Here is a 144,179-nt window from a genome sequence, read left to right as displayed (position 1 = left end):
TGTGCCTGGAGAGGACATGGAAGCTTCATTCCCCTCAACCCCATTCCTCGCTCTATATATCTCTCCCATTGGGTGATCCCTGAGTTGCACCCTTTATGATTAACCTGTAATAGTAAGTGAAAATATTCTCCAGAGTTCTGCAAGTTGTTTTAGAGGAGGCGTTTGTCGAAACCCTTGCATTTGTAGCAAGTCAGACAGAATCCCAGTTAAGCACCCAGGAATCCGTACATGAAGTTGGTGTCTAAAGTCAGGGCAGTCTTGGGGTTCTGATCCCTTAAACCTGTGAAGTTTGAGGCTAACTCTGGGTGATTAGTGTCAGAATGGAATTAAATTGTGGGATACCTAGTTGATTTTCAGTCATACATTTGGTGTTGGCTAAGACAGCACAAATTTGATGTCAAGGGTGGAACATAAACCATGAGAGGTTTACTTTCCTCAGTGACTAAGGAGATTAATACTAGATTAATACTAGAGCTTGGGCCTCCCTAAGATCATCACCTGCCAGGTGGGAGTCAACTTCATACAAATGATGAACTGCAAAGGGAAAAACTATTTCCTGTCAGCTTCCTCCTGCAGCCTGAACATTGTGACAAAAAGATTAGAAGTTCAGATGGTTTCTTCATTTTTACACTCAGGCTTTGTGAACTTCTAACTTTTGTAGCTATTGGTGAAAACTGGAATCCTTGACTTATTGTTTCTGAATCTGGATTTTTTTTTTTTTGGAGACAGGAAAGTTTAAATAGTTGTATGTAGAAATAAATGATTGAGATAAAATATACTTTACAAAAACACTGTGGTTTGGGATGAATATGTAATTTCAGGATGAGTTTATGAGTAGGTTCATGTAGTCCTTTAAGCAGGAAATATGGAAAATGCCAGTGTTATTTTATAGACTTGTACATTAGAGAGAGAGGCAGCAGCCTTGCTTTCTCCCTCTTTTCATTGTATGTACAAACATGCTGCTGGCACATCTCAAATACTGTTGGGGTACACCAACAGTACTTGACATCATCAAACCTGAGGAGGGAGTAGTTCAGAATAGAGTGCTGCAGAAAGGCTAAAGGAGAGAACAAAAATAGTCCTGGGGTTTAATAATCTTGGATCTCTATTGACTATGCCAAGCTGTTTGTGTAAGTTCAGGGGGTCAGACTTGCAAGAAGCATAGAGTGGGGAAATGGAGGCTTCTTATTCTGGTAAGTTTGACTGTTTATCTTCTTTGTAGAGTTTACCTCCAGGAGAGCAGAAGAGGATTTTCTTGACTGAAAACTAGTGAATGAGTAAAAATCCCACTGCACTAGTTTGCATTCATTTCCCACAAAAGAACCACCCTAGGGCTGGGGCTGGGGCTCAGCAAGTAGTGCGCTTGCAGGGCTCTGGGTTTGAGCCTCAGCACCACATTAAATAATAATAATAATAATAATAATAATAATAATAATAATAATAAATAAAGGTATTGTGTCCAACTACAACTAAAAAACTAAAAACAAAACAAAACAAAACAAAAAAACACACACTAAAGTCATTTACTTTCCACATCAGTGCACTGTACTTTGGTATGCCCAAATCCTCTGGAGTCTTACTGATTTTTTCCTTTTTGATCTTTTTAGCATGTATTAAGACTCTAAAAACACTGCCCGTGAAAGAAAAAAATGGACAAACTGGACTTCACCAGAATAAGAAACTGCTACTTTTGAAAATAATTTTATTTTATTTTTAAAATGAAAAGGCAAGTAAGAGATGGATCTGAAATGAGCTGGTATCCAGAACTTATAAAAGAACTCTTCTTGTTACTTTTTCTAGTACAAAGTATGCACCTTTTCTCTCCCTCTTGCTTGCTGCCTATCACAAGGATCCATGTGGTTGCCTCCCAGAAAGGTGATGTGGGATTCCAATGATTTCTAACTCCTGGTGTACATATTCCTGCTAGATCTCTTCTGTGTTGAAGAGGGCCCAGTCACATGACAATAGGGCATTGCAGAAATAATGCTGTTTCTAAGGCTAGGTTATAAAAGACACTGTACCTTCTGTGTGGCTCTCCTTTGAGGTAAGCAAGCTGCCATGAAGTGTCCATGCTCAAGAGTCCCAATAGAGAGGTTCATGGGACTACATACCCAACACTCAGCACTCACCTGCCCAGCATGAAGCATCTGGATGACTTTGTGAGAACTGTCCAACCCATAAAGCCTCAGGTGACTGCAACTTTTGTTGACATCTGACTGCAACTTCCTGGGGGGATTCCAAAACATAGCACCTAGCTAAGCCTCTCCTGATTTCTTGGCCCACTGAAATTATGTGAAATGATGAATGTTTACAGATTGCAGCTGTTATATTTTGGGGCATTTTGTTAAGAAAAAACTGATAACTAATATAGGTGAAAAGGAATATGTAGCTTCAATTTAGCCTTGGATCTAAGCCATTTTTCTACTGTGCTTTGATCTCTTCAATTTTATTTATTGTATTTATTTTTTAGTTCTGATCCAACAGGTAGAGGAAGAAGAAGAGAGTGAGAAATAGGGAAAGCAGGATGGAATTATTGATAGGAAAACCGTGGGAAATGGCTAAAGGTGCAAGCATCTCCTTCTCCAAGGTTCACAGTCCCACAGAAATGTCAGTCTTGCTGAGTGACTTTTTCTTTTTTCTTTTTTTTTAAGAGCAGGGCTCAGAGGACCTTCTTTGCAGCATCTATCTGGTTTTCACTCCATCCAATATGGGGGGGGGGTCTGTAACTCAATGTTTCAAGACCAACTCTTAAAACTTTACTTACTTTAAAAGCATCTGTAAGAGCCCCCAAGAAAGATACAATGAGGAAAACCCCAAAGATAAATACCTGGCAGACTTCAAACAACACCCTGGAGAGCAGCTCCCAGTTCAGAGGCACCAGTGTGGGCAGAAGGAGGAGTTTGGGGTCCAGGAAGTTTGATAATGATTTTAACCCAGTCAAGAGCCGGCATCTTCTCCCATTTGTGCAGTGTAGGGAGCTACCGCGAGGTCCGACTGGATGCCCCCAAAGCCTCACCTTTGTGTCCACGCGTTCTGAGGCGCAAATCCGAGGGCTGGCGCAGAAGCCAATTGACGAGATACAGCGGCTGCCCGCCGCTTCCCGCGCGCCTCGCCAGCTGCCCTTGGCAGGCAGGGGGCGCCGCCGGCCTCGTTCTACCCTTGGGGCGGGCAAGCAAGAGACTGCCTCCTGTGCCCCGGCCCCCAGCGGTGGGCCCAATACCCGTACCTGTGCTTTGGAGCCTCCGCAGCCAGCCCGCGCCACAGCGGCAGCTGAGCGTCTCATCCAGGCCGAGAGAGGAGGAGGACGACGAGGTCCTCGAAGAAGACCTGATTGCAAAGCGCAGGGAGAAAGAGGAGCAGGCGCGCTGCGGCAAGGGGTGGTGGCGCCTGGCCCGAAGTCTGAAGGCCGAACGCGGCAGGCGGAGGGCTACCGGGTTTCTACCGCCAGCAGCATGGTCCGGGGCTTGTCGTTGCCGCCGCGGGCGATGCTGGGCAGCTGCCCCTGTCCTGTCGGTACCCGGCACCTCAGGTAAGACCCAGCGCGCCCTCTCGTGGCGCAGGCGGTAGGCTCGCGGCTCCCTCCTTCCTCCGCGGCTTTGGCCCTCACCTCCTGGTTAGCACCGGTCCCTCTGGAGCCAGGGACCCGGGGCAGGGCTATCCGCACCGCACAGGGTGCCAGCGTGGACCCTGTGCTCTGGCCCGCGCCCTAGGCCGCCCGGGGCTGGTTCCACGCTCTGGGAACCGCTTTTTTGCGGTTTTCAGAAGCGGGGGGCGGAGCTTGGCAGTGGCGGGGAGTCCCTCGCCAGGGTTTTCCGGGCGTTGTGAGCGAGCGAATGTGGGACTGAGCGCGAGTGCGCGGGCTGGAGGCCCAGACCCGCATCCGCGAAGTGCGGGTGGGTCTCAGGACCCGACTCGGTTCTTCCTCCCCGAAGTTACCCATGCAGGGCACAGGAACCCCGGTAGCCCCGTCGGTTCCCGAGGCCCCTATCGACAGGGTAGGCTGATGCCCTGGGAGCGATTGGGTTGGAGGAAGCCCAGGGAAGCTACTTTCCGGGCGGCGGAGCTGTGGGAGCCCGAAGCTCTGGAGTCCCGAGTCCAGGCTTTCTCCAGCCTCTTGATTGAAGTGCCCGGCTTCCCTTTTAAGTCTTCTCCCTCACCGTCTGGTGTGGCCGGCCGACGTGGCGCTTCTTGTGCTTAGGGTTGGGGGCCCCAGCAGCATCCCCGACCCCTAGTCCTGGGAGGAGGCGACCGCTTGGAACAACGGGGCTCGCCCCCGCGGTGGCATTTTCTCTTGGGGCAACCCTGTCTCCTAGGGGCCTTGTGTGGGCTAGACTGTGGACTCAGAAGGCGGCGCTGGAGACCTGCCTGGGGTGCCCCAGGAAGCGGTTTGGTCCTCCTGGAGCAGACAAGGGTTCCTATGGTCTGAGCGCCCTTGGCACTCACATTCCAGGCAACCTGCATGTTTGGGGGACGATGAGTGGGGCGCCGGAGGACTGGAGGCCAAGAAGGTTCGCTTTAAAACCTTAAAAAAAAAAAAAAAAAAAAAGTGAGAGGCTCCACATGCTTAAAGCGGTTTCTGTATACAATTTCCTTCCACATTCCTGCAGGCAGGTGAGAAGGGACAGTTGAAGGCAAGGGGCGCTCAGCTTTTCCCATGTCCTGTTGTTAAAAGCCCGCTCTGCAGCTCTGGCTGGCCCAATGGACCAGAGGCAGCATGTTGAGCGGCTTTTCCTGGTGGGGGGTAGTGCTTGAGTTAGGCAGATACTGATTACATCAACGTTCTTGGATGCCTTTATCTGGAAGGAGAATTACATTTAAATCGCTCTCCATTAAAGCATAAACCTCCCAGAGTACACAATGAAATAAGTAAGCCTCTTTCTTTCTTTTTCTTTCTTTCTTTCTTTCTTTCTTTCTTTCTTTCTTTCTTTCTTTCTTTCTTTCTTTCTTTCTTTCTTTCTTTCTTTCTTCCTTCCTTCCTTCCTTCCTTCCTTCCTTCCTTCCTTCCTTCCTTCCTTCCTTCCTTTCTCTCTTTCTCTCTTTCTCTCTTTCTTTCACAGTGGAATGCATTACAATTCTTATTACACATATAGAGCACAATTTTTCATATCTCTAGTTGTGTACACAGTATATTCACACCAATTCGAGTCTTCATACCTGTACTTTGGATAATAATGATCATCACATTCTACCATCGTTAATAACCCCATGCCCGCTCCCCTACAACTCCTCTGTCCTATCTAGAATTCATTTATTCCTCCCATGCTCCCACTCCCTATCCCACTATGAATCAGCTCCCTTATATCAAAGAAAACATTTGGCATTTGTTTTTTTGGGATTGGCTAACTTCACTTAGCATTATCTTCTCTAACTCCTTTGTTCCTGCAAATGTCATGATTTTATTCTCTTTTATTGCTGAGTAATGTTCCATTGTGTATATTTGCCACTTTTTAAAAATCCATTCATCTATATCTTTACTCCTCACACATCAGATAGAGCACTAATCTCTAGGTATATAAAGAACTCAAAAAGCTAAACACCAAAAAAATAAAATAAAGAACCCAATCAATAAATGGGCCAGGAACCTGAAGAGATACTTCTCAGTAGATGATTACAATCAATCAACAAATACATGAAAAAATGTTCATCATCACTAGCAATTAGAGAAATGTAAATCAAAACCACAGTAAGATTTCATCTCACCCCAGTCAGAATGGCAGCTATTATGGAGACAAACAACAGTAAGTGTTGGTGAGGATGTGGGGAAAAAGGTACACTCATACACTGCCCGTGGGACTGCAAATTGGTGCAGCCATATGGAAAGCAATATGGAGATTTCTTGGAAAATTGAGAATGGAACCACCATTTGACCCAGCTATCCCTCTCCTGGGTCTATACCCAAACGACTTAAAAACAACATACTATGGGGACACAGCCACATCAATGTTTATAGCAGCACAATTCACAATAAACTTGGAAGTAAACCACTTTCTAAGTGTCTTTCTCTAATAACCTTTGCCAATTTCTGGATCCCACTTCCAGTACCTCCCCTGTAAGAATCCTCCTCCTCTTTTATTCTCAAGTGATCCTTTGAATATGTTGCCTTGATGTGCAGTGGCACAACCTTTGCTGGTGGCCATGTGGTGATTAATTGCCCAGCAAAACTCTGCCTTGGAAACTGTGTGGCTTGGGGGGAGGTTTTGATGCATCTAGGGGTTGTTGCTGTAGTGGGAGATTTGAGATGGATGATGAGGAAAGAAGATGCGTCCATTGCTTAACATTGTAACTAGGAGAGGAAAGTTGCTTGTATTTCGGGTGGAGTAAACACCTCCATATTCAAGTCCAAAGTAAGGACTAATGAACAAAGCAACTAAGGACATTTCTGTAATTTTTGAATCCTTTTTCTAGTGATATAATAATACTCCATAGGGGAAGGAGTAGGATATAATTCTTTTCTTTCTGGACTTCTAGGATAACTGAAAGTCCAAAGAATATGGTAATTTCATATTTAAAATGTGAGTAAAGTTATCTGATTACAGGAAATTTTAGGTGTGTCCTTTTCTAATTTGAGTGTATTTTGTCCACAAAGTGATACTATGTAGAAACATCAAAAGCTTCTAAAATGATATCTAAGTTCTTACTACATTTTTTTAGGAAGGCTATTTCCTAAGGAGAAAAATACCTGACGTAGGACACTGTTTCCTCCTTTAGGGCCCGCCTTCTTTTCATGGGGCAGTGTAGTGTTTACTTCTGGCCCGGATTCCAGGAATGATGATCATAATAAATGATGATAGTGACCCATATAGAAGAAAATAAATGAAGACATATTGTATAAGAAGACTTTGTGGAAACAGTAAGTTTTTTTTAATGTATAGTAAGGAAACATGTTTTTCTTTTTATGGCTGTGTGCCAAGCAAAGGACTACACATTTGAAACTTTTCAGTGTTTAATAATGCAATCAAGTTGAGTCTTGGTGTCCATTTGAGAAGACTGTCACCCTGATAATCCAAATCCCTGTGGGGGACCCTGTAACTAAGGGCATTCTCATCAAAGGGACTGCACTTTGACAGTATGCTGTCATTAGAAAGCTGACAAGAATTCTGCTTAATATTTTGTGTGCAAAAAAGCAACATGGGTTTTAAGATGCTCTTTTTCCAGGAACAGTGTTTGGTGACAGTGGTCTGCAGATTTATGACGCAAGGTGTATTGCCATTCCTATTTGTGTTGTTAAGCATTGTTCCTATTATTTATTTGAGGTGCAGCTGTAATTGGTGTTTGCATGTTTCTCTCTATTGTGGTGTAACTTGTGGTGAGTAACTAGTTGCCCCCAAATGTTTAGCCTAGACTTAACCTGAGGAACTTTTTAAGCTGGGGAGAGCCTGAATTTACTGGGCTCTTGTGGAATCTCTGTTTCTGAAGGCAGTGGAATTAGATAGGCAAGAGTAAGGAGCAACTTCTCTGACAGGTAGGGAAAATTAATTCTCTTTTAGTAAGATTTCATCCAGAGAACTGGCACTCCTTTAAAATGAACAGGAGGCTAGTATGGGAAGAGTTACCATTATCATTGAAATGAGAACTGGGTGTGAAATGTTTGGCTCCCTGATAGTGTGACCTGGCTAGTCTGACCAAGTCTTGGAAATTTGTGTTCTCCTTATTAGTCTTTTTTTCTTGGAGAGTTCTCCTGGAATTATGTAATTCCAGGTTGTATTTCAGGGACAAGAAAGTGCACTACAGTTGTCCCTGCCCAAGGTTTATAACCAACCTCTTAAGATGAGGTAGGCCTTCTGGTGTTTATTTGGTCCATCCCCTGGAAACCTGGAGCGGGAACTGTAGTGGATACCTTCTCTGCCACCCATGTGGTAGAAAGGCTAGGTTATTCACCTTTGGGTTCACTTTGACCAGGGGCTCTCCAGGACTGGCTCTTCCTTGTACTTGTCCATTGGGATGTTTCCTTCTTCCAGAACCCTGAGGTGACCTCCAAGTGGACCCCAGGAACACCATGCAAGCAAAGGAACCCTGGGGCTTTGTTTTGCGGAGAAGGCTTTGCCAGTTAGGTCTGCATTTTAACTAGTTGTCCCCCAGCTGCATGGCCAATAGTTAATTTGCAAAAGGACTTTTGGTCCAAAAGGACTAGTTAGGAATACATTGCTTTGGGCTCTTTGGTTTTGTTATTGGAAAAGCAATCTTTTCCAATATGGATGCTATGTATTGTTTCACTCCTCCACTGGAATTGGAAAGTTAGTTTAGTGGGTAGAAGGGGCTTCTGGAGTTTTGGAGTAAAAATCCAAGGAACAAGAGGAGCTGCAGCCCATCATTTATGGCTGAAACCCATTGGAGTTTTTGTACCCACTTCCTTTTTCTAGCATGTATTTATTCAGTTTTATGGAGGAGCTTACTAAGTTAGAAACAAGAGCAGGATAGTTCTGCTTGCATGTGCAGTTATCTTTTTTTTAAATATTTATTTTTTAATTGTAGTTGGACACAATGCCTTTATTTTACTTATTTATTTATTTATTTATTTTTATGTGGTGCTGAGGATTGAACCCAGGGTCTTGCCCGTGCGAGGTGAGCGCTCTACCACTGAGCCACAACCTCAGCCACTGTGCAGTTATCTTAAAAACCCTCGGGGATGTAATGTTTAAAATCATATTAACATAGTGGCCAAAGAATAATTGAATACCTTGGGAATTTTCATAAAGCTTTTCAAAAATAGAGAATTGTGTTGGTGTGGTTCACACCATTTATGGGATTTCTTGGGGGTGTTTTCTTTTAAGTCCTAACTCTGAAAGAACAACAACGACAAAAATCAAAAGCCATAGGAAGGAAATAATTACAGAAAGATTTAGCTTCATTCGACTAAGTAGCTTGTTCTTTAGAAGGTTTTAGGTTCCAGTGAGAAGTGGGTATGTATGTCTTATTTATTGCATTGGAATGAGCTTCAGTAATTCTTCAAGGGAAGTCCAGAGTCCTCCATGAGTTGGCAAAGGTTTCCTGAAATCCCCTGTGCTCCCAGACTAATGGTTTCCACACCCTCTTGTACAATAAAGTTAAATTACAGAAACATTTTGGCCTGAACATATTGAAGACTTTTGTTGTGGAATATGGTAGCTGCTAGACACATGTAGCTATTTAAAATTAATTGAAATTAAAAGAAATAAAACATTTAATTCCTTTACCTTACTGGCCTCATTTCCATTGTAAGTGTTAAGTGTTCTAGTCTGAAGGCACAGAATGTCTTTTTATCATTTATATCTTCTTTATTTTTTTTTTTTGCTTCCATGATTAAATCCATTCCTGAGTGTTTTATTCTTTTTGCTGCAGTTATAATTAAGGTGTTTTCTTAATTTCTTTTTTGGATTGTTTGTTTGTAGATATGCAACTGATTTTTGCATGTTGATTTTGTGTTCTACAAGTTTGCTCAGTTTGTGCAGTGTTTTTGAGGATCTTATTTTATATATAAAATAATGATATCTATAAACAGACAACTTGACTTCTTCTTTTCCAATATGGATGCTTTATATTGTTGTATTCTCTTGCCTAGTTGCTTAGTCTAGAATTTCCAGTATTGTATTGAATAGAAGTGTTGAAAGTGGGCACCCTAGTTTTGTTCCTGATCTTTGAGAAGTTTTCAGTCATTCACCATTGTGAATGACTGGCTTTATCTATATGGTCTTTATTATGTCCAGTTAGTTTCCTTGGATTCTTAGTTTATTCTCCTGTCTTATTTGTATTTTTTACTTTTGAAATATGTTGATGTCTTATGGATTCAAAAAGAAATTAAGTCACAACAGATAGCAGGGAAACTAAAACTGAGTGCTAGCAAATCATAAACATTACCATATTATAAATGGACAACAGGACCACATTTGATGGGGTGGGGTGAATGAAGGAAGAAACTGAGATCAAGTAAACCTTAAGTCTTGTTACTTTATAGCCTCAGTTTATAGGGAAAAATCAACTGCCACCTTAAAGCAAATCTTGCACTTATCTGAGTAGTTTTGATTTTTTTAATCTTTATTTTATTTATTTATTTTTATGTGGTACTGAGAATTGAACCCAGCTCCTTGCACATATTAGGTGAGCCACAGCCCCAGCGCCAGTAGTTTTGATTTTTATAGTGGTGTGGATACAGCAATTCTGAATGTATCATGTATGAATTATAGGACTGGGAGATAAGAAGTGTGTTGATAGTGTTGGAACCAGGGTTCTTATTGTAGAAGGATTGGATTGGAATTGGAGGCATTAGTATAACTCATGATTTTCATATATTCATATATGTGTGTATATGTACATATTATAATGCTAAAATTACAAACCCATAGTATGTAAAACATTTAATTCTATACATACCAGTTATTTCCTGCACCTTCATAACATTGAGCCTTTCTGGTTCACAGATCTTGGTTTCTAAACACTGTTCTACATTAAAGGAGCTAGTGTGTCTTGGAGAAATAACTACTTATGTGACTGCCACAGGGGAAAATGCAAGATGAGCCTGGAAGAAAGCAAGTAAGTGATCATAAATGATGAAGGCATGTCAGGTGTACACAGGGCTGACTTGAAGGAGCTCCAGTGGCCCTATGAGGGACCATTAGAGCATCACAGTGAAAATAAGAATGGATTGTATATGGAACAAGAAAGGAATTCATAATTCAAAGTAGATATTAAGTAAGTAAATATGCATATGAGTTTCTTAGGACTTCCTTAACAAAGTACTCCAAATGGATAATTTGATCATAAATTTATTCTTCTACAGTTCTGGAGGCTGGTCATCCAAACTCCATGTGTTGGAAGGACCATGGTCTCTAGGAAGACTCCAGGGGAGAATTACATTTTGCTTCTTCTAGTTTCTAGAGGCTCCTGGTGTCTTTGTCTTGTGATCACATCTGTCTGATCTCTGCTTCTGCCTTATATGACCTTCTTCCCTGTGTGTGAATGACACGGGTCATTAACTTAGGGTTCACCCTGATTTCAAGGTGATTTTATCCTATATTCCTTAACTCATTAGTACTACAAAGACTATTTCCAAATAAGGTCACATCTGAGGTTCTGAGTGGATATGCATTTGCAGGGACAACTATTTAACTCACTCAAAATATAAGTAAATGGAGACATGGGGAGGGAAGGGCACTTCCGTAGAGCAAAATGTCCACTAATAATGGGAGACAAGTTGGGAAAATTACATTTTGCAATAATAGTTGTATGGATTGGTTTGGACAAGAGTCATTAATGAGTGCTGATTCTAAGTAATGGGGGAGCATGTTTGATGTGGGTAAGCAGGAGGTGTGCATAGTCTCAAAGGACTTCCCTACTGAATCTTATTTGCAAGGGGACTGTGACTAAATCTATTCTGGTAAGAGCTGTTCTGTGCTTCCGAAATAGCACCTTAGTTGGCACTTTAGTTGGGTGATCCAGGTTAACATCACATGTTCAAGCAGATGGACACTGGTTTGTCAAAGAAACACATGTTATTTAGGTTGTATTCCAGCTGGAGACAAGTGCCCAAATGTGATTTTGAGCAAAAATTGGCAAGACCAAAAGGAGGGGCATTTTTAGAAACAAGTGGCCTATAATACAAATTGTCAATGTCATTAAAGGATGAAATAGCTCAGGGTGGGTCCAACTGAAGGGGGAAGCAGCCCAATGCAGCCGTGCTGATGGGAAAGAATGAGCTGCTGTGGATGTTATTGGAACTGTTGATGAAACTGAAAAGTGGGTGAAAATTATTTGAAAGTGTCATCCAGGTTAGTTTTCCTGAATTTCTTAGTTGTGCAGGTAAGTTGTATAAGTAAGAGAATGTCCTTACCATTAAGAATTACGTACTGAAGTGTTGAGGGATCAAGGGGCATCCAATTCTCAGAGAATTCAGAAACTAAAATGTGTGCGTGTGCATGTGGAAAGAGCTTGATGAGGCCTTTGGGGTGAGATGCGAATATGTAGTAAATCTGAGTAAGGAGTTTGGAGGAGTTTCATGCAGGATTCTTGCAACTTCTCTGTCAATTTGAAATTGTTTGAAAATGAATTAAAAATAGTAAATTGAGGGCTGGGGTTGTGGCTTAGTGGTAGAGCACTTGTCTAGCACATGTGAGACACTGGGCTTGATCCTCAGCACCACATAAAAATAAATAAAATAAAGGTTAAAAAATGCTTTAAAACTTTTTTTTTTTAAAAAAGTGGTAAATGATACAAATGTACAGCTATAACCAGTGCAATGAAATAAATCATGGCACATTCCTTTAGAAGATGCAGATTATTAGATTTTATCAAAAGTGATCTCACAGAGATTCAGGGAGGGGCAGGATCCAGGTGTCTTTGAGGCCAGATAATATTTCATTGAAGGGATTGAAAATCTCAAAGTCTTAGTCTGTTGTCTGGATTGCCAGAACTTTACTTTTTCCCCCTTATATTTTTTTACAGAAAACTTCCATATATTTAAAATTAGAGTATTACAGTGACCCTGCTGTGGGGCATCTCTGGATATAGGTTGTTTTGATGTAGACTGAAGTAGCCATCTTTGTATAGTTCCAGAACCTCAGAGTTTACTACATGGATTTGAAATAGTTTTACCTTGTGTAAGTGGTCACAAAAATCTGAATCATCTTGATATTCTGACACTAAAGCAAAATACAGGAAATCTAAAAGAATGTGGAAACAGGATTAGAGGTGTCTTTTGAAATGCAGTATCCAGTTTTTAGGGCTATTAAGATGGAGTCACATTTTGACTTTTTCATAAAGAGAATATTAGAGTGTTATGTGTTGAATTGAGGCCTTCCTGAGGCAGGGGTGGGGAGATATGTTGAAGTGCCAACTCCCAGTACTTTAGCTTGTGATCTTATTTGGAGAAAGAGTTTTTACAGAGGTGATAAATTAAGATGAGGTCATTAGGGTGGGCTTTGATACAATAGAACTGTGTCTTGTAAAAGGAGAAGTGGACACAGACACACTCATGTGGAGGGAGGTGATATGGAAGAAGGTAATGAAGGTGACACAAGGGGACAGGGCTGTCTAAGTTAACAAGAGTGTGGCCTGACACTGTCTCTCTAAGTGCCCTCTGAAGGAGGCAACGCTGTTAATTCCTTGATCTGAGACTTGTGGTCTGCAGAACTGTGAGACAGCAGGTTACTGTTGTTAAAGCCTCCTGGTCCACGGTACTGGTTATGGCAGCTTTGGTAGCCCTTTTCTGATGCTATGTCAATACTGTAGCTCAGTGGGAGAGCTGGTACCTGGCATGTGTAAGGCCCTTGCTTCCATCCCCTGTATCTGTTCCCCACCTATAAAAGAGGATAAAGGATTATTTGGCTTATGTTTCTGGGGGTTGGGAAGTCTAAGAACGTGGTGCCTGCATCTGATGAGGGCCTTCTTGCTGCATCATAACACAGCACACACATCACTTGCTGGGACAGAGCAAGTGTGCCAGCTCAGGTCTCCTTTCTTCTTCTTGGAAAACCACCAACACTCTCCTGGGGACCACACCCTCAAGACCACATTTAATCCTACCAAAAGCTCTCGTACAAATGTCATCAGTATATGACTTTGGGGATTAAATTTTCAGTGCTTGAACTTCTGGGGGACACACTTAAAACACAGTGAACTTACGTGCATGCACATACACATAATGTGAGTGCTTGCTCAGCAGATACTGCTTGCTATGGGTTTTACTTTTAGAATTTCTGCACAAGAATTTACTTGATCAGAAGGTTCCACTGAAGTGTCACTTTGTTGAGTGCTTGGGCTCTGGGGAGGTGAGCTGACTGAGTCTGGCCCTCAGCATTGGTCTTCCCAATGAGGGCCAGCCTAGCTGGAGGAGGCATATGCCATATGGGGCAGCTGGGGTTGTGGGCAAGGACTTCAATATACCCCAACCTGACATGGACATCACTTGGCATTAGAGGGCACCTCTGTTTTCCTGGAGAGCATGTTATCCTGTGCTCACCATGGCATACACTGGGCACCCCTGCTTTCAAGGCCTGTTCTCCGGATGTCATTGATTAATTGCCCATCTTCTCCTGAACCCTCCTCTGGCTTTTATCTCAGGAGAGATTGGCCTTGATTAGGTTTTGGGACTTTGATTGAGGTGTGTGATTCCACAGTGGGGTCTCCCAGATATCAGAGCTGGACAGGAGTCTCCCCAGAGATCATGCTGGTGGGAAGACAGCCTCATGGCGCCTCCATGGCCTCCCAAGGCCTAGCTCCCTGATGTCAGTACCTCTGCCTGACTTTTGGCTTTTGCTTCTTTTATAGGGACCTGGGCAAAAGCAAAGACAAAAGCCAATAAAAGCAAAGATCCTTACCAGGATGGGATTATGGGATTGTCAGCCTGTGTGATTTGGGGGCTGTTAGCCTGTGTGATTTATGCAGGACCTGGAAACCTTTGAAGTAGAAGCTTATATAGATAACTCAAAAAACTGATACATTTTCAAAATGACCATTTTCTCTAAACCCTAATTTTGAGAAATTAGAATCTTCCATTTTGATTTGACTCCCCCAATCAGCTGAAAATGCTTGCGTTCAAAACAAGGTGCCTATTTACTGTAAGGCCCTGGGACAGGAGCATCTCTGTGGGGACAGTGCTGTTCCTACACTACCAGCTCTTCTAAGTTACATCCACATAAGATGAAGAGTCAGATGCCCTTGGAAATCTCCACTCACTGCTGTCTCCAATGTGAAATATTGCTGTTGTATATTAAGATTGCTGAAGCAAAAATTAGTAGGACCAGGTGTAATTTTCTTCTCTGGCATCATTGTAAAATATTCAGTAGTCATTGAATTAATTATCATTAATAATTTGATAAACAATACTTCTTTTTTATACATTTTATTTATTTGTTTGTTTATTTATTTTTATGTGGTCCTGAGGATCGAACCCAGGTCCTCGCCCATGCTAGGTGAGCGCTCTATCGCTGAGCCACAGATCCAGGCCCAAATAAATAATACTTCTATAAAAAAACTTTATGAATTCTGAAATGCTTCCAAACTACATGAATTATTCACAGATATTAGTTTTTAACACATGAGAGCACAATTGTAAACACCATCCACTTCATCACTTAGGGAAGAAAAAAACCAAGATTGGTGCAAATAAGCATATAAGAACATCTGAATATCAGAATCACAGTTAGGCTAAAGTAATTTTTATACAGTGATTCTATGAAAAAAGAACTCTCAGTTTTAGTGTGCACAGGTGCAAATGTACTTAAGGTTAGGTTTTTGAAACATTAACATGTTTTCTGAAGGAAAATCTCTGATTAGCTGTAATGTACTTTATTTTTTTTATTTTTATTTTATTTTTTTTAAAGAGAGAGTGAGAGAGGAGAGAGAGAGAGAGAGAGAGAGAGAGAGAGAGAGAGAGAGAGAGAGAGAGAATTTTTTGATATTTATTTTTAAGTTCTCGGCGGACACAACATCTTTGTTGGTATGTGGTGCTGAGGATCGAACCCGGGCCGCACGCATGCCAGGCGAGCGCGCTACCGCTTGAGCCACATCCCCAGCCCCTGTAATGTACTTTAGAGAGGAAAAAAAAGCATAATTATTTTTCATCACTTAAACTGATTTCAGATCAGACTGTTAGGAATATTCTTGCAGGTATTTTTATGCATCAAATTCATTTTTTATGAAAACCTTAAACCTTGTCTCAGTATTTGCATATATTGTAAGGCCATTTTCATCAATAGCCTGTTGCTTATCCTGACATAAAAGAGTTTTACAATATTCAGCTTCTGATTTTTTAAAAAAGTTTTTATCTACCTATCTACCGACCTGCCTGCCTACCTACCTACAAATATTTATTTTTCCCAGGTGAAATCTTAGAAATTTGGAACTTCCTGCAGCTGAGAAAAATATATTTGGCTTGATCCTCCCAATCTAAGTAAGACAGTAAGAGAGTTTTCCAGGCCCCCGACCCCTTTTAGAATTACTTAATCTGCCTATCCCCTCAAATGAAAAACAATTCTGGACAGACTTCCTTGGTTGACTACAGTCCCTCAGTAATACATTTGTTCTTACTTTCATCAGTACTTTGAAATTCTGTGCATACAAAATTGCATATAAATAGTATCTTTCCTGCATGCATTATTTTCTGAACTAGATTTAAAAATTTTTCAGAATATGCATGTATTTCATTCCTCAACACATCAAAATGGAACCTATTCTCTGGATTGAAAAAGAGAATGTATATACCCTCCCCCCCCCCGAACTTTGACTTTTCTTGCTCCTTTCACAATGACAGTTTGAATGCCATCCCGGTGCCTGTTCTCAAGGCTCACTCATAGAGTGGCTCTCTCAGTGTGTGGACCAGGAAGAATATCTGGATTCAGGAGGAATTTTGCATACTTAAGGATCATTTCTGTATTAGTAGGAAAGAGTTTGGGGACTAGTTTGTAATTCTAATATCTGTCATTCCTGATGGCTGGTGACATATGGAGGTCTCTGAGAACTTGTGAACATGAAGTGTGCTCACCCCACTTAACTGGCTTTCCATCCATAATCAAGCAGACTCCCAGTGTCCTAACTACTTTGGACTCCAGTTCTGAACCAAAGGAACTAAAGCACTGGCATATTTCCAATGTTCTAACATATACAATAGAGAGGATGTGGAATCCCTATTACAGCACATTCCAAATTCATAAGCTTGGCACACAGAATCCATGTTATGCAGAATCCAGCCCCACTGCATCCCCGTCCACCTGTGCCCTTACTTGCCTCTAAAAGTACATGCTGTGCAAGAATCTCACATTGTCCCTGTATGCAGCCATCCTATGTGGGTAGGCTTTGCACCATTTAGCATGACTAAAGCTTAAACCACTTTGCCAGATTAAACTGTTTAATTCCATAACTCTCAAACCCCAGTCCAATATACAATGGAGAAGAACAAGGGTGATTTCTGAGATCTTGTATGTTTCAATTCACCATGGATTGGAGTGATATACTATGGTTATATTTTGCCATAACAAGGTCCAAAGGGGCACATGACTCTTGGTTCTAGGCTAGTATATTTATTTCATACACATAGGGGACTTATGCCAAGTTCAAATGAAAGCACTTTTGTTTTCACATCTAGAGCTCCTTTCCTATTTTAACATTGTATTCAAGAATTACTTTATACATCCAGCTTCTGACCATTGCCTTAACTCAGATATATCATGCATTTATCTGGATTCTAATGTTGCCTGTAAAATTATTTCTCAATGCTTAAGAATTCACTTTTAATTATAAATAATGTGGTAACACTACAAGAGCAGTTTCCATTTAAGTGTTGCAGGATAGCAAATTAGTGCCCATCAATTGAAACTCTTATTAAATTGCATTTGGTATGAACTTAAAAACAATAATTGATTTTATAATTAATGCTGTCTCAAGTTCCCTTCAGTGGAGTAGATTCACACAGTAGTGTTTCCTTTTTAAGATCACAGCATTTGTGAACTGCCTTACATATTTTTGAGAAAAAAAATATAGTATCTGAAGTCCAAATGACTGAAAACATTTAGCTGAATACATACTTGTTTGTTTATTAAAAAAAAAAAAACCTTCTTGTGAAGTATCTGGATTTGAACTTCCAGAAAACCTGGAACATAAAACCTGTTTTTAAAGATTTATTTAAGATTTTATTCCAAATTCTATGAATTCAGTTAGAAATAAAAGTTAAAGCACTGGGGCTGGGGTTGTGGCTCAGCCATAGAGCGCTCAACTAGCACATGCAAGTTTCTGGGTTTGATCCTCAGCACCACATAAAAATAAATAAATAAAGGTATTGTGTCCAATCTCAACTAAAAAATAAATAAATATTTTTAAAAAAGCACTGTGGATATAGCTCAGTGATAGAGCACTTGCCTAGCATGCTGAAGGCCCTGAGTTCCATTTCCAGTACCATGCACAATAAAAAAAAAAGGAAAAAAAAAAGTACAAGCAAAAGAAAAAGGCTACGATTTAAAAGAGTGTACTGGGGAAGAACTCAAAATTTTAACCAACTGAAGTTTTTTTTGTTTGTTTGTTTGTCTTTCCAGTTACATGTCTAAGAGCCTATTTGGCCTGGCAACAGAAAGAATCAAGTATATTGCTTCCTGGTTTTAAAATAATGCAAAATCTTGTTATTCCACAGAACCTCTAGAAAATCAAAATTCTGGAGGAAGAATTGTTGCTGTCTTTTCACTGACTGTCCTGTTCAGCGCCTTATGAAGAAAAGGTTTCCAGCCTGCTTGAAAGGCAAATTTTAATCATCCCAATTCTTATTCTCACCTGGCCACTGAAAACTTCTATTCAGGAAAAGTGTTATTACATGTAACTACTACCACTAAGAGGAAGAAGCTAGGCTCCAATGTTTGTGGATTCTCCCCAGTTTGATCAAACTGCATAAAACCCATTTTTCTTTTTTTCATCTTTTTTTTTGCCTATTTGTTATGCAGGCAAGTAGATGAATCCAGCCAGCCAACATTCAGGCAAGGTTCATGGTTCAGGCTGCCAGAAGGAAGATTCCAAATGAGCAGTATGGTTCTAAAATTATAATGAATATCCCTTAAATGAATTGCCAGGTACATTTTACAGGATCAGCATATTTTTGTAAAGAACCAGTATATAACTTTATTTCTTGGCTTTTATCATATTTCTTGGCACACAGTAGGTATTTAATAAATTCTTCCTTCCTGGATTAAACTGACCAGGACTTCAGTTGGAGAGTATTTTGTACAAATCTTAAAATTTCCGTATCTAAGTTATGTCAACTGTGACATATATTGAATTCAAAACATTTAAAAAACTGAATTCATTGTAAGAAGAGAACAAAGGGGTCTTAATTTTCCAGGTGGGTGTGTGAGGATAAGTGATAAGTGGAGGCAGAAAAACAGACTGAGAAAAGGGTTTCTCTCCAACTACCAGGAGAGGCTCCCCCTTTTAGAATTCATTACTGAAGACATTCCTATCCCTGCTTAAATAAGCATGTTAGTAAAATTCAACAAGCCACCACATTCAGAAATGTGAATCCTCAGAAAGAATCCACAAATTAGAAGTTGAGGACATATCTGAGTTAGAAGAAAATAATGTCTGTAGATTTGTCAAAATTGTACAATTCTGTGCAGTAAAATTCAAAGAAACAGGCACAACAATGGTTTCTCTGATGCACACAGCCAGGAAAGTCTTTTCTACATGCTGAAACATTTGCCCATATAGGAGTCAGAATTCAAAAAACCTCTGTCTAAAGGGCTGAAGGGTAGTGAGACTGTACCTGGTTAGCCAACCCCAGGACCCCAGCAGGAACCTGGGAACCCTGAAGGTAAAGCAATAGTCCTCAAACTTGGAAATGAATGTAAGTCACCTGGGACATTTTAAAAACTAACAATTCCTCACCTCCTCAACTGAAATTTTGACTTGCTAACTGAAGCTTACTCTGAGCCCCACCAAACCAGGGCACTTAGGGTTCAGTGGAGGCTATTTTTGTACTAAGTACTCAAGGAAGTCAGACCATGAACTCCAAAGATGGAATTGCACAGATTTGGGTCCTCAATCCCCACATCTCTGCAGTGATGGACTCTTGGACTAGGCAGGGGAGCAGCTCCCTGCAACATATGACTTGGCACAAGGTTAGTCTTGGTATCTACAGTGTGCTCTGTGGTTGAGGTTGGCACTACTACTGGACAGAGTGGGGCAGTGAGAAGACACAATGCGAAACCCCAAATCCCAGTCAAGGGAGTTTTTGGGAGTCACAACTGGGACTATTGGCTGTTGACTCTTTATTAGTAATGATTTTGCCCTTAATACTCAGTTTTAAAGATTTTTAACTATCCGTAGCTCACCAGCTGGAGAATTATCCTGATTGCATAAATTTGATATAGCAATTTCAAAGGGCACAATCTGTTAGTCTAAATGCAAAAGTTACTGGATTCCATAAAACTCTCAAATTCCATATTCAAAATGTTAAAAGGCAATCAAGCATGAAATTGAAAAAAGTTTTTGTTCACAAACTTGTTCACATGAATAACCAAAATTTTGTAACTGTCAAAAATTCTGTTGGCAGGGGTCCTCCTCCTGCCCCAGCCCTGGACCTAGTGTAGTCCACTCCCCCCAGGATGCCATGGCCTCCTGGCTCGGCGGGGGGCCCAGAGGCTGAGCAGTTCCCAGGGACCTCCTAGCTGAAGGATGCCGCTGCCGAGGAATTGTCCTCCTGTCTCAGCTGCACCCTCAGCTTCACCAGCGCTGAGCACCACAAGGAGGCCCGCCTGGACTCCCAGGGACAGACACCGCGAGAAGACAGAACAGACTCCCCCACCTGATGGGCAGCGAGGCAGTCAATTCCTAGCCTCAGAGCTATAGGATTTCTGGAAGAAATCCCAATACACTCTGGTATCCCGGCAGCTGCTCTTTGAGGTGACCAGCACCAGTGTTGTCAAGGACCCTCCCTCCTACTCTATACCCTCGCCATGATGTGTCCAGGGCCACCAGATCGCCAGCCCGCCCAGATCTCTTGCAGCTACTCAGACTTTAAGCAGCTGCACAGAAACCTGCAGCTGAAGTTCTGGGGCCAATGGATGCCGTCTCCTTCCCCCGTGAGCGCCCGCGCCAGAATTTTACCGTGGAGACGATTGCCCGCCTTAGCAGAGCCTTTGGACAGTTTTTTTGGGCCACCTACAAGCCGTGCCTGAGCTACGCCATGCCCCAGACTTGCAGGATTTCTTCGTGCTGCCAGAGCTGCAGCAGGCACAGAGCCTCACCTGTACCGGCTTCTATCATGAGGCCCTGGCACTCTGGGCCAATGCCTGACAGCTGCAGACCCAGCTGGATGCCCTCCTGGGGCCCAGACCATTCTCTGCTGACCCTAGCTGGGCTGGCTGTGTGCCACCAGGAGCTGGAGGACCCTGTGGAGGCCTGGGCCTGCTGTGAGAAGGCCCTGCAGCTGTTGGGAGAAAAGAGCCCCCATTCTTTCCTGGCACCCTTCCTGGAGGCCCATGTCCGGCTCCCCTGGGGCCTAGGTCTGGACAAATGCCACTCAGAGTCCCTGCTCCAGGCCCCTGTGCCATCCCCCAGTCTCAAAGAATTGCTGCTCATCAAGGAGGTGCTGGGCTAACCCTCACCTAGCCTTAAAGCCACTGTGGGGAGAAGGGCTGCCCCAGGATTTGGGGAGCAGGGGACTGAAGAGGAGGACATGGAAAGCAGCTAGAAGGCCGCAGGGTTACTGAGAGCCCCCAGAAGTTCCACAGAGAATTTGCAGTGGACAGAAGAAATTTTGTTTTGACTTGGGCTGAGGACAAGCTTTGGCTGGGGATTGGTACCCAGGGAATGGTACAAGGAGGAAGTCTGACACAGCCCCTCTAGCTTATTCACAGCCAGGGGCCATTGCCCAGGTCAGGATTAATGTGTTCTTTTCCATGGGCCTCTAAGCCATCAAGTCAGCCTGACTGAAGTCTTGCAGTTGAGAGCCAGAGGAAGGGCTGTAGTTCTGGCCCAAGGAAATTAAAGATCAGCCACTCAGGGAAAAAAAAAGAATTCTGTTAATTATGGTACAATAGAAACCCAAACACATTTCAAAGGTGCATATGTATATTTGTGTGTGTGTGTGTGTGTGTGTGTGTGTGTATATGTATATACATATATATGTGTGTATCTAGTAAATGCTAAATTAACTTAATTATGATTGTAATCATGTTGATTTAATCATTCCACATTAAAAATATTGTACCCTATAAATGTATACAATTATTATTTGTCAATTAAAAATAATATAATTTTAGGTTTTTTTTTGTCACTGTGACCAAAGTACCTGACAACAACTACTTAGAGAAGTAAACATTTATTTTGGCTCATAGTTTTAGAGGTTCAGTCCATGATTAGCCAATTCCATAGCTCTGGGCCCAAGGTGAGGCAGAGCATCATGGTGGTGGAAGGCATAGCAGAGGAAAGCAGCTCAAGACTTGACAGCAGGTAGGAGAGGGAGAGAAAGCATATTTCTCTTCCCAGGGATAAAATATAAACCCCATAGTCATGGCCCCAGTAACTTACTTCCTTCAGCCACACCCTAACTGCTGCCTGCAGTTACCACCCAATTAATCCATATCAGTGGATTAATCCACTTATTAGATTACAATCCTCATACTGTAATCATTTCACCTGTAAACATCCTTGCATTGCCTCACACATGCACTTTTGGGAGTCATCTCAGATCTAAACCATAACAAATATTAATTTTAAAAACCATAGTTTTATTCTATAAATGTTGCTCCAAATGCTACCTCATAGAGCAACATATTTATTGTGTGAATAAATAATCTATTTTGAATAAACTTTAGACAAAAATTTTACCCTGCAATACCTCAGTTTTCTCCAGTGAAAATAGAAGGAAAATTATTTAATTCCCTTTCTCTTATATTATTGTAGAAATATTGGGAAATTGCTACACAAAGTTTTTAAAATGTAGAAAAGACCTGAAAGAGTTCAGGTGGTCATTTATGTAGAGGGACATTTTTCTAAGTGACCATATGACTTTAAATACAAAAATTTAACAACTGTACTATCATATTTGGTCCATAAATTTATAACAACTTGAATTTTCAGGACAAGACAAAGGCTGCATGAGAATTTGTTTTCATTTTTATTATCTTAGAATGAACGTTTGGTAATTTGAGCATTTTGATTGAGGAGAATTAAAGCAATATAAAAAAAAACATTCCAAAGCTAGACTTCCTATTAAGCTAGAGACTCCCTACTTTATACTAAAATAGGGAAAAAATGTCATTGCCAAGATATAGGTATTTGGTGTTTCAAATAATCAACTAGAACGTTCTAAAACTGCCCATATAAATTTTCTTGCATTGTTTTGTGATATAGATGTACTTCTGTCTGTTGCCTCCTTCCTTCCACTTTGAGAAAACCAGGAACAATTCCCTGCTAAATGTGGGCATGTTCCTGGAGAACAGACTCCTGTGAGGCGCTCCATCTGGGAAGGCTCTTGTTTCTAATGAAGCATATGATTTTCCTCAGGGCTGTGTCTTGTGGTCACAGTCTCTTCATGGAAGGAAAAACTGGATTTGGGAACTTTGATATGGTTTTATGTCAGCTGCTCAGAGCAAGTGCAATCAATCCATTCCTAGCAAGAATATTTATAAATGAATCCGTCATAAAATATCATTTCCTTTTCTTTTTTTTTTAATGAGTAAGTAGACATTAGACATTTTTTTTTTATATTTATTTTTTAGTTCTCGGCGGACACAACATCTTTGTTGGTATGTGGTGCTGAGGATCGAACCGGGCCGCACGCATGCCAGGGAGCGCGCTACCGCTTGAGCCACATCCCCAGCCCCTCATTTCCTTTTCAACCAAAACAGGACAGTAATTTCTTTGATGTATTCAAGAAATGCATAAAAATTACATAAAGAAAAAAGGAAGAATTTTACTTTATTTTTAGAATTTGGATTCATATGATACTGAAATTTTTAATGTAACTAATTTATGGGAAATTATTTCTAGTTTAATACACTGGGTTGTTGTCAAAACAACCTTAGTTTTCTGACTCTTCTACCATCTAGCCAACAGGCAGAGTGGGAGGATTCAGGGTATTTCACCAACCGGCCACAGAATTCTCTGTCTCTGATTTTCCCTAGAATGCTTCTGCTCCTGGTATGTAGTACCCCTCCAGACATCAGACTCTCATTATAGCTCCTCTATTTAATGCAATGTTTACCTGAAATTATTTAAATAGTAATAGAAAACTTAAGTGTCTGCCTAAAAAAATTAGTTGCATATGGACACAATACCTTTATTTTATTTATTTACTTTTATGTGGTGCTGAGAATCAAACCCAGTGCCTCACATGTGCTATGCAAGCACTCCACCACTAAGCCCCAATCTCAGCCTCATCTTTTTTAGTTTTTGTCCAAACTCATGAAAAAAATAAATAAATTGCAATGGTAATATTGAGTCACTTAATTTGTTAATGTTTTTTAAGGAAACTTAATTGACCAAATTGTAATCCCACAGGTCAATTAATTGTACCACAGAGTAAGTAGAAAGGGAAAGACTGTCTGAATTTTTATCCATACCTGTTGCATCTGTGTGTGCAGGTGCTCAGGAATTATGAAGGAGTTTACACTGTATGTAAGACATGGCCCCAGGTGCTGGGGAGACATAACTATGAATGTGGATGATGACAGAAACTGGGCTTGTCAGAGGTGCCTGAGCTGTAAGAAGACATACTGGAAAACCTACCAAGGTGGAACAGCAACTCAGAACCATAGAGGAGGGAATAGAGATCCCACAGAAGGAACACACTCCAAACCATAGGAAGGCAAGATGTTCCAAGAGTCCACTGGGAGTGGGATGGGTACAGTCTTGTGAAGGGATGCCAACGTGGCTGGGTGGTTGTGGTTGAGGCCAGGCTGGGAGCAGTGGTAAAGAGAAGGGGCCTTTCAGGGAATGTGAGGGTGTTTCATGTGATGTGAATGAACATGTGAGTCCTGCCCAGGAAAGTAAGGTCATCAGGTAAGTAACCTTTAGCAAGATTTCAGTAGCAACAGGACAGCAAATGGATTAAGAGATGAGTTGGAGACAGGGAAACAAAGAAGTAAGTACCAGAGATATGGAGAGACTGAACAAGCCTGTGACAGGATGATTGAAGAAAACCAGAGCAAATTCAGGAGATGGAACTCTACCACATCCTTCATCATCAGTCAGTGTTGTTCTCTCTAGGGACCCACACCAATGTCTCCTTGCACATTCAAGTGAAGATGGCATCCCTGTAACAGAGATACATTCACCTAGAGGCTAACACTCACTAACCTATCAGGAATGTTGCAGGATCCATGTTGGTGGCCAGACATCATATGTTGTACAAGACTTGGAAAAAAAAAAAAACATTCAGATAACAAGCAGCACATGTACCCAGGGTTTATTATCCTGACACAGACACTTAGACAATGTCCTGGAGAGTTCCTTCCAGCTCATAAAAAATATGTGAAGTTGAAAGAAGATTTAAGCTGCTTATGACAAGTTGATTCAAACAGCTAAAATCTGAGGGATTTTATTATTTACAGAGATGATATTCTAGAAAACCAAAATAGAGCAATATGCTATAGTAAGACTTTCTGACTTTGTACAGACTTCTTTTTAACATCCCTATTTTGTAATATTGTCATAATAGCATAGTACTAGTGAAAATATTTCTGATAATGTAAATACCTAGTGCCAATACTTTGCCCTAAGATATTGTTTATTATTCTACACAAGGTTATGGACTATGTTTCTGATTTTATTCTTTAAGTCAATAGGAGCTAAATTAGCTAAAATTCATTGAGAACTTACTTCTAGGTTCCAGGCACAAGATTATATATATATATACACACACACACACACACACACACACACACACACATATATATATATATATATATATATATATATATATATACATACATACATACATATCTCCTTTATACTAATTCTATTAGGTAGGTATTACCTATATTTTCAGAGATGAGGAAACAGACACAGAGAGGAAAAGTAAGTTACCTGAGATTACACAGATGGTGTGAACCTGTGGAACCAGGCATCTGCTTACACCCACACCATTCCTATCAGAAAGTGTGATTCATCATGTTAGCACATCATGAAATTGCTGCTGGAATCATCTCTATAGCCTCCATTATACCCCATCTATGGAATTCTGAAAATTAAATTAGAAAGCATCTTCATTTCAAAATAGAAATACTCTCTAAGCAATATCATCAGCATGTTATGGTGTCAGTAATGGTTTTGTTGAAAATGACCAGCCAGGAACAGACTCATAATCCCCCAGCACAGACCAGCAGTGTAGAGTCTACATAATGGGAACTTCCTTTTGCTCTGACTGGTTAATGGAAAGTCTGTGGTTTTCAATCCCAGAGGCAATTATAGCCCAAGTAAATTTAGCCTCCTGGGTATCAAGGAGTGAAATGGATACACTGACCATGCTGAAATGTAATAACCCTCATCCACCTTCACATCCTCTGCCCTGCATTTTCCTTTCTGGTCCCCAGCCCCACCCTGGTTTTTCTCAGGCTTGTACATCTTGTATTAGATGCTGCTTTGAGTACCAATTAGACAATGCAAACCAGGATTCTGGATAACTATGGTTACACACTGCTCCCAGGCACCCTTGCCACACTGAGTAGAATCTAGCCTGGCTTAGATCCAATTTGGAGTCTCAGGTGCCTGGATACAATATTTTTGCCTAATACTATCCTAAGTCCTTCTCTTTCTGCTCTTTGGTGTTGGGGTGGTTTGCTTGACACTGTTCTTTCTCAGCTCCACTTCAGGTTCTCCTTCACCATTAGTAACATGTGCCATGATTCTTACGAATGCTTTGGACTAGAAATTATGCCATGCATTTCACTACTAAAAAGGAAATGAATCACTCAAAATTAGCCATCTGACCAATGTGTCAACAGTTGAATGTTCAACTACAAAATATTTCAACTACAAAATATTTATGAAATTCACATGGGAATTCTGCATTTTGCACACATTTTCAAATAGCATATTTAAATACATAGTCATATGTTGCTTTATGATGGGCACACATTCTAGGAGGTGAATCCTTAGGTGATTTTTTATCATTGTGCCAACAACATGAAAGGTGTATTTACACAAACCTAGATGGTATAATAGGCTACCATACTCATAGGCCATATGGTATAGGCCACTGAGCCTTGGACACAAAGCTGTACAGCATGTTACTGTACTGAATACTGTAGGCAGTTGAAGCACAATTGTATCTGTATATTTCAACATTTAAAAAGGCATGATAAAAATGCAAGACCATAAGAATTTTTTAGTTCCATCATAATCTATGGGACTACTCTCATATATGCAGCTGTCATTGATGGAAATGTCATTATGGGGTGCACGACTCTATTAGTTTCTTCGGGTATTGGGTAATTACTTACTGAGTACCATTAGTGGGCCACCACTGAGACAAAGACATGTGGTTCTGTTTCAGAAAGTTTAGAATCTGAGAAGCAGACACATAACCAAACATCTTTCACATAATCAGATAATCTGAAAACAAATGCTTTTCATAACATATTGAATTATCTAGTGAGTTGGTGCACTGTGATTTATTGTTAAGGTGATATAGATGAAACGCCTGGTCAAGGATCAGGTCACAATAAGTTCCTGGTTCTACCACTAGTCAGTTGGAAGGACATAACTCCTGTCAAGATTGTTGATTCTGAGGCCTGGCTGGGGTTGTAGCTCAGTGGTAGAAGCATGTGTGAAGCACTGGGTTCAATATTCAGCACCACATAAAAAAACAAATAAATAAAATAAAGGTATAGTGTCCATCTACAACTAAAAAAATACTTAAAAAAATACTGAACATCTCATATATGGGGAAAAAAAAAGATCGTTAGGTCTGTCCAGATCATTAGGTAAGACCAGTCTTGCAACATGAGTGAAAAAAATGAAAATGGTATTTGGGGATTTTACTCTGCAAATACATATTGAAAACTCACTATCTCCCAGATATTCTTTGGGGACAAACAAAACAAACATTAAGTCTGATTTCTTGGGACTTGATATGAGGGAATAAACAAATTAGTGCTTTGTGTTTCAAATGGCAATAAGGGCCAAAGTCTAAAATAAAGCATTTTCTCAGTCAATGTGGTTGGGCAGTTTGACCTTGATCTTGGAGATGCCAAACAGTATTTTGCCTGAGGTCCAGTCAAAGTAGTAAAGACAGAGCTGAAAAGAGGTTGACCCTGATGGCAAAATTTCATCACTTGGACCCAACTTTGAAATAAGTGTTGTGATTTGTAAAAATAATTTGAGTCAAAGATTTCTCTTGTTTGCTTAAGTCCATCTGGTTGTGTTTCCTATCTCTTATAACTGGGAAAATGCTTGCTACTATGGTTAGAATACAGTTTGTAACTGAAAGGTACTTGTTGCTGCACTTTGAGTGAGTCAACCCCTGGAAAATCCATGTTGAAATCTGATTGCCACTGTGTTGGGAGCAGGGCCTTGAAGAAGCTGAAGTTGTTAAGTCATTAAGATTGGGGACCGTCTTCCCCTCAGAAGTAGGTTTTCTCCTGAGGAGATTATTAAGAAGCAAAGCTGACCTCATATTTGGTCTGTTCTCCAGGAATACACTTGCCCTTCTACTTTTCTGCTATGTTATGATACAGCACAAGGCCCTCACCAGATGTGGACACCCAATCTTGGACTTTTAGGCCCAGAACTGTGAGTTAATAGACTTCATTCTTTATCACTTACCTGGTATTGGGTATTCTTTCACAGTAACAGAAGGACTAAGACACTAGCCGTATCCCTGCTCTTAACATCTATATTTCTTGCTATTCTCTATATACCCATTTAGTCTTGAAAAGATTAAGATGAAGTAGTCACCATCTTACAACTCCAGATCACTGAAACTTGTAAATGGGATCACAGAGGAAAACCTCAAAGGGAGAAGATCTTAGGGGAAGCAGTGGGAGGAAGGGTACCTCTTTGGCTAGTCATATCCATGCAGTTCAAGCCAGATAATCCATGGTGTTACATTCGGTCATCCTCCATCTGAGAACATGGTGGAGGAGGATGCCCATGAATGTTCCCTATAGTATCTCTGAGGCAGGGGGAGCCTGTTTAATTCTTTCCTAGAGAATGGGATTCTGGTTATTGGTGTGTGTGTGTGCATGTGTATGTGTTTTTCATGTTGAGATGCATGCTATCTGACAGCTGTGCTTTCCCACTTTTTCCTGCTTCACTCATGGTGATGGTCACAAGAAAAATCCAGGAACTTAGAAGAAAAATCAATGAAATCAATTATCAATAGTGACATCAATCTCTCAAAGATTGGGTTTTCAGATTTACAAATCTGCAATTCACCATGACAAAATATAATAAATTACTGTGATCAGAAGTTTATCCTTATGATACAGAAAAATCAAGCCTTATACTACAGTTCAATAAAGATCATTTCACTTTATCCAAATGGTGTTTGACTCTGAAATCTGTTGACTGTATTGTCTTCTATAGCTGACATTTTATTTCCCATCTTTTCCCTTATATTTTAAGAAAGGAAATAGTAATTTGTGGTTTGTTCTCTTAAACTTTCTTAAATAAACCTTAAACTCTAGTCAATGTGTCACCTTCTATCCCCAAATTTTGGGCTTCTTAGTCATCACTGTACATCTTACAGCATAAAAACATGTTCTGAACTGTCAAAGTTCACAAACTGTTCTTATCAGAATATCCATGAACCAAAACAACACTGCAAAGATGCATAAAATCCCAGACACAGAGTACCTCCCTAGATTTATGACATTACACCACTATTTGTTTTTATTTTAATTTAGTACTACATTAAGTGCAGCAATTTTCTTATACTCAAGTTTTAGAACATAGAGAGTTTAGCAAATATAAAGCCATACAACAAATGCTCAACTCTGATACTCTCCAAACATCTGAAGGAAGGTCTACAGATACATACTATTTTTCTTAAGCCAGCCAACTCTGAGACAACAAGAGCCAATAGCTATCAAAATATTTTCTTCCACAAGATATTTGATTTAAAAGATTTTCTTTGAACTGAATCTAATTATTGATTTGTTTTTGCTAATTGCATTCTCATAATTGCTTTATCTCTTGTTCTATAACCTGTAGCCCACCAGGCATTCCCTGGGGTAGTGCTGTGTTCACCAGAATCAGGAGGAGCACTGTGTTGGACACTTGTACACTAATGTGCCAGGATACAGAGAAGGCACCTCAGGCAAGTGAAGGCCACATTTCAACTGGTTGGGGGCAGATGGTGGATCTTTATTGCTCATGGACTCAGAAACCCAGAATAGAGAATGTCCCTTTTGCATGGTAGCAAGTAAGAAACAACTACATTCCATATAAGTGGATTCTGCTCCAATCACCTTTGCCTTTCTTGTCCCTGTGGACTACAGCAATTTACTCCACAGAGCTCTCTACCCATCACCTCTTCAGGACACACAGACAGACACAGAGGTGCACAAGTGCACAGATGCACAGCAGAATCCCCAAAAAGGATCCCACTGGCAACTGGACCTGAACTCAGAACCCATTTACTGACTGTGGGGTGGCACACTGGGCTTGTGAGTTCCTGGAAGAGCCACAGCTAAACTTGGTTTGCATATCATTGTACCAACTGTGAAAATAAGTGGTCCCAGAAGTTCTCAGTTTTTGTTTTGTTTTGTTTTCTGCCTAGACCAACCAATAAACTAGAAGCTACAAATCTCCCCTTTTATCTTGAATTCTTCCTTATCTTGAATTCTCCTGTTGACATCAGTGATGCTTTTACTACTTTGCCCATTAGTTCACCACTCCTAGAAATGCTGTATTCAGTTTAACTTTACCAAGCTCTTAGGCCACTCAAGGATTTATTGATGCTAACAAAACAAATGAGTTCCTTAAAAGTCTTGAGTCCTGCAGGCAGCACCCAATTTAACAACATCAGGAAGCAGGTCGCCCTGCACGACTCCAACCAGTGGATCTACTACTTGCTTACATGTTAGAGAAATTCTCTCTTAGGTCTTGAACACCCCAAGAAATGAGAGTTACAAAGGAGCATGTGGGGACCTTAAACCTCAGCCAGAATTCCAGGGACCACACAGGGCTATGAAATCATGACAGAAGATCCCAAACAAGGTCCACCAGCCCCAGGAATCAAGATATTACAAATTCCTTCTTCAGAGAAGATAACCAATAAGTCAGGTGATGGAACCACAAACCAAACAGTTTCTGAAAGCCACATCCTAAAAAAAAAAGTTTCATAAATTTAAATATCTGACATTCATAGTATTCTCCCAAAAGAAATAAAAAAATATTATATTTGTTAGTCAAATACCAAACTTTTTCCAGGTTTCTCTTCAAGAGTTAAATATAACTAACAGTCCTTCTGTGTACTTAATTCTGAAGTATGACCAAATAAAAAATTTTTAAAAGTCATAGCTCAGATAAGATATATATTATACTTCTTTAAAAGTTGTGGCTTTCACACCAATGTTTACAGCAGCCCAATTCACAATAGCTAAACTGTGGAGCCAACCTAATATCCTTCAGTGGATGAATGGATTAAAAAATGTGGCATATATACACAATGGAACTTTACTCAGCATTAAGAAAGAACAAAATCATGTCATTTGCAGGTAAATGGATGGCGTTGGAGAAGATAATGCTAAGTGAAGTTAGCCAATCCCCCAAAAACAAATGCTGAATGTTTTCTCTGATATAAGGAGGTTGACTCATGGTGGGGTAGGGAGGGAGAGCATGGGAGGATTAGATTAATTCTAGATAGGGAAGAGGGGTGGGAGGGAAAGGGAGGGGGCAGGGGATTAGCAAGGATGGTGGAATGTGATGGACATCATTATCCAAAGTACATGTATGAAGACTTGAATTGGGTGTCAACATACTTTATATACAAACAGAGATATGAAAAATTGGTATATATGTGTATTAAAAATTGTAATGCAAAAAAACAAAGTACATGTATAAAGGCATAAATTGGAGTGAACATACTTTATATACAGAGATACGAAAAATTGTGCTCTATATGTGTAATAAGAATTGTAGGGCTGGGGATGTGGCTTAAGCGGTATCATGCTCGCCTGGCATGCGCGCGGCCTTGGGTTCGATCCTCAGCACCACGTACAAATAAAGATGTTGTATCTGCCGAAGAGTAAAAAATAAATATTAAAAAATTCTCTCTCTCTCTCTCTCTCAAAAAAAAAAAAAAAGAATTGTAATGCATTCCACTGCAGTCGTGTATTTAAAAAAATAATAATAAAATAAAAAAGTTGTGGCTTATAGCTTTGGAGGAAATGTGAATGTGGTTTTTAAACAACTGGTCTAATAATATAATAATTACTTAGTTTCTAATTCAAAGTACTTAAAAATGACTACTGTTTTATGCTTCAGTTATTTTAGTACATTGAAAATACTCATTTTCAGGAATCTAAGGAAAATATTTTTACCTCCTATGGCAAACTGGCTGTTTTATTATTGAAAACTAATTTTTTTTTCATTAACAAGAAAGGAAACACAGTAGAAAGCAACAATTTAAGACCACTTATCATTACACAATGCCTGTGTACACCTGCCAGGTATATACAATACTTACATCAAATCACTGTTCGTAAGCTTTATAGTTTGTCAAATATTCTTCTTCCAAACTCCAAACTCAAATGCCAACCAAAACACTGATCCCTGATCTGAGGTCATTTCCCCAACATGTTTGCTTGTGTCAAGAACAGCTTCCCATTTACTTGTTATGTGGGCACCAGCTCTCACAAGTAGCCTTCCTACACCAAGTTGATTTAACTTGGAACATGGAACTCTCCAGGCAAACATCAAGCATGCTACTGAGACAAGAAGAGCCTGACTCAGTTACAACATCAGCAAGCTTAGTTGCTATTAGCCAAGGTGAACACTGTTCTTTAGAGTGACAATCAATCTATGAGCACCAGATGAACAATTCACCCTCTTCTTCCTCTAAAATTCCCTGAAATTATTAAAGAAATGGTAGATTCACAGGGAAAATGATGAAATAGAGAGCTACCTCCTTCCTCCACCTGTGCCTCCCATTAGGAAGTAAAGGAAATGATAACTGCTTATAAAGAAAACGGAACTCTAACTCAGAATCCTGTGTTCAGATATCCTCTGGAGTTCCTTTGAGAGAACAGCTGCACATAAAACACTTTCATTTTGACTATGAACAGAGAATTTGAGAAGGCACCCCAGATAATTGTTCACATTTAAAAAAATATCAGATTCTATGTTATATTTTGTAGGTTGTAGATCATTCAACTTAAACTAAAAAACAAAACACCACACAAGCACATGCTACTGGCTGTGAGAAACAATTTTCACCCTGTGCAGAATAGCAGAATAATTATTTTGACTTATTGCCTATATTTTAAACCATCTTGTTAAAATATGCATAATCCCTAAGAGGACACATGCTTTAAGCAAGTCCTGTTCTACGAGAGCTTGTCTTAAGACCAGTATTGGCTCTATGGGGAAGATCATTTATACATTTTTAAAATTTACATGCAATTCTCATTACTTTCATGTTGATGCTTAAGAACATTTCAGTTTAGTCATAAAGCTTACAGGAAAGGATTATTTGAGTTCTTAAAGCACTTCTTAGGAAAACGAAGGTTAGCTATCAAAAGGGTTGAACAACACTGAGGTCCATGGCTTCTTACTGAAACCTGGAATCCTAACCTGTCTGAAAACTCTTCTTTGAAATTTCTCACACTCAGGAGGCTGAGGCAGGAGGATTGCAAGTTCGAAGCCAGCCTCTACAAATCAGCCAGACACTAAACAACTTAGGAAGACTCTGTCTCAAAAATTAAAAAGGCCTGGGGATGTGGATCAGTGGTAAAGTGACCTAGGGTTCAATCCCCAGCACTGTAAAATAAATAAATAAATAAATAAATAAATAATATATCTTACAGAATGGGACAGAAACTAGAATACCTTTCTACATGACTAATAACCAATTTCAAGTACAAGTTTAAAGTGCCTTAGTTGTACATATACACATATACAATTTCTTCCCAAACAGGAAACAAATATTAACTTATCTAATTAGCTTATCTAATGAGATTAATAACATTTATTCACCATTATTTCTACCTCCACAAGTCAGACTATCAGAAAGGGAGCGCTGAGAAATTATCAAATGTACTTTTTCTAGTCTCTGTGGACCTTTAAAGCCACAAGCCATTTAAATATAATCTTGACATTTGAAGAACCATCAATAGCCATCTCTTCTCTGTGGGGATTGACCTTATTATCTAAAATGGTCATGGCATGTAAATTTATTTTTTAACATTTAGTTTGAGTATTTAAATATACCTAAGTAAAAAGAGGGCAATACATGAAAGCTAGCACTGATATTTACAGAGTCAGCCAGAGAGCCACAGGGAGCTGAGCTTAGAAACACATTCACTGCAGGCAGGTGTACTGCCCCTCCCCACAGAGCACCTGCACTGTGATTCCTTAGCAAGAATGCTCAGGGTCAGAGCGGGCACTCCCTTGTGTTCCAGGGAATGCAATAGCAATGAAAAACAAAGAGTAAAACTGCTTTACAACATCAACATCATGCAATTAAAACTAAGGAAAAAGGCAGCAAAGGTTTCTGAAGCCGTATTTTCTCCAAGTAATAGTGACCTCCAGTGACTTACTTTATAAACTGCAGTTTAAATTCTTTTCTACAAGCAAATTTTTAATTTCTTAGCAAAATGACAAGTGCTTTCTTTCAGTACCTGAGAATTAGGTTTTATGTAAATGCCCTATTTTAATTTATTCCTGGTGGTGGTCACTTAATGCTAAGTTAATATTGTATCTGAACCACCAGTTAGCATTTGCAGTGACTGCACACAGATTACTGCCTTAAATGAGTGAATACTAAATTATCAATCTATGGGGCATGAATAAATGTGAGTGGAAAGGATAAGTTTGTAATACTATTCCTTCAGATTAACTTTCCTGATGATGTTTGAGCTGGACTCCTGTCCCCCAAATGTAAATCTGGATAACCAGCAGCAAGGTCAGTTTCCTAACATGCCTACCAGCACTTTCTTGAAAGGCTTACTAGTTTGTCTTCCTGTCCACATGGGAAAAGAAGAGAGACAGAGGGGACTTTCTGAAGAAAAGCCTCAAGGAAAGCCCTGTGACAGAGATTTTGATCTGAATGAAACTTTTAAAATTTTTGTTAATAACTGTCAGATTAAAATATCTTAAAGTCTGCTGAATAAGCTTAGCTAGCATCTCATAGCTTAACCCAGAACTGAGAAATTTATGTGGCTGAACTGAACCTACAAAATTTGTAAGCAGAACTTTTAATCACAAAACTCAACCATATAAACTTTTAAACGAAATCATGCTACGTCCATATATGAAAATACAAGACCAATTTTTACATATAATTATAATGCACTGATTTAAAAAAAATAGAAAGGAGAGCAGTAGGGAAGAGGAAGGGAGCCAGGGGGAGGAAGAACGGGAGGGAAAGGGCAGGTACTGGGGAATGAGGTTGATCAAATTATGTTATTGTATATGCATGAATATGTCACAGTTAATACCACTGTTATGTATAATTATAATGCACTAGTAAATACCATAAAAATAAATGAATCTGAATGGCAGACTATTTTTCCTTTAAGCAAAAGCCATTTCCTGGGGAGCGGTGGATACTTCTCTGAATATGCCAGAAAGATACAGTGCAGGGCTGGGATTGTGGCCAGAGGTAGAGCACTCGCCTAGCACAGGCGGGACCCGGGTTCAGCACCACGTATTGTGTTGTGTCCATCTACACCTAAAAAGCTTGCTAGGAGGGTGCATTTGGTAATTAGAAAAATGCTACAGGAGATAGATCTAGTGCAGTACCTGAATTCTTTGTTTTCTGGTCTGTCCCTTTGTGCAGAGCACCAACTGCATTCATCTAGGCTATAAAGGAGAGAGCTGGTTCTGTTGTTTCTTTTTCTCAAATAGTTCTTATGAAGTGCATTTATAATAAGATGGTATTAAGTGACCACAGTGGCATGCTCTTCTCACTACTTCATGAAGTTCACTCACCTTATCTCTCAGTATTCTTATGCTAATTTTAGGTTTTACTAGAACTTTAACTTTCTCAAAGAATTGGCAAACCAGCAGCTTAAGTTTGTGCTCACAAAAGTCAAAAGCATGACTTATACATGTTAGATATGACAAGAGGAAAAACTATTGTAAAACTGCAATTGCATACAGTGAACCAAAATGCATTCTGCTGTCATATATATATATATATATATATGGAAGTACAACCTACAGCCGAACTCACTCACCCAGCCACCCAGCGCTCCTTGACCCTGACACCGGCATATCCCGCGTTCCAGTCTGCTCTGGGCCGGCCCTCCTCGGGTGCCTCTAGAGCCCCTGGTGGTAATCCAGAGAAGTACAGGAAGGGACACCATACTTAACCTGAGGAAATTTTGTAATTAAAATAATAACAATAGTGATAAAACAGGAATAGATAATTTTCATAGTTTGCTAAGACCAGAGTTAACACTAGAAGTACTAGTATTTTAGCTGAAACATGTAACTTCTGACTAACTTTTCATCTATCTTTACTCCTTCTTAGGGCTTCAGGGAATCAGGAAAGCTCACCACCTAGCAATCAGCAGTGATGAGGAAAACACTGACAAGAAGCTTGCTAGGAGGGTGCATTTGGTAATTAGAAAAATGCTACAGGAGATAGAATGATCTTCATTCATTCATCAGATGCTTTTCTGGTGCCTGCTGTATGTTCTGGGATCTGAATCTTTTATTTCTAATCTTAAAGCAAACATAAATTAATGATTTATGTTAAAGGTCCAACATTAAAAAAAACTATAAACAAAGCATTGTAGGTGTGTGTGTATTTGCATTCATGCAGCCCAGTATACACCAAATAGGGGAAAGAACTTGAAATTGGCATGAGCCTCCAATAAGAGAAACAGCTGATTCACAGAACCAACTGTCACTAATAAGGAGAACTGTAGATACAGACTGCCTAAATGAAACTGAACATGTGACATTTCTTGACCAATGCCTTCAGTCCTCTTCACACAACTGGACAAGCCCAGGGCACTGGGAAGTTTGAGGACCTGCCCCTGAGAGGAAGAAGGATCGGGTTGGCCAGCTGCTGTGAAGCCCTGTCTCAAGATTCTCCACAGATTAAACACAACTCCACTTATTTCCCTTCTTCATTAGCTATGTTCTTCCTATAAATTCTTATTTCTACATGTCTTATTTAAATCTGAGAATGTATTTAATTTAACTTTCACACTGGGAGCCAGTTTGCTATTAAAATCTTCTGAATATGAAAATACTGTGAATAAAATATAGTATTATTTCTATTAAAAGTAATTTTCCCCATAAGCCCTCAAGCAACAAATCCTGGAGAACCAACAGACTTCAGAGAGAATAAATATCACCTTTGTGATATAAACTACATAGCTCAGCATCTATTTGGGTTCTCTCTGATAAGCTGTGTTTTCTATAATTAGTTCTTGGAAGCTAGGGCTTTAACAACCCACAGATGATGCATCTGATTACATACATCTCAACTCAAGAAGAATATTATCATAGACTGCATGTTTATGTTTTTCCCCGATGCACATTCTAGATCTTTGAAACTTTGTTTTCATTCCAGCCTGCCCAGCCAAGGTGTACCTTCTGTAGCTAACACTGGTGTCTCAGACAAGTAGGCTTAACCTCTCAGAACTTCAAGTATACAAACAATACTGCATGGATATTTTGAAAAGTGCTTACAGGAACATTTTGTCTGACTATGTGGAGACAGACTCTCAGACATGTTCCTGGTGTTCTTCAGGAATAGAATTAGAGATGCTTAGGATTAAAATGGATCTCAGAGTCAGCAGGCCAACAATCCACTCCACTCAAACACTGCCATGTCCTCAGTGTGGTCCTTGATGGTGTCCACTTGTGAGAGCCACTGGCATTTCCGGAGTGCTCAGGCAGGTCCACCAGGGAAGGAGGGAGACAGAACCTCCTTCAATCACAGCACGAAGACTGTCACTCACTGACACAACCATAGGGGATTCCAGGGGAAAGATTCTAGTGTATGAAAGACATAAAAGGTGAGTCTGATTTTTTTTTCACTCCTTTGGTAGTAGAGAGAAGGGAACAGAACTGAGTTTATACTTGAAAGTATTTTTTTTAATTAAAAATGAAATTAAAAATCTAATCTTGATGTATAAAGAATAATGAGTCATGAGGAGGCAAAGTTTCTAAACATAATTTTGTAAATGAAGAATGTAAACTGCACATCTTTCAATATAGAAAGTTTAAAAAAGAATAACATCAATAAGTTTGGATTGAAGATCTCATTTACTAAATGGAGCAATTAGTATGAAAACAGAATGCCAGTTGACAAAAAGCTAAGAAATTTTTCTGCAAAATGTATATATTTAAATTCTTGTTGACCTTCTCAAATGAGTTCAGAAAATATAGTGTGAAGGCAGTATATATTTACACTGAGACAGGTAATTTTATATTATATTTTATATATATATATAATTTAAGTATATATACTTAAATATATATATAATTTAAGTATATATACTTAAATATATATATATATAAAATTTGGTGAGGGGGCTACCAGGGATTGAATTCAGGGGTGTTGGGAGTTTCCCTGAGAACTACTCGGGCCTTTTAGATAAGAAGCCCCTAATGCAATATGGCGGTGGGCAAATTGCCAGTGGGCGGATAACAAGTTGTATTGAAAATTCACTAATTGGTCCTCCCATCTTCCGAACTCGTGAACAGTTGGTGATCTCCATGAATCTTATGCAGGGCGGACGTGCGTGCACCTTAGGTGATGACCTGACCTTTACTATGATTGGCCCCAGAAGCTTCCTGGTCTAAGATAACTGACTTTCACTTCCTATATAAACTAGCAGCAGTTTGCAATAAAGCGCTTCATCTTTGTCACTGCTATCTGTGTGTGTCCACACACACATTTTAATCTCCGATGACGAGCCTTAGCCTTTCAAGGGGCACTCGACCACTGAGCCACATTCACAGCCCTATTTTGAATTTTATTTAGAGACGGTCTCACTGAGTGCTCAGTGCCCTGCAGTTGCTGAGGCTGGCTTGGAACTCAGGATCCTCCTGCCTCAACCTCCTGAGCTGCTGGGATTACAGGCACGTGCCTCCACATCTGGCAAAAGGGATATTTAAAAAAACTTGGCTGAGAGAATTGAGTTTAGATTCCATCTACCTGGAGATACTGCATTATTCACACTAACCAAATATATAAATATGTGATGGGCTGTAATTACTAAGTACAGTTTTTTTCTTCAAAAAACTGGAAGAAAAGAGTTGATATGTTTTTTTTTCTCCTTTGAAGTTAATAGATGAATATTATCATAGGCTGCATATTTGTGTTTTCCCCCAATGCGCATTCTAGGTCTTGACCTAGAATGTGATTGTGTTACAAGGTGGGGCCTTCCCAAGGTGAGATTGACATATTGGTGCTACCCTCATGAATGAGATTAGTGCCCTTATTAAAGAGATTACAATGAACTCCCGTTTGGTTTTGCCATATGAGGGCACTTTAAGAAGATGCCATTTACAAAGTAGGAAGTAGGTCCATATAATGTAATATTATTCAGCCTTAGAAAGGAAGAGAATTCTGACATCACCACATGTATGAATCTGGAAATAGTAAGTGAAATAGTCAGACACAAAAAGAAAAATAAAATATATTTTTTTGTGGTACTGGGGATTGAAAAAATAAAATATTGAATGAGTACACTTATATGAGATATACTGAAAACCAAGTCTACTAAAGTCTCTTATGGAAAATGGTAAAGTATTTGCATATAACCTAACATATTATCCAGTATGCTTTAAATAATTTCTAGATTGCTTATAATACTTAGTACAATATAAATGCTATGTAAATAGTTGTTATATTGTACTATTTAGGAAATAATATCAAGAAAAAATCTACACATTCAGTACACATGCAATTTTATTTTCAAAAAAATATATATGTATATGTTTGAAAAAGCAAATTTCCAAAGGCAAATTTAAGGGGCTATATCCAAAAAATCTTCCAATCTTCAGCCCAATATTTGCTACCAGAAGTGCCTTCAAGTTAATTAAGGAAGTTATTGGTTAACTTTAATGTGGATAACTGTAGTTCTGGGAGAATAAGGACATTCTCTGACTAGGAAAAAGAAAAGCTGAATTCACAAATCCAGCTTTGTAATGTTCCAATTGGTAGCTGGAAGTAAGCACTCAGCTAGAACATAGGATTTTATTCATAGAGTAATCAACACATGCCTGAAGGCATGGGCTGACTCCACTTGAGTGGCTGGATTACAGGAGACAGGTCTGGGGAGCAAAGTAATCCTAGTCATTTGATGTGTGGCAGCTGGCAAAAAAAAAGAAAAAAAAAAAAGACAAAGTTCACACAGCAACTCAAGTTTTCAGACCATGATCTGCAAGTAACAGGTACAGAAAAGGTAATTTGTGTGTTCATTTAATTTTCAGATTATAAAGAATCAAAAAGAAAGGCTTTAATGTGTCATGACTGACAGTGCATTCAGCTTCCAGAACTCTATAGCTTGGCTCCTGATGATTGACAGTGTGGGGATGATTACAGATTATTATTTCTACCAATACTGTGGATAAAAATCAATGCTAGAAATCAAAACACATGAACGGGTACTGCCTAACAATATGTGGTAAATAACCCTGCATACTAATTCTTCATGTCACAACTCAAAGAAGCTAGATAGGAGCCAGGCACAGTGGTGCATGTTTGTAATCCCAGTGGCTCTGGAGGTTGAGGTAGGAGGATCACGAGTTCAAAGACAGCCTCAGGAAAAGTGAGGCACTAAAGAACTCAGTGAGACCCTGTCTCTAAATAAAATACAAAATACTGGTCTAGTGCCCCTGAATTCAGTTCCTGGTACAAAAAAAAAAAAAAAGAAAGAAAGAAAAAACTAGAATAGCTAAAACTGGAGGCATCAGGAAACCCAATTTCAAATTATACTACAGAGCGATGGTATAGCATAAAAACAGACACATAAACCAATGTGAATATAATATAAAACACAACTACAGTTATCTGATTCTTGAAAAATGTGCCAAAAACATACACTTAAGACAGACCCTTTAGTAAAAAGGTAAACTAGGAAGTCATATATTAAAGAATAAAGCTAATTCCTATCTCTCACCCTATATAAAAGTCAACTCAAAATGGAAAAAGACCTAAACCTTAGACCAGAAACTTTGCAAACTGCTGGAAGAAAACATATGAATAGCACTCCAACATTTAGGTACAGGCAATGACTTCTTCAATAGGACTCCTAAAACTCAGAAAGTAATACCAAGAAATTGATAAATGGAATGACACAAAATTTAAAAGCTTATGTGCAACAAAGGAAACAATGGAATGAAGAGAGAGTCTATAGAATGGGAGACAATCTTTGCCAGCTACTCTTCCAACATAGTATTAACATGTAAATTATATAAAGAACTCAGTCTCAATCCCTGCCCCCCACACAACCAACCAAATAAACCATTCAGGAAATGGGCAAATCAACAGAACAGACACTTCTTGAAAGAAGTACAAATGGCCAACAATTACAGAAAGAAAAAAATATCATCTTTAGCTACCAGGAACAGGCAAATCAAAACTACACCGAGATTCCATCTAGTTCTAATTAGGATTGGCAATCACCTAGAACACAAATAACAATAAGTGTTGATGAGGATGTACAGAAAAAGAGTTCTTATACACTGCTAGTGGGAATATAAATTAGTACAACCTTTATGAAAATCATTATGGAGGGTTCTCAGAAAACCAAAGACAGAGTTACCATATTATCCAGGTATATCACTACTCAGAATTTATCCAAAGAATTAAAGTTAGCATACTTGATATATATACATGCATAACCATATTTATTTCAGCACAATTCAAAACAGTAAAGTGATGGAATCAGCCTAGGAATCCATAAACAGATGACTAGATAAAGGAAATGTTATATATATATAGATATATCTATCTATCTATCTATCTATATACACACACACACACACATATACACAAAATAGTGGGGGCTGGGGATGTGGCTGAAGCGGTTAGCGAGCTTGCCTGGCATGCATGCGGCCCTGGTTCCATCCTCAGCACCACATACAAACAAAGATGTTGTGTCCGCCAAAAACTAAAAAACAAATATTAAAAAAATTCTCTCTCTCTCTCTCTTTAAAAAAATAAATAAATAAATACAAAATAGTGGTCTAGTGCCTCTAGACCACACACACACACACACACACACACACACACACACAATGGAGTTTTACTCAGTCATGATTAAGAATAAAATTATGTCATTTGTAGGAAAATGGATGGAACTGGAAATGATCATGTTAAGTAAAATAGGCCAGACTTAGACAAATATTGGATGTTTTCTCTCTTCATGTAGTATATAGGAAGAAAAGAAGACAATATGAAAGCAGTAGGGAGACTACCAGGGAAAGGGAAAGAGACAAGGGGCAGGTTAAGTAGGAGGGGAGTAGATACAATCAATCAAGCATGTTGAATGTATGTATGGAAATTTCACATTGAAACTGATTATTTTGTGCTATAATAAATGTTTTGAAGTAGTTTTGGTTTAAAGCACAGTAAAGCAAAACCCTTAAAACCAGTCTTGAAAGAAGTTGTTGATGAGTGAGCCATTTGCCAGGTGCATAAGCCATTGCCTTGAGAGGTTAGCTGCTTTCCAGAGGAGCAAACTCTTTCCTGGTCATTGCTTCCATTGTTTTCAAGATTTACCTTTGGGATGATAAATCCCTAGAACAAAGAGTGACTCCTGTTGATAGGACACAGTCAGCTCTGCTGCTGGAGGTGATCTCATGTGAAAATTTCATTTTTTACGAAATTTTACATTTCTTATTCTTGTTTTTCATTTGAAACATACTCCACTTTAAACATGTCCTATGTAAACAGATTTCCCTTACATTCTTCCCTTAAAAGTATTTATTAAGCTGAGTGTTGATTAATTTGAGAATTATAAACTCCTGGGGGTTCAGTCTGAGGAGGACCCTAAGATTTTTATGGCCTTTACCTCTTGAAGGCCTGCAGAGTTCTTAAAAGTGAAACTCATGTTTTTGACAAAGGGAAGGGAAAAGTAACATTTTGAAATAAGCCAAAAGCATTCTACACAGAAAAGGATTATCCTGGAAGGTAAATTACTTCACCAAAGCCTTATTCAATTTGGGAAAAGGGAAATTACCCAACTCTAGCACTCCATATCCATCCTGCCTCACCTAAGAGGGACAGTAAAGCTAAGAAGCACAACTGAATGGCACAGCTCAGAGGCCCAGGGCTACTAAAATTCTGAGACTCAAAGGATTCCAGATGCACCTTCTCTTTCCAAATAACATGAATAAGGTTGCTGTATAATAATGGTGGATTACACATGGAAGAACTGCAAGATTTGGATTTCATCTATGAGGTGATTTCTAGTGACACAAAAAACAACAGAGGAGATACAAAGACACTAGAGGAAATTCTATCCTCTCACATACACATTTAATGCAAACAGCAAGCACAACCTAACTGCTAGCTAGATAAACATAACATCTCACAACAATAGCTTATCTAGTCATCCTCCCTTACCCACAGAGATACTCTCAAGATCTACAGTGGATGGCAGAAACCACAAGAAGCACTAAATCCTACATATGTATGCTATGTTTTTGCTCTACATATTTACCTATGATAAATTTAGTTTATAAATTAAGCACAGTAAAAGCTTAATAGTAATAATAAAATAGAATAATTAAAACTATACTGCAAAAACTATACTTAAATATAAAACTATACTTAAAAGTTAAGGTAGTTTATCTGAAAATATCTTAAAGTCCTCCTCCTCCTCCTCCTCCTCCTCCTCCTCCTCCTCCTCCTCCTCCTCCTCCTCCTCCTCCTCCTCCTCTTCTTCTTCTTCTTCTTCTTCTTCTTCTTCTTCTTCTTCTTCTTCTTCTACGATGTGAGGTGATGCCAGGTATATGTGATAAGATGCTATGAGTGAATGATGTTGGCATAGTGAGGCAGCATTAGGCTACTAATGACCTGACAATACATCAGAAGGAGCATCATGGTGTTGAGTATGAAGAATATATGGTGTAGATATGCTTGACACAGGGATAATTTACATCCTAGGAAGGGCAGAGAAGAATGGCATGAGATTTCATCACACTTCTCAGAACAGTGCCCAATTCAAATTTTAAGAATTACTTAGAATTTTCCATTTAGAATTTTCAGACCATACTTGGCCACAGGTAAATAAAACTGTATAAAGTGAAATCATGGACAAAGGGCAACCCCTATACCTCATTTCAGAGCCTTATATATTATGTCTGACTCTCAAAGAAAACTGACAAGAATGCTTAAATACAAGAAAAAACACAATTTGGAGAGACCCAAAGCGAGCATGAAAATCAGAATCAAATAAGGTAGAGTTGTAGGAATTATGAGACAAGGAATTTAAAATAACTATGGTTACTATGACAAAAGTCTACTAGAAAATAGTGGGCAAGATGCAACAATAAAGGGGTAATGCAAGCAGAAAGTGGATAATCTAATAAAGACTGAAAAAATTGCTAAAAATCAAAATACTACAGGAAAACAATGACTGTCTTTGATTAGTTCATCAGTAAATTGGACCCAGTCAAGGAAAGGCTCAAAAACCTTGAAAATAGGAGAACAAAAACATTTCAATCTAAAATGCAAAGAGGAAAAAAAATTGGAAAAAAAACCTGAAGAATTTCCAAGATCTTTGTGACAAGGGCAAAAGGTGTAATATGCATAATGGGTATTCTAGAAATTAAAAAATGATAAAAAGGAACAGAAATTTTAAAGCAATATCGATGGAAGAGTTTTCTAACATTAATGACAGACACCAAACCACAAATTCATGAAGATCTGAAAAATACTACAAACAACAATCTACACATAGGCAAATCATATCCAAACTGCAGAAAATCATAGAAAAAAATGTTCAAAGCCAGAGAAGGGGAACAAAACTTTAAATATGAACCAGTTTGAGACTTTTATCAAATTTGTCAGAAACTATGCAATCAAAAAGGAGAAGTGAAATATCTAAAGTGTTATAAATACCGATCAATATTTATGAATCAAGGCCTCAGGCAGCCATGGCATCCAGCTGATTCTAAAGCCCCACTTCCACCCTGACAGGCCAGCGGCCTGGCCCCAGAGTTCAATCAGCCAGTGGGGAAGATTGGCAGGAGCAAGGCTGGGCAAACAAAAGTGCACCAACCACATGGTGCCCTGAGTCTAGACCCATTGGGCCCATAGTGAGGTGTGGTATCACACCAAAGTCCGAGCTTGCAGGGGCTTCAGCCTGGAAGATTTGAAGGTGGCAGGCATCCACAAGAAAGTGGCCCAGACCATCAGCATCTTTGTGGACCCCAGAGGCGGAACAAATGCACACTGTCGCTACAGGCCAACGTGCAACTGCTGAAGGAGTACTGCTCCAAGCTCATCCTCTTCCCCAGAAAGCCCTCCACTCCCAGAAGGGAGACAATTCTGCTGAAGAACTCCAACTGGCCACCCAGCTGACAGGCCCAGTAATGCCTATCCAGAACATGTACAGAAAGAGAAAGTCAGAGCTAGGCATTTGCCAGTCTCCTCATGGATCCGGCCAATGGCCTCCACTTTGGCATCTGGGCAAAAAGGGCCAAGGAAGCTGCAGAACAGGAAGTCACTGTGGGGCCTTATAATAAGTGCTCTCTGTGAAGCTAAAAAAAAAAAAAGAAGAAGAAGAAAAAAAAAGTTAAGAATAAAGACTCACTGAAATATAAATGGAGGAAATTTGTTAATAGCTCTACCTTACAAAAAATTTTAAAGGAGATTTTCTGAAAAAAGAAAAATTAATAAGTAAGAAAGCTGGATCTACATAAAGAAGGGAGGAACATTAAAGAATGAAGGTAAAATAAAATCCTCACTTTTTATTCTATCTAATCAAATAGAAAAATAATAACTGGATTGTATTGGGCAATAATAATACAAGGGTAGGCAAAAATGAATGACAGCAATGTTATGTTATATGAGAAAGAAACTGGGAATACTCTGTTACAATGTAACAGTACTAACCCTGAAGCTATATAGTATTATTTGAGAGTGGATTTTGAATAGGTGTGTGTGTGTGTGTGTGTGTGTGTATGCCCCATACTAACACTAATCTATAATTATGCATCTAAAAGCAAGGCATCAAACTATGTAAGGAAATATTGAAAAAATTGCAAGCAGAAATAGGTGAGTTAATTTTTTTACTTGGAGAGCTCAATGTCCTTCAACAAATAATCCACAGAACTAGCATTGAACCAAATAGTTCCATATCATTATGGTTTACAAATGATGTGTCATCCTGAAGCTCATGTACGAGACAATGCAAGAATTTTCAGAGGTGAATTGATTAGATTGTGAGAACTTTAAATTAATTGGAGATTAATCCACTGATAAAGATTCACTGGGTGGTAACTGGAGGAAGAAGGTCACTGAAGGCATGATTTGAGGGTTTATATTGTATTACATTCTGACAGAGGATTTGTCTTCATTTTACCTAAGTCTTGAGACTTTCTGTGAGGCTGAGTTTAGAGGTGAGAGGCTAATTAATCTGGTGGAGAAAATTTTAAGGCAGCATAGCATTCAGGCAGAGGCTTATATATTGCTGGTGGGTTTTAGCCAAGTTTACTATGATAATCAGGAGCAGAAAACAGAGAAGAAAGATTTAAAAAACTTGCAGTGTAGCCATAAAAGTGAGAATAAAACTAGGGATAAGGGAGATATGGTTTTTAAAGACACAGCCACTAAAGGGAAGCTAGAAACAATAAGAAAGATGGCTTGAGGACATATCAGGACTGGCATCTCAGGCTCAAGGGTATAAAAGTAAAATTCCTCCAAGAAGAAGCCATGGGAGCATGCTGCTTAAACGGGGCAGGGATGGGGGGCTTAAAAGTCATCTCACTAAGCTAAGCTACCCAGGCACTCAGAAGCTGCTGTAGCCATGGTCCCAGGAGCTTTGACTAGTGCTTGAGATTACGGCTCACCTTGGTGTCAACCACATGGTGTTGATTCTGCAGGTTTGCAGGATACTGGAGTTAGGGGCTCATGAAGCTTCCACTGAGATGTCAAAGGAAGGTCTGATAGGCCAGGCAAAGTGTAGCAGGGTTGAAATCCTCACAGGCAGCCTGAGAGGGTGATGCATGAAGATGTGAGAAGGAAGCCAGAGCTGCAATTGAGACTCCAAGACTAAGAGATGCCAGTAATTTGAAATGTCTGCAAAAGAAAGCTGCGGGAATCAAGGAAACTGCAATCAGCAATTCCACAGGAATAGAGCTACACAAGCTCTTTGGATGGAACATTAGGATGCCATGTGCTCCAGATGCTGGACATGGAGCTACAGGACTCATTTGCCCACCTGGATTTCAGTCTTGCTTTCTTTGGTCCCATTTCTTCTTTCTATGCTTATTTCTCTCTGTGGAATGGAAATGTTTAATCTGTGCCACTCTCACAGCTAAGAGCTTGTCTTGAGTCTCAGATGAGATTTTGAACTTGGACTTTTGGGCAATCCTGGAAATGTTAAAACTAAGGAGACTTCTGGAAATTGACTAATTGGGGAGCTGGTGGTAGAATGTTATGGTTTAGCTATAAGGTGTCCTCCAAAAGCTCATGTGTGAAACAATGCAAAAATTTTCAGAGGTCAAATAATTAGATTATAAGAAGTATAACCTAATCAGTGGATTCATTCACTGATAAAGACTGATTGGATGGTAACTGTAGTCAGGGAGCTTGTGGCTGGAGAAAGCAGATCACTAGGGGTATGACTTTGGGATTTGTATTTTGTCCTTGGTGAGTGGAGCTCTTTCTCTGCTTCCTGGTTGCCATGTGCTCTGCTGCTTCCCTCCACCATATCCTTCTGCCATGATGTTCTGCCTCACCTTAGGCCCAGAGAAATGAAATCAACCAGCCATGAACGGAACCTCTAAAACCTCAAATAAACTTTCCTCCTTTAAGTCCTTCTTGTTCTGCCCTTTTAGTCACAGCAATGCAAAAGCTGACTAAAACACAATTATTAACTGGAAATAATTGACATCTATAGACTACTCCATCCAACAACAGCGGGACTCACATCCTTCTCAAGATCATGTAGAACTCTAACCAAGATAGATCACATGCTAGGATATAAAATGTAACTGAACAAATTAAAAGAATAATGATCATATAAAACATGCCCTAGACAACAATGGAGCAAAGTAGAAAATATAGTAGAATAATACAACAAAATTCCCCAAATATTGAAGATTGAACAACATACTTCTAGACAGTACATGAGCCAAATAGTTCAAGAATTCAATTCTGAATTCAAGAGAAATTCAGAATTATTTTGAAAATTAAGACACTTGGCCAAAATTTGAGGAATGTAGAGAAAACAGTACTTAAAAGGAAGATTTTAGCACTGGATGCCTATATTAAAGAGAAGAAAGATAAATCATTGATAATTTAAGCATTCATCTTAGGAAAATAGAGAAAGAGCTTAAATAAAGCAGAGAAAAAGAGAGACAAAAGTTAGAACAAAAATCAGTGAAATATTTAAAAAGGAAATCAATATCAAAAAGTTCACAAAATTCAAAGCTAATTTTTTTTGAAAAGATCAACAAAATTGATAGAAACCCATGCCAGGATAATTGGGAGAGAAGGGGAAACAGCAAAGAGAGAAGAAGGAGGAGGCAGGAAGAAGAGGAAGGAGAAGAGGAAACAGACATAAAAGATTTTAAAACTACTAATATCAGAAATAAAAAGAAGTTCATGGCCACTGATGTCAAGGACCTTAAAAGGTTCACAAAAGAATATCATGCAAATTATATATATTTATAAATTTGAAAATTCTGATTACATGACACAAACTACCAACTCAGGATCTTCATATATTCATGATGCTATAACAGAATACCACAAACCAGGTGGATTGATATTCTTTTGAATTGACACAGAAATTTATTTTTCATCTTACTGGAGGCTGAGTGGGTTCAAAATCAATTCAAGCCATCAGCAGTTCATTGTCTAATGAGGATCCACTTCCTGGAATATAGAAGGATGTGTTCTCACATAGCAGAAGGGGTGAGGACCCTTGTGGCCTCTTTTATCAAAGCACTAATCCCATTCCTTAACTTTGCAAAGTCCCCTCCTCCTAATACCATCACATAGGAGACAAGGTTTCAACTAATACATTTTAAAGGGATACAAACTCAGTCTATAGCATTCACAAAAGCAGAAAAAATCTTGTATGGTTCTATATCTGGAATGGAAACAGGTGAATAATAAACAGCCTTCCAAGGAAGAAAGCACACCAGGCACAAAAATTTCACTGTGAATTCTACCAAAAATTTAAGGAAGATATGATAACAATTATTTACCATCTCTCCCAGAAAAATGGAAGAATAGGGAACATTTCCCAAATCATTCCATGGGGCTATATGCCAAAACAAGATGAAGGCATAAATAGAAAAAATATGTGCTGACCAATATCTTTCATGAACATAGATTTTTTAAAAAAAATCCTCAACAAAGTATTAGCAAACAGAATCTAGCAATATAGAATAGCAATTCTACAGCAAGACCAAGAGATATTTACTCCAGGTGTGCAAGGCTGGCTCAACATTCAAAATATAGTTAAAGTGATTAATTCATCAATCAGACTAAAGAAGAAAAATCATTTGATCATATAAACAGATCCAGAAAATGCATTTGGCAGACTCCAATGTTCATTCATAACTAAGACTTTCATGAAACTAGGAATGTAATGGAAATTCATCAACTTGACTAAAAATCTATCAAAAACAAAGCAAAAAACCCAACAGCCAATCTTATACATACTGTGAAAAACTGGATGTTTGCTCCTAAGATCAAAAGGACAGCATGTATGCCTCCTCTTGCTGTTCCTGTATTCTTAGCTAATGCAGAAAGACAATAAAATAAAATGAAAGGTACACAGATTTGGAAAAAAGAAATTAAATGCTCTTTATTCACAGATGACTTGACTTTCTACGTTGGAAATCTCAAAGATTCAACCAGAAAAACTTCTACAATTAATAAGTTACTACATAATGTTACATGATATGAAGTTACTATACAAATTCAACTACTTTCCTATATATATCCTCAATAAACAATTGCAATATGAAATTAAAAACCCAATATAATTTGCACTAGTATCAAGAAAAAAATACTTGGAACATAATGTGGTAAGTGTGGTCAAGGAGGTCTGGGGTTGTGGCTCAGTGGTAGAGTGCTAGCCTGGCATTTGTGAAGCATTGGGTTCTATCCTCAACACCAAATAAAAACAAATAAATAAAATAAAAGTATTGTGTCAATCTACAACTAAAAAAATATTTTTAAAAAATGTGGTGGGTAAATGAGGAAAGTTTTAAACCTCTGATGAAAAGAATAAATGAAGAATTAAATGAATGAAGCGCCATACCATGCTCATAGATAAGAAAAATCAATGTTGTCAAGAGGTCACTTCTCTCCAACTTGATCTACACATTCAACACAATTCCAGTGAAGGCACCAACAACTTATTTTGTGGAAGTTGGTGAACTTATTCTAAAATTTACATAGAAAGGCAGAAGACCCATAATAGTCAACAATACCGGAGAAGAAGAAAAATGTTGTTGAACTTGAAAACTGACCTGTGGAACAGAATAGAGAGTCCAGAAATAAAAGCACATAAATGTGGTTAACTGTTCTTTTGTAAAAAAGCAAAGGTGATTCAACACAGGAAAGATAGTCTTTCCAAATTGAATGAAGTCATTGTATGTTTATACATAGGAGGAAGGAGAAAAAGGATAAATGAAGAAGCAGCAGCAGCAAAAGAAAAGGAATTTAGATATTATCTGTGTTATTCAGTTTTTCATTGCTGTTACTAAAGTATCCAGCACAAATCACTTAGAGAAGGAAAGATTAATTTTGGCTCACAGTTTCAGAGGTTTGAGTCCTTGGTTAGCTGGCTCCATTTCCTGAACTTGAGGTGAAACAGAATGTCATGGTGGAAGGCTTAGTGAAGAAAAGCTGTTAAGTTCAGGGCAACCAGGAAGCAGAGAAAGAGAGGGAGAGAATGTGGCTGAGGAGAAGATAAAACTCCAGGTCAACTTCTAAGTGACCTACTTGCTCCAAATAGGTCTCACCTCCCAGACGTCCATTCGGCTATCACTGGATTAATCCCCTGATGAGTTCAGAGCACTTATGATCCAGTCATTGCCTAAAAGCCCCACCTCTGCACCTTGATGCTTTGGGGACCATGCTTTCAGCACATGAGTCCTTTGGGAGACATTCCAGATTCAAACCATAATATGAACACAACCCTTGTTCCTTTCAATAAATCAATAAATATTAACTCAACCTGTGTCTTAGATCTAATTTTTATTAACATCATTTTGAATTGAGAAGAAATAACTGTGTATACTAATGGGGTGCCATATGATTTTATACACACATGCACACACACCACACACAATGTGGAATTCTTAAAAAGTCAAGCTCCTTAATATGTCTATTTAGTCCTTTGCTGATCTATTATATTTTTGTGGGGAAACATTTTAAACTCACTTTTAGTTATTTTGAAATTTATAATAAGGGAATTTCTCAGAGTACAAGAACTGGGTGAAAGCAGGATACTCCCTGCTGCTGCTGCACAGCTGCCTGCAAGGCTCAATCCACTGTGAGATGCTGTCCTTTCATTGAAGCCTGCTCACCCTGGCCCCTGGCCTGGGCCCCAGCACCACCTGTTGCAGGTGGTGCCCATCAGTTTCAGCCACAGTGTCAGGTGTTTGCGGAGTGGAAACAGGAGATTTTGAGACACCACAACAGAAATGGATACATGCACTGGGGAAACTGCTGGCTGGGCCTCTGGCCCATGGATGCTTGGGAGGTAGCCAAGGCCTACATGCCCCAACAACTAACAGACAAATGAGGACTTAAGGAATAAGATGCAGCTGCTCTTTTAAATTTCATCAACTCCTGTGATCACTTTTTGGTTCATTGAAAGAAAGTCACAGAGGTGATTAAGTGTCGCAATGAGATCATGCACTTTTCAGAGATGAAAGTATCATCTACATGACTCCAAGATAAAGATCCAAAATTTTCTGAATGAATTCAAGAATATCACAAAGATTGTGGCATGACAGTATATTGACATCTGACTGGGCTATTCACATCCCTAGGATCAGCAAGATGGGTATAAATGTGAAACCGGAAGTTACCTGAGTGCAAGCCAAGTAAATGAAGTCAAAATAGAATTACTGAAGGAAGAACTTGAAGAGATGTATCTTCAAGCAGAAGAACAAGAGGTGTTGCCTGAAGAGATCTCAAATTGACTGGAAGTGGTGAAGGAAGTTCTAAGAAACAATGAAGATCTTAGAAATGGTCTTAGAGAAGACATGCAGAAGCTTGACAGCCTCCATGCACCGGATCAAAAAAGAGATTCAAAGGAACCTGGGAGACAGACACCTGAGAGAAAGGACTGAGGTTGACCTTCAACAAAAATCAGGCAGGTCCTGTGAAAGTCAGCATGGCTTCCAGCTCAGGCATCCTTTCTGTGAAAAAGAAATATATATATAAATATATATATATATTTTTCCACAAATTTGGGGTTATATAATAGATACCAATCTAAAAATATTAGATACTCTTCTGCCATTGCTGCTAGCATCCAGGTTTTTTTTTGTTTTGTTTTGTTTCTTTCTATTTCAAAGATTAGATTCTTTTCTGGTCCTGACCTCTAGCTGCTTATCATGGTAAATGCCAGGCTTGTGTCAAGGGCTCCTACAGAGTGCTCAGTCCCCTGCTAGATGTGTCATATCCCCCTGCTTGCTGCCTGACAGTGTCATTCATGCAGATGGCCAGAGGTGGGCTGGAACACAAATGTTGAGATAGAAACTCTCCTATTTTGGAAGAAGGCAAGAGGAAAAACTGCCTGAAAGGCTATTTTCTAGCCAACTTAATACAGAACTGAACTGTTACTAATAGGTTTGAATAGACTGAGATTATAGGCCAGGGGACAGCCATGGTGGTCAGTGCACGACTGGATAAGAGTGAATGACTTGACTGACCAATTGTAGGGGGACGGACCAGGACCATTTCATCTCAAGGTCATCAAGAGGAAGGCTTAGTTGGCAGCTTGTTTATGATGTACTTATGGGAAGTAAACTCTGTGGCTGCCATGGCTATTTTTGTGCAGTTATATATCTAATGGTGGGTGCAGGGCCTGACCCTCATTGCCCAGTGGGTGGGTATTAATCTAGCTGAATATTCATCTGTTGGCCTTTGAGTATTTATAGGTATAAATGACATACTGTTAATTAAGCCTAGTCCATCGTTATGAAATGTAAGAATGAAATTTCAACATTCTTATAAAATTAAGACAGCATTTCCTTTCAACAGATTCACAAATTCATTCGTACTTCTTCTATTTCTTTTACCCCTCAAATTCTCCAACTCCTGACTTCACCCTGTTTGTTCTTGAATCGTACAAGCACTGTATCATTGTATGCAGTGGTCTAAGGGGTAGGCCTCACTTTCACCTTACCCTCATCTGATCTTTTGCAAAGCTAGTGGTACTAAACTGGGTCAGATCACCTCTGAACCTTAGGGGCAGAATTGCCATGTTCCCAGAACTTTGCTTGGAAGAAGTGCACCATACCAAGCCTGAACAAATGTGCTCCTTTGCCTATTCAGCTTCCCATCAAGGCTGTAATTTGTAGAGAATGAGTGGAGGGAGGAGGTATATTTGGCATAAATGTTTACATTAAAATGCATTTAATATAATTCTAGAAAGCCTGGGTGAATGCAAATATGCCTACAACTTCATACTTTAGTCTTCCCAATTGTTGTGCAGTTTTTAGTCTTGTGTTTTTCTTTTTTCCTTCATTTCATTGAGTTCTTTGAGAAGCTTTCAGTGGTGAAGAAATAATTTTCATTCTGCAACTTTACCAAACTAAGGAACTTTAATGAAATATCTCCTAGCTTCTAGCTCTGAGATACAAAATGTGGAATCAAATGGAATCTTGTTGATTCACTAACCAGTTTAAGTCCTGATTTCTAACTCTAGGATCTTTGGGATGTGAACTGTTCCACTTTGTACCTGTGTCTAATTAATTTTTCCCCATTTATCAAAAAATCACTTATCAATTTTCAACTATGTTAGAGACACTGAAGTAGATGCACATATAAGGATTCGTAAAGTATAGATAACAATATATCAGCTGTCATTTCACTGGATTTGTCTGCTCTAAAAAATCAAATGTATTGTTCAGAAAACTTTATATCAATAACTTTTAAACAGAAAAGAAGACATGTCCAGAGAAGACTTTAAGGCAAAGTAGCATATACACAGACATCAATCTGTGTACAGCTCTTTGACAGAGATGGGACCAGAGGTGTGCACAAAAGGATGCACAATATCATTGTTAACCAGCCATCAGTAGAGAGATGACCAGTTAAAGAAAGTCTAGTGCATCCATCCTGCAGAATAGTATACAACCATTAAGAAGAAAGAGATGACACTGCAGTGCCATAATATGGAATGATCTGTAAGACATTAAATAGGAAAGCAAGGCTGGGGGTGGAATGCAGTGGTAGAGCACTCATCTAGCAGGTGAGGCCCTGGGTTCCTTCCAGAGCACCACTGCCAATAATGGATAAGTAGAAAATCAAAATGTTTAACAGCACACAGCATGCTATAAGACTATTTTATGTTATAACAACAGGTCTGGAAAGTCATGCATTTTTCCAAAGCCTTTTTGCTGTGCTAGGTCTATAAAGAAATTGAGGCCCTGGGGTACTTACAAGTATTTGGTTTTTCTGTTTTGTATATTCCCATATGGAATTTTTACAACAAACATGCATTTGAATTATCTTAATATTTTTTATTTCAAAATAATAAAGAGACAAAGAGTATAAAAAAGAAATATATAATAAGGGTCTCATTTTATTCTTTTACATATATTATCCAGTGTTCTCAACACCATGTGTTAAAAGGGTGTCTTTTCTTTAATGTATCTTTTGACATCTTGTCAGAGATCAGATGACTGTTCATGTGTGGATTTATCTCTGTGTCTTCTATGATATTCCACTGTGTACATGTCTGTTTTGATGCCAGTATCTGCTAACAATCATTTTATTCTCTATTTCTATGAGTTAAAATTGTAGACCTAAATTTAAACATAAAACTCTAAGACATTTATAAAAAATTGAATTGAACCCAGAGCCTCACATATGCTAGGCTAGTGGTCTGCCTCTGAATCACAGCCCCAGCCCTTGAAACAGTGATTTTTAAAAATTCAATACCAAACTATAATCAATGAAAGAAAATACTGGTAAATTGGGACTTTAAAAAAATTAAAAACTTGTAATAACATGGGAGGTTGAGGTAATAGGAGCACATGAGTCCAGAAGTTTAAAACAAGCCTGGGAAACATAGTGAGACCCATCTCAAATACTCAATCAATCAATAACTTATGCTCTGAAAAAGAAAATGTTAAGAGAATGAAGAAACAAACTACAGACTTGGAGAAGATATTTGAAAACCAAATATCTTATTAAGGCCTGCATCCAAAATATTAAAAAAAACTCCAAAAATATAATAATAAGAAAACAACCCAACTAGTAAATGGATTTAAAAAAAACCTGAAACTATTTTACCAAAGGAAATCTACACATGGAACAAAAGCTTATGAAAAACTACAGAATACCAGGTGTCATTAGGGATTTTCATAATAATGCCACTATGCCACAATTAAAATGACTAGTTTTTTTTTAAATGATAATATCAAATACCAGTAAGGATGTGAAGTAAAAGAACTTTGTGTTTGGTCAGAATGCAAAATGGTGCATTCACTTTGGAATACAATTCTGAAGTTTCTTGCAAAGATAAACATAGTTTTACTTTACAATCCATCAATTTCATGCCTAAATGTTTGTCCTAATGAGTCAAAAATTTATTCTCACACAAAAGCCTGCACGTGAATATTTATGGAAGGTTTGTTCATAATCACCAAAAATGGGAACCAGCTTAGATGTCTTTCAACTGGTTAATGTATGAACACATTGTACTTCATTCTTACAACAGAATATTATTCAGCAATAAAAATAATTGAGGTATCAATCCATAAAAAGACATGGAGGTATCATAAATGTATACTGGTAAATGAAAGATGGTTATCTGAAAATGCTATATACTTGAAAGTTCCACCTATATGATGTATGCATTCCTGGTCACTGGTGTGGTCAATGGTCACTCTGCTACCTCAGTTGCAGGGGGTAGAGATTCGGTATCAAATCAACCATAGACATCAGGAGCTCGAGAGAGCTGGCAGGTGACAACCTCAGTCGGCCTCCAGGCGTTTATTTTTGGAATGCATACAGCTCTTATAGGGTTCAGGTAGGGCGTGCCTGCCAATCACACATAAGCACCGTAACATCTATAAGCCAATCATCTTATGCCTAATGTAACAGCACTGTGAGGAAGCACTAAATATTGCTGTCGTGATGGAAGGCAGTCTGGAAGGGTCTTTGTCCCTAAGGGAGGGGGACTTTATGAGTTGGGGGATTTCATACCCTGAAGCACCTGACCCTCGGTTTCCTGACCTGGGAGTCTGGTAGCTTGGCAATGCTAACCTGAGGATGTGGTTTCACAGAGGGCTCTCGAAGCAGAGCGCCCTGTCCTGCAGGTGTTCCTCTCAGGCCTGTACAAGTGCAGGTTTTCCTAGTACTCTGAGCTGCTTGTAGCTACTAGTTTTGAACAGAAAGTTATTCCAACAATATGACATTTTGGAAAGGCAAATCTGTACAGAGAGTTAGAAAATCAATGGTTACCAGGAACTTAGGAAGAGAGGAGGGAAGAATGAATAGGTGAAGCATAGGGGCTTTTAGGGTGGTGAGTCCATTCTATTGAAAACTGTAGTGGTGGATATATATATCATTATATGTTTGTCAAAATCCACATAACTGTGTAACTCAGAGTGAAACAATATAAGTTATGGAGTACAGCTAATAATGTAGTGCCAATTTGGGGTCATTAATTGCAGCAAATATACCACACTAATGAAAAATAGAAAACTTAGGGGAAAGTATGTGGGTACATGTGGATACATGTCACTACATGTATTATCTATCTAACTAGTTTGTATTTATAAAGCTGTAATGAAAATTGTCCACTGATTATTTTTAAATCTGTAACAAAAAGATTACTAGAAAATATGTAAATAATTGAAGTAAATAACAGACATCTAAATAATCCATAAGACAAAACAAAATTAATAAGGAAATTAGAAAGTGTTTTCAAATCATGAAAAAGAAAACACATCATGTCAAAAATTGTGAGGTGCCATTAATGCACTACTCAATGAATGTTTATAGGACCATGTGCACCTGTCAGCAAAGAAGTGCTCTGAGCAGAGTTCTCAGTTTCTACCTTTACACTGCAGAAAATGAAAACAAACCAGAAATGAATGAAGTTAAAGAAAAAAAGAAATATCAGCATAGAAATTAATTAAATAAAACACTTTCAAAAATGGAGGAAATCTATAAAAACAAATTTGGCTCTTGAAGAAATATAGTAATCTTGATAAATCTCTAGAAGAATGACAAGGAAATTTAAAAATGGACACAAATAACCAATATCAAGAATGAGAAATATTTTATCTCTAAATATTCTACAGATATTAAAAGAAAAGCCAAGCACATGCTTGTAATCCCAGCGGCTCAGGAGACTGAAACAGGGGGATGGCAAGTTTGAGACCAACCGCTGTAACTCAATGAAGCCCTAAGCAACTTAGTAAGACCCTGTTTTGAAATAAAAACTGAAATGGACTAGGGATGTGACTCAGTGGTTAAGCGCCTCTGGGTTCAATATCCAGTTTACTCCTCTCAAAAAAAGAAAAGTTAAAAAGAAGTACCAGGAAATATTATGAATTACTTTATGACAATACATTTGATAACTATGATAAAATGAGTAAATTCTTCAAAAGTTATAAACAACAAAAGCTCACTCATGAAGAGAAATCCAATTTCAGAGGCAGCAATATTGAATTCCAATTATTAAAGGAAGATGTGATGCAATTCTACACAAAATTCTAAAGAAAGCTGAAGAAGAGGGACTGTTTTTCAGCTCATTTAATGAGCCCAGTATTTTCATTAAAAAAAAAATATAGGAAAGGGCATTACAAGAGAAGAATAGGACAAAATGAGATCCCTAATGAGTCCCACCCCCATGATCTTTTTTTTTAATATTTATTTTTTAGTTGTAATTGGACACAACACCTTTATTTTATTTATTTATTTTTATATGGTGCTGAGGATCAAACCCAGGGCCTTTCATGTGCTAGGCGAGCACTCTACTGCTTAGCCACAACTCCAGCCCTGATCTTTTCTTTTTTTACTGTTTCATTTATTTATTAATTTATTTTTAGTTGTCAATGAACCTTTATTTTATTTATTTATTTACATGTGGTGCTGAGAATCAAACCCAGTGCCTCACACATACCAGGCCAACATTCTACCACTGAGCCACAACCCCAGCTCCCTAATGAATGTGAATGCAAAAATTCTAAGCAAGACTTGGCAAAGAAAATTCAAGAATATATGAAAAGTTTAATTATTATTACAAAGTTTTACATAGAGATGCAATGTTAATTTGACATTCCAAAACTGATCAATATAATTTCCCATATTAATAATCTCAAATTATACATATATGTAATATATATATTCATAAAATGACCTCAATAAATGTAAAAATATATTTCATTATAACCCAATATCCATTTGTTTAAAAGTTTTAGCAAACTAGGAATTGAAGGAAAGTTCCTCAACCTGACACAGGGTATCTATTAAAAACATAGTCAGAAACACAGTACTTTGTGGCAAAAGACTGAATACTTAACCATATCCTCAGGAAAAAAAAAGGGTCATGTACATTCTATTTCTATTCAGTTTGCTACTAAAGGGTTTGTCAATGCACTCAGTGAAGAGGGAAAAAACAATACAAAGCATACAAATGGGAAAGAAAAATAATAAAATTAACATGATCAAAATCAGATTGAATCTTTTTTGTTATTGTAGTTTTTATACCTTTATTTTATTTATTTATGTTCATATGGTGCTGAGAATCAAACCCAGTGCCTCACACATGCTAGGTAAGCATTCTACCACTGAGCTACAAATGCAGTTCCTCAGATTAAGTCTTTTAAAAACTTCTAAAAGCAATAAGTGTATTTAGCAATGTTACAGGAATCAAGATCAACATACACATAAAAATCAATTTTACAATATGGTAGTAGTGAACTTTCATAAATAGGAATAAAAATTATGTCATTCAAGAAAGCATCAAAAATATAAAATATGTAGGGCTAACTTTTACAAAACACACACAAGATCTGTACATTGAAAACTGCAACACATGACTGACGGAAATTAAACATCTAAATAAATAGAAAAATAAACACAGCAGACGGTTGCAGGATTTACAAGCTGATTCTATAAATCACATAGAAAAGAAAAAGATTGAGAACACTTAAAACTACTATGGAAAAAAATTATATTGGAAAATTATACTCTTTGTTTTTGAAGCTTATTAAAAGGTAAATGCATTTTAGCAAAATGCATTTAGTGAAGGAATTGTGTTCAAAAGTACAATTGGTAGTACTGGAACAATGTGGTTTGTATTGAAAAAAAAGGGCAAAAAGTCAACCAACCAACCAAACAAACAAAAAATAATTAAAAATTTGACTCATACCTCAAACTTCTTACAGAAATTGGCTCAAAATAAATATTAAAGCTAAAACAATATTAATTCTAGAAGAAACATGGATTTTTTTGTGATCTTGAATTAAGCAAATATTTCTTATATAAGACTCCAAGATCATAAAACATAAAATAATGTAATTCCATAAATTGGAATTTAACAAAATTAATGATTCTGCTCTTTGGCAGAAGCATTTGATTAAGAGAATAAAAACAGTAGCCATGGACTGGAGAAAATACTTGCCAATAACAAAATTATATATGAAGAACTGTCAGAATCCAATAATAGGAATCAAACAACCTAATATTTTAAAAAGCTGCAAGGGATTTGAATAGACACTTTACAGAAGAAAATAAATAAAAATACATGTCAGCATTGAAAGGGTGCTTGGCCTCATAGTCAGGAGGAAAAGGCAAGCAAAATTCACAATGGATACAACTACAAACCTACTAGAATACCCAAGGTTTAAAGGAGTGATGGTTGTAAGAATTTATTGGCAATAAGCCTGAACTGGGAATAAGCAAAACTATAAACAAATTGTGAATTAAAGTAACTCCTCAGTAAAAAGATACATTAGAGTTAAGTGCAAGTACATGGATAAATCACAAAATAATGATGCAGGATGAAGGAAACCTGACTAAAATAATAATGCAACTTCCTGAAAACTTGCTCATGCTGAGAATGAAAACTAAAAAACCACCTAATCCCTGTGCTGGCCAGGCACCAAGGGGTGGGCTAAATATAGCCCTGCTCAGTGTACACATGAAAATTACCTGCCTTTAGTTTATATGAATTGTAACAGCTTCTGTGGTAACAACAGAGAAACAACTTAATTTGATCAACTACGTAGAATTCATTTTTCCTTTTTACATTGTTTGCTTATTTCTTATGTGGGCAGGAAGGCCATATGCAGCCAGCAGGGATCCAGGCATTTTCCTTGATTTGGTTGACCATACAAATCTATTTATTTTAAAAGTTCTCAAATTATACACTTGTAAAATATGTAGTTTATTGCCTGTCAATTACAACTCAAAAAATCTATTAGAAGTAAAATTTATGTTAAAAAAATGTAGGGTTGTGGTGTGGCTCAGTGGTAGAGAGCCTTCTCAGCTTGCAGGAGACCCTGAATTAGATACCAATATCATGGGGAGGGGGAAGTAAAAATACTAGGTTGTTACAGAACAAGGGCCCACTGTGGAACTAATGCAGCTAGGGCTGTCCTAGCTTCCAGGTTCTCATACCTGGTAAAAGGCATGAGTTTATTAGAAGGGCTAAGCAAAAGGAAAGAAGGAGACACTCTCAAGGGAGAGGGGGGTCTTCTCAGAGAGGAGAGGGACAGTATATACCTCTTAGCATCCAGTGTTATTGGGGTTCCCAGGGAAGTTTGCAGAGAGTCCTGCCAGGTCCACCTCTTGATGGCATCAGATTTCCAAGTCCTCACTCTGCATAGTCTTACCCCATGAAGGGGAGATTTAACATGCTAATCAATTCAAGGCAAATCTGGTCACTTTGATCCACTCTGACTGGTTCTAATTATCATATTTCTCTGACTCTGGAATCTGGCATGTGTAAAGTTTGTAACCACCCTTCCCAGGGTAACTTATGTTCTTCTTTTTGTCAAGGAGAAGCTTCTTTTGGGGCCTACATTTCTCTAGCAGGTAACAGGTTGTTTGCCCCAGACTATAACATATTCTAGTGACTTAAGCCAGGAAGAACTACAGATAAATTGCTTTTTAACACAAAGCATGTGGGGGTCAGCACAGGAGATCCTGTTTATAGAATTTTCCCTTTAACCTCATGTTCCCACCTCTCAAGTCTGTTACCTATCAAGCTGATGAGCACTACTGTTTTTCCTGAGTTTCAATTCCCAAAGTAATCTTGTTAAAAGGTACTTTTTCAGGGAAACATTCCCAGTTGTCTTCTTTGCTTTAAAAAAGACATTGAATTCATAAGCCACACTGAAATGGATCAGATAACTAATTCTGCTCATTCTTTGTGCCACGGGCACAATTGAAAGCAGGCCCAGCTAGGAAGAGTGAAGAGCAGGACTGCAGTTCAAAGCACCCTCCTTTACCCTTTCCCATGCTATCCAGGGACCTAGAACTCACCCAGAACATTTTTGTTTGGGGCCTGTCATTTCTTTAGCATATTAACAGGACACACATTAAGGTGTCTCTGAGGGAAGCAGTAATTCCTTCAAGCATACTGTGACATGCCTTAAGGAATGCCACAGACTCTCTTAGCCCAGATGCCCTGACAATGAAGCTGCTGTGCAAAAGCAAGTCCAACCCCCAGGAAAACCACCTTGTCCACTGAAAACAAAGTTTTCAGAATCATAACAGTCAGGGGAGACCATGAAACTCACTGAGTTAGCCAATGCCTTGGGAAGAAAATCAGCACAGTGTCTAGGAAACTCTCCTCTTTGGTATACAGGGGGGTGATGTGATAAAATACTTCAATTTAAGTCCATTAGGAAGCTAAATCCTGGTTATAGTTAAATCAATGGCATGAAGTCATGAGTTTAATTTTAGAAAATTATACCTTGAAAAAAGCAAATGTGAGCAGTCAATAGACCACATTATTTATGGAAAGTAAGGGCCACTTGAATGAACACAGCATGTCAGAAAACTGGTGCTTTTTTCAGTCAGCATAGCTCCTGTCTTTTTTCTAACTTCATTGCTTTCATAAGAGCCAACTCTGGTATCTATGTTGAGCTTCTGTATTAAAAATATAAAAATATGGAGGCTTGTGTTTGCTTTATAGCATCACACTTTCGGGATATGACCTTCCACAGGCAAGTCCAACTCTCTGTGGGTCCCTTTGATAACAAGACACCCAGCTGAAATTGAGAAAGACTGTCCTGGAAACTCAGAGCCTATGGATCTCCATTTCATGAAAGCTGAACCATGCACCCCATGCCCAGCCCTGGCTGTTCACACTGTGTGGGTAGAATGACCACCGCTGTCCACCCCTTGTCTCCCAGGAGGCTGCTCTCCCAGGAGGCTGCCTGTGCAGGGCTGCCACTGCCCCATCACTGCTTTTCCTCCTCCCCTGCCTCAGCCACTTCTTCACTAAGAGGTCTAATCTTTCTCTTTTGAAAGGACTGTTTCCTTTGCAATCAGTTTGCATTTCAGTTGCTCTGTTTCCTGGATTTTGTCATCATTTCACTATCAAAAAGAATGAATCAAACACTTGACCTGGTGTCAAGCAAAGCATAGCTGAGAAGAGAGGGATAACAAAAAGATACTTGTAAAATTTTTACTTCTATTTTTAATTGGTTTTATTTTTTAAATACATGACAGTGGAATACATCACAATTCTTATTAATATAGAACAACTTTTCATATCTCTGTATATAAAGTAGGTACACAACGATTCATGTCTTCATACATGTACTTTGGATAATGATGTCCATCACATTCCTCCACCATTGCTAACCCCTGCCCCCTCCCTTCCCTTCCCACCCTTCTGCCCTATCTAGTGTTAGTCAATTCCTCTCATGCTCCCTCTCCCTTTTGCATCTCAGACTCATCTAGTAATTGTAGGCTTGTGAAAATCAATTTTAGATTAGCAAGGACTGTTTGTTATTCCATTTAAAGGAATGGATTCTACTTAATGTTTTGACACAACTATGCCAGGTCCAAAGATGAATAAGACAACAATCCTGAATCCAGTCCATTTTATGTCAACTGACATAAACATGTGTGTTTCATAAGTATTCTAGATACAAACCAGGTGACATTTGGGGTACAATTAGGGAGAGATGCAGTGATGACATAAAGATCTAGAAAGACTAAGGGAATTTGAACTGTGCTTTCAGTTACTAATTTGAATTTGGAAAGTCAAAATCTGAGTAAGGAAACGAACCCCAAGTGGGGAATCAGCCTGCTTAAGAGCTGTGTGCCTGTTTCTCTTCTATGTTCAGAAATCACCATTACTTAGAGATGATCTCATTCTAGAGACTTATTTTTATAGAAAAATATTTTTAGAATATATTGAGGCTGTTTCTGAATTAGATTCCCTCAAAAAGGTCATCACCTTACTTTTGATTATTTTCACATGTGTGCCTACTTGAAGATATACAATAAAATATGATTTTCTTGATGTGGAACCAACTTATCTCCATTCCCAGCTCTATATAGTCCTGAGTGACCTTTCACCTTCTTCTCCACCTGCACAGCTCATGAGAAATGTGACCTAGAAGCAAGCTAAGCTCTGAGCAGGGAGCAGCAGGTGTACCATAGAGACAGAATGAGTTTGTTAAGGCTCACTGGATTTTCAGGGACATGTGCAGGGCATGGGGCATTCCCTTGCAACTTCCATTTTGCTTCCAAAATCACTGATGTTTTCTAACTAATGAAAGTTCCAAGGGTCATGGGTTCTCTGAGAGTTAAATACTGAAAGTGCCTTGGAGGGCAGGTTTGACCTGATAGACCACCAGCAGGTGCATATATGACTCTGGAGCTCTAGGCAAATCTGGAGCTGTGGAACTAAATTCAGACATTGTTTGCAAGTACAGGATTGTGGGGCACCAAGATATTAAACTCTACTGAAAGTTACAGGGTTATTGGAGATCAAGTAAATGGTGCATTCAGAGGCAAAGGAAGGAAGTTCAAGACCCGGGACTCACCCACAGAATATTTCAGCATTCAGAGAAAAGACAGCCAGGCAGACACTTGTCAGAGCAGCTGATGAAGGAAACCAGAGGAATGGAGATTCATGGAAACATTGAACTAATACACAGGCAGACAATGACCAGACCAGGTGTTAAAACATAACTCTCACCCACAGCCTGCAGCCACCTCCCCAGCCAATAGTCCCCTCTTAAGATACTCAGCCCTGGGAAGCAGCCTGCTGTAGGCCAGACTTGTAGAGATCAGACTTTTAACTCTAGCAACAAATCATGAGGGCAAGTAGTCACTTCTGTAACAGTTGGCTTCAAATGGCCAGAACTTCAATTTCCCTACATGTTGACCCTACTTCCAATGTAAGACCAACTAGAGAAGGCCAAATATGTACCCATAACCAAACACAGAAGATTCCAGTTAGATATCTGCAGCTCCCTGTAGCCAGCAGCCTCCATCAAGGTTCAGCAGAGCCTTTCCTTGACCACACAATGAAGCTCTCCCACACCTCTGGCTGCCCTTGAGTCTCCCTCAATGCAAGTGCTGGTGACTGACTCCCATGCTGTATCAAGCTCCAAATGAGTTTTTCAACAGGTTGGTCTTTATCTCCATGGCACCATGGGTTAAGGTGTCAGGTAGGGTTGAGTTTGGGGAGGCAAATCTCTGGAGGGAGAAAAGATAAGAAATTGATGGCACATTACAGAAAGAAATTCTACTTTGCATGAAGAAGTCTAACTTGAAGGAAAAGGGGAGGGGGGGGAACAAGAACTGCTGAAGAACAAAGTCTTAGGTCCAGCTTCTCCACAGGTGGACTAGTTGGGGTAGGGATACAAAGACCATGCATGGGAAGGATAGAATATATAGTTGAAAATCCAAATATTTTAAAAGAAGATTTTAGACATGGCTCCAAATCTGGTGATCATAATTCAGAGGTTGTGATGATGGCAGTGATGACTGACATGAAGCAGAAGGAAACTGACATGTTAGAAAATTGAAGCACACACAGGCAGTGTAGAAATAATGCTGGAACTCATAATTTAAACTGTTATGGGCTGTATAACAGATGTTGATCTCTATTCTGAGACTTAAAGGTACAGGAAATATGACAACATTTTGTTATATTTTCTATGAATCCGCTCACATTAGATGCCAGTTCTTCTGGGCCAGCTGGAAGAAGATGGTCCCTATTCATTCTCGTACCTCTCTCCACCTGACTCAGGCCAGGTTACAACAACATGCAAGGAACCTGCTGTGGTCAGTTCCAGTGGGTCCATCCCCACATGCAGGCGTTCTTGTTCCTTCTTGGACACTGCTGAACCTTTCACCACCAGGAGAATCCCCTGCCCTGGTCTCTGCACCTCCTTTCTCCACTAAGGCTCCAGAATTGCTGTTTAATGCTGGCTGCTGGCTTCTTCTGCATTAGACAGTCCAGACAAGGAATCACAAAGCTGGGCTACCAGAACAGATGAGAGAGGAGGGGAAAACGCAGAACAAAGAAGCAATATTTGATGTTACCATAAATTCTTCTGACAAAGTCAGGCTAATCCTGGTGTTTGATTATACATGGCATATTATGAATATAGTAAGCATACTCCAGAATGTAAATCGACATCTGTTGAAATAAGCTAGTAAGAGTTTTAAATGTCATTGTGGCTTTTCAGGCGATTGTACAAATATAAAACACAATAGTTACAGAATCAATATTATTATATATTTAATTCACTATTTTTATTTCAAGTGTCATCAGAGAAAAATTTTCTTTCCTACTAACAAATTAACAGAACAAAAGAAAAGGACATGTTATTTACTCTAAGCTTGTGTTCCACTTTAGTATCTAAAAATATTTATAACATACTCATTCAGTAGGAAAAAACCCTCCACAATGGGAAAAGACAGAGTTATAATTACAAAAACAAAAGGTGTTCTTATTGTGTTATTTTTATTGGCTAAATAAACATCTATAAAACAAGACATGGAAAAACAATTCCATTCTCAGGAGTCTTCAAATTCTCTCCTCACCTTTCCATATAGCTGGCGTTAAATCATCCTTATCTCTCTGTGTGATAATTGGACTCTGAGAATGTAAATTAAAGTCAGGCTGTGGGAATTTCATTGTTAATGGTGCCTCTGTTTTGGTTTTCTCTCTCTGCTGGTTTGCATGGGTGAATACCATGACAGGAAGAGCTGCCCCCTTGTCTCCAGGGTGTGGCTTTAGGGATTCTGACCCAAGCATTTGTTCCACTATGGGACATGGAAAAATCTAACTTCTCACCATCAAGTAGGACCATGACAGGAAAGACAATGATACCGAGGGGTTTTAAGCTGTGCTATTGTTTCCATGAATATAAACATTAATATCATGCCAATGTTTCTGGTGAATGACCTGGTAGGACTGTACAGAAAACAGGGCCCCTGAGGCTGGGGACAGTGGAGATGGCCAAGTTGACTCTGCAGACTACTTTTGGCCTTGCCTCTGGTACTTAAAATCAGTAACTGAATCTCTCAGAACCTGTTTTCTTTTTATTAGGAAACTTTAGCTTAACTAGACTTTTATTAATCATATTAGAACTATTTAGATTTCCCTTTGATTGAACAGATATTTTGTGTTGATTACACTAGTCCCAGTGGTTAGTGGTACAGTTTTTACCTGATATGATTCTTACCTGTTTTATTTTGGGAGATTTATTGGCCAATATAATATTTTATGGAGATTTTAATATTTCTTTAAAATGTAATTGGGGGTTAGCTCAGTAGTAGAGTCCTTGCCTGGCATGAGGGAATCCCTGAGTTTCATATCCAGCACCACAAAAAGCTAAACTAAATCATTATAATACAAATAATATTATGCATTATTAACATTGTTAATAATTAACATTGTTTATTATTATATTTAAAATACAGATATTAAACTAATATTGAAATACAAAAGAACATAATTAATGAAAGACTGTTAAGTTACTCTAGAATTCATGAATTAAAATGTATTTTTCCTCATAAGGAATTTGTGTATGTAATATATTGTTTCATTTGTTCTTGATTCTACAAAAGTTGTAATAATGAATGTCATCTGGCTCATTTTTTACTCAGCAATATTAGGATTAATATTTATTAGGATTTGTTCACTTTGTTGGGCAGATCTGTAGTATATTTGTCTCCACAGCTGTGTTATATTCCACTGAGAGAATATTCTACACTTTAATATCCATTTCTCATTTGTGGCATTTGGATGCATGCTCTTTTCACTGTCACCAGTGCTTTTTCATATGGCTCCCCATGTGCTTTGTGTATAGCAAGCATTTGTGACAATGGAGGGTATAGTAGAGTCTTACTCCATCTTCTCCTGTTTGACTGCTTTTCCATGTTTATGGTTTTAAGCCCCATCTCTCACTCCCTTTCTGACCCACATCTGGATGAATCCATGAGGAAGCAGCTGCTCCATCCCTTGGTACAGGTAGGAAATTCAAGGCACAGATGAAAAAATTCATACCAACCCCAGCCCAAGACTCCATGTAAACCCTAATTCTCTTTCCCCTTCCCTTAAGGCAATTTGCACCAGCTTGGGAAACCTTCCTTGCTCTCTCTAGGAAGCCTCCTTCCTTACCCTCTTAGTGAGTATGTGGCATTGACCACTGGGACTAGTGTGGTTAACACAACAGACTGTGGTTAACACAACAGACTGTGCAACAGCAACACCTGACTTTTGGGCTGTGGATGGCCGTGAGCTCTCTGTACTGTGCTGCTGCTTGAGTCAGGGCCTCCCTGCAAGCTGCACCATTTCCTCCTGCATCTGCTGAGTTCCACAGAGCCTTCACTATAGATTTAACTTTTCTAAGGCAGAATTCATACTTGAAATTTAGGGTAGGGGGCCCTCCTTGCAAAGGCACTAGGTCTTGTCTCAGCTGGACGTATTTGTGCATTACTCTGAATGTCTTGATTCCAGCACTCCTAAAAGCAGTTTGCTCAATAGGACTCTTCCAAAGTCCTGTATTTTTGACAGGAAAAAGTTCCTGATCCTCAAGATTATAAGAAAAAACATTCATGGCACTCTATGATATGGCCTGAGGATTAATTCAACCACGATCACTAGTGCAGGAGGTCACTAGCCATCAGGTGAGGTGTCCTGGAGGAAGATTCTTGTAAATGTGAGCAGCATCAATGCTCTTGAATCATAAGAAGGAAATGTGAAAGAGGAAGAAAAAGAGAGAGGGAGAAAAATCTGGATATAAAAGGAAGAAATAAAAAATGGAAATAGTAACCTACAATTTAACACTACTGGAAATCTAATTTTTATTAAAAGAATTATTACACCAAAAAAAAAGAAAGAAAGAAAGAAAGAAAGAAGAAAGAAAGAAAGAAAGAAAGGGAGGGAGGGAGGGAGGGGCGGGGCTGGGGTCGTGGCTCAGTGGTAGAACACTTGCCTAACATGTGTGAGGCCCTGGGTTTGATTCTCAGCACCACATAAAAATAAATAAATAAAATAAAGGTATTGCGTCCAATTGCAACTAACTAACTAACTAACTAACTAACCAAATAAGAGAGGGAACTGATTGACTTTTGAGCCTCTGCAAATGTACCAACTGGAAACATTCATGATTTTAGCCAATACTGAGGCTTGAGTAGAATAGTTATATATAGGGATCCCACTAAATTAAAAAAGGTAGCACCTATTATCTTAGAGAAAATTACTGAAGCACAAAATAGAGAACAAGCATCTTGCATTTTAATCATTAGAATTAATCATTGCCTTACCCAAATTACCCATAGTCAGCATACTTTTTTTTCCTAAAGTATGTAATGGACACATTGACCCTATGAGTAATAAATCAGAATTAAACTATAGTTATGATTTTGGCATGTTTAAATCAACTTGAGAAAATGCACATTATTGTCCAGTTGTCCCAGACAAAAGAGTTGATGTTGCATAATGTAAATAAAATATAGTCTTCAAGGGTGATCCCCAGTGTCCAATATGAATATGTCCTGTTACTAAACTTGGAAAGGCTATCGGAACCTTAAAGCCATGGCTCTACCCATTAAGTCTCTTATACATAAAATTAGGAAAATTACTCCCCCCATCAATCAAACTAATAATTATTTTGCTGCTATAGATTTGGTGAATACATTCTGTTCCATCTTATTTCAAAAGCCCCTCAGCTACCTTTCCCCCTGTGTTTATGGGGACACAACATATCTGCTCACCTCAGGGTCCCTCAGCTGCCTTGGGATCTGCCAAGCAAGACCTTAATGCACTGAGGTTTTTCAAAGAGCACTGCCATTACATCATCATGATGACTGCCTCATTACAGGGATTCATTTGACATGCTCACTTAGGACATACAAATAAATATTCAAAAAGGAGCTCATGAAGAGAGTGGATTCTTGCTTCACACAGCACTGGGCTCCATCTGCTTGGCCAAATTCCTGAAAATTATTTGGTAAACCAATGTTGCTCCATTCCTGACACTGTGAAAAAGCAGTAACATCCCTTAGGATTTTGTTTAGGTTCCCAGGCACCCATTGCTCATTTACAAGTTTTGCTTAAGCATATATGTGCTGTTGCTTAAACTCAGCCTACTTTGAGTGAGGCTTTCTCCAACAAGAGTCTCAGCTACCATAGAGTGGTGCTCTAGCTAGTGCTCCTAGAGTCCTTCAATGCAGAGGTTCTGGAAACCTCATCTCATGTATTCTGTATTATGTGGACCATCTTGATGGTGCTGAATTGTCTGTGAGCTGCTAATGTGAAAAGCCTCCCTTCTTAGCCCTGTGCTATAATGCCATCAGAGCAGCAAGTACTGCCACTTTCTGGGTTCTGGTGGAACCAGTGAATCTTTTAGTGCCTGGTGTGTGTGATCCTCCTGACCCTGCTGCCCATTATGCATAGGGTCACAGAAGGAGCAACCTACAATTATGGCACAGTCACCAAGCCTCTTGCTACAGGATGCAGCCCAACATGGGCCCTGGAAGTGTTCCCCCTATAAGAGGGAACATCCATTCTGTGCTCAGTCCCTTGCCATATGCCATAGTGCTAGAGGGTGTCACCCCTTACCCAGTCTTCTTGAGTACCTTAAGAGTTGATCTTTTGAGACAAACTGAATGAGCAGCAGCTGGAATTTGCATTCTTAATAAATTGCATCTCCTCTATTGCATGCAATGGATCAGTGGAGAACTGCTGTTTTTTACCCCTTATTCAAAATGTCACTGATAACAGGTCAATAAAGTTGGCCAAACTGAAAGCATTTTAGTTCTAGATACCCTGGCCAACAACTAGACATATCTGTACACTTTATGGACTCGTTGTCTATTGAAAACAGTCTGGCTGTCTGTTCTAGCCAATAACCCAATTCCCTTTTCAAGGACCCTTCCATGGGATAAAGAACTCTGAGAATCTCTTATTTCATTGAGAATGATTAAATAAAGTGAGCTCTTTTTTATTTTATTTAGAGATAGGTTCTCACTAAGTTGCTTAAGTTGCTTAGGGCCTCTCTAACTTGCTGAAACTGGCTTTGAACTTGTGATCTTCCTACTTCAGCCTCCTGAGCCACTGGGATTACAGATATGCACCGCTGTGTCCAGCAATATTGAGTTCTTAAATGAGGTGTTCAATGAACCTCAACCTCTTTTATCATTTTCAAATTCTTAGAGCATCATAACAGTTCACTCAAGCAAGATCAAAATCACATTAAGTAGAACCTGGCACATTTTGATCATGTGTCAAACATAAGGGAGTATTATAATAAAGAATGGGGTTCCATTATTTCAATTTATGAGTGCTGAAAACTTTTAAGCCTCAGTTTTCCTTCATCTCCTTGTGCTACATAGCTAGGCAAGCTCATAAACAAACTCAGTGCTCCCTCCTTTGGTGGTAGTGGGACCTTTGATCCACACCTGAGAACCTCTGTCAGAATTTCAGCCCTAAGCATTATGAACAGCCTAAGCCAACCACTTTGCCCTGTTCTCTCCAGTTATGCTTGGCCACACTAAGAAAACTTTTCCTGCTCTCCCAGAAAGCCTCATTTTGCAGGTAAGTGAAAAAAAAATCCAACTTTATCAGCTAAACAAATACCAATCTTGGCTCTAAATAGAGAATGGAAGTTATTCAATTGTTCTGCTCTAAAACATAAAACAGCCATGCTCTAAGTTCAGCTAATCAATGTGTGTAATTAGTGTTTAATTTTTCTTTTATTTTCATTTCCCTGAATACTAATAAGATGCCAAGTATCTCCATTTATTTTTATAGATCATAGATATTTCCTCTTCTTTTTTTTAGAGAATTTTTTAATATTTATTTTTCAGTTTTCGGTGGACACAACATCTTTGTTTATATGTGGTGCTGAAGATGGAACCCGGGCTGCAAGCACTCCAGGCGAGCGGCCACCGCTTGAGCCACATCCCCAGCCCCAGATATTTCCTCTTCTAAGAAATGGTTGTTCCTGTCATTGGATCGTGTTTCCATTGGGGTATGATTTTCTTATAGATTTCTACATGCTCTCTACAAATACTGAATAGTTATTTAGCATTGTTACATGTGTTATATCTCCTCCCAGTGTCTGGTGGCTGATCACTTTTTTAAAATATGTCTCAATGATAGGAGTGCTTCATTTTAATATGGTTGAACTTATAATGTTATACTGCAGATAGCAGTTTTGGTACTCAATTCCAGGGCAGATAGGCAGTCACTTAAGCTGGCATTGACTTTGTATATGGTATGAATTAGAAGATTACACCTATTTTTCCTACTTATAGCTCATTTTCTAGTTTAACATATTGAATATTTCTCTTCCTCCCACAACTTTTGACATCTAGCAACATTACATATGTGTTGAACTGTCTCTAAATTTTCCTTTGTCCCTTTGGTCACTGTCTTTTCTCTTTCAATATGTAATCTTTGTAGGTTTTGTATATTGAGGAAACTCATATAACAGTAGAAAACCAAAAATTTGTCATCTTGTAAATATTTAAATATATATACACAAAAAAACCTTATATAATTTAAAATGAATAAATTTACAGGTGTAAATGCAAATCGTTTCCAACTCAAGGCAAGTAATAACCAATGGTGGGCAGGCGGGAAAACGTTGGTAAGAATGGAAACTAGGTCCTAAGGCTGGGACTTTCCCACCCGGTTAGACCAGCAAGAAGTCACAACTAATCCAGGAATTCTTGGCAGCCCAAGCAATCCTGGAACAATCTGTCAGCAGACACATCAATACCCTGCAGAGATCACTGCTGTGGTCTCAGATTCGCTTAGCCACCGACTTCTCTCCCGTAAGCAAGCTTTCACTTCAGGCACCAGGTGACCAAGCCACATGGAATAAGGGCTTAAATCAAAGACACGCCCAGGGCGTTAAACATATACCAAGGGAACAATTAACTTGAATACAAGGTCCAAATCGGCAACAAGTTCTACCATCCAGCGCTGACATAGGATACAAGCTTCAAAGAAAAATTTCTTTACCAAGGCTTATTCCAGTTTCATGAGGCTAGCATGAGGGTGTATACTTTTGCCAGGGCAAATTTATACTTCAGAATCCCCTCTGAGGGAGGGGCGCGCGGACGTGCGAAGGCTGGCTGCCAGGGTCCTGCCAGGCAGGGGCCGCAGCGCTCCGCTCTGGTCCTGCAGAGTTAGCTACTGCCGCTCGGTGTGCCGCTGGCCCACCGCCCCCTCTCTCCCCTTCCTTTCCTCCCTCCCTCCCACTCCCCTCCTCCTTCGGCGCCCATTCCCACTCCTCCAGCCGCCAGCCGGGGTCCTTGACGCCACCGCTCTGTCTCGCGTAGGCTCAGGCTAGGGCAGCGGAGCCCCCGGGTGTGGCCATGAACTTACCCCAGGCGACATCGGCAGAGGCAGAGGAGGAAACGGAGTGGAGCTTCGCAGGAGGAAAGCCTGGACGGAGTGCTCTGGAAGATGTTGGAGACCGAGTATCTGTCCACAGAAGCGACGGCGCGGGATGAGGACTGAGGACGAGGACGACGGGGAGGACCTTCCTGGTGCGAAGCTGCCGGCACCAGCAGGGAGAGGAAAATTGCAGAAAAAGATTTTTTTTTTTTCCATATGGCAAAAGGACTGACTTATACCTTTGAGAGCCTCACCGGATGAGCAAAGCGCGGTAACTTGAAGGGTGTACTTGTGAGAAATGGAGGAGGTTTTGTTGTTGTTTTGTTTTGTTGGTACCTGGGCTTCAACTCAGGGGCATCAACCACTAAACCATATTCCCAGCCCCTTTTTTTCTGTGTTTTATTTACAGACAGGGTATCACTGAGTTGCTTAGAACCTTGCTAAATTGCTGAGGCTGGTTTTGAACCATCAGCCTCCTGAACCGCTGGGATCACAGGCAGGAGCCACCAAACCCACCGAAGAAATGGAGGAAGTTTGAAGATGATTTATCACTGGGAACTGAAGCCAACCACCTCCATGAAAATGATACTCAAATTGAAAACGGCAATAACATCTTGGCCAAAGAGAGAAGACTCCAGTTTCATCAGAAGAGGAGAAATGAGAAATGTGGGTGTGGGAAGAGCAGTGAGACAGTCTCAAGAGTTTCAGAATTATTGGAACTTTGTGAGGAAGATACTGAAGAAATTCTTTATAAACTTGGATTCGGACAAGATGAACCAGACATTGCTTCTAAAATTCCTTCCAGATTTTTAAATTCTTCATCATTTGCCACAAGGGATAGATATTAAAGCATTTTTAACATTTATTTTTAATTATAGGTGGACAAAATAGCTTTATTTTTTATGTGGTATTGAGGATGGAACCCAGTGCCTCACGCATGCCAGGTGAGTGCTCTTCCACTGAGCCACAACCTCAGCCCCAATATTAAAGTATTTTTGAGTGCTCAAATGCAACCAATGACATGCTTACTATTAAGGCAAATATGTTTTCTATTTTATATTTTTTCTTCTTTATACTCTCAAGTCTCTGGGACTCCCCTTCAGAGAATTGGAAATATGCCCTCAGTGACCTCTACCGAGGAGATAGACTTGCCTCGCCTTTAAGTAACAATGCAAATCATTTAATGAAAACACTATCAAAACTAAATTTTTGATAAAACAGAGAAAGGAGAAGGTAGCAGTCCTTCCCCAGCAGTTGAAAAAGGAAAGAGGCCAAATGTTTCAATGATTGAAGAAAGTGGCAATAAAAATGATAAAAAATCTCAAAAAGTTGTAAAAAAGAAAGACTCATCTTCTATGTTAGCTATAGTTAAAGAAGAAGCCTCGGGTATTTCCTTAGGGGTTTTGGAGAATGCTGACACTGATAGATTTTCTGATGAAACAAATAGAAATTTTAATCAAAAAACTGAGAGTGAACAGAATAAAGAGACTCAAAATCATGAGATTATATTGCCTAAGGAGTCTGTTGTAGAATCTGATTCAGGTGGTGATTTTAATATGTCCAAACACAGTGAGCTGGAAAATGCCACTATGTATGCACTTGAAAAAGAGCCTTGTGTACCACTGATGATCCCATTCATAAGAAATATAATGACATAGCAGAAGGACTCCTTTGAAATGGAAGATGTTCAGAGTATAGAGGGAGAAGCTTCTCATGTTCTGTCCACTTATGAGCTAGGTCTCTCTAAGTCCAAAAGAAATCATCTGCTATGTTCTTGCAAGTCAGCATTCTGATAGCAATGGTTTTGCCAAAGATTACACTCATGAGTCCCTGCAAGCAATGGGGAATAGTGCTGATAGTTGTGACAGTGAGACAACAGTCACATCATTTGGTGAGGACCTTGTTACATCAATAGCGCAAGATCAACCTTATTTCAATGAGTCAGAAGAGGAATCTCTTACCCCTCTTCAGGAAGGAAGAGCCAGGGCAGCAACAGTTGCTGAATGTGGGACTGTTGAGAATACCGGAAATATGCAGTCCATCTGTAGTCCAGAGGATCACATTGCTGAAAGTACCAAAACAGAAGAGGTTTTGTCTTCAGCACAGACAATAGAGCTCATGAGGGAAACAAGTGGTAAAAGTGATGTGAATTTGCCCAGTACACCACACACCATATTCTGAAACTTCTGGCTTTAATTGAAGCAAAATGCAGTGATATGAGCTCTGAAAATAAGTAGGGCCTCCTTCTTCTGTGGACAGATTTAATATAGCTTTGCAAAGATCTCAAATGAAAGTTTGTAACTCTGTCTAATCAAAGAGTAGGGCGTAACCTGATAAAATCAAAAGATCTCTTTTAAAACAAAGATACTTGCTTGCAAAAGCTGGCTATCCTCCAAGAAGGTCTCAGTCTTTACCAACAACTTTATTGAGCCCAGTAAGGGTTGTGTCCTCTGTCAATGTCCAGTTGTCTCCAGGGAAAGAGACCAGCTACAGCCCATCTTCCTTCAGCTAATAAATACACACCCAAAGAGGAACAGGAAGGGGATAAATGGGTGACTGAGCATGACAGTCAGTCTTTGGTTAAATCTACCATTTTTCATCTCTTCATCATCTGTGAAGAAAGAAGAAGCCACCCAGAGTGAGGTGACCCAGTTGGAGGAATGCCATCATGGAAGGACTCCTGCCTGTTCACAGTTCATCCCAGCATAGATATCTCAGTCCACCTCTCCCTTCACTCTGTCTACTCTCAGGGGCAGGAAAGGCCTCTGTGTGAGCACATGAGAACTCTGAGCACACACAGTTTTCCCAACATCTCAGGTACCATCTGCAGTGCCTTTGCCTCCGCTATCAGGTGTCCTTACTCACCCAGATACATTGCCTACCCTTACTGAGTGTGCTCTGTGAATCCTCCTTCTGCCATATAAATGCAGTTTCAAAGAGTGTTGCATGATATTAGAAACTCACTGCAGAATCTTTCATGGTACCCTGTGATGAGAGGACCTGATTTTGCTGCTCTTCCATGTAGTACTTAGAAATCATCTGTTCTACATCTTTATGAGAATACTTTTCAGGAGCTTCAAGTAATGAGGTGAAGCCTGAATTTGTTTAGAACACAAATGATGGATTTAGAGTTGGCATTGCTGCATCAGCAAACCAAGGTTTAGTCACCACATAACTGAGGAGGAAAGATATGAAGTTGATCAGCTGCAGGATTTGAGAAATTCGACCCGAATAGAACTTCAGGACTGCTTCTTGGACCTGAATGGACAGCTTCAGGCTGTGCAGGTGTCTTCTCCTTTCCGCTCCTCAGCACTTGTGGGAATGTGTGGCAGTAGAAGCCCTGATAACTTGTCATTTCCTTCTCCACTTTATGTAATGGAACCAGTAACTGAACTGATATGAGAACAGTTGTACTTGAAGTCTGAATTGGGCCTGGAACTTGGAGAAGTGGGATATGAACTCCCTCCTGGAGAAAGCTCAGAATCAGTTTTCTCCTACTCAACATCAGATGTCTGTGCAGGGGGCGGGGGGGGGGGGAGCTGCCCTGAACAGGAACTGAGCACGCCCCCTTAGCCTTGAGTAATGGGGGTGTGGAACTGGCATTGCACACAGTGTGAGGCAGATGGACTTCACCTTCACCAAGAAAGTACAGCTCTGGGATTGGGCTACACCCCCGTGTTTGCTGTAACACAATCCTTTGCCTTATTTGGGTAGAATTTTCTATCAAATGTCTTTCCCCTAAATGAAAACAGGGGTTTAGGGTGAGTTTGCTCTCTTGCCTCTTGCCTCCTTTCCTCCTCTTTCCCTCCAGTGTGGGAGCTTAGGTCTCAGAGCCATCCCTGACCCCCGAAAAAGGTATTTCTGTGTTTGTGTGATCTTTCGGTTGCCAGCACAATTCATGCGGAGCGACCCTGACTCCACTGCTTGCGCAGGTTGTGGTGGATAATCTGAGTCATCTTCTGTGTGTTCTGGTCCCTCTCATGCTAACAGAAGAACTGGAGTGCCTTCCGACTCTGTGCAGATGCCTCCAGAGTTGAAGAGTTCTGTAGAAGTCGGAGTAGCCAAAGAAGAAGCCTCATGGATTATAGGACCTAACTCTGAAGTGGAAGAAGGGTCTGGAAACCTCCCCCCCCCCCCAATGCCTGAAGAAATGCATAGAAATGTGGAGCAGAACAAGTTGCAGCAAGTCATGTGGGAGACTAAAGAGTCAAATGTTGGGGAAATCAGAAGGGAAATTGTAAGTTGACTTTTAGCAGCAGTATCTTCAAGTACAGCATCTAATCCTAAGCAAGATAGTCATTAAGTGAAATTTTTAGGTTGGCATGGATCCTATAGTTATGACTATTTGTGTTATCAATGATATACACTGGTGGAGGTGTTATCTGTACTTCAGAAGATACTGTCTGCTGAGCTGGGCTACTATGTACAATATGCTATGTGTTTCCCCTATGTATATCTTTCCAAAAAATATACATAGAAACTAGGCACTTTGCTGATTACTTATTTTTTTAATCTCTTAAAACTGTAGCAATTTGGAAAGGCCTAATATTTATTTGTATGTTGATATTTTTCCAAATTGATTCTCTGTGTAGAATTAATTATAAAACTTGAAGACTTCCAGACATAACCGGTTTATAAATAACATACTTCTTCAGACTAGCTTCTTATAACACTGACCTCTATGAGGTATTTACTGTGCAATAACTGATTCATTTTATTAGAGCTTGAAGCAACCAATGATTTTTCCTTCACTGCTGTTAATTAATGTTACTTCCAAGAAAACCCACTGTTCTGTTTAAAAATTGCTCTTAATTCTTGAGGAGGCTACTGATAGCCGTAGGTTAGAATTAACTACAACTGCTCAATGTTCTTACACTGTAAACCTCATTGCTTTACCCCAAACAAATGTAATTTTATTACAGCTTACATATTATTTTTCTTTTGGAAATGTGCCTTATGTTAAATGCTATGTACTTTTGCATTGTCCAGATTTCTTATAAGGAGATGTTTCTTCTTCTGTGTTTTAAACTACATAATATTGTCAAAATAATGGGGCCTCTGACTTGAATAGATATAAATGAATACGCTGGTTTCTTGTTTTTTTCCAAATGTAAGTAATATAGATTTGTTCTCCTCATATATAAATTATTTGAATTCGGTATTAGCCAGTCAAAACTCTTTGTTTTTATGAAAGAAAAAGGAAAATGGTTTCCTATTTGGCTTTACATGTGTTAAATAAATGTGAAAAGTAACAACAACAACAATAACCAAGAATTGTTTATGCAGTAGGTGCCCAGAACCTGCTCAGTCCATCTAGAAGCATTTGCGGTGGAAAATGGAAGGGCCTAACTCAGTGTACTCCTGCTTGTTCATCCACATCTGCTGGAAAGTAGAATGTGAGGGCAGGATGGAGCTGCCAATCCACACAGAGTACTTGTGCTCAGGGGGAGCAATAATCTTGATCTTCATGGTGCTGGGTGCCAGGCTGTGATCTTCTGCATCCTGTCAGTGATGCCTGGATAAATGGTGGAGCCACCAGACAGCACAGTGTTGGCATAGAGGTCATTGAAGATGTTGATATCACACTTCATGATGGAGTTGAAGGTGGTCTTGTGGATGCCAGAGGATTCCGTACCCAGGAAAGAGGGCTGGAAGACTGCCTCTGGACACCAGGACCACTCATTACCAATGGTGATCACCTTCCTGTGGGGCAGCTCATAGCTCTTCTCAGGGAGGAAGAGGATGAAGCGGTGGCCAACTCCTGCTTGAAGTCCAGGACAACATAGCACAGCTTTTCCTTGATGTAACACGATCTCCTGCTCTGCTGTGGTGGTGAAGCTATAGCTATGTTCTGTCAGAATCTTCATGAGGTAGCTTGTCAGGTCCTGGCCCGCCAGGTCCAGACACAGGATGGTATGGGGAAGGGCATAGTCCTCACAGATGAGCATTATGGGGGTGACCCAGTTACCAGAGTTCATAACAATGTCAGTGGTGCACCCAGAGGCATACAGGGACAGCACGAACTGGATGGCCACATATATGCCAGTGTGTTGAAGGTCTCTAACATGATCTGAGTCATCTTCTCTCTGTTGGCCTTGAGGTTCAGGGGGGCCTCAGTCAACAGCACCCCGTGCTCCTCATGGGCCATATGCAGCTCATAGTAGAAGGTGTGGTGCCAGATCTGTTCCATGTCATCCCAGTTGGTGACAATGCTGTGCTCCATGAAGTACTTCAGGGTCAGGATGCTGAGCTTGCTCTGGGCCTGTCCACCATCATACCCTAGTGGTGGAGACGCCCGATAATAGAGGGGATCACAGCCCTGGGGGCGTCACTGCCAGCAAAGCCAGCACTGTACATGCCGGAGCCATTGTCAGTGATGAGCTTAGTGATTTCTTCTTCCCTTGTGATTGCAGAGCTGCAGGAGGACATGGAGCTTGGGCCAGTGCATGATCAAGATAACGCATTCTCACTGTTTTTGCTAGTGTATATATGTTACACATATATGTAACATACATACAATAGCATTGCTATCGACTTTTGTATGTTAATAACATACTTCCATATTAATAATCTGTTTTTTGAATCTTAGCATTTTTAACTATAAAAACAAATTTTACTTGTTTTGTTATGAAGTAAAAGTGAAGGAAACCACATAAAGTACCCACTTTACAAGTATCCTTTATTTCATCTCCTTTGGCATTAGCTTTTCTTTGCCCAAAAATGCTCTCCATGTTCAGTGCAAGAGTGAACATGGAAAACCCCAGAAGAACTCTCAGTTAACCATAGCCACAGGTCTTGTGTTCTGTATTCTACCTATAGTAAATAAAAAAAAATATTTTTTTTTTTTTTTTTTTTTTTTTTTTTTTTTTTTTTATTGGTCGTTCATAACATTACATAGTTCTTAATACATCATATTACACGGTTTGATTCAAGTGGATTATGAACTCCCGCTTTTACCCCGTATACAAATTGCTGTATCACATCAGTTACCCTTCCATTGATTGACATATTGCCTTTCTAGTGTCTGATGTATTCTGCTGTCTGTCCTATTGTCTACTATCCCCCCTCCCCTCCCCTCCCCTCCCCTCCCCTTTTCTCTCTCTACCCCTTCTACTGTAGATCATGTCTTCCATTTGTATTCTCTTGACTTACCCCTCCTTACCTCTTATATGACATTTTGTATAACCCTAATATTTAAAAAATATTTTTAAAATTGCATCTATACTGAACATATACAGATTTATTTTGTCTTTATTCTCCAAATAATACAACAACCATTCACATAATATTTACAATGTCTTAAGTATTTTATGCAATCTAGAGATGATGAATTAAAATATTCGGGAGGATGTATAGGTTATATGCACATTCTATAGTACTTAAATAGAGTTTAAGCTTGTGTGTATTCTGGTGTTTTCAAAGGTGGGGGTTCTGGAACCAATCCCCTGAGGATATATACGTATGACTACATTTTAACAGGGCAGGGAAAAAATAGCAAAAGATGTGCGCCCTTTTACCTAAGGACCTCATATGCCGTAAGTTTAGTTGAAATGCAGAAGTGTTTGTATTTTCCTGGAAAAATCAGATGAAACTGTGAGATAACATGCACACAAATGCTTTGCTGCTTTCAATGCAACACCTAAGAGACAACACAGCATGGCTCTGGCTCAGTACATCCTCCCAACACAGTTGCAGGGTGTGAATATAAGAGTCACTGTTTTAAAAGCTTACAGCTTTTTTTTCATTGTTTTTCCCTCATAAGAATTTAAGTGAACCAAAAATTACAAGATTATATAAATGAAAAGACTGTGACTTTGGTCATAGTAGACTTTTCAGAACCAAAAGATAGCAATAATAACATGACAATAGTTTTAATTCAATGTCAGGAATCTAGCACAGATATCCCACAAAACTGAATGTGTATATTCCAGGTAAGTGAGGTATGTGTCAGAGTAACAGGTAATTTTTGGAAGATTCACCCCCACCCCAAATGGTCAAAATTTTAATACATTAATTGAATCTGGAATAAAGATTTTTGTTATTTTTGAATTATTTTCACTCAGACACTTAACATATAATCCAACAATCATAGTTTTTCATCTTATCCAAATATGTTCACAACTTATTTCTACAGAAAATCCGGCACGTGCATGTTTATAGCAAATTTCTTCATAATAACTAAGAATTGGGAGAACCCAAAATGTCATTCAGTAGATTTATGTATAAACAAACCATAGTGCATCCATATAGCAGAACATCATCCAATATTAAATATTAAAAAGAAATAAACAATTAATTAAAAGGCATGGAGGAGCCTTAAATGCAAATTGTAAAGTAAATGAAATCAATCTTAAAAACCATATATACTGTATAATTTTAGTTGTCCTTCATTCAGGAAAAGATAAAATTGTGGATATAATAAAAACAGCCCTGAGCAGAAAGGTCTCAGGGGCAGGAGTAGTGATGAATAGCTGGGGCACAGGATTTTAAGGTGATGAAACCATACCATATGATACTGTAATGGTATGATGAAACCATCCCATATATACTATATGATATCATATGATAATGTATTCCATGTAATGACATGGAATACATATCATTATCCTTTTGTCAAACTCATAGGACAAAACAGTGAACTCTATGCAAGCTTGATTTATTAGGAATGTATTAACACTGAATAATCAATTATAACAAATGCCCCACACTAGTGTAAGTAGGGGAACCTGGAGGTTTTGAAAGAGGCATAAGGGAATTCTATTCTTTCCATTCAATATTTCTTTAAACCTACAGTTGTTCAAATGTAATCTTTTACTTGAAAAGTATTAGCCAAGGGAGTTGTAGATTTATATCAAAGTATTCATGCAAGTTTCAGAAATTTAAAAATCAAATATTAGTGATAACTTAGGGTAGGGGGCTTAGGAAACAGGGTATGAGCTTGTGAGCTAAAGGGCATGAGGTTTCAAGTTCTAAATGTGACTTTGGTATTGGTGGTGTATTAAAAACTATTGCATTGTAGCCTCTAAATGGATGAATTTTGTGGTATGTGAATCATATCTCAATCTGATAAAAAATCAAATGGCCTAATTCTGTGCTGTTAACTTGAATGAACAGCATTTAATAGTTTTTTTTTTGCTGAAATGCATGATGTATATTCTGAGATCCTCACATATGATTTTTTTGCCAGAAAGACAATAATGATTAAAAATATAAAATCTGAAATAAACATCAGTCTTTAACAGAGTTTAGTGAAGGTTCAGGAGAATTACAGAAGCTAGGACAAGGAGGCATAAAAATGTTTTCCTTCTAGATGACTGTTAGAATGTAAGAGCAATATTATCTAATATCAGCAGTGGTGACATGGAGAGAGTATAAAATGTGGATTTGGAATAAAGTTTTAAGTATTTATTATTTAGTACAAGCAGTACCAAGGACTGGGGGCACAACTCAGTGGCATAGCATTTTCCTAGCATATTTGAGGTTCTGGTTAGATCCCTAGGATAACACATAAACACACAAAAAGTTACAAGAACCCCTTTTCCCAAAATCACATGTACAGAAAGGCTAAAGTGTACAGCATCCTTCATCAAGCTGCCAACTCACCTGTTTTCACTGAAAGCAATAAAAAAGATGAATTTCCCCAACTCTGTAATTAGTACTAAGTCTAAGATCCTAGGATATTTGACCTAAACTTGAAGCATCTCATGTGGATGGTTTTGGACTCTGAGTTTTGAGCACCAACCAGTCATTTGGACTTTGAAAGAAATAGCCTTTGACAGTAATGTCACCAGGAGGAGATACTCTTCATTATATCAAAGGGCACTTTATATATCTAAGCTTTTAGTGTAATTTATACCAAAGGTATTTAACCACCTAAAAATATAGAAAGTATATTTTTATATTTGTGTTATTTTCCCATCAGATTAACAAAATACTTGAGATAATTGTATTGTGAAGAAAACCAGTTTGTTTTAGCCCACAATTTCATTCTGCTGATCAAGTATATACACTGCCTTCGTGGTGTGGGTGCCCAATGGCAATAATGGGACCTCATTCTGGAGTAAAGTTGCTCACATCTTGGTCAAGAAACAAAAGAAAAAGAGGAAGAAGAAAAGGTTAGAGTCCCACCATCCCCTGGAGTAGCATGCTCCAGAGACCTAAGGACTTCTCACAAAGCCCCTCCCCATAAGGGTCCATCTTGCTTCCCGAAAGTACTGCCTGCGGAATGAGCCATTAACATACAGACCTTTTGGGAACATTTATTTAAACCACTTAGTATTCTAAATTCTGGTCATATTCTTAAAACTTATTGTCTTCAAAATATCTGTATACAGAATTGAATTTCAAAGGCCCACGTTAAGAGATATTACTGCACACAGACCAATTCTGTACGTTTTATAGGGAATGGATGGATTTCCTTAATATAGTGCATACATATTGTGCTTTCCTTGTATGTTTGAATGATCTCTACAGGCTAACATTCATGGTATTCGTGCACAGAAAGTCCATATAAGGCAAGATATAAAATTTCATGTACTTTTTTCTTATAATTCATAAATATTAAAATGAGGTGACTAAAAATAAAACAACAAAAAATTAACTAAATTATTTTCCTAACACACTGAATCTAAATTCTAAAAAGTAATGCCTGTAGGAATTATTTCCAGGACAAAAACACATACATAATGTTTGAGAAAACAGAAGAAATTATTTTCAAAATGTGTACATGTATAATTATGTGTTAGTCAATGTCTATTTCTAAACCTTTATCCTCATTAGGCTCAATGCTCACCTTTCCAAAAAATATGATCATGTAAAGTCAATAACGTGCAACTCTTTTTAAAAATGTGTGCACACTATATTTAAAAAGATGAATTGAAACCCATGTTCAATTATTTAAATCCATGCTTCATCCTACAAACTGGAATATATTAAGTCATGTAGTGTCCCTAATAAATAACTAATATATATCAGAAATAATATAGGTTTAGAAGATAATATTGATCAGAAGAAATAGTTTGAATTATTATAATTATTTGAAAAATAGGAAGATTTTGCATGAATCCTTTCAGGTCTATAGTCCACAGTTTGATAGTTTGGATGGAACTCTAGCCAAGAAAAAAAGTCCTATATATAATGTTTTCCCATGAAGATAAATCTCCTTGAAGAGTAAAAGAAAAAGAACAAGGGGGGATTAATCCAGTTTATGTTGATTCTTTATTTTATCAGATAGTACTTAAAGTTAATTTTAAATCTGTTTAATAAAATTGAAGGAATTAAATAAATAGTTTTTTAAGTATAGGCATGCCCATCCACCATGGTGATTCCACTTAAATATGCATTAAAATGATAGGCTAAGATTTCAGAGCAGAATTTAGTTAGTTAAAGCTCCTAAAATCTTTTGCCAAATACCACAATCACTAATTTAAAATATTGTATTATTTTTCTGGAGTCAAACTTTGCATTAAGCTTTGGAAGCAAAGCTTTGCAACTTTGTTTTATTGATATTTGGGGACAGAGTTAAAGATACTTTTTTTTTTTTTTTTTTAAAGAGAGAGTGAGAGAGGAGAGAGAGAGAGAGAGAATTTTTTTTTAATATTTATTTTTTAGTTCTCGGCAGACACAACATCTTTGATCTTTGTTGGTATGTGGTGCTGAGGATCGAACCCGGGCCGCACGCATGCCAGGCGAGCGCGCTACCGCTGAGCCACATCTCCAGCCCCTAAAGATACTTTTTACTGAATAAAATGTGTCTCTATTAAATTGAAATATTTAAAGTCTGATCATGAAAATAACACAGATAAACAATGTCAAAAGTCAAAAAGCACCAAAACATTTTCCTTGAAAATCAACTTTCCAGCAGCTTTTACTTTGTCAAGTCTTATAATCTCAATGTGCTTGAGTTTCCTCAGTTATAAAATGGGAACGATAGGTTATTTGTTTTGGAAGTTTCTGACATTAACCTTCCAAAACAGCCACAATTTATAAACATAATGTTAGAACTAAGGTGATTTTTTTTTTAATTTAGAAAGACCCAACTACAATAAAGTGTGAATTTGTCATACTGTTAAAATTGGTAACAATGTGTATTCACTCCCAGTTTATAGTATTTTTTGACTTTTAGAGTAAATGAAAATTTTATTTTATTATATTTTAAAATAATTTCTAAGTGTTAAAAGCAAGACTGAGTATAATTCAGTTTTTATTTTCTATGAAACAGACTTGATAAACTGGAGACCCTGAAGCAGGTATACCCAAATGGTAGTGTCAGGATTTTAGCTGTACCAGAGCCTTTATATGCTACACATAATTTGTATAAAGTTTTATATGTGCAAATTGGGTACATAAACAGCTCTCCATTTTTCTAAGGGAATGCAATAAATATAGCATAGTGAATAAGCATAACTTTTATACTCCTCAAAAAAATGGGAATGATAGTGTTTGTAACTTCCACAACATTAATGTAGATTGAGAGTCCTGACACCATGCTTATCAATAGGCTCTATGTACATTTAACTTACTATTAATACTACGACCTCAGGAGGTCCTTTAAATATCCTTGCCCACTTCTTGTTTCTACTCTCAAATATGATGTCTTCTTTTAAGAGGGCAAGTATATGAAACACACTCATGTTTAGTAAATTTAAGATTTCAGGTGTCAGACACAGTGGTGCACACCTATAATCCCAGCAATTCTGAAAGCTGAAGGATGAGGACTGTGAGTTCAAAACCAGCCTCAGCAACTGAGAGAGGTCCTAAGCAACTTAGTGAGACCCTGTCTCAAAATAAAAAATAAAAAGGGCTGGGGATGCAGCTCAATGGTTCATCCCTGGGGTGGGGGGAAGATTTCAAGATTTAGAAAATGTTTACAAGATTTTTTATCCTTCTGAAGAGAATTTGGGATTATTTTCTTAGGAATTGATAGGAAATACAAATTTTTGAAGACAAAAATAATAATTATCTATCAGAAGTGTGCTTGGATTGACAATGGATTCACATATGTGTGTTTCTTTCAAAATCAAGTCTAAAAAGGCAAGACATTATTTCATTTTTGTCATTCTTAAGCTTATGTTTTTCTAGAGTTTATAAAATATGGGGCTGAGGATATAGCTTAGTGGTGGAGCAGGTGTTTATTATGCATGAGACCCTGAGATCAATCTCAGTACTGCCCCCCAAATTGATTAAATTAAATTTAAAAAATGAATAAATAAAACCAAGCCAAACAAAAAGCCACACCCTACAACAAAAAAACAAAAACAAGAAACAATAACAAAAGGGAAGGAAAAAATGGGGTGGGAGGAGATCATACCCCACATAGTCATCTGACTCAATGAACTGGAGTTCCAGTATCATAAGCAACATCTGAAGGTTTGCATTGTAGGCAGCTAAGGTGATGAACAGATAAGACATAAAATCAATGAAGATACCTTCTGGGTCCTGGAAACCCTAGTCTCTCCCACAAAGCTTCCATGGAAATTACTTTGGGTCCATGGAAAAGCCAAATGTCCCTGAAGATGGAATTTTTCAAGTTCAGGAAAACATTTATGTATTATTAATACAGACACAAAAATTAATGCAACTGCTTTGCCAATTTCTTACTTTAGAATGTATGACAAATTTGTTGGAACAGTATTTAAATTTCCGGATCTGTCTGATGTTTGTAAGGTTTTGTCCAGATGTTTATTAAACTCTACAAGAACAATCTTTTCCTATTGACTGTCATTGTCTTACTTGATTCCTATTTGGTTTCAAAATTTTAAGGGCACACAATATGATTTCCTAAGTAGTGGAACTACTTATGAGTCCTGAACACCCAGAATTCACATACATTCTTGCACACACTTAAAGATCCATAAATATAGGTATTTTTGATTAACCCAATGCAATTATTTTTCAACATTAAAATATATATACTTGGGCTGGGGATGTGGCTCAAGTGGTAGCGCAGGGCACTGGGTTCGACCCTCAGCACCATATAAAAAAATGAAATAAAGATGTTGTGTCCACCGAAAACTAAAAATAAATAAATAAATAAATATTAAAAATTTTCTCTCTCTTTAATAAATAAATAAATAATAAATAAATAAATAAATAAATTCTATTCATCAAGCCAGAAACAACTCTCTACCATTGGTCCCAATCCCAGCATCACTGGACTTTGTCCAATTCTTTTCTAAGATTAACAGGGCACACCTCCGTTGTCTGAAATCCATAGTCAATGGCAGAGCTGGAATTAAACATTAATTGAAGAGTTTTTTTTTTTTTTTTTTTTTTGCAACTATGCCACTTAAATCACACAGTGCCTGGCATATAGGAAATCTACAAATACTTTTTTATGTAATGCAGAATCTATGCACTTCTCAATATATGAAACTTGATTGACTTTAAACAATAAAACAATAAGTATATCATGGGCAGTGAGTGAAACTGAAACTTCCACTCCTCTCACCTTCTTCACTACATGCAAGCTTAAAGATCAGAATTTAAGATCACTTTAATAGCTGACTGGGCCCAGGTGGTGGCGCTAGCTGCCACAGAGTTTTGTTTCCAAGCCCTCCGTGTTTTTATTTTATTTTATTATTTTTTTGAGAATTTTAATATTTATTATTTTCTTTTAGTTTTCGGCAGACACAACATCTTTGTTTGTATGTGGTGCTGAGGATCGAACCAGGCCGCACGCATGCCAGGCGAGCACGCTACCGCTTGAGCCACATCCCCAGCCCCAAACCCTCCGTTTTTGTCTCGGTTTTTGTCACCTGGAGAAAAGAAGCCAAAGCGCCATCAGGGTGGAGGTGCCCATAGGGCAAAAGAATGAGGCCCTCTTCGCCTCTGGCCATGTCCGTGGGATGATCTATCAAGACCCTGTTGCTTTGGTCCCAACTGCCCCAAGCAATGAGGCTCTGTTGGGGGCAGAGCAGCCCAGCAGGTTCTGCTACCTTTGCTTTCCTTTCCATTGCATGTGAAGATCCTGGACAGTGTGCCAGCAAAGCTGGTCGACCACCGGGGCAGCCTTAGACGTGAGGAACCCAAGACCAGCGTCCAGGAGCAACCTCAGGCCCAGACCAAGACCCTTGACAACAACCATTGTAGGAAGCTGCCCGGCCGTGACCAGGCTGCAAAGCCCACAGGGCGCTACCTGGTCCTGGGGCTTCTACTGCGCAGTGGTAGATGCCTCTGCCGACATCTTCTCTGAGATCAGAACCGGCCCTGATCTCCACAGCAGTGCCAACGGGTCAGGCCCTGTTCTTCAGAATGGTGCCTCTGAACTCGGCCCTCCGCAGCCTTGCCGCGGTCCAAGTCCTGTTCTCAGCAGTGCATCCCCTGCTCCTCAACGTCCAGTATCTGCACTAGGCACTAATCCTAGGAGCCGTGCCACCCGACCAGGTCCTGATCTTCGCAGAGGTGGCGCTTCATCTGTTCCTGTTTGCACCAGTGCATCCTGGCCAACCCTGCCCTCAGAAGTCCTGCAACAAAGTCAGGCCCTACTCCTAGCAGCATGAACTCAACCACAGGCTTTGGTCCATGGAGTCACCCTACCCAGTGATGTTCATCCGGAAAGTTGGCCATTCTCAACTGCCACGCTCTGCCTGAGCCAGCTGGCAGAGACTTCCTTGTTCCTCTAGGGCAGCCTTACAAGACCTTGTCTTTCAGACTAGCTTAAGTTCTTCTGAACCTGTGGAAGCATGCCTTCCCAGTCTGTCGGGCATGCAGTCTGTTTGCCTTCTTCCTCATCCTCACCTCCTTGTAAGTTCTTTCCTTTAAGAAGGCAATGTGGTGAAGCCTTCTCTTCCTCCTCCTTCTTCTCTTTGTCCTTCTCCCTTTCCTCCTCTCTCACTAGATCTCCTGGCCTAAGCCCCTTCTACCACCCCCACCACCAAGTTTTCCTAAATACTAAAATTAACTTCCTATTTTTTCTGATTCTGTTATAAATGTCCTAGGGCTGAAAATCTAAGTAAAGAATCTTCCAAATCAGTGAAAATTTGTAAGCAAAATTATAAAATTTATGAAGACATTTGACTTAAGCATGTCATTGCTCTTAACAAAATACCTTCTATCACTGTTATGCCTATTTACTTTTGACTGTTAGTGCAATAATATAAAGTAGAATTTTATTAACCTCCTGAAAGTCATCTTGACTATCAAATATGTATTATGTCTATGATTATAATTCAAGTACAAATTAATTAGGAGTCCATGGATTAAATTTATTTACAGCACAATATATTTAGCAGAAAAATGTTTGACAAATACTTAAACCAGCTGTATCCATTCTTCTCTAGTTCTTGGATTATTACAAAAAAGAGGGAGATACTTAAGATGCTATTTTTAAAGTTTTCACAGCCCTGAATTTCAAGTTTTGAGAACTGTTTTGACATTGAGGATTGTTTTCTTTTAAGCAAATTAAATATTTTCAGCTTGTGTCTTTTATTTTTTTTACCTCCATGTATGACTTAAGTACGAGTAAAAGAGAGCAATTATACATTTCACTGTTTTTTTCTCTGATGAAAGGATGATGTTTGAGTTACTTGTGAATGAATATGTATTGTGCTCAGCTTGCCGTCTGACTGCATCACAGATGTTCATGTGGCAATTATGGAGCCTGATGCACTGAGTGCTTTGTCCTTTGGTTTTGTCAAGACAAAACCCCAGTGCAATCTTGATTCTGAGAAAAAGTGAGATTACAGTGGAAACTGAAACTATCTTTCTTCCCTAAAGGGGTACAATGAATGAATATATATAGATATAGATATAGTTAGTTAGTTAGTTGTCAATGGATCTTTATTTTATTTATTTATATTGCAATGCTGAGAATCAAACCCAGTACCTTACACATGCTAGGCAAGAGCTCTACAACTGAGCGACAACCCCAGTCCCTTAAGTACATATTTAAATATAAACATATATTTAAATATATGTTTTAGTAGGCAAACACTTCTCATTTTATCAAGTGAAACCAGACGGGCTTCAAATGCTCCTATGCCAAAAAAAATTAAAGGATCTGGTTTCAAAATAATTCAAGACCTTTGATCCAAAACAAGAGCACTCTCTTTCAAAACAATTTCTTCCAGAGTCTATGTATGATGCCAAGTATTCTGCCTGGTCTCATAATTCATTTTCTATATACAAATAGCAATTATACTCTAAAGACTTGCATTGGTAAACATAATTATGCAATAAAATATGAACTTTTTCCAAGTTTGTTTCTGGTTTCAATAATCTGACATTGTCATTTTCAAGTCTGTAAGGGCTTTGAAGGGGACTCTATGATTCTTTTTCACATCATTTTCTGAACACATTTTGATCAGGCTATGACCAGGTTGTCACAGATGCATGATTTCCTTCTTCTAACTTCGACTGGAGCATTAGTTTATTCTACATGTATAACCACTGAAATAATCTAACTTTGTGAGTGATACCTGCATACTCAATCTCCTTGTTAGGCTGAGGAGAAAATACAAGTCAGGTTGTTTAAGGGATTTATCCAAGATGATGAGAGGACTGCTTTATAACTTCACAGGTGTGTAAATTTCCTAAAATGCTGCACCATATTGCCATGAACTTAGTGACTTAAAACAAATTTTTTATATTACAGTTTTAGTGTTCAGAATCCTGAAGCCAGTTTTCTGACGTTCAATCAAGATGTCCACAAGGCTGCCTTCCTTCTGGAGGCTCCATGGAAGGACCTGTTTCTCACCTTTTTCAGAGTCCACCTGCTATCCTTGGCTTATGACCAGATCTTCCACCTTCAAAGCAAGTCACTACACCTCTCTTCTTTCTGACATGTTTCTGTCTTATAAGGACTCTTGTGATCACATTGAACCACCCCGGATAATTCACTATTTTTATCCTACCTTAAGATTCTTAACTTGCTGTACAAAGTCCCTTTTACTAGAGTCACAGATTCCTGAACTAGCACACAAACAGCTTTGGGGAATACATTATTCTCTCTAACTTAATAGGTAATTTTGCCATGTGGACATTTTTTTCATTAAATAATATTACAGATTATACTTTATCACTGCATCAGCAAAAATACAAATATAACTCAGGCCTGATTTTTTATTATTATTATTATTATTATTATTATTATATATTCATTATTATGACAGTTGCATTTTTCTTCTTATTTAGAAAAAAATGAAAATTAAACCATTTCATTGACTATTGTACCTCACAGATAGGTAGGCCCTGGAGGACTAATATAAAGGGTCTCAGATGTTTGAATTTCCCCTGCTATCATTCACTTTCATAGGCCTATTTTAGAATGTCAGAGCTAAATCGTACAGGCAATTACATGCTACTTTGGAATGGTCACCACATATGGCTCCTTGCAGTGTGATTAAGAGTCCACTCATCAATGCAGTTTTGTTGATCCTGTTGCTGGGGAGTTACACAGACAACAGCTTGCTGCCTGACATTTAGGAATGACACCAGCATATCAACACAGTTCCATGCTCATGAGCAAGTACTTTTGCCTGAGAATTTTATAAATCATGCCTCTAACCTCTTGTGCTCCTTTGAATGTTCCAGCCATGTAATATCCAGAGAGAAATTCATATATCCTCTGAGGTAAAGATCTACCTGTATCCTTTCTTCACACTGCTGCTATTTTCTCTAGCCTATGAAATGAATGATATTACATGACTATGTGGCACATTGTAATATGACTGTGGACCAATGTCCTCCCAAGTGAAGGGTCAGCCAGAAGACCCCAGGCTACAACCACACAACATCCTCAGAGTTTCATGTCTCAGCAAACTACCTTCACAGAAGGAGCTACCTGCATCATGTCATGATACCCCTGTCTCTCTCATTGATACACATAATAGAGTTTCTAAAACATTGTCTTGACCCACTTTTGAAGTCCTAGCCAGAAGGTGTTCCATTCCCCTTCATAACCCACCTCCTCCGTTTCTGGATTCTCACACTCTGGGCTACTATTTCCCTTTTCACCCCAGGGTCAGGTACCAGACTACTAGTGATAGCCCTTGTGCCCCAAAGCCCACTAGTATTATTCAAACTTGTCCTAAATCAGCTTATTCTGCTTCATCTATTCCTTCTCATAGTTGGCTATAGTTCCCCTCTCTTCCTTTGCAGGGATACCTCATCCTAAGGGACTCTTTAGTGGCTCCTAGTGAGGCATGCTCTTTTGCTCATAAGCCTGTGAGTAAAATAAGTACCCTTGAATGGCAGTCCTGTTTTGAATCATTGACCTTCCCATAACTCAGAAGTCATAAGACCTATTAAAACAGACATATCTTTACAAGACCCACTGAAACCTGGTACTGAATCAACTAAATAGTCTAAAGAGCTCATTGATTCCAGGGTAAGACATGAGAGCCTAGGAATTCAGCAATAGAATTGGTGAGCTAAAATACAGAAACTGGCATATGAATAGTGAGGCGTTTAGAATGCAAACACAAAAGAAGATATATTTATTTAAAGAGTTAATGAATGATGAAAAATTGTGCTCTATGTGTGTAATAGGAATTGTAGTGCATTCTGCTGTCATATATAACAAATCAGAATTAAAAATCCATCTTGCAAGAATACAAATGCTTACTTACCCCATAGACATTACATATGAAAAGCTTTGTAAGTACTATCTTAATTAATCCTTACCATAGACACACAGGTTTAGAGGTCTTATACTTTTATTACAGATTTAGAATATGAGGCTCAAGAAAATTAAGTAATTGCCTAAAGTCATGTAAGTAGTAAGATACATAGGCAGATTTTCAGTATTCTGCCTGACTCTTGCCATTTCTATAATGGAAAATAATGCTTCTCACTTCCACAAACATTTTTTGAAGGGGATTCAAGAGTTTGAGGACATTTCCATGGACATGGAAAATATCTTAAAAGAGATTCAGAAATTGAAAAGTTTGCTAAAGAGAGAATAAATTAGAATTATTGCATAATGGTGTATTAAGAAATGTAATGCAAAATAAATAAATAAAAATCATTAAAAAAATAAAAAGAAAAAAAAGAAAAAGAAAATAGTAATTCCTTTAAAATAACATCTTAGCATTTTAAGTGTGTAATAGAGTAATATTAACAGTTCATATTGTTGGAACAACCTAGGTACCCTTCAACAGATGAATCAATGAAGAAAGTATGGTATATATATATACACAGTGGAATATTACTCAGCCTTAAGGAGAATGAACATATGGCATTTGCTTGTTAATTGATGGGACTGAAGCTATCATGCTAAGTGATATAAACCAGTCTCAATAAAGCCAAAGACCAAATGTTCTCTCTGAGATGTGGGTGCTAACCCATAACAAGGGAGGGGAAGGGAAGTATAGAAGTTCACTGAATTGGACAAAAAGGAATGAAAAGGAGGGGGATGGGAATAGGAAAGACAGTAGATGAAATGTACATGATTTTTCTATGATCATATGAACACAGGACCACCATACCTGCACAAGAATTGGATAAAAATTGGAATGGCTTGCACTCCATGTATGCATAATATGTTAAAATACATCCTAGGGGCATGTGTACGTAAAAAACAAATTTTAAAAAGGAGAAATAATTTTATATGGGTTGTGTATTCAAATTAGCAAATATCATGCTGTCAATGATGAGAAATAAAATAATGTTTTCTGATAAATAAAAAAGAGAATAAATTGGAAAATGTGCTGGGTTTTGTGGTGAGTTAGGTGGGGGGAGAGCGCTCTGCATTTCAGAGTCATGTCAGGGGCTCTTAAGTTGGTATATTATTTCCAGTTACTTAGAATTCAGGGAAGGATGAAGCCTCTCAAGTGCAAGGGGGAGGTGGCACCTTATTTTGAGTTTTGTCACTGCTTCTGTCAACCAACTAATTTTGACCTTGCCAATTTGACTTTTAGGATGTCATGGTGAGGACATGTGTCTCATACAGTGATCGTAGTTTATTTACAGCAGACCCCTCATTTTCCTGAAAAAATGAATATAACTCAGGTTTATAAAAATGTGGATGCCAAATTTTGAGGAAAGGAAAGGAGTGACACATCTCTGCTACTGAGGCTGGGTAATGTATAGAAGATTTAGTCAATGGCCTTTAGAGAGTTTATATTTTCATAATTCCAAATCTAAAACTAGCTACATAGAACTCTTTTCCTTGAAAGTACATATTTATCCATACATAATTTAAGGAGGTATTCTTCTGGTGAAAATTTAAAATGCATAAATTATAGTGGTGTATGGCAAAATAAATCAGAAATAAAATACTCTAAAGCTCCAACTCTCCAATCTCTCAGGATATTCAGCCTCTGCCTCCACCTTAGGTTGTGCATAACATTTATTTTTTCATCTAACAACATCTTTGCTTTAAATTTTTACTTTCTCTTTCTAAGGAATCACTTTTGCATCTTAGATCCTGCTTTTAGGTCCATATCCATATGGGTGAAACAAACTCACAAATGTCTTACTCATTAGGAGAAATGTCTTTTGGAAGTCTGTATTTCTGACTTTCTAATAGGTTAATGAGTGGCAGTTCTATTTGAAATTATATTTTAAATGATTTGATCAAGTGATCACAAAGAGATACATCAATGTATTGAATAATTATTTTCATTCTGCTTTTATGAATTTTGTCACTGATTTTTGACAAAGTCTACTTCTAAGAATATTAATGCATTAAGTATTTTTTTGACAAAAGAATTTCTAAGAAATATTAAGTTTTAAGGTATAAAGAATTTTGAATCCCACTTAAGTCTTCCTAGAAGTCTCTGCATGGACCTGCTAATCTGTTCTTGAACACTCTTGGCTAGTATTTCTTAAATTCTTTAAGTATTGTTTCTGCCTTTATGACTTTCTTCTTTCTTATTCTAAGTCCAGACACATATCTCTTAGATATGTTGGGCATTTCCTGCATGTCTCTTATGATTTTGTTTTTTACCCCTCTATCCTTATTTTCTCTATGTTCCATTTTAGATATTTTCCATAAATCTGCCTTCATTTTCAATAATTCAGTAGAATCTGTTATTAAAGTCATCTGTTATAATTTCAGATAATGGATTTTTTCATTTCTAGAGTATCTATTTGATTTGTGTAAATTCTAGTACTCATAAAAATCTTCTATTTCTTCTCTGATTCTTGAACCTATAGATCAGTTGTGTTAAAGTTCTTCTCTATCACAGTCCATAGCTGGTTCCTCTGTGACTGTTTCTAATGCTGCTTTTTCTCTTAGTTATCAGTTATGTTGTCTCACCTCTTCACCACCCTGTATTTTGACAATGTGCCAGGTATTTTCTCAAAGAATGTCAAAGATAAATTTTACTATTGAGGTTTTCTTTCTTTTATTGAGGCATAAATGGCAGGGGCTGATTTCCCTACTTCCAGCATTAGGAAAATACTTAAAAATAAAATCGTCTGACAAGCCAGAAAACCTCTCCACAAAAGTTGAAGACCAATAAGCCCAATTTATTGTTGAATGAGCATTAAATTAGCCTGCAGTGCACATCATGGGAAATCCACAAAAGGTATTGCAAAGACAGGAAGAAATCTCACCTTTGATATAGAAGATGCAAATTGTTGCAGATAGGTAAATGATTTTTATCAAAATGATGTTCTGTCCACCTCTGGTTTACCTGTGTTCCTGAGGTTCACTAGCATTTGGAGGATGTCTCTAAATGATGACTGAAGATCTGCATCTTTTTTTAATTAAATCTTGAGACCACCATTCAACAGCTTCAAAAAATCTCACAATTGTCACCAGTGGAAGACCCGTTATGTGTCTGAAGCCCTTCAAGTTTCCACAATTGTCACTTCACTTCCAGACAGACATCCCTTCTGCCAACCCAGGGGCCTTCTGCCAAATGCAGCAGGTATTCTCAGGTCAAGCAAGGACAGATCCTTTGTGTTGTATCACACCTCCCTTCAGGGCTCTCATCTCAGGCACCTGCAACAGCAGGTCATCACTGCCTAAAATCCTGAGGTCTTGCTCTGCCTTTGAGAAGGTTTTGCCTCAGATCTTTTTCCTTTTGTGCAGATCTTGCCAAATTCTTCTGAGGAAAACCCATATTTAAAAAATATATTCGTGACACCTGTCAAAATGGTAAGGCAGTTGGGTATGGTAGCTCAGGCCTATAATCCCAGCAGTTCAGGAGACTGAGGCATCAGGATGTCAAGTTCAAAGCCATTCTCAGCCAATTAACAAGGCCCTAAGCAACTTAGTAAGACTCTGTCTCAAAAACAAACAAACAAACAAACAAACAAACAAATAGACTTTTAAAAGGCTGGGATGTAGTTCAGTGGTTAAGTGCTTAATCCCTAGTAGCAAAAAAAAAAAAAAAAAAAAAAAAAGAAGAAGAAGAAGACTTTATTTGGGACCATCAGCTATGACTCTATTCCTGGTTGAAAGTTTTGTCCACTTTCTCTTCCCTACCTTGGCTGGACCATGATCTGCTCCTCAGCCAGTGCCTAGAACTGGCAAAAACCCTGGGAAAGAACAGTTACCCTTAGCTTGCCCTGGGATGACCATACTAGTTGAAAATTGTACTTTTCCTGGCCTATCTGGTTTCTGTAGCTTTCTAACACCTTTAAAATTACATTGTTTGTGGTGTTGATCTGGAACACTTTTCCAGTTGTTGGCAGGGTGCCCCCATGCTGTGCTAGGATATGCTCAGGGGCAGAAGGGACCTCCCAGATTAATTTCTAACACTGAACCTGTCTTTTTGTCACAAAATGTAGCGATCCATATTTCTCTAGTGATCTGTAACTACTTGTTTTTTAAAAGCAAAAAAAAAAAAAAAAGCCAAACAAAAAAATACTTCTTTTTCCTCAAAAAGTGCCCTGTACCTTTAAAAGAGTTCTGGTAGTTTCTCCACTTCATTTCTTTCATGGACACAGGCTTCAATTCAAAAGTGTCTGTGACATTATACCCCCTTACAGCTTTCCAACCAGATATTTTTCTGTGTTTATAAATAAATTACTTACAGATCCCTCATGAGGTGTGGTTAAAAAAAAAAAACAGAATTACTTTTCTTTGCCTAGCAACCAAGAGGAATTCTATAATGTGAAATAATATCCTATTTTTTGTTATGTTTGTAGTACTATTTTGCAATAAAGAGTTCACTGCATGGTTTAAAATGGCGTAGAAAAATTTATATTTATTTAACAAGTTTTAATCACCTATACAGATTAAATGAAGAGTAGACTACAAGAAATACACACCCTGGAGTACAAAGAAATTGATTTAATACAACTTGATATGTCAGAGCTCACTTTAGGGAAAAATAATTCTTCCATTATTAATTCATCCATTCACTCATACAAGAAATTGATCAAGTCTTTCATTAAACCTTAATGACCACTGATTGGTTTGGTTGGGATGGAGAAAAATGATTACTAGACATTTGCATGTAACTTTGGAAGATAACAGACATTCTCTAAAGTAACTAAAAAATTAGAAATCAGCTCATCCAAATGGGAGAAAATAGGATGTTAAGAGGAAAATATGAGACTCACAACTCCAAGTATCTCTATTACAGTATGAGAAAAATGATGTGGGACCAAATAGAGTTAACCTGCTTTGTGTATCATAGCCTCTGATTATTAAACTACAGTTTAGTTGAAAGCAAACAGCACAAATAACAGAGATCGGTCAATAATACCAATAGCTTGCCATCTCTGTAGAGACACATTTGTATGCCTTGAAATGTGAAAAAATTATGAGTCTTTGTAGTTACTAGAAGAAAATCCATCAAATCTCCAGCTAACAGGAAAAAAAATGTTTGTTTTCATTATTTAAAACCTGAGCAGGTGGGAGTCTGCCCTCTGAGAAGCCCCAGCAGTACCCTGGTTAGGACAAGTCTAGCCAGCAGTGGGACACTAATGAACTGGTTGTTGTTTCACCACAGCAAACAGAATGAGTTGTGGGGGAGTGAGGTGGGCTGTGACTCACCAACCTGCAATCAGTAGAAAGTAATTTTTACACCTTTATCCTCTCCACACACTCCAACACTATTTGACTCTCAGTTATTCTGGCTCAATAATGCTGGTCACATGTGCTGGGTGTTGATAAAGTCCATCACCAACCACAGTTTATTCAGCCTGTTTTCTTTAGATATGTCAAGAACACAAAAGGATTCTCCCTTTGAAAGACTCAACTGGAACTGGCCAGAGACTAAGTGCTCTGACCCATGAGGCAGCTACGTTAGCTAGCTCTTCCAGGGAAAGAGTGGCCCTTACTGGGCAGTGTTCTCACAAGTACATGGCAGCATGTGAGGGCAAATGAGGTATTCTGGCAGTGATCCCAGAGAACATCAGCAGGATTTCTCAGGGAGCCTGGGTATGGAAGGAAGTTCTCAGCAGGTACAATTAGCAGGAAACTGGGCCATTCCACAGGACTTGCTGAAAGAACAGTCATGCCTTAATGTCCCACCTGAAGGACAAGGAAGCTGGGGATATGCACCACCAGCTTTGTCACTGAGGGATGGATGAGGAGTCCATCTGCAAGTGTCTGCCCTGGGTAATGTCTAAACATGTTCTTTGGCCAAAGAAAGCCTAGGGCAGAATCCTAGGTTCTTCTTATAAGAAGTCCTTAGCACAGGGAAGCCATGCACACCAGCAATGTCTTCCATGCCCAGGTGAAAGGAACAATAGAAACTGAACCTGAGAACCAGGGTGAACTCACAGCACCCCTGGTTGGGAGAATTAAGCAGAAATTAGGAGTCATTAATCTCTGTGCAGTGTTCCTGATTTTGTCTATAACATACGTATAATGAATGCTGATCTAGGTTTATATTTGCTTCATGTAATTCAATGTGTTTCTCATTCCATACCTTGAACCATGGTGTCTAGAACATTCTGTGGTCAGCACTTTCTGACTATAGCAGGTTGACGCTCATGGTTTTTGACAGCTGGACCAACTGTTAGATAGTTACATGTGGTGTTTGGTCTTTTCATTGAGTTGTTTGCAGTACACAGTTTTAAAGATATCTGGGAAAACATGTATAGAGTAATTTACATTTTTACCTTATAGAATACTTTTCTATAGTAGGGAAAATTTTTATGCAATACATGATTCCTCTCAACAGTGGACTTTGTTGGAAAAGGTTAACTTTTGCATTCATCAAGAAATCTAAAGCACCTGAAAGAAATGAATAAGTACAAAGTTTTGAGGCAAACAATTGTAACTTTCCAATTCCTGCTTTCAGAAAAATTCAAATTCACTTTAAATACTATTTATTTTTATTTTCAAAGAGGTTTTTAAGCACCATTGACAATATTTAATCTTAGTTTTACCACTGATAAAAGACACTTTAAGGAGATAAATATTTTCATACATTTCCTCCTACCCATTAGTATAGCAAGCATAGGTTCAGCAATCAGGTGGTCTTTTGGGCCCATTTACATACAAGCTTTATTGTACTGTGCACATCAGCACTAAACAGTTGCTTCCTTTTTGCAGAAGCATAGAGAAAATGAGCAGAACGTTCTCAATAGTCTCATCATTCTGTAATTATTGACTATGTGCACAGAATCCAGAAAAATTACATTCTAAATAACACATTTTTAATAAGCTGTGATAAAAAGCTGGTTTATTTTGACAAATATACAAAATATACATAAAAACTTGTATTTGATTTGAGGAAGACTCATATATTGTTCACTTGGAAAAATAAACAATAATTTCAAAAACTTTAAAAATATCTTCCATGTAGGTGGGCTACTGCTATAAAGACATAGACTTGTTAAATTATTATGGAACAAATTTCAAAAAAAATGGCAGAAATAATAATGCAAAATTCAAAAGAGTAGAGAGCTCCCAAAGGGTGTTATGTTCCCAGGGAACCCAAGTTTTGGTTATCGTCTAATTGCTAAATCTCAATGGTTGATGTGAATTATTAGAAATAATCAACTATTATGTGAAGCCACACAGATTCAGGCTTTTCTGTTTTAACAGTTACCCTAACTGTTTGAAGACACAATGCATGATTTGTGTCCTAGTGACCTACATAATTGTAGTCCAGAATTTGCCAAGGAAAATAAGACTGGAAATGGTGAAAGAAAATTTGGTTCCTCAGGTTTCTTTATCACGAATCTCTGATGGGCACAAGACCTGCCAGTGATTGTCATTAAGTGCATTTGATACTGACTGAGTTCACACACTCCAAAGATGGATGGAACCAACTATATATATAGAATCAGAAGGGTTTTCATGTGACTGTTAGCTTGGTAGTTTTTACTATTTTTTATACATATGAACTGTTTCACCTGTCTCTAATAAGTCATATGAAAACAAAAGCTCATTTTTACTCTGCAAAGAAAATTTTGGAGATAAAATGTCTGGAGATTAATGAGTTTATTAGCTGACCATCATGTGGTAGTTTTATTTGTGAGTAAAAGTTTTCCTCTTCAATGTTTGTTATTTACATTTTATGGTTTTTTTTTTTATATTCTGGTTTTGGCCCAGTTCTTTATTTATTTGCATTTTAAAGCACTCCCCTCCTGCTTTACAAACATTACATAACTCTTAAGTGAAACACGAAGTAATGTGTAAACACCAATCATGTGCAATTTAGAGGCAATAAATGTTTATTTTATATGAATAAAATATACATGAAGGTATTTTTCATGTTATATGGTATATATTAATTTCACCTACCAACTCCTTTATAAAAGCAATATTTATGATTTATATACTATATTTACCTCAGTAGGTTTTAGCATAAGTATAGGACAGATAGCATTAAGTAAATCTAGAAAATAATCTTCACTAATGACTGCAATATGCATTTCTGCCATCATGGAAATTTCCTGAGAGCGTTGTTCAACATGGTAGCTTCTAGCTACAAGTGGCTATTGAGCATTTGAAATGTGAATGACAAAACTCAACTTAGATATTTATTTTGCTGACTTTTAACTAAGCTAAATTTAAATGGCCACAGGTGGCCTGTGGGTAGCACAGCTGTAGATCGACCTCTCTTCAACAGACAGCAGTATCTGGGATGACTCCTTATAGAAATCAAATTCTCTTGTCAAAAAAAAAAAAAGAAGAAGTTCAAATTCAAAAGTGTATCCTCATTGAATTCAAAGGTATATCCTCATTTTGATGTCTTCTTAAAATGGGAGACAATTCTATTCAGAGCAATAAATAAAATCATTTGAAGTTTTCCAAAAATATATGCTTGCTCTACTATTTGTAAAAAGATTTACACATTTTACCTGACCATTTTTATGTTTCTGTATTGTTACATAGAATGCTCACTTTTCCTCTTTCTGACAAAGTTCTGTACTCTTTGTATAAAGCAACTACATATATTGAAAAGAACCAGCAATATCAATATTTATTCTCATTTTCTTTTATCTTGGGTCTTATACTAGCCAGTCAAAAAAAAAATTAAGTTACTTAGGTTGATTCCTTTCTTCCCCACCTGTGTAGTTCTGTGGTTTATCAGTGATAGGATTAGGTTCATTTGTTATTGTTTATATGCCTTTTTGGTCATTCCTGCATCACATGAATCTTTATTTAGAATTAACATGGAACATTTAAGAGTTAACATAGATTGGCTGTGCATTTTATGTGGATTTTAACAAAGGCACAGGACAATGTATCTACTACCAAGTCATGGTATGTAATGGTTCCATTACTATAAACTTCCACTGGGCTTTGCTTCTGTCATTACGCCCACCCCAGGTCCCAAGTCCTGATAATCACTGTAGTATTTCCATGTTCAGAATGTGTACAAGTGGAATCATGGAATAGGTCACATTCAGTATCTGGATTTTGTTCCATCTATGTTGCATGAATCAATAGTTTATTCTTTTCATCAATGAAAAGAATATTGTGTTGAAATCTAAGTTTCATTGTGTGGATATCTCAGTTTCTTAATTCATTCACCTGTTGATTAACATCCGTATTGTTTTCATTTTTTTGAAATTATGAAATAATTTGGTTAAACTTCCCTGAGAATTAGTAACTTTTATTAATTCACAAAATGAAATTGAGGGAGAGTTTATTTACTCCCTGCTTTCCCCCATCGGGCAATGTGCGCCATCAGAAATCTCTGCAGGAAGGAAGACAAAGGGAAATGGATCTTGATCTTTCACGTTTCCCTTCCCCAAGGAAGAAAGCAAATGTTTGTAGAAAGCTGGACAGAGAAAAAATATTAGGAATTTCACCAAAATCACTCACTACTCATGGACTGAAGGTCATATCAAAAGGTGAAGGTTGAATTTTCCTTGGTAAATGACAGAAAAATACTTAGGAGTTAGATTCACAGAGAGAACAAGGCTTAGAAGTGACCTTGAGAACTGGGCTGCAGTCATGTCTTGGTCAATCTTACCTTTATTTCTCCCTTGTAGAGAAACTCTTTTTTGACATATTCCTCACCTCCTCAAAATAAAATGTGCTGATCCAGAAGTTAATTCTAGCTAGATTTTCTTGAATTAAGTTTGGATATAGAGTAATGAGAAGTAAAAAGTTAGTGGTACAAAATGCCATAGGCCATTATTGCCATAAAAAGCAATAATGTAAGACAAAAGAATCATTACAGATAAGACCTTAAATTAAAAGCACATTTAAATTATTGACTCAGTTATGCAGATATAATTTAATAAAGAACTGAGAAGTCTTCAGGGACTTGTAGTGAATGAGATACTGCAAATTAAATATAAATTGAACATGTTAGCAAATTTATTCAATATGTTCCATAGGCCATGCTGTATTAAGTGAGAATGAAAATTTGTTTCCATTAAAATTCTTAAGAATGGAATTTGATTTGGCCAATTAGAAAATGAACTGCTTCCCCTTAAAAAGACAAACTTAGAAATGTTTCATGTCATCTCCCCAAAGTTGGCATCAGCTCAGACATCTGTGTGACACAAACCTAATTTTCCAAATCACTTCTTTTTGCTTTGTACCTTGCTGCAGCTGCTGGATCACCCTCTAGTTCCCTATGTTAAACCTCAGAGCCATCTTTTGACTTATATGTCTCTTGCTTGCTATTCATATCCCTATCTCATGCCTGTATACCACTACTTACCAGTTGCTCTTGCACATAGTTATTTTGCTGTGTATATTTGGCTATTCAAAAGCCACTCTGGCTGGGCATGATGACATATGACTGTAATCCCAGTGGCACAGGAAGCTGAGACAAGGAGGATTGGGAGTTCAAAACCACCTTTAGCATCTTACCAAGGACCTAAGCTTTAGACTTAGCAAGACCCGGTCTCTAAATAAAATATTTTAAAAGGGCTGATGATGTAGCAGTGGTTAAGCTCCCCTGGGTTCAGTCTCAGGTACAAAAACAAAAAACAAAGCGTGCGCGCGCACACACACACACACACACATACATAACTAGAGCTCAATAAATGTGAGTTTTTATGGTTATGGTTATAATTTTCAATACTGCTTGTTTGTTTATTTTCTGTACAAATTTCCATGCTTCTATGTTGAAAGAAGTCACAAGCAATATTGAATTATATTAATTATGTTATACACTATTGATTATGTTAATTATAACATAAATAATCTTCTGGTAGATAAACTATATAACTTGCACCTAACCTATGTTGAAAATTTTCACCTCTACCTCAAATTTTTTTTTAAATAGCAGGCATATCTTTTATACTACAAGATATGTGTGTTTATTTTAAATATCCATTTTGTATATTGAGTTCCAGTATTCTTTTTCTTGTGAAGGGGAACCCATGATGTCATGGTGAAGACTTTCCTCCCAAATGTGCACTACTTGAAAGTTGATTGATTTAAAAAGTACATTCTGATAATTGAGTACATCTCATTATTGATCCCTGAAACTGATATGAAGTTGCCCACAGGCAGCAAAACTCACAAATGAACTGCACAGATGTGTGCCTCATCCATTAATCCCTTATGCCTTTAGTGCAGTGTCACAAACAAAAATAGATAGTAATTGGTACTCAAGGAATGGATCACTGACAGACACAAAAGCAATAAGCTGTTTCCTGGGAGCAGCTGCTGAAGAGTGGTCTTCATGTCTGGAAACTCCCACCTGACTCCTTGGAAGAATGCATTCATTTGCTCTCTATCAGTGTAAAATCAAAAAAAGGTTAGTTGGGCAGGAAGAAAAGCAATTTTGTAAGTCATCTCTGAGGAACAGATTCACCATGATGGGAAAGAACCGATCATTTTTCAACCCCTCTCTCCATGTTCAAACCATCATCTCATTCCTTCATAAAATAATTTCCTAAGAAGAACTGAAGAATCAGAAATCTTTCTCTGTAGCACAAACACAAATTTTTGATCCTCAGTATCACTTGTGTAACTGGAAGAATGAAATAGAATGGGACCATCTAGAGCCAGTGGTTGTGTCTGACTGTTTTTTTAGCTTGAAAAAAACTCTGCAAAGCCAAAAAAAATATAAAAGGAAATAAACATGGAATTTTTCTAACTGATTCAGGTGAAAAGTCTGTATCATCCATGCCCATTCCATGACCGAAAGGCAAACTGCAGGGGTCTTTTGGCTCTGGAAGTCATCCTGAAAATCATTGACTCAAGAAAAACATTGAGAAAAAAATAAAGGATGACAGGGACAGGTAAAAGACATTTTACGCACAGTCCTTGTGTTAGCTTTATGTTACTAAACAAATACTCAAGGTAGTACAATTTATCATGATCAAAAGTTTCTTTTGGTCAGATGTGTGAGAGGCCATCCTCGCATGTGATTTGAGTTACCTCGCTGGCTGGGTGAGAGGCGCTTAGGCACATCTTGTGTCCAGAGCTTTCCCCATCCTTCTCAGGTCCGAGGGCTTGTCCGTGTGAAGGCGTGTCTGGTCACTACCCAGAAGACCCAGTCATCGCCCTTGACCTTGGGACACTGCCTCCCTTAATCTTCATTGGATGGGATTTTCCCCAGAATTTTTTGTTCCCCAATAAAAGTCCACTCCCTGGCGTGTTCTCTCTCTCTTGCTAGCCTCTTCAGTAAACCTTGCTACCATAATAGGTGGCTGGAGGCTGGAGCTAGGAGAAGCCTTCCTGGAGCTGGTTTAAAGGTAATTAGAGTCCGTCTCTTTAATTCAAAACTCCCTAGAGGTTTCTCACGCTGTGAACCTTCATTTATGAAGCCTATACTGGCCAAGGGCTAAATAGGTGCAGTGGTGCATGTCTGTAATCCAGCAATTTGGGAGGCCTAGGCAGGAGGAACATAACTTAACATGACAACTTAACAAGGACTTAAGCAACTAGGCGAGATCTGTCTCAAAATTTTAAAAAGGCTGGGGGGTGTGGCTCAGTGATTAAGCATCCCTGGGTTCAATTTCCTGTACCAAAAGAGTAAAACAGGGTTTTTTTTTTGGCTCACAGTTTCATAGATGCCTGACCCATAGATGTCATTGTTTTGGACTGTGATGAGTTAGCACATACTGATGGGAGTAGGTGGTGGAACAAAACAGGTCACCTCATGACCTGGAAATAAAAGCAGAACACGAAAGAGGAGGAGACCAGGGTCCTATAATCCTTTTTAGGGCACACTCCAAATATTTAAAGACCTCTCAAAAGGCCCCATTACTTCCACATTCCACCACCTTTCAAATATGCCAACTTGGGGACCAAGTTTTTAATATATGGGCCTTTGAAGAGGGCTTTTAGGATTTAAATTGTAACCAAAATATTATTTATTCAATGTAAATACATTGTGCCTTATGCTCACTTAACTCTCTCACAAATTCTTCATAGCTAAATGGTTTTTAAAAATTCATTTCTTACCTTTATTCTGGTAATTCTCTAGTAACATTCTCTTGGCTTAACATTTTCCAGCCCACATAGAAGAAAATCTCTGATTTCAATGTTATATGAAACCCTTCTATAGTTCAGTTATTTTCTAGCTGCCTGACTTCCAACCACTGATGTCCTACTCCCTCCACGTGCTTCTGGTTCACATGTCCAGCAGGTAGTTCATGTTTCAGGCATCCAAGCTCCCTGGTTGCTTTCACAAATCAAGACTTGGAAATGATCAATATTTAACAGATAAGTTTTAATGGAAACAATGTGTGCATGCAGGCAAATGAGTCTCAAATTTCTTTGAAGATGCAGCCCTTAGAGAATCCTTTCAAAACTCTCTACAGGACTGGATCAAGATGGTGGAAGTGAGGGAGGCTGCAGGTTTCAACTCCACAGTTTGGAATCAAAGCAGTGAGAGAATTGCATAATGGAGAGGTGGATGAGAGAGAGAATGAACTGATTCAGAATACTGAGCTATCAGAGCATTGTAGGGATTTGAAAATTTTGGTTACTAGAAACAAAAAACAGAAAAGAATTTGTTACACAAAGGGCAGTATCTGCAGCATCAGGGCAGGTCTGGGGAGAGGGATAAGACATGGAGAAAAGAGAGGCAAAGCTGACAAGCTTAGTTCAGAAAAAGCAGTAGAAGAGAGAGAAAGAATTAAGCTGGTTCAGGAGTTGCAAAAACACATGTTGAGCAAGAAGTGCTCTATTCTCTCAATTTGCCAGTGGAGAAGAGTAGTGGGCAGCCTGTTTATAGAGAGCATACCTCAACTTACAGCTAGGGATAGGCTTCCTACCTAGAGATAATAAGAAATATCTTAATTAAATATTTAAAAGGGAACACCTTTTAAATGAACCAGCTGAGCAACCTATGTAGTGGGATAAATATCTATGAGATGAAGATACCTGAACTCCTCCTCTCCTTCTGGCTTCTGCACTGAGTGAGGTGGAGCAGAACAGAGTGCATGACACTACCAGGGAGTGCAGCACCTATGGTGTGCTGCATGTCTCTGCCCTAGGCCACCACTTTTTGTTTCTGCCAGTAGTTGCAGCCCCTAGAAAGTGGCAAGTACTTTTGCTGTTGGCCACCATCACATACCCAACCTTTCTTCACCACCCCATGTCCTCATTGCCAGGCTGTCACATTCTTCTGCCACTGTACCCCATGCACTAAAACTCACAGCTGTTTTGATAACCTTAAGTGTGTGCCGCATTTCTATAGGCAGATCCACAAGACTGTAGTACCAGGCAGGGAGAGACCTGTCCACTCTTTCACAATCAGGGGTCATTTCTTCTGACTTTCCAGAGAGTTAGTATGCGACAGACATACTGAGGAAGTGCAGAACCCAGCTAGGTTCATTCCAGAAATGGGGAGGTCTGTGTCCATAGGGCTTGCCTGAGGCTTGAAATCATGACCTGAGTTCTGCACAGTTCTTGAAGGAGAAAGGTGAACTAAATGCAGAATAAATTAATATACAGCTCTTTGTTTCATCATGGGGAAAGCTGGTGTAATTACTATCTCTGAACCCAGAGAAACCAAACCAGACTGAGAAGCAGCATAAATCAGGTTAGGAAGAGTGCTAGATACAATGGATAGGAGAACTGGACACACACACTGAGGCATTTAGAAGGGATGTGGTAGATGGTGTGGGGCATTGCAATTTGTGGACCAGGGGAATAAGCCGATTAAACCATACATTATGAAAAAGTTTGTCTGCTTTAAGCAATACTTAGGATGTACTGAGATGAATTGAAAGATGACTGCAGAAGTCTAATTGAAAGTTGAGGTGGGACACATAATAGGAGTGCAAAGAAAGAAATGGATTCAAAAAGGAAGAATTTGAAAAAAAAGGAATAATAAAAGGAATCACAGGGAAATAAAAGGGAGACCAACAGAATAGAGGAAAATGACAGAGAAATAGGGAGAAGAAGAGGGCATGAGAAAGTATTGGGGAACAAAGTCTACCATATATGCTATGTCCATGTATGAATATACCATGATGAATCTAGTTTATATACATTATTATAATGTACTACTACTACTGCCACCACTACAACTACTAATGACAATGGAAAGAAGATCAGGGGAATAGAGGGAGCAGATCAGGTGAAGAAAGAGGGGAGGGCAAGGGAAAGTACTGAGGATGAGATTGATCAGATTATGATATATGCATATATGAATATTGCATAATGAATCCTATTATTACATACAGTTATCATGCACCTATAAAAAGGATAATTTTTTTAAAAAAAGAAAGGATTTACAGGGAAGTGAATAAAGGAAGAACTAAATGTATGCAACCATTGAAAATCACCCGAAGAAGGCCCAATATTTTAGAGACTGAGAAAATAGCAGAAATAAGCAAGGTACATCAGTTGATTGCAGAGAAAAAAAGATGAGCTTCAGGGCACAACACATCTGCAGTGTTCTGTGGGTTTGCCACCACCAAAAAGTGAGGCCCCAGTAATACCTAGATGGAAGGGCTTGCCTGGGGCTTGAAATCTTTTTTTATATCATACAGGTTATCTACCTTGGGTTTTCCTTCCCTGCTGGGGACAAAATGTTGGCATTCACACTAGAATAGTTGCAAGAGCCTTGGCAACAAGGCCCTTCTTGAGGGAGAGGCTGGATAATGTGCAGACAGGGCAACAGTTGGAGAGAATATATGTTGTCTCTCCTGCAACTTTCACCCTTGAAAGCAGCACCTGGCTAACACCTCTGTTCCCTCTAAGAGTATTCCTATGCCTTTAGAACCATGTGGGCTCAGGCTGAGGCTCCTACAACACTTTGTCCTCAAGGTCTATTTGATTTGCTGTTATTGACCCCTGCTTTGGTCAGCTCAGGGTGCTGCAACAAATACCATAGCCTGGGTAACTGAAACAACAGACATTTAAAGATTTCTCACCTTTCTTTCTTTTCTTTTCTTTTTTTTTTTTTTTGAGTGTGCCCATTGGGATTTTTTAAAGTTGATTTTAGTTTTTAAATACATGACAGCGAAATGTATTGCAATTCTTATTACACGTATAGAGCATAATTTTTCATATCTTTGTATAAAGTATGTTCATGCCAATTCATGTCTTTATACATGTATTTGTTTTTTTGCATTACAATTCTTATTACACATTTTTTCATATCTCTCTTTGTATATAAAGTAGGTTGACACCCAATTCCTGTCTTCATACATGTACTTTGGATATTGATGTCCATCACATTCCACCATCCTTGCTAATCCCCTGCCTCCTCTCTTTGCCTCCCTCCCCTCTTCCCTATCTAAAATTCATCTATTTGTCCCATGTTCCCCCTCCTTACCCCACTAGGAGTCAGCCTCCTTACATCAGAAAAAAAAAAAATTCAGCATTTGTTTTTGTTTTTGTTTTGGATTAGCTAACTTCACTTAGCATTATCTTCTCCAACACCATCCATTTACCTGCAAATGAGATGATTTTATTCTCTTTTATTGCTGAGTAAAATTCCATTGTGTATATATATGCCACATTTTTTTTTATCCGTTCATCCACTGAGGGGCATCTAGGTTGGCTCCACAGTTTAGCTACTGTGAATTGTGCTGCTATAAACATTGATGTGGCTGTCTCCCTGTAGAAATGCAAATCAAAACTACTCTAAGATATCATCTCACTCCAGTTAGAATGGCAGCTATTATGAAGAAAAACAACAGTAAGTGTTGGCAAGGATGTGGGGAAAAAGGTACACTCATACACTGCTAGTGGGACTGCAAATTGGTGCAGCCAATATGGAAGGCAGTATGGAGATTTCTTGGAAATCTGGGAAGGAAAAAACGCCATTTGACCCAGCTATCCCTCTCCTCCGTCTATACCCAAAGGACTTAAACACAGCATACTACAGGGACACAGCCACATCAATGTTTATAGCAGCACAATTCACAATAGATTTCTGACCTTTCTAGAGGCTGGAAGTACAAGATCAGAGGGCCAGCATGGCTGGGTTCTGGTGAGTACTTTCACCCCGGATTGTAGACCCAGGCTTCTCTTTGTGTCCTCACACAGGAGAGAGAGAGAGAGAGAGAGAGAGAGAGAGAGAGAGAGAGAGAGAGAGAGAGAGAGCAGATTACCACCTTCACGAGGACTAAACTCATTCGTGAGAACTCCACCTTTGTGACTAAATTACCTACCAAAAGCCTTAACTTCACAACTGCAAGCCCTAACTTCATAATTGTGGCTTTGGGGATTAGGCCTTCAACATATAAATGTTGGTGGGGGAGGGACAGACAAGGGGCTGAGGAATGGATAACACTCAAAATTCTGAAGGTTCATGTTTCAATTTGTCTTTGATTCAGTTTCTCCTGACCAGTGTCTTGGAGTGAAGGATGCAAGGCAAGACGTGGACAATGACTGGAGTGACTAAGTACATCTCACACACCTAGCACCAAGGAGCAACACACAAGCAGATGGATGCTAGCAACAGGCTTTGAAGGGAAACTGTTTCAAGCTCACAGAAAGCATCTCTCTCCCCCTCTCTCTATCCCTCTCCTCTCTCCTCTCTCTATTCCTCTCCTCTTCCTACCCCCTCTCCTTCCCACCTCTATGCTGGGATTGTGGTTCAGCAGTAAGAGCGCTCACCTAGCATGTGCAAGGCTCTGGGTTTGATCCTTAGCACCACATTAAAATAAAGGTATTGTGTCCAACTACAAATAAAAAATAAATATTAAAAAAGCAAGAAAGGAAGCACCTGTCTCTATTCAGGTGTGTCCTGGATGTGTTTCCAGGAATTTTTCTGTGTGTTGCATTAGATGACTAATAATTTAGACTTCTGGCTATTTATTTTAATTCTAATATATTTACCTAAATTTTTTTAATATAAATATTTTTATTTATGTATGATAGCAGAATGCATTACAATTCTTATTACAATATAGAGCATAATTTTTCATATCTCTGGTTGTATACATAGTATATTCATACCACTTCATGTCTTCATACATTTACTTTGGATAGTAATGATCATCACATTCCACCATCACTAATTACCCCATGCCCCTTCCCTTCCGCTCCAACCCCTCTGCCCTAACTAGAGTTTGTCTATTCCTCCCATGCTTCCGCTCCCTATCCCAATATGAATCAGACTCCTTATATGAAAGAAAAAATTTGGAATTTGGATTTTTGGGATTGGCTAACTTCACTTAGCATTATCTTCTCTAACTCTATCCATCATTTACTGACGAGTAATATTCCATTGTGTACATATGCTACATTTATTTTTTATCCATTCATCTATTGAAGGACATTTAGGTTGGTTCCACAGTTTAGCTATTGTGAATTGTGCTGCTATAAACATTGATGTGGCTGTGTCCCTCTAGTATGCTGTTTTTAAGTCTTTTGTGGCTGTGTCCCTCTAGTATGCTGTTTTTAAGTCTTTTGTCCCGAGGACAGGGACAGCTGGATCAAATGGTTGTTCCATTCCCATTTTTCCAAGAAATCTCAATACTGCTTTCTATATTGGCTGCACCAATTTGCAATCTCACCAGCAGTGTATGAGTGTACCTTTTCCCCCACATCTTTATCAACACTTATTGTTGTTTGTCTTCATAATAGCTGCAATTCTCACTAGAGTGAAATGAAATCTTAGAGTGGTTTTGATTTGCATTTCTCTAATTGCCAGTAATGATGAACATTTTTTCATGTATTTGTTGACTGATTATACATCATCTTCTGAGAAGTATCTCTTCAGGTCCTTGGCCCATTTATTGATTGGGTTATTTGTTTTTCTTTGTTTGTTTGTTTTTTGGTGTTTATCTTTTTAAGTTCTTTATATACCCTAGTGATAAGTGCTCTTCTGATGTGTGAGGGGTAAAGATTTGATTCCAAGATGTATGTTCTCTATTCACCTCACAGATTGTTTCTTTTGCTGAGAAGAAGCTTTTTAGTTTGAGTCCATCCCATTTATTGATTCTTGATTTTAATTTTTGTGCCAAGGAGTATTATTATCTCCAAATGATGGAGATTAGGGATTACTTTTTCTTCTATTAGATGCAGGGTCTCTGGTTGTATTTCTAAGTCCTTGATTCATTTTGAGTTTTGTGCATGGTGAGACATAGGGGTTTAAACTCATTTTCTTGCATATAGATTTCCAGTTTTACCAGCACCATTTGTTGAAGAGGCTATCTTTTGTCTAATGCATTTCTTGCCACCTTTGTCTATTATAAAATAATTGTAATTTTGTGGGTTAGTCTTTGTGTCTGCTATTCTGTCTGGAAGTCTGTTTTGGTGCCAATACCATGCTGTTTTTGTTATTATTGCTCTGTAGTATAGTTTGAGGTCTGGTTTAGTGATGCCACCTGCTTCACTCTTCCTGCTAAGGATTGCTTTAGCTATTCTTGGTCTCTTATTTTTCCAATTGAATTTCATGATTTCTTTTTCTATTTCTATGAGGAATGTCATTGGAATTTTGACTGGAATTACATTCAACCTGTATAGTGCTTTTGATAGTATGGTCACTTTGATAATATTAATTCTGTCTATTCAAGAGCAAGGTAGATCTTTCCATCTTCTAAGGTCTTTTTTGATTTCTTTCTTTAGGATTCTGTAATTTTCATCATATATATCTTTCTCCTCTTTTGTTAAATTGGTTCCCAAGTATTTTTTTTTTGAGGCTATTGAGAATGGGGTAGTTTTCCTCATTTCCTTCTCAGAGGATTTGTCACTGACATACAGAAATGCCTTTGACTTAAGGTGTTGATTTTATATCCTTCTATTTTGCTGAATTCATTTACTAGTTCTAGGAGTTTTCTGGTGAAACTTTACAGTCTTCCAGGTATAGAATCATATCATCAGCAAATAGTGCCAATTTGAATTTTTCTTTTCCTATGTGTATCCCTTTAATTTCTTTTTTTTAAATTTAATTTTCCACTATTTTTTATATCTTTATTTTATTTTTATAGGTGCTGAGGATTGAACCCAGTACCTCAACACATGCTAGGCAAGTGCTCTACCTCTGAGCCACAACCCCAGCCCCCCTTTAATTTCTTTTGTCTGTCTAATTGTTCTGGCCAGTGCTTCAAGAACTATGTTAAATAGAAGTGGTGAAAGAGGGCATCCCTGTCTTGTTTCAGTTTTTAGAGGGGATGCCTTCAATTTTTCTCCATTTAGAATGATATTGGCCTGGGCTTAGCATAATAGCCTTTATGATGTTGAGATATGTTCCTGTTATCCCTAGTTTTTCTAGTGTTTTGAACCTGAAGGGGTACTGTATTTTGTCAAATGCTTTTTCTGCATCTATTGAGATGATCATATGATTCTTATCTTTAAGTCTATTGATGTTATGAATTACATTTATTGATTTCCATAGTTAAATCTAAGTTATCAATTGTATTATTGAGTTCTATAGTTTCTTTGTTCAGCTTTTTTTTTATTAGTTGCTCAAGACAATACAATGATCTTGACATATCATACATTTGATTCAAATAGGGTATGAGTTTGGAAGACCTATCTAGTGATGAAAGAGGTGTGTTAAAGTCACCCAAAATTATTGTGTTGTGGTCTATTTGACTCTTGAACTTGAGAAGAGTTTGATGAACATAGCTGCTCCATTGTTTGGGGCATATATATTTATAATTGTTAATTCTTGTTGGTGTATGGTTCCCTTGAGTAGTATGTAGTGTCCTTCTTTATCCTTTTTGATTGACTTTAGTTTGCAGTCTATTTGATATGAGAAGATGTAAACTCCTGCTTGCTTCCGCAGTCCATGTGAGTGGTATGATTTTTCCCAACCCTTAACCTTCAGTCTGTGAATGTCTTTTTCTATGAGATGTGTCTCTTGGAGGTAGCATATTGTTGAGTCTTTTTTTTTTTTTAACCCAATCTGCTAGTCTATGTCTTTTGATTGGCCATTGACGTTCAGGGTTATATTTGAGACATGATTTGTGTTCCCAGCCATTTTTGTTTATTTTTAGTATTTAATGTGACTTGGTTTCTCCTCTGATTATATTTTCCTATAGTGTAATCCCTCCCTCTGCTGATTTTCATCATTGTTTTTCACTTCCTCTTCTTGGAATCTTTTGCTGAGGATGTTCTATAGTGAAGGCTTTCTAGTTGTAAATTCTTTTAATTTTTGTTTATCATGGAAGGTTTTTATTTTATCATCAAATCTAAAGTTTAGTTTTGCTGGATATAAGATTCTTGGTTGGCATACATTTTCTTTCAGAGATTGGTATATGTTGTTCCACGATCTCCTGGCTTTGAGGGTTTGGGTTGAGAAATCTGCTGAGATATGAACTGGTTTCTCCCTAAATGTGATCTGATTCCTCTCTCTTGCAGCTTTTAAGATTCTATCCTTATTCTGTATGCTAGGCATTTTCATTATAATATGCATTGGTGTAGATCTGTTGTAATATTGTACATTTGGTGTCCTGTAAACCTCTTGTATTTGGTTTTCCCATTCATTCTTCATGCTTGGGAAATTTTCTGGTATTATCTCATTGAGGAGATTGTGCATTCTTTGGTTTGAAACTCTATGCCTTCTTGTATCCCAATAAGTCTTAGATTTGGTCTTTTGATGCTGTCCCATAATTCTTGGATGTTCTGTTCTTGGTTTCCTCACTTTCTGCACTGTGTGATCAACTTTATTTTCCAGATTGTATATTTTGTCTTCATTATCTTATGTTCTTTCTTCCAAGTTATCTAGTCTGTTGGTTATGCTTTCTATTGAGTTTTTTATTTGATTCATTATAAACTTCATTTCAAAAATTTCTGACTATTTTTTCCAGGGTCTCTATCTCTATCTTGAAGTAATCTTTTGCTACCTGTATTTGCTCTCTTCTCTCATTGTTGGAGTGATCCATTTTTGCTTGTATTTGCTCATTCAGTTCATTCTTTAATTCACAGAACATTTTAATTATGAACCTTCTGAACTCCTTCTCTGATATTTCATCAACTTTACTGTTCATAGGTTCTGTTATTATAGTATCCTGGTTTGTTTGGGGCACTTTCCTCCCTTGGTTTTTTTCATGTTGTCTATGTGTCTTCCCATTCTTGCAGTGTGGATCTGAGATATTACAGTTTTTTCCCTATATTCTTGTAGTACCTGCGCAGATTGTCAGTACTGCACCTTGATGTTGGGCTTCCAGATCATGCTGGTGTCCCTGGATGAATGCTACTGCATCCTAGGTCTGGGACCTGCGTAAGTTGGAGTGGGTGGGTGTGGGTCACTGGACTTGACCTCCCACGGTAGTCTGCTGGTAGGAAGGGGTGGTCCTGCACCAAAGGCTAGGCTCTGGCAGTGTCTGATCCACAGGGGAGGCCTACTGAAATCCTGGATCCTGCGTGGGCTATTGTCTATTTAGCTAAATTTTGGTTGAAATATTATTTAGTCAAATTTATCAATCTTGAAAATGCCCTCTACATTTTTAAGGCAAATTCCCCTGAGGTTTCTTGTATGATATCTAAAGTATTGACTTTTTAAACAATAAATTATTTTGAAATAAATTTAGGTTTGCAGAAAAGTTGCAAATATGGTACAGAGAGTTCTCACATATTCTTTACCCATACTCTCCTATGTCACACAGTACTGTTTTCAGTACAAAGAATTAACATCTGTGCATCGTCATTAGCTAAACTTTCACATTTACTAAATTTTCCCACTAATGCTTTGTTTCTTATTGTTGTTCCAGGATGCCACTTAAGACACCACATTGCATTTTGTCATCATGTCTCCTCAAGTTTCTTCAATCTGACCACTCATTAATTTCTCCTGGGTTGGGGCTGGGGTTGTGGCTTGGTGGCAGAGCACTTGCCTAGCACACGTGAGGCACTGGGTTCAATTCTCAGCACCACATAAATAAATTTTTAAAAAAGTATTGTATCCATCTACAATTAAAAATAAAATTTTAAAAATTTCTTCTTGTTGTTTTTAATCTAACCCTTTGAAAAATATTGGTCGGGTTGTTTGCAAAATGTCACTCAAATTATTCTCAAGATAGACTGAGGTTTGCAGAGGAATTTCAATATTTTGGAAGAATGTCACTGAGATAATATACCATCTTCATCCAATTACATCAGGGGAGCATGATACAAAAAGACATGCTAGGTGTGGTGGCCTGTGCCTGTAATCCCAAAGGCTCAGAAGCTGAAGAAGGAGGTTCACAAGTTCAAAGCCAGACTCAACAACTTAGTAAAGCCCTGAGCAACTTAGTGAGACCCTGTATCTAAATAAAACATAAAAATAGCTGGGCATGAGGCTCAGCAGTTAAGCACCCCCTTGGTTCTATCCGCTTACTGAAAGAAAGTAAGTCAATAGATGTGGCCAGCAGCAATGTTGTCATGAGGTTCCAATGGTGATTTTCTACTCCCTGCCTTTCTTCTACATGGGTTTACTATAGAAGACTTGTACAGAAGATTTGTTTTTTTTCCCCCGTTTGTTAATTTATTCAGTTTGTTGGATATAGAATTGAACTCCAGAAAGATTAAAGGTCAAAAGAAGAAAAATGAGAATACAAAGCCAATCTGTGAATCCAGAAAACATTATAAACACACCAAAATACAAGTTTAATCAACAACCAAGTGTTACCAGAGACATTAATGGGCATGGTACAATGTATTTGAGGCATAGTTTAGTTTTTTGAAACTAAAAGATAATAAATCAATCTAAAAAAGATAATAAGCCAATATCTAGAATTGCTAAACATTCTTAGACAGGAGCTATAAAAACCACAATAATGACAGCAGAGGTAAGAGGTTGCCATTTAAAAAATCCACAAAGGATGCCAGAAAAGGACAAGGAAATCTAAAGATATGCTTAATTTTCTAGTAACCACCTTAGGCCAACAACTCTGGCAGGCGGGGAGCCAGGCAGCAGATGTGCAGCGGAGGCGGCGGCGGGAGGCCAAGTCCCACTCCCCGCTCCCGCTCCCCGCTCCCGCTCCCCGCAGCAGGGGTAGGCTGTGGCATCTCCTTGGGGCCTGCCAACCAGGCGCTCTGAGGTGAGCGAGCGGCGGGAGGTGTCCAGCGGTCCGCGCCAGCACCCGTCTGCTCTGCCTGCCAGGGACACTTGAGAGGCGGGGACACGCGGTGGTGGAGCCATCCACGGCCGTGACCTTGGGGAGCCACTTCCCTGGAGCCCAGGTGTCTTCGCGGTGCCTTGTGGCACCCACCTGCTCCAAGCCGCGCCGGCTGCGGTCTTGGAGCGTGTTGCTGGCGGGAAGCTCCTGGAGGCCTTTGGCTTCTCCAAGCTCTGTGCTCCTGCGCCTGTCTGTGTCCCTGTGCCGCCCGTGACAGGTGCAGGAGCTGGGCGCTCCTTCTCCTTGCTGAAGTCTGGGGGTAGGGGGCGGGGAGAACATTTCCACTGCTGGTCTAAGGATTTGGAAATCCTGGAGAATTACCTTTGTAAGAACCTGGGAATAATTTCTTTAAATTTTAAATTTCATCTCTTAGTTTTCCATCTTGTTGCATTTCTGAGGCAAATGGAGAATCCGTGAACAGCTTTACTAATGAAGAGTTCCACTGCCACTTCTTTGACGAAGGCTTTACTGTCAAGGACATTCTGAACCCCAAAATTAATGAGTGTCTTCTTCTGATGATAAGGGTGCCTTTTATGTTGCAGACCTTGGAGACATTCTAAAGAAATATCTAAGATGGTTAAAAGCTCTTCCTCGTGTCACCCCCTTTCATGCAGTCAAATGCAATGATAACAGAGCCATAGGGAAGATCTTACCTGCCATTGGGACAGGATTTGACTGTGCTAGCAAGACTGCACAGTGAGAATTTCCTATGCAAATCCTTGTAAACAATCTTCTCAAATTAAATGTGCTGCCAGTATTGGAGCCAAAATGATGACTTTTGACTGTGAAGTTGAGTTGATGAAAGTAGCCAGGGTGCATCTAAAGGCAAAGTTGGTTTTGCAGATCAGCTCTGATGATTCCAAAGCAGTCTGTCACCTCAGTGTTAAATTTGGTGCCACACTCCAAAACCAGCAGACTTCTTTTGGAACTAGCTAAAGAATTAAATATTGATGTCATTGGTGTCAGCTTTCACGTGAGGAGTGGGTGCACTGATCCTGAGATCTTAGTTCAGGCCATCTCTGATGCCCACTGTGTCTTTGACATGGGAGCTGAGGTTGGTTTTAGCGTGTATATGCTTGATATTGGTAGAGGCTTTCCTGGATGTGAGGATGTGAAGCTTAAGTTTGAAGAGATTACCAGTGTGATCATCCAAGCACTGGAGAAATACTTTCTGTTGGATTCTGGAGTGAGGAACATAGCTGAGCCAGGCTGTTATTATGTTGCTTCAGCTTTCACTCTTGCAGATAATCTCATTGCCAAAAATCATGTTAAAGGAATAGATAGGCTCTGATGATGAATATGAGTCAAGTAAATAGACCTTTAAGTATTATGTGAATGATGGAGTATTCACAGATCATTTAATTGCATCCTTTATGATCATGCACGTATAAAGCCCCTGCTGCAGAAGAGACCTAAACCAGATGAGAAGTATCATTAATCCAGTATAGGGGACTGACATGTGATAGCCTTGAATGGATTGTCCAGCACTGTGACCTGCCTGAAATGCATGTGGGCAATTAGATGTTTTCTTAAAACATGGGCTCATACACTGTTGCCACTGCTTCTACTTTCAATGGATTCGAGAGGCTGACAATCTATTATGTGATGCCAGGACCAACATGACAATGCATGCAGCAAATCTAGAACTATTGTTTCCCAATAGTGCAGGAGCAGGACATCAGCACTCTGCCTGTGCCTTGTGCTCAGGAAAACAGCATGAAATCTCATTTGGCAGCAGCAGCATGTGCCTCCACTCGTAGCTATAGATGCCACTCTGTAGATGTTAACTGCAAGGTTAGTTTAAGTCAAGGGATCTGGGGGGGGGGACCATGTTACTTAATTACTGCTACATTTGAAATGTCTTTGTAAGTGCAGGTTTGGCACAGATGCCAGAAACATGGAAGACTAGAAGGTGGGGTCACACTTATCTGTGTTCCTATGGAAACTATTTGAATATTTGTTTTATATGGATTTTTATTCATTTTTCAAACAAGCTATTAAAGAGGGCCCTCTAAGCTGCCAGCAAGCATTTATAGCTTGTACAATGGTAGAATGGGCCAAAAGCTTAATGTTTTGACCTGTTTTGAACATATGTATCATCTAAGAAAGAAGTTTGGGCAATTATCTGCTTCAGCCACAAACAAATTCAAACAAATTAGAGGGTGTTCAAAGAAAATCCATGTATCAGTTTTTTTTCCCTTAGACAACAAAATCAGAATCTCCAAATGTGTTGATAATAAAGGAGCTTTAATCAACCTGATAATCAATATGTTCTCATGTTCTGGGTAAGTTTCCTCTAAGTCCTTTGTTAAGTCCTTTGTTATAGTTTGGATATGGAATGTTCCCTTAAGGCTCATCTGTTGAAGACTTGGTCCCCAATAAAGCAGTATTCAGAGAAAGTGGTTGGATAATGAAGGCTTTGACATCATTGGCTGATTATTCCACCAATAGATTCACAAATTGATGGCATTATTGGAATGAGTTGGAGACCATAGGGAGTAGGGTCTAGTTGGAGTAAGTGGGTCCATGGGAACATGCCTTGGAAGACTGTTTCTTGTCCCCAGCAGCTTCTTTGCCCTTTGCTTTCTGGCTTCCATAATGTGAGCAGTTTTCCTTGGTCACACCGTCCACACTATGATATTCTGCCTCATCACAGGCTCAGAAACAATGAAGCCAAGTATGGATTAAAACTCTGAAATTTTAAGACAAAATAAAACTTTTCTCCTGTTTTGGGGTGTTTTTATTAGTGCCTTATAGTTATACATAACAGTGAGGTTCATTGTGACATGTTCATAAATGCATGTAACATAGTTTGTTCTCCTTCAATCCATAGTACTTCCCCCTTCCCTTCCCTCCTTCCTCCTCCTGATCCCCTTCCTAGACTCTATTGGTCTTTTATTTATTTTTTAATTTATGCATTAAAGTTATATATAAAATTGTGATAGATACATAGATGAACATATTATATTTGGGTCAACTTTATTCCCCAGCTCTTCCCCTTTCATTACTCCTCCAACCTCTACTCTACTGATCCACTTTTATTTTTGTGAGATCATTAATTTTTTTTTTCTTTCTAGCTTCCACAAATGAGAGAAAACATTTGACCTTTGACTTTCTGAGTCTGATTTTTTTCTCTTAGCCTGACATTCTCCAGTTGCATTCATTTACCAGCATATGACAAAGCTTCATTTTTCTTTATGGATGAGTAAAAACTGTGTGTGTATGTGTGTGGTGTGGTGTGTGTGGGTGTGGGTGTGTGTGTGTGAGTGAGTGTACATATACCACATTTTTTTATCCATTCATTTTTTTAACAGCCACCTAGGCTGGCCATGAGAGAACATCTTTCATCTGTAGGATAAGTATTTACACTCACTCCAATACACATCAGTCCAAGTGGGATTGTAGAACATTCATTCTTGAGCTATTTGGATCCTCCTGTGAGAGGGGCACCTAATGTAAGTCTCCCACTGGGCCCACCCTGCTTAGAGTCTGGGTCTGAATATGGAGTAGAAGTCCAGGGAACCTGGGAAGGAAGTGAGTCAGTGTCCTAGTACCAACATTCCTGCTTCTGTGTGCCCTCGGTTAACATTAACATTTTCTACTCCTTCCTAGGTAGGGATCCAGAGGTTTGCCTCCAAAAGTCCAAGACAACTGGGTACCATGAGGAAACACTGGAGAAAAAATGCTGAGGGAAGAGTAGAAATGGGAAGTTGGTCATGTGGAAACTGAGTTCTTAAAGAGAGAAGATGCCAATGGGGTGAGTGGCACTTTAAAAATTTTGTCCTTTTTCTGTGTGTGTATATACACACATGTGTGCACGAGCACACAACTGGCATGGAATCCAGGGCATTGCACATCAGATCTCACATTAATATCACATGCTGTAAGCATTGGTATGTATTTATCCTATAGTATGCTGATTTTAATTCTTTTGGCTAAATAACTAGGAGTGGGATATCTGGATTATAGGGTGAATTCATTTGTGCTCATTTGAGAAATCTCCATACTCATTTCCAAAGTGGTGGTACTAATATGCAGTCCCACCAATAATGTATGTGTACCTTTCTTCCCACACCATTGCCAGCAATTATCATTAACTTGATGATTGCCATTCTGAGGTGAGATGAAATCTTAGTTTAATTTTTTTTTTTTGTACTGGGGATTAAACTTGGGGCACTTGACCACTGAGCCACATCCCCAACCCTATTTTGTATTTTATTTAGAGACAGGGTCTTACTGAGTTACTTAGCACCTTGCTTTTGCCGAGGCTGCTTTGAACTTGTGATCTTCCTGTCTCAGCCTCCCAAGTCACTGGTTTTACAGGCGTGTGCCACTGCACCCGGCAGCTCTTAGTGTAGTTTGATTTTGCTAAAAATGTTGAACATTTTTTTCCATATGTTTTTTGTTCATTTGTATTTCTTCTTTAGAAAATGTATAATTAAATCTTTTTGCCCATCTTTTAGTGGGTTTTTAAAAACATTTTATTTATTTATTGGTGTTAAGTGTTTTGAGGTTTTTTTTGTTTGTTTGTTTGGGGGTCTAAATGTTTTTATTTGAGAGCGCCGAATCCTAACCACTAGACCACCAGGGAGCCAAATGTTTTTATTTGAAACAAATAGTTGTACTAAGCAAGACCTGACTTTCCCCACTCCAAACTAAAATATCACAATAGCTGCAAAATTCATTAGGTAAGCACAGCCTTCTCATCATGGTTGGGGTAACCTATTTATAAGCAGTTGTTCTATGTAAAATATTACCCCAGACTACTAGCATCATACAAAATGGTCTTAATACTGTGTGGGGGCAGTATGTTCTGTAAGAATTGAAAGGTAGAAGAAGCACAAACACAACCCATTGTTTAAAAAAGCTAAATAATTCAAAGTAGTAATTTCAATCCTCACAGCCACCATGCTGTTTGGCTTCTTCCAAAAACTTGCCAAAACCCAAAGGATTTTCTTCCAACTGAACTGGTCTTCTCGGCCTCTCTAAGGTTTGAACCAGAAAACTTGTCAGGAACAAATCTGTTGGTCTTTATTCTGGTTTCTAGGTCATTACCAAACATGTTCTTGTCCAGATTTTTACTGAGCCTATAAATACTCTGGGCCATATCTTTACCACCTCTCCAGGCTTTATCATAAACATTGTAAATTTCATTCTCTGCACCTAGGAATCCACTGTCCATACCCTTGGATTGGTTGAAAAGCTTTTGGTTATAATGCACTTCATTAGAATTCCAAGGACTAGGTACACCAAGTACTGATATTTCTATTCTCATTTCTCTGCAGCTTTGACCTCTTATCAGAAGCTGCCCTAAGAATATTCCAGTCATGCAGTTTCTCTTATTGTCTATCATGACCGATTTCATCTCTCTCATGTGCCTAACTATCCTCTTTTTCCACACAGGTCTTGATCCTGCTCTCTTCTCTCTGGTTTTTGGGGCCATTTAAAAAAAATTTTCCCTCATATTTCTCCTTTTTTTTTTTGAGCCATCTTTTGCTACTTGTGCATCCATTTCCACAGCTTCATGAACCTTCCAATCAGCAACGTTGAGCACTTTGGCCAGTTTGGCAAAATTCTGTTATGTTTACTGTCCGAAGTCCTCTTCCATCAGCAGCTAGACATTTATCAAATGAAATTTTATAATCCTTTGCATTTTTCCAGTTGGAAGTACAAGGAGGAATCTGCCACTCTTGTTGTTCCTTCACAGTAACCTTTTGACTAGGAGATTGCATGACAGGTGTAGGAAGAATGCAAGACAGGTGTAGGGAATTTTCTTATTAATCTTGAATCTTGAAGGTACCATTGGATCATTCTGCATTTCTATTATTCAAATAACCATCTGTTTAGCTCCAGAGTTGAAAGCTACTCCCTGCTGAGATGGTGTGTAGGGGATGTCCTGAGCAGGAGCCAGTTTATCAGCTGCTGGTATTGGCATGGCTGCGGCAAACTTTTTGCTTACTGATTTCTCTAAGGCTACCCTTGACTTTTCTGTTATCTCTTTAATAGCTTCTTCAGCAGGTCTTTTCTGGATCATCTATATTCATAACCTTCTTTGGAACAAGGTCAGTGAATTTGCTATAAATGACCTTGTCTTTTGACTGTCATTTTTGAGCAATTGCATCATATTTAATTTTTCCTCAGGATCCACCTGAATGGCCAGTGCATTTGACATTTTTTCCCTTTGGTCTCATATCCAATGGATACTGCACCACATGGATCTCAGGAAAAGAACTTCCATTTCCAAAATTCTCTAACAACTGAGATATCCATCCTTTTCAGTACCTGTATCCAGGTGGGGCTTCTCTTTAGGAGGAGACCAGTGAGGTCTGCCGTGACCTCCGAGATCTTGTTTTTTCTTCAGCCTCAAGCTGCTCTTGAGACAGCTGAGTAGGTGCCCATAAAAAGCTGAGCTTTGGGCAGGCGGGAGTGCCCTCTAACCCACCCGATGCTTCAAGGAAGAACACAGGACACTAAGCCAAGCCATGGCTCTTGGCCACAAAGACCCTCAGGGAAGACCCCAGCTTCAGTGAGGCCTAGTTCCCACAGCGGGCAGCCGGAAGATGTAGCCATGATCTGAGCCCACGTTGTTTGGAGTTCCAGGCCAGTTCACCGCCTGGGGTGTGTGGACAAAGAAAAAGAAAAATGTGGTTACTCAAAGACCCTCCCCCATATACAGGACCCGAATCCTTTTCAGTTTTTATATACTCTGGATATTAACCCCCTGTCAGAAGAGTGACTGGCAAAGATTTTCTCCCATTCTGTACACTCTTTCTTTACACTCTTAATGAATTCCTTTGCTGAGCCATGGTGTAGTCGGCTGCTGGAATCTCATGTATTCTTCACTGAAGCATCCGGTGGGTTAGAGGGCTCTCCCTTTGCTGTGCAGAAGCTTTTAAATTCAATGACATTGCACATTGATACTTGTTTTTATCTCTTGAGCTTTAGGAGTCTTATTAAGGATATTGAACCAATATTGCATCCTTTGGATGAATCCAACTTAATCATGGTGTACAATCTTCTTAATGTGTTTTTGAACATGGTTTGCTAATGTTTTACTAGTATTTTTGCAATCAGGGATCTTGGTGTGTACTTTTCTTTCCTTGAACCTATTTTTTCTTCTAGGAGTTTTAATGATCCTGGTCTAATTCCTATTTTTTTTTTTTAATCCACTTGAAGTTGATTTTTTGTGGAGCAGGAGGCATAGGGATCTAGTTTCATTTTTCTACAAATAGATACATAGTTTTCCCATCACCGTTTGTTAAAAGAGTTTTGTTTTTTTCCAATGTATGTTTTTGGCAACTTGGTCAAATGATGACTGTGTTTATGTCTGGTGTGTTTGTCTATGTGTCCTCTAGTCTATTCCATTGATCTTTGTATTTATTTCATTTTTTTTTTTTTGGTGGGGATACCAGGGATGAAACTCAGGGGCACTGAACCACAAGCCACATCCCCAGCCCTATTTTGTATTATAATTAGAGACAAGGTCTTACTGAGTTGCTTAGGGCCTGGCTTTTGCTGAGGCTGGCTTTGAACTCCCCATCCTTCTGCCACAGCCTCCTAAAATGATGGGATTATAGGAGTATGCCACCCCACCCAGCTTAATCTTCATATTTATTTTTATGCCAATACTGATTTTGTAATTATAGTTCTGTAATATAATTTGAGATCAGTTATTGTGATGCCTCCAACCTTGCTTTTGTTGCTCAGGATTGCTTTGGCTATTCTGAGCCTTTTATTCTTGCATAAAAATTTTAGAACACTTTTTTTCTGGTTCTGTAAGGATTAACATTGGTATTTGATATGTATCTCTAGATTGCTTTTGGTGATATGGTCTTTTTGATTATTTTAATTTTACCTACCCTAAAACATGTTCAGTTTTTACATCTTCTAAGGTTTTCTTTAATTTATTTCTTCAGTATTTTATAATTTTCATTGTAGAGGTATTTTACTTTGTTACATTTATTCATAAGTATTTTTTTTTTGAGGCTACAGTGAATGAAGTAGTTTCCTTGTTTTTTTTAATATTTATTTTTTGGTTTTCGGTGGACACAACATCTTTATTTTATTTTTATGTGGTGCTGAGGATCGAACCCAGCACCCCAAGCATGCCAGGTGAGCCTGTTACTGCTTGAGCCACCTCCTCAGCCCAGTTTCCTTGATTTTTTTCTGGGTAGGTTCATCATTGACACATAGGAAAGCTATTGATTTTTTTTTGTATGTTAATCCTGCTGATTTGCTGAATTTGTTGATCAGATGTAGACATCTTCTGGTGTGTGTGGGGGAAATACATATATATTTGCAGGGGGGGCTGTCCTCTGTGTATAGGATCATGTCACCAGCAAACAGAAATAGTTTGACTTCTTCATTTCCTATTTGCATCCCTTTAATTTTCTTCTCTTGCCTCATTGCTCTGGCTAGAATTTCAAGAACCATAATGAATAGGAGTGGTGAGAGTGGACATCCTTGTCTTGTTCCTGATTTTAGAGGAAAAGCTTTCAGTTTTTAAATTACCTTTGGATTTGTCATATATAGACTTTATGATATTTAGGTAATTTCCTTCTATCCCTAATTTCTTCAATGCTTTTTACATAACTGGGTGGTGAATTTTGCCAAAGGCTTTTTCTGCATCTGTAGAGATGATTGTGCAATTTTTGTTCTTGAGTCTATACGATGAATTACATTGATTTATGTATATTGAACCAATATTGCATCCTTTGGATGAATCTAACTTAATCATGGTATATAATCTTCTTAATGTGTTTTTGAACATGGTTTGCTAATGTTTTACTAGTATTTTTCCACGTATGTTCATCAGGGATCTTGGTCTGTATTGTTCTTTCCTTGATGTGTGTTTTTGTGCTTTTGGTATCAGGATGATACTGCCTTCATAATATGAGTTTGAGAGTATTCTTGTTTTTTATTACATATAAGAATATGAGGAGAATTGACATTAGTTATTTAAGAGTCTGATAGAACTCAGGTGGACTTTTCTTTGTTCAATAACTTTTAATTGCTGCTTTAATCACATTGCTTGCTATTGATCTGTTTATATTTCCTATATCTCTTTGGTTCAATTTAAGAAGGACATATGTGTCTAGAAATTTGTAAATATTTTCTATATCTTCCAATTTATTGAACATAAGTTTTTAAAATAGACCTTAAAGGTCCTCTGAATTTTAGACATGTCTGTGGTGATCTCTCTCTTTTTTTATCTCTAATTTTGTTGATTTGCGTCTTTTCTTTCTTTCAGGTAAATTGGCTAGAGGTTTATTAATCTTATTTATCTTTTCAAAGAACCAATTCTTTAGTCCATTGATCCTTTGTATTTTTTAAATTCTCTATTTCATTGATTTTGGCTCTGATTTTTATTATTTTCTGTCTTCCATTGGTTTTGGTATTAGTTTGTTCCTGTATTTCTAGGACTTTGACATGTAGCATTAGATTGTTCATTTGGGATCATTCTGATTTTTGTGTGTGTGCTGTTATTGTGTATGTGTACATGTGTGTATGTATATAGGCACTTAATGCTAAATGTTCTCCTCTTAAAACTGCCTTCATAGTGTCACAGAGATTTTAGTATGTTGTATCTCTATTCTTGTTTAATTCTAGATTTTATTTATTTCTGATCTCATTTTTCTATGACCCATTCATTTAAAAGATAATCGTTAAATACCCATGTTTTTATGTGGTTTCTATACATTTTTCCTGCTATTGAGTTCGAATTTCATTTCATTATGACCTGATAAGGTACCAAGGACAATATAAATTTTTTTTTGTTTCTATCAAGACTTGCTTATTGACCTCAAATATGGCCTATTTTGGGAAAAATACCACGAGTTCCTGAGGAACAAAAATTCAGCTGTTGTTGGATGAAATATTATATAGACATATTTTGCATTCATTTGATTTATAGTATTGTATACATCACAATTGTATGCATTGATTTTATGTCTGGATGGATGACCTATCTATTGTAGGAGGGGTATATTCAAATCACCCAATATCATTGAATTGGGGTCTGACTGGACTTGTACTAAAGAAGTGTTTGTTTCATGTAATTAAGTGCATCAACACTTGGGGCATAAATACTTCTTATCATTATATCTTATTTTTGATCATTCCTTTTAACATTTTATAGTGACTTTCCTCATCTCTTCTGATTAATTTTTGCTTAAAATCTATTTTATGAGCTATGAGAAAAACTATTCCTGCTTGTTTTTGTATTTCATTTGAATTGATTATATTTTTTCATTTTTTACTTTAAGTCTTAAATATATTGGTATTTAATATGAGTATCTTACAAACAGCATATATTGCTTTTGGTTTTCCAATACATTCTGCCAGTCAGACCATATATATCCAGAATTATTGTGAGATGCCTACTGTTCTGAGACATTTTGTTTCATAGATTTAATTTATTCATAATTTTTACATATTTAATTGCTCTTTTGGAGAGTTTCAACCATTTGAGAGCTCTGGTATTTGTTTTTGATTCTTTGTATAATATTTCTTTGGTTTAGTGATCATGAAATATTTTAATTTATAGTTCCTTCTTTAAGTTGATTTATCATGTATTTTGTCATAGTAACAAAAGCTGACTAATAAATCTTTCAACTTGCTTGGACTTCTGAATGTGCGGAAGGCTAATTAGTTTCCTCCTATTAAATATCCTAATATGTTCATTTTATTATTCTTATTTTTTCTCTGCCCAAAATTTCTTATACTTTTGTACATATTCTGGGTATTGACCACAGCCTACCAGATGAAGAAAATGAAACTGAATGTGGTGGTTACATAATATATATATATATATAATAAATATATAATAATTATATTTATAACATACATAAATATATAATAATTGGTTATTATAATTAAAGTTATATGACAAATAACTTTAAAAGCATTTTAACAACCAAACACTACCATACATAGGGCCTTGATAATAAAGGTCATCTCAGTGACTCTTTTTAAACAATCTCAGCTTCATTTATTCTACACACTAGCAATATGCCATATGATGGCATTATACTATGGTATCCTTATATTAATGTTCCACTTTCTCTCCTCTGTTTTGCTTTTTAATGGCAATCTTGCATTTTTATATTGCACTAAGCCAACAGACTGTATGGTAGCTAATGACATGTGTTTCTGCTGTCAAAACACATTATATGAAGTCTTACAGAATTTGAATGTGAAGTCTTAGTTAGCAAATATTTTGCCAATGCTAAAGTATATGTATGCTCATAGATGAAAAAAGTTATTCTAATATAAAGAATATAAACTTGGTAATGCAGACAACCCATTAAATGCTCTTGCAATGAGAATCTTTTTAAACCTTCTAGTTACACTTTATGCGAATTTCTAATTCCCAGTCTCTGCCACCACCTCTTGTCTGCTAATGAATCTGTAACCATAATGCTAAGGCCAGATGTAATTCTACATTTGTGATGGATGAATCTCAAAGAGCAAGTTAAAATATTTTTCCAACTTCCCTGAGTCTTTTCCTGGAATTCAGCTTCAGCTGGGCAGATTTCTCTGGTCACTCTACTGTGCTAACAATCTCACAGTGTGTGAAATGACGCCTGCTGAAGATGATTGGTAGTGCAGGCAATATGAAGTACATCAAAGAATGTGTTCTCTTTTGTTCAAATCATAATCTCTATTCCAAAGAGATTGATTTTAACATTAGAATAAAGTTAGTCTTCTGTCTGGGCTTGTTCTTAACACATGGTTCTTCATCATGCAAGTGACAGCATAGGACTGTTTCACCAAAAACTTAACTATTGATTAAACACCTCTGTCCTGGAGAGAAGCCTTATTTCCTCTATTGATATGTAATGGCAGAAATGGAGTTTCAGATCTAATACTGCTTAAGTGGCACATAAATGTTACTTTGCCTGTTAGCTACGATTCTTTTTCAAGAAAAGCAGTTTGCTAATTAAATTCTCATTAATGATTTTGTAAAGAAATAATTTCCCACTTCTATGTTCTTTGTCTTCTTGATGCTCTCTAATTCAAAATTTTTATCTTCTTTTTAACTTTTCATCTTCGTCATCCTTCAATGTTTTCATAATAGATTCTACTTCTCCATCCATGGAGTTTATATTGTTAGTTTTTCTTCTTTCCATCTTGAAAATTCTCTCAATCATTATCTGACCTTGGTAGTACTAAGCACAGAAAGGCATTTTTAGTAGAGAAAAATGGGTACAATACCGTACTAAAAAGATAGACAATCATCACTGAGAGTCTCTCAAACCCCTTTCTTTTAACACATACTATAGTTGTGTTGGTTAAATTGGAAGAATTTTGAAAGCCATCAGACCATCAATGCAGATATGTCCATATGAAATTCACCACTCTGCACTATTTGATGGACTCTTCTCTGTCACACTTCAGCAGCATCCTGAGTTTGTTCCCCGCTCCATCATCCCAGATCCATGAACCTCTGGTCACCATTCACCATCAGCCAATGAAAAGCACTGATGGGAAGTGCTATGGGCTATGGATAAAGAGACCAGAGTGTTCATTCCATGACCTTTCTTGTCTTCCTTGAAGTTTTTCTAAGGCCACTGCTGAGGTGGCAGCAGTTCTTCCGTGACAGCCTCAGGCCAAAGCACAGGAATACATCTTTCTCTGCACCTGATACCTGGAAATGTAATCATCTTTCTGCTGTTGCTGATCCATCAATGGACTCCTTACCACTGCCCACACTTCTGTGAGATATCCCTGCCTCAAAGGCCATTCAGCAACTTCTTTTTGTGTGCCATTTATTCCAAGGTGAGGTGATTTTAACTTGAAATTTGAATACCATTCTTTTTCTATGAACCTTGGAAAGACCACAAATAGTCTCTGAGAAAACACTTATCTTTCATCCAATTGTGAACATGGCCCTTGAAAGACCATTCCTATTCAGAAAATAGTTCTTCATGGGTCCGTGTACATTCTTTTATAATGTTCAAATTACATGAAGATAAGATGTTTTCTTTGTTCAGTTAGAGCACCAGCATGAAGGTAAGGCACTGAGCCCTACTATAAGAATGTAAAGGCAAATATTATGTGGGCTAAGCCTCAAGGATGTCTTATCTATACTCAGGCCAGATGTTTATTCATACATACATGTCACCTACGTCTGAGTGCCTCGGAGTGATTGATTCCACTTGTACCTGCAGGCTGCTGTTTCATGACTCCAAAGAGAATGGCTATGACCTGCATGGCAGTTAATTCCAAAACTGGTGAGGGTTGATGGATAAGAAAAGACAAACAAACACATGTAGAGAGAAAACTAAGACCAGGTGGATTATTATGTGCTGATGGAGGTATAATGACTCAGAGCTAGCTCAGGACATTCATTAAATAGATTTTAATATCAAAATAATTTTTTGTGTAAAAGTTTCTTCAAAGCATGCAAGATGAAGGACAAAGTTCTGGGTATTCCAATTATAACTATCAACTTGCACTCATAATTCCCAGCAGCTAGTGTCTGAATTCAGGTTCAAGACCAATAGTGCCATGGCATGCATGGGACCTCCTTTCAGAAGGGTGTCATCATAGCAACTGGGTAGTCTAGCGATTTTGCACAAGGAGTTCGCAGCACAGTTGCACTCCTGTGGTCTGCCAGTCAGAGTCTGTGATTCAAATCACCACTCCTGATAGATAGTTACAATACTGAAATTCTTCTATAGTGGTTGATGAAGAGTCCCGAATGATCCATCCCCTATTGCTGGCCTCCCCCTGACTCTCTTCTGTCACGATCTATAGTTCCATGTTCTCCTTGCAGCTAAAGCCTTCTGGGTCAACTCTAGCCCTACAGGTGGGCTCCATTCTCATCACCTGCAGTCTATGCCATTCTTTGGTTAAGTTTCTGAATAGAAAACATTCTTGGAGATCCTGTTTTTATTTAAATTTTTGACATTTTGGAGTTCCTCAGAATTTGGACATTATAATTTAGATTTTTGGAACTAATACACTAAATATTATTTATTTTGACTACTAATGTTTTGAACCCCTTGAATTTTGTACTTGGTCTTCATTTTCTTCACTCTGGAACTCTCCCATCTGTATCCTCACTACCTTTCAGTTTCAAATTGGATAGTGCTAACTGATGTCATCAAAAGGATTAAGATAATGAGAGTGGTGTTAGTTACTTCTGAACACAGTGACAGACTCATGTGGGATATCAGCCAGGGTTTGTTATGAGAAAATGAAAGAGTCCACTTTCTCTGGTTAGAACTCTCTGTTGAAAGGTGTGTTATTAGGCAGCTTGGGTTGCCATAGCAGAATACCATGACAAGGTGGCTTGAATAACAAACATTTATTAAATGTTCTGGAAACTGTGAGACTGAGATCCAGATGTCATTAGAGTGGGATTCTTCTGATAATTTTCTCCTTGGATTATAGATGGCTATCTTCTCCTTGTGTCTCCATATGATCTCCTTCTGTATATGTGTGTCTGTGTCCTCATCTTTATATGAATATATGTTTTATTATCATTGTAATTTATTAGTTGTACCAATTAATAGACTTCATTGAGCCATTTCCACAGGTGCATTGATCACGTGCACTCTCCCCTTGACCCTCTCTCACCCTCTCCTCTGTCACCCTGTACTGTTCCTGGTCCAAAGTGGTCCCTATTCTACTTTTAGGACATTTTTTAAATCCCCCTGGTTTTTGTATTTGAGGGAAAATAGGCTATGTGTGCCTTAACTGTGTCTGACTTATTTCACTTAACTCCATGCCCTTGTGTTCCATCAATTTTCCTATGAATGACGATTGTATTATTCTTTATAGCTGAATAATATTCCTTTGTGTGTGTGTGTGTGTGTATACACACTTTTTAATTTGTGAATATTTTGAGAGGCATCTAGGCTGATTCCATATTCCCACTGTAAATAGTGCCACAATAAACATGAGCATTCAGGTATCATTTTGTATGCTGACTTTATTTACTTTTGATAAATACCCAGCAGTGGTATACCTTGATAGTAGGGTAGTTCTATTTTTAGATTTCTGAAAAACCTCATTATGTTTTCTATAGAGGTTGTACTCATTTACATTCTTACCATCAGTGTAAAAGAGTTCCTTTTATTCTACATCCTCACCAGCATTTGTAATTTTTTAAAATTATTTTTTATAATAGCCATTGCAGTTGGGGTAAAATGAAATCTCATTGTAGTTCTGATTTGTATTTTCCAGATGGCTAAAAATGTGGAACATTTTTTCATTTATTTACTGGCCATTTGTATTTCTTCTTTTGAAAAGTATATCAAGGTCACTTTTTCCCATTTTTATTGTGTTTACATATTTATTGGTTGTTGAGTTTATGAGTTTTTTAAACTATATTCTGCATATTATTTCTCTGTCAAATGAATAGCTGAAAAATATTTTCTCTCACTTTCTAAGTTGTCTTTTCACTCTGTTTATTATACCCTTCACTATGCAGAGGCTTTTAAATTTGATCCATTCCTCATTGTTGGTGAGCAGGTGGTACTAGTGCCTCCTTTCCCCTAAGAAATTCAGGTCCCTGTGGACCTGGAGTCCATGATGAGGAGGAGCATCCCCCATGCAGAGGGGCTGAAGGTGGGTTCTCTTGTCTATCATTCCTTCTGAACACAGGTGATGAGGTGATGTGGGTGCCCCTCTATAGAACTTGCCAATGACATTATCTTGTTAAAACCACATAACACAGAGTGTCCTTGTGCTTAAAAAGTTTCCTTCCAAGAACCTACAGGATAAAATGCAGGACTAGGGAGCAAGGAGTGTTGAGAGCCACAGCTGAATGGGCCCCAGCAAACTTCCAGCTGCCAGCAAACTTCCAGCTGCCAGCTGATGATTGGCTCCCAGCAGCCCCAGCAAACTTCTAGCTGCCAGCTGATTGGCTCCTCTGCGGTGATGCTCATTGGGCTGTTTCCCTGCCCTTTCAGACCATGGAGCTGCTCATTGGGGGACTTTTTTTGGCTCCGCCCATGCGACCCAGCCAATTGGCCTCAAGAGCAGGAGGAGTTGGGGGGTTGAGAGGTTTGTGGGAATCCGGTGGTGGCAGTTGGGCTCTGAGGGAATTCCTGAAGAGCTCTGTGTGGTATGGTGTGTGTTCTAAAAATAAAGTTCGTTTCTGCTTGATAAGTGGCTGGTGAATTGTGCCTAGCCAGACTGCAGCAAAGGAGGACATGGTGGCCTAGAGTTGTGCTCCTCAAAGGAGGGCTTCATCTGCCAATTGACCAGTAAAACTAATGGCAAACGATCAGACCTGCAAGAAATGAGCCATGTCTGTGAGGACTTTGGAAACTCACTTATTATCCTGCCACCAGCAAGGAACCTTGCCCTGAGGTTTGCAGAAAGCCCTTTGGCTTAGAGGTTTTCATTTGTAACAAATACTGAGCAGTCTCTTTTGTGTGTGTGTGATCAGCTTGTGGTCTTGCTCCACCCTGGGGACATAGTCTGGCTTCATTGAGACTTTTTGCAATTTTGATGCTCTCTCTAGGTACTTGAACTTGTCCCCTTTCACCAAGCTCTCCATCTCTGCCTTCAGAGTCTGGATCTCTCTTTTATTCTTGAGGAGAATCTGGTAAATGGAGTTAAACTTGTTGATGATCCTCTTCTCGTCTTCCTTTATCTTGCGTATAGAGTTCACCTCATAGGCATCAATGAGAACGTTCATTTACATGTATTCCTGTCTCAGCTGTTCCATCTTCCTGTCTGCAGCCTTCCACAAGCTCTGCTACCTGGTTCTTATGTCCTCCAGTGCTCTTGATGCCCGTTGATACAACTGTACATGATGGTTAGTTTATGTTTCAGTTTATTTTCCAGATCAGGGCAGGTCAGTTTCAGGGACACCGGAGAGGAGGCCTTGTGCTCCACCAGGAAAATGTGGCAGATACACTGGGCATATCTGGGGCAAAATAAGTCCCGCAGGCAGTTGTGCTGAGAGCATTTGGAGTGCAGCAGGTTTCCAAATGGCAGCTGCAACAGATGGTCTTGGAAGGCAGGGCTCTTTCGGGATGTGGCAGCAAGTGCTCCTGATAGAAGGAGGCCATGCACACTAAGCAGGTCTTCACGGTCTCCTCCACCTTCAGACAGTGGTTACAGACCACCGGGTGTCCAGTCTGGGGGCCACCAGGGGAGCGTGGTGTCCAGTTAATGGTGGGTACCTGCTCCAGTGCGGCCTGTAGAAACTGGTTCACCAGGGCGCATAGTGCTGTGTTCTTCTGCTCCGGGAACTCTGGGGAGACAGCATGTTACTTGGGCTCTGGTATGGCTTGCCCTGAAAGGCCCACGTATCGTTCAGGCAACACCTACAAAAGTTGTGGCCACATGGGGTGGTGGCCGGCTCCATGAAGTGCTCCAGGCAGAAGGAGCATGACAGCTTCTCACCAGCAGGAACAGCTCCACAATGGCACCAGACTCCTAGGCCGGAGACCAACACATGACCATCCCCAGGCTGCCGAGGACATTGTATCCTGTTGTACTCAAAGTTTAAATACTCATACACTGCTGTCCTGGCACATCCAGTGGTCTTACTATGGTAGGCATAAAACCTACAAGCCATCTAACTGGAGATTGATCCCAGGGGAGTGTTTTACCACTGACCACATCCGCAATCCTTTTTATTTTTATGTTGTATTTTTTTATTAGGGTCTTGCTAAGTTACTTCTGGTCTCTAAGTTGCTGAGGCTGGCTTTGAACATATGATCCTCCTGCCTCTGCGTTCTGACTTGCTAACATAGGCATGTACCACTATGCCCGGATCATCTAACTAACTCGAAGTTGTGAAACTGAAATATGAACAGAAATCAAGAAGATCCATTTTGACGAATTGTAGAAGATAATGTTTCTGTCTAAACTCAAGGATTTAGTCACTGTGTGGAGATTTGAAAATATGAGCAAAATGGGGCTAATGCTTAAACTAAGTGTGTCCTAAACATGTCTCCCAGAGTGGCTTCTGTATACGGTGACCAGTAACCTAGCTTGTTATACAAATTGTAAACCAGTCTAAGGTTAGGAATGCACTTTTAACCAAGCAACTAAATCTCCGTCAATCACAGCAACTCAGCTTCAGACCATAACAAGCTCTCGACTGATCTGACTATTAGCATATAGGTCAGAAATGCTGACTGCACCCAATCAGAGTGTTTCCATATGGCACTTTCTTTTCTCTGGCAGTGAGTGAAATCTGCTGAGGTCGTCTTTGGTACCAAGTGCAACCTTGTGCTAGATCCTTTTTGTTTTCTTTCCTTAGGCAAGTTTTGCTAAATTAAGTGTTCTCAATTTTTCTTAAAACAATTCCCATGTATGAACCAATTGTGAGAACCTGCCAATGTTTGGGAGTGACTCAAAGACTATTTTCTGACCATCTTTGAGCCATCTAGGAGTAGGGTGAGCTGAAGGACCCAGAAACACAGAAGAGGCTATTTTAGGAATAACTGTTTTTCCCACCACAGGGTCAAAAGACAGACCACAGCTTAAGAAATCTGGGATGGGAGAGATGGTGATACCAAGAGTACTACCAGATGAGGGGATCTAGGGGAAAACTGAGAGGACCAGCCAGAGGAAATACAGGAGCAAGGCCCTGGAAACCCCAGGGAATGCCCATGAAAGTGTCCCCTCTGAATGCATGTGCAGTGCAGACAGTATCCTGTGGGCTCAGGGAAGAGCAACAACCATCAAGTGAAAATTTCTTGCTCTTTTACTCCCAGGGTAGCTGCTGGACTTGAAGACAAGACCACTAGGCCTGTTTGGCAGAAGAGATAGATGTACCACATGCAAATGGAGACATCTACTTGCTGTTTGCTGGCCTGGCTCTGCAGGATTCCAGCAAGCCTGGCTGTTCCTGAGAGAGAAACTTCATGTTTCAATGCAATGTCAAGTTTTGACTATTAACCTGGGACTGGCAGTGTAATTACTGCAACCAGACCTCATTTTGTTCCTGGAGAGAACTAGTGGTTTTTTTCTTATCTGAACACAAGCAGGTGAGCCATGGGAACCCTAAGTTTCACCCAAGAGCTGGAAACACCAGTACCCAGGAGCTGATGTGCATAGGCAGTGTGGAGGGAACAAAGTCAGTTTTGAAGAACTCTATGAATGCAGCTTATTCACAGTGAAAGCAAAAGTAACTAGGATTACAGAAAATAGTCCTTTAACACCAAAGTAAATTAGTAGAAACCCACTAAATATTATGTTTAAAAAAAGTGATTTGTAAAATTACTTGAAAGAACATTTTTTTTCCTCAGCACTGTAAATATGTAGTGTGTATTAAACATTAGTTTTTGTGCTACAACAGTGTTTAATTCTGGAAACAATATGCCACAATTGTGTGTACTTTATTTAGCAAGTAAAAGTTCAGTTGGCAATCATGCAGTAAAAATAAAAACAATGATAATATCAACATCATCCAATAGGAATTATGCAAAGTGTTTTAATATTGTAACTCATTTCCTGTTCACTACAATGTTATTAACATTCATTCTCATTTTAGGAAGTGGTTTGGAGACACTAAATGACTTGCTTAAGTCATACACCTAGAATGTGGAAAGTTTCTGTCACTCTAGGGACCCACAGCATACAAAAAATTTGTACACCTCATGAAGTTTTTATTGATATTGGAAATAGGTATGTAAAGTGTTCCTAGCAACAGATTGTGGCAGAAATATAAAAGAGTGGAGGGATGGTCTTACTTGTAAAGTTTCAGGAGGATTCCTAAAAGAGATGTCTGAATGGTCAACTGGTCAAAGGAAAAAAATGGTAGAGATTGTTGAGAACATCAAGGAGCTGGTGGCAGCAATTTCAAGTATTGGACAGAGGGGGGAAGAATAACTTCAGATGTAATGTAATGTCACAATGAGAATGAGAAAAACTAATGCACAAAAATGTTTCCTAGAGGAGAGCTTAGCATCTTCTAATTCCCATTCACTGTGGCTGGCAAAGCATTATTTTATAGCTTTCTGAATGTTATCACTTGTGATGGTATCACTTGTGTTGTTTGCATAACTGTACCATGGGTGTGAGAAGCATGGGTCACATGTTTATGGGGAGATAGATTGTTCTGGATATGACAATTCATCCCAAGGAGGGGGGCCCCAGAAAACCTCTGAGTAATCACAGAGTCCTGTATTTGTTTGTAAAATGCAACAATCCACCTTGGCCCTGGAAATAATTACAGCAATTTATTGTGTTACAAAAATGGTTATGAATGTGACCAACCTTGGAGAACAGGGAAGCCATTGGGACTATCTGGAGCTGGATGTGTCATACTGTTAAGGTGGTGAGAAGGACAGAAAGTGTAGCTGTGTTTGGGAAAGCTTGGAGTAATTTCTTCCTGTGGGAATTCTTTACATGTAAAAGTCCTTGAAATTGTCAACAGCATTGTAGTCTATGAAGGGGAATTATTCTTAGAGATAACATTGTAGAATGCCTTCCTGTTTTTGTTTTTGCTTATTTGCAAAAGAGCTTTTTCCCTTGAAATATGAAGAAGGAATCACATATTTTACCACTCCACATTGTATTCTGGAGTGCCTGATTCATTGAAGTCAATATGAAACCTTATTAAATAAAAGTCTATTTCAAAACTAAATTTGCAATAGATTCTAGATGTCATTTAGAGAGTCTTTCATCTGTGGATTTAAAAAGGCACTTCAACTTGGGCAAGGTGGTACACACATGTAATCCCAGATATTCAGGATTCTGAGGATGATTGCAAGTTGAAAAACAGCCTCAGCAACTTAGCAAGACCCTGACTCAAAATGAAATAAAAAGGGGGCAGGGCTGAGAATATAGCTCAGTTGGTAGAGTGCTTGCCTTGCATGCACAAGGCCCTAGGTTCAATCCCCAGCACCACAAAAAAGAATGAAAGAAAAAAGGGGCTTGGGGTATAGCTCAGTGGTATAGCATGTGTTCATACTAGGACCCAGATTCAATCTCCAGTACTGTGAAACAAAACAAAACAAATTATTTGCATCAAAAGGTTTTGACGTGAAAAATTTGAAAACAAAGGAGATGTATTTATGTTCTCCAATATCTTAATTTTTTTGGTTATCTATTTCTTGGTATGTTTTAAAATGCTGAAATATTTATAAGATTTATAGTAGGTAAATTTTATTAAAATAAAATACAGGTAGCTATGAAGTTTGTAGTATAAATATCTTTGTAATGGATTGAACCCCTGGATTACTTCTGGATAAGGTTCTGGGTTTCTGCCATGAAAATTAGACACACAAATCATCAAGGTGACATGTGACAGATGGATATATACAGTGAGTTATGGGAATGTTGTTTAATGCAAACTGTTCATTGCTGTTTTGCCCAGCTTATTGAACTATGAATTGCTACTGAGGGACAATACATTCAGCATGTCATAGTAATTAAATATTATTATGAATGCTTATCTGTTTTCAGTCTTTACAACCACCTCTAAAGATTGAGTAGTAATCACTTAATTAATAATATTAAAAATCAATTTGAAAAGGATGCACTATTCTTTGTAAAGCATTTTCCGTATAGAATATTTCCTAATTTGTTTCCTGTTTCTTTGATAACCTAAACTTACCCTGTGTAAGTTCCACTATAAAAAAACAAATAGTCCAATAGAGAGTATTAGAGGACATCCATGATCGTATTTCTTTATTTTATGATTTGATGACATTACAAGAGAGTAGAGTAGAAAAATTAATAGGTGTAAATTTTTAATTATGGAGAATGGGACTTCTTATTGAAACAAATAGACTTAAGGAGTCCTTGTGTCAGCTCTACTTCTTTTAATAAAAGGACTGTGATGCTTTTATCATGATGGATAACCTGAGAGACCCAACCAGTGACACATGCTTGACAGATGTCTTTTAAAAAATGAGATAAGTACATTGCTTATAAGTGATAAGAAATGTGTAATTTTACCAATTGCATCCTTTGGAAAGTGCTGAGGTATAATAATTGAAACTTTTCATTATGGATTATTCTAATATAAATATGATTAAATGTACAATTTTCTCAATTCAGATGTTTTAATGTTCCCTACTAGGAGTTTCATTAGTCTCTGTGTGTATCTCAAACATGGATTAAGTGATATATTTTGAAGGATTCTAAACTGTTTGAAGTTACGTGTCCTTTTCAGCCCTATAATGAACATATAACAGAGCTCGACTGCCTGAGTCTTAGAAAATATTCATTTCTTAGAATTCTTTCCAAATGAAATCTTCTACATAGCTTAGTTTAAGCTATGTTCACTGAACATTAACACTTTATATTTTGGAAATGTGTAGTATCATTTCACAGCTGGGCAAGGTGGCACATTCCTGTAGTCCCAGCAGTTGGAGAGGCTGAGGCAGGAGGATCACAAGTTCAAAGCTAGCCTCAGCAAAAACAAGGCACTAAGCAATTCGGTGAGACCCTGGCTCTAAATAAACTACAAATAGGACTGAGGATGTGGCTCAGTGGTAGAACGCCCCTTAATTCAATCCCTGGTAGCCCCTCCTCCCCAAAATATATTATTTGAGGGCTTTACCACATTTTAAGGAAGAAAACATTACAACAATAAAGGATTAAATATGAACTTCCCAGAGGATAAACTAAGAATATTGTCAGAAATCTTGTTTGTAAAAAAATCTTTTCATGATTCTTAGCTTTTTTCATTTGAAAATACAGCTAATTCTCCAAGTTTCATATTACCAGCTATGTGCAAAATAATGTGTTAGTTGGACAGCCCCCTGGGAGATAGATATGAGTCCAGATGCCTCTTTGCTGCTCAGTTCTTGTCTCCAATGAAATAAAATATGACATTGATACATTTTACTTGTCAATACTAAAGCTAGACAAACAAGATAATTTCTCTCACTGAAGGTTGGCAGAATTTTATTCACGTTTAAAATTCGAGATTCTCTAAAGTGTGGGTCAGAGGTGAGGCTGGTGAAAACCCATAGAGGAAGGAATTTGGCAGTTCTGTATTTGGAATCTGCAGTTCCTCTATTCAGAAGCAATGGCATTACCATGGAACCAAAGTTCCAGAGGATTTTCCCAAGCAGAGAACACCATTTGGGAGGCCGTGTCTCAGTGTCTTGGGGTTCTGGGGACAGGACAAGGCTGGTGGTGTCCCTCTTGTGCTTACAGTTGGTGAAGTGGTTTCAGATCCACTAGGAAGGAGGAATGGATGTGGGGTCTCTGTGAAAGTTCTCCATGTGTTAGGTTTCTTTGGGAACTCTATGAAGTGCCTGTGGAGGGTCTCTTGAAATCTGTGTGAGGTCTCTGAGGAGCTACGTGTAGAGGATTCTATGTAAGAATCTTCATTGAGGACTCTCTTGTGGTGAGATCTTTATGTATGTCTTTGTGGATTTTCTATGTAGGAGGAGGTCCCTGTGGGAGACTGTGAGGCTTTTGTAATCCTGGGAGGCACTGTAGGACATCTCTGTGGCATCTCTGTTAAGGACTCTCTGGGGCAGGAAGAGGTCTTCATGTTTTGTCTCTGGGTGAGTTCTGTGTGGACAACTCTGTAGAAAACCTGTAAAATCACTGTGGAGGTTCTCTGGGTATGTGGGGCAATATGAGGTCCTGTGAGAATTACTGTGTAATGTTGCCCTGAGAGGTTACTGTGCCATCACCTGATAAATGTGTGTGGTCTCTGTGGGAGGTCACTCTATGGTTCCTCTGCACAAGTTTCTGTGTGAGGTCTTTCTATGCCTATTCTGTGTTAGAGATCTCTTTGGGAGAAGTCTCTGAAGGTGATCTTTGTGAAGTCCCTGGGAAATCTCTGTGAGGTTTCGCTATTGCACTGAAAGTCCCTGTACTGTCTCTATTGGTTCTTGTATGGTCATCTTTCTGGGGTCTCTGTGAGGTCTCTATGAGAATCTTTGAAGCTTCCATAGGGTCTGGGAGACTAAGTGGTGTCTCTGTGAGGGAGTGGTGAAAATACTGTGGCATTGAGAAGTTACTGAGGGAGATCTCTGCCTTAGGTCTCCATGAGAGGTCTCTGAAATTTCTCTCAGTGCAAGTCTCTGTCAGAGGCCTGTGTGGAGGTCTCTGTGAGATCTGTTTGAGGATCTGTTCTCTTATTATTTGGGGGGTGTCTCTAGGGATTGAAATCAAGGACACTCCACCTCTGAGCTGCATCTCCAGCCCTATTTTGAATTTTATTTAGAGATAGGGTCTCACTGAGATGTTTAGTGTCTTACTGCTGCTGAGGCTTGTTTTGAAATTGTGATCCTCCTGCCTCAGCCTCCTAAGCTGTTGGAATTACAGGCAAGCACCACTGTGCTGGGCTGTTCCCTTATTTTTAAGGGGAATCCTTGTGAGATATTTTCTGTGGTGGCTGTCAGAGGTCTCTGTGATGTTCACCATGGCTCTTTGTTGGGGTCTGTGTATGGTTCTATGTGTGAGTCTTTGTGAGATCTCTGGGTGTCAATGGCTTAAGCAGCAGACACTTATTTCTCATCTTGCTGCAGGGTGGAAGTGCAAGATTAGAGGGATTCTGATGACCCACATCCTGAATTATAGATACAGCCTTTTCCTTGTATCTTCACAGAGTAAAAAGAGAGGAAAAGTAATTTCTCATGTTTATGAGGGTTAAGCTCCACTTTCATAACTGAGCTCCTTCCCAAAGGCCCCAACATCCTAACACCATCACGTTAGAGATTAAGTCTTCAATATTTAAAGTTGGGGTCAAGACATTTAATCCACAGCGCCCCAAATACTAGGAATGGAAGTAGATAATCACACAGACAATGGGCTGAGGAATGGATAACACTTAAAATTCTGAAGATTCATGTTTCAATTTGTTCTTGGTTCATCTTCTCCTGACCAGTGTCTTGGAAGCAAGGACTCAAGGCAAGACTTGGATGACGACTGTAGTGACTGACATGCACTGTACACACCCAGCACCAAGCTGCAGCACACAGGCAGAATGCACTAGCAACAAGCTTTAAAGTGAAATTGTTTCAAGATTATAGAAAACATCTCTCCTGGACACACAGTTTTAGGATCCTGTGTATCCAGGAGTTTTTCTCTGTTTCGCATAGATGCCTCCCAGTTTGTTAACTGATATTCTTTTATCAGCACATAGAAATTACACAGAATAGTGGGTTTCATTGTGGTATGTTTGTATATGCACATTGCATAATTTGATAAATTTAAATGCTCAGCACCTCCTTACTCTCCTTTCTTCCCTTCCCCTCATCCCCTTCCTCTATGTTACTGCTCTCATGAGATCCTTTTTTTCTTTTCTGGCTAAATTCCACATTTGAGAGAAAACATGATTCTTGACTTTCTGACTGTACTTATTTTGTCTAACAATGGTCTCTAGTTCTATCCATTTCTCTGCAAATGACATAGTTTTATGATTCTTTAAGGCTGAAAAAAAACTCCGTTGTGTCTATATATCACATTTTCTTTATTCAAACATCTATTGACTGATACTTAGGCTGGTTCTGAACTTGGTAATTCATACAGTAATTCAAAATTGCAGTTGTGAATTGCTCTTCTAAACATGGACAGGCATGGGTCACTATTCTATGCTGACTTAAATCTTTTAGTTAAATACTCAGGAGTGAATAGTATAGCTGGGTCATATTGTGGTTCCATTCCTAGTCTTTTGAGGAATCTCTATAATTACTCCCATAGTTGCTATCCTAATTTACATTCCTACAAAGGCTGTATAAGGGTTCTTTCCTCCCACATTCTGACAGCATCTATTGTTATTTGTAATTTGAAATGAAAACTCATTGTAGTTTTGATTTATATTTCCCAGATGACTATAGTTGTCAAACATTTTTAAAATATAATTTTTGGCCATTTATACTTTTGCTTTTTGAAAATGTCTAAAATTTTTTGCCCATTTATTGAATGGGCTTCTGATATTGAGTTTTTTGAGTTCTTTATGTGGTCTAGATATTAATCTTCTGTTAGAATAGCTGGCAAAGGGTTCTTTCCTATTCTGTGGATTCCGTCCTTGTGCTATGAATTGTTCCCTTCACTGTGATGACATCTAACTTTTTGCTCTTATTTACTGAGTTATAAAGTCCTATTGAAGAAATCATTACCTACACCTATATGTTGCAGCATTTTCTTTTTCTTTTCTGTTTTAAATTGATTTTATTTTTAAATACAAGATAGTGGAATGTATTTATAATTCTGTTTACACATATAGAGCAATTTTTCATATCTCTGTATATAAAGTATGCTTATACCAATTCATGTCTTTATACATGTACTTTAAATAATGATGTCCATCACATTCCACCATTATTGCTAACCCCATGCCCTCTCCCTTCCCCTTCCACCCCTCTGCCCTATTTAGAGTTTGTCTATTCCTCCCGTGCTCCCTTTCCCTACCCCACTATGAATCAGTCACCTTATATGAGAGAAAACATTCAGCATTTGTTTTTTTGGGATTGGCTAACTCCACTTAGCATTATCTTCTCCAACTCGATCCATTTAACTGCAAATGCCATTATTTTATTCTCTAATTGCTGAGTAATATTCCATTGTGTTTATATGCCACTTTTTTTTATCCATTCCTCTACTGAAGGGTATCTAGGTTGGTTCCACAGTTTAACTATTATGAATTGTGCTGCTATAAACATTAATGTGGCTGTGTCCCTGTAGTATGTTGTTTTTAAGTGCTTTGGGTATAGGCTGAGGAGAGGGATAGCTGGGTCAAATGGTGGTTCCATTCCCAGTTTTTCAAGGAATCTCCATACTGTTTTCCATATTGGTTGCACCAATTTGCAGTCCCACCAGCAATGAATGAGTGTACCATTTTTTCCCCACATCCTTGCCAACACTTATTGTTATTTGTCTTCATAATAACTGCCATTCTGACTGGAGTGAGATGATATCTTAGAGTAGTTTTGATTTGCATTTCTCTAATTCCTAGAGATGATGAACATTTTTTTCATATATTCTGAGAAGTGTCTGTCAAGGCCCATGGCCCATTTATTGATTGGATTATTGTTTTTTGGTCCTTACTTTTTGAGTTCTTTCTATACCCTAGTGATTACTGCTCTATCTGATGTGTGAGGGGTAAATATTTACTCTCAGGATGTAGGCTCTCTATTCACCTCACAAATTGTTTCTTTTGCTGAGAAGAAATTTTTTAGTTTGAGCCCATCCCATATATTAATTATTTGGTTTTAATTCTTACACTATAGGAGTCTTATTAAGGAAGTTGTGACCTAAACCCACATGATGATGATTAGGGCCTACTTTTTCTTCTATTAGACGCAGAGTCTCTGGTTTAATTCCTAGGTCTTTGATCCACTTTGAGATGAGTTTTGTGCATGATGAGAGATAGGGATTTAAGCTCATTTTCTTGGGCATATGGATTTCCAGTTTTCCTAGCACCATTTTGTTGAAGAGGCTATCTTTTCTCCAATGCATGTTTTTGGCCCCTTTGTCTAATATAAGATAATTGTAATTTTGTGGGTTAGTTTCTGTGTCCTCTATTCTATACCATTGGTCTTCCGGTCTGTTTAGGTGTCAATACCATGCTGTTTTTGTTACTATTACTCTGTAGTATAGTTTGAGGTCTGGTATAGTTGTGCCACCTGCTTCACTCTTCCTGCTAATGATTGCTTTAGCTATTCTTGGTCTCTTATTTTTCCAGATGAATTTCATGATTGCTTTTTCTATTTCTATGAGGAATGTCATTGGGAT

General features: G+C 38.5%; 7 pseudogenes; 4 read left to right on the top strand and 3 right to left on the bottom strand.

Annotated features, from left to right (window-relative positions):
* The first annotated feature begins 20,051 nt into the window (after nt 1-20,051).
* On the top strand, nt 20,052-21,046 carry LOC144251468 (sorting nexin-21 pseudogene; annotated as a pseudogene).
* Nucleotides 21,047-34,467: 13,421 nt separating this feature from the next.
* On the top strand, nt 34,468-52,086 carry LOC144251455 (uncharacterized protein CXorf38 pseudogene; annotated as a pseudogene).
* A 20,713-nt stretch (nt 52,087-72,799) lies between these two features.
* LOC144251469 (protein ITPRID2-like) lies at nt 72,800-73,053 on the top strand (annotated as a pseudogene).
* A 5,081-nt stretch (nt 73,054-78,134) lies between these two features.
* Nucleotides 78,135-78,969, bottom strand: LOC144251465 (actin, cytoplasmic 3-like; annotated as a pseudogene).
* LOC144251454 (ornithine decarboxylase-like) lies at nt 78,970-119,730 on the top strand (annotated as a pseudogene).
* A 1,712-nt stretch (nt 119,731-121,442) lies between these two features.
* LOC144251453 (SNW domain-containing protein 1 pseudogene) lies at nt 121,443-129,767 on the bottom strand (annotated as a pseudogene).
* Nucleotides 129,768-132,909: 3,142 nt separating this feature from the next.
* Nucleotides 132,910-134,097, bottom strand: LOC144251452 (E3 ubiquitin/ISG15 ligase TRIM25 pseudogene; annotated as a pseudogene).
* Nucleotides 134,098-144,179: the final 10,082 nt, after the last annotated feature.

This window comes from Urocitellus parryii, assembly GCF_045843805.1.
Source record: "Urocitellus parryii isolate mUroPar1 chromosome 13 unlocalized genomic scaffold, mUroPar1.hap1 SUPER_13_unloc_8, whole genome shotgun sequence".
Classification (NCBI taxonomy): domain Eukaryota; kingdom Metazoa; phylum Chordata; class Mammalia; order Rodentia; family Sciuridae; genus Urocitellus; species Urocitellus parryii.
This window is presented reverse-complemented; position numbering and strand designations above follow the sequence as displayed.